The sequence below is a fragment of the Centropristis striata genome, chromosome 15 (assembly GCF_030273125.1).
Source record: "Centropristis striata isolate RG_2023a ecotype Rhode Island chromosome 15, C.striata_1.0, whole genome shotgun sequence".
NCBI classification, from domain to species: domain Eukaryota; kingdom Metazoa; phylum Chordata; class Actinopteri; order Perciformes; family Serranidae; genus Centropristis; species Centropristis striata.
In genome coordinates this window covers 27,016,469-27,160,211 of record NC_081531.1, presented here as the reverse complement: position 1 = coordinate 27,160,211, position 143,743 = coordinate 27,016,469, and the positions used below count along the sequence as shown (strand labels likewise).

Genomic DNA, 143,743 nt, shown 5'->3' with positions numbered 1-143,743 from the left:
ACAAAATCAATTTGAAAATGTTTATTCACTGAAAAAAAATATAAAAGCTGAAAGAAGACAACAACATTATAGTTACTGCACTCTGTTTTAGCATTACTATTAGAATCTTTTACAGCAAAACCAGAGTGCAGAAACTACATATTTGGGGTCAAAGGTCAAATAAATCCTCATGATTTTTTGATTGATTTGATTGATGATTCACAGACTAAAACACAAATAATTTATAATAATAATAAAATAACAAAAATGAAGTAAAGAGACTGAACTAAAACTCACGGCATATATGGCAAATGTATGCTTAATATATATACAGTTTACACTGAAAATACCAAATGATACACTGCACATTTGTAGTTAATATCAAAAAGATATATGTAATGTTAAATATTTACAGTGCTTAAGAAATGTATTAGACTACTGCTTTGTGCCACAGCTGTCCTAAATTTACAGCATTAGTAATTATCAAAAACATTTTGTATGTTTCTGTAATGGTTAATACACCAGTATGTAGAATCTCTTTAACCCAAATTACATATTTAATGCTAAAATATAATTATTTTTGTTATCCATGAATTTTCAAATTAACTTTTTTACAAAAATCTGTAAAAACAGTAAAGCACTTTATTATTTCTTGATTAAGATGTTAAATTATAGTTATTTACTTGCCTTACTGAACAGAAAAAATAGTTTTAGTGGTTGAATGTTCTGCTTGATTCATTTGACTTCTCAGAGAAACCCAGTGAGCCGGCTCACATCTGACGATAAAAAGGTGAATTCAGTTTGTTATTTGCCGGGTAAACAACAATAACATTTTAATTTTAAACAAGCTTTTGAAAGATTTCTATAATTTTTATGTTTCCTCGTTTTTATGACAGGTGTTCTAAGAAATTTGTTAAGTACTGTACATACAACTGGCTTTATTGGCAGCAATTGTGCCAAAGCCTCAGTAGACACCAATATTAACAGGACACATTAACAATAATATAATATATGTATGCAGAGGTATGTATCAATTGAGTGTGTAATAGATTGTAATACCAGAATTAAAATAACTACCCGATACAGCTTTTGATACAATTTCCAAAAGTAAAAGAAATCATAGGCACGCACAAAAGCTTTTTCTTTGTTTTTTTCCCTCAAACTGCACTCGGTGCTGGTACAGAAAAATTGATTATCTGATTATCTGATTATCTTGAAAATCTGACTGTATATCTGTTTTTTAAATAGCTTTATTATTTTCAACACTGTCGATTATGGAGATCGTATCGTTTTAAACATGTGGTATTGAAAGTATCTAAGTAGGTATATAATAATAGAAATATATTCAGGGATCATAACAAAGATATACACTAATACTCTTGGAGCCATAGCAGTATTTTAATAATATAATGATTAGTTGGAATGAAATTAATATGATTAAAACTACACAATACTACAGTGTGTCATGACCCATGCAATTTAATAGTTTGGTATATTGCCGCTGCTTCTTAATCCATGTGTCCTTAAATAGTGCTCTCGCCATGCCAGAGCGCACGTGCACACACACACACACACACACACACACACACATACACACACTGCCTCCCCCGATTACCCTTCACAATGAAACTAGGTCAGTGTTTCCACCCACAACCCCCACCCCCCTGAGAAAATATAGAATACACACGCACACAGAGCCAGCCAGTGTCCGAACTCTAAACTACACAGACCAATTGTTGTTAATTTTGTCAATTGATTAAAAAAACACAGTTGAATTTAATGCTTCATTTGTTTTATTTTTTTGCTGACAACTTGCATGTGTGCTCATACAAAGGGGTAGACTATAGCATTAAAGTCCAGTTCTGGAGGGAGGTTTGGGTAGCAAGTCAATACTTCCTCCAGCTGGGCTTGCTGCTCATTGGATTCGTCATTTTCTGAGTAGATTCTCACCTGGAAGACATGGTGATCAAGAGCATTAGTGTGTGTGTATTCATTGCAGTATATATGCATGATTTAGTCTATTTATTTTCTTACTCTGATCTTGTTGAGTAAGCTCCTTTGTGTCAGTCTGATGTGCAGCAGCCCCTGCACGGTGCTGACTTCCAAGAAAGCCAAGACTTTCAGCTCCTCCAGACAGTCACACACCTTGACCAGCTCCAGCAGAGCCCTATCCAGTGTTTCACTGCAGTTGCTCAGTTCCAGGGCCAGATACTACAGACAGACAATATGACAGTTACCTACAACACATCCCACTTACCCAAACCCCTTCATCGCCAGTCTCTACCTGTCCACTAGATGCCCTTAAGATGCTACTTTTTCTTTATAAAAAGTTGAAGGAAAACTCTAAGAAAGGGGTACACAGCTACTCTTTCTCCCGCATTCAGAAATTCTGGATCTGGCATCGCACCCTACCCTCAGTATGACATTTATCTAGAACTCCTTTTAACTTTCCATTTCCAAATGTCAGCATATCCCACCCAAATGGCCTGAATGGGAACATAATGTGTTTCTCAGCAGCAACCTGACCTGCAGACTGTGCCTGTACTGAGGCAGCAGGCGACGGAGAAGAGGCTTGGCACTCCAGTCTACGTCTGGATCGTAGAAAGCTGTCATGGTGTATTCTGTCAGGGGAATCTCAGGCAGCAGGATCCTTCCGAGCCGGTCGGTGTTGATGATTTGGTCCACTATAATCTTGACTCTCAGGTCCGGGGAGGTAGATACCAAAGATGCCCATGAGCCACCATACACCACCTTGACAGAGAAGTTGAAGCAGAGGCGGAGATTAACAAAAGAAACCTGAGGGAGTTTGTTTTTTTTCACCATTTAAGTTTTCCTTCACTTTTTGCTGTTTCGGCATGTGCTTAGACCCAGTAATCTCACACACCTGCACTATTAACCTGCCAAAAGCCATCTTCGTGAGCACTTAAACACTTTTCATTGGATGTTGTCCACTGCAACTGCTGCTTTTTCCTACTTGGCAATTCAGCAATTAATGCTTATCTGTTTATGTCTTGCTTACTTGTTCATGGGACTCGTTTAAATTGCAGTAAAGTGACAATGTCTGCAGCGGGTTGACATGTCTCCTTCTTTGCTTTCTATGCTGAAGTGCTGTTAGCAGCTCATCTGACACACAGGAGTAACTCAGTCCCAAGTGGCTGAGACCTGGCAGGCTGCGCATGATGCGGGGCATGCTGGAGTTAAGGTGGAGTTGCAGTCTGTTAGAGAAGAATCCATTCAAGTCCAAAGAAGAGATGTGGCGGCCATGATATGATACCAGGGTGGATAGCAGCTCGAAACCCTAAAGGGTTAAAGATTACATTTATGTCAAGTGCTGTCAACTAATGTGACTTATTTCTTTGATTACCACTGGGACTTCAGTGAAGCACCCATGTGTCTTTGGACTGGTGTGGTGTTCACCTGATTCAGGCAGATTCGCATCCCATTCAGAGAAACAGTGTTGAGCCTTGAGGTCCCTCTTCGGAGGAAGAGAGAAAGGCTGTTTACTAAAGTGGTCCTGACCCCCGTAGTCCAGGAAGGCCCATCCAACTCCAGGTTATTGAGGGAGAGGGACTTCAGTGGAGCATTTACTCTGTGGAGACAAAACAATGATAACATAACAATTTTGTGGTATTGTCAGTCTAATGAGAATTGTGTACAAACCAAGTTTTGGTTTCGATGCACCTTCAGGAAACACACTGCTTTACCTGGTAAGCTCGAAAAACATCCCACTGATGGTTTGCTCCAGTCGCCGGGCCATCAAGGACCTGCGTGGTGGACACACACACACCTTCAGCCTCTGCAGGTAGACTCCAACAGAGCGGATAAAGCCCACAGCGGCGCAGTATTCAGACGGCCGATATTTGGATAACCGACCATTGAAGTAGAAGTAGTGGGAGCGCCAGAGAGAGGGAGAACGCATGACATTGTGCCAGTTGTAACAAACCAGGTCTGCGCTCCTGCGATCACGGTCAGAAAGAAACATGAAAATCTGCTGCAAGCACACATCAGGAAGTGACTCCCAAAAGCTTGTCTTCTCTGAGCTACACCCAGGACTGCTCATTTCTTCTTCACTGTCCTCATCTTCTCCACTAAAGTAATCAAACTCCTTATCCATTTTGGGAAAAAGTCACAAAAGTCTGAAATGTGAAATAAATACCAGCACGTAGTAAGAAATGTGAGACAGAGAGTTTGCTTGAAGCTGGAGGGTGTCCAGCAGCGAATGGAACCAATGGAACATAATGTTGGGGTTCTATTGTGTCATCACGAAGAATCAATTCTCAATTCAGTTCCAGTCAGTTCTATTCTAAACACCTCAAAAGGAATTTCAAGGCTTTTTTTTAACCCTTTATCTTTATCATTTTGCCACAATTTTATTGAGAATTGGGGGTTGAGGGCAGTGGGTTTTAGGGGGAGAAAGCAGGTCAATATTAAATACTACATAAAAGTGGTGTACATCATCTGAAAGCTGTGGGCCTGAAGATTCATTTTCGAGATGTAGCTTAGCACTGTGTGTAACTGATCATTTAGGTAAATCGATTGGGGTCATCCCTATGTTCCCCAGGGCCTATGTTCCCCAGGGCCTATGTTCCCCAGGGCCTATGTTCCCCGGGGCCTATGTTCCCCGTTTTTCCCAAAAAGGGTCCTATGTTCCCCTGTAGCAATACATACCGTTCCCCGCAATCTTTACGGTAGACTCTCAGCATGGCCAGCAGGCTTACCGTCACATGGCCTACCTTAGCTCAAGCAGCACAAAACTTAAATTTGCACAGCAGCTACTTTCTGGTTACTTTGCAGTTCATTTTTTGGCTATTTAAATAGGGTTAGGGTTAGGCCTATTTGCCATGGAATTTGGCAGTAATGATGGAAAAACTCAGACCGGGGAACATAGGACCCTTTTTGGGAAAAGCGGGGAAAAAAGGTCCCCAGTCTCATACAAAGAGGGACCTGGGGAACACGCTCCCAATCTATTTAGGTGTATGAGGGTTCAGAACATTAATGTTTTGCTTTCTGTCCATTCCCAGGCTCAATTGTGATGTTATTGCAGCAATTTTTGGGTCAATACCATTCATTGCACACATTTGATGCTGAATTGTTTCGTTTTTTTTATTTTTCAAGAATGGATAAAAATGGTCAAAAGCTTGGTTTCAAAAACATTTGACATTTTGAAGATTTCTGAATTTTTGGCGATTGGATGACCGGCACTTCTGTTCCCTAAACTGCCAAGGGACCCCCATAAGAGTAAAAGTAAAGTAACTACAGTAGAGTAAAAACACCTAGGAAACCTATCCATCCTCTGAAGGCTCTAGGTCTCTAGTTTGTGGTTGTAAAGTTTCATGAGGCTGTGATTATCCTAGAGGTCACAGCAGCCCCTTTTTTTTACACTGAGCTCAAGTTTCAAGAAATGCTCTCTCTGCAATGAACTGGCTACTATCATCACACATGAATAAAATGACTTTGTAATAAGTTCATACATATCAATAACTGCAGACACTAAAGATGCATTTTTACCTTAATGAAAGGATGAACACCTTTCACAGGGCCTTTTCTTAACCTGGCAACCATTAATGTGTCTTTTCTAAAGGCACATAATCTATATAAAAATGTATGAATTATAAACAGTTAATAAAACTACCACTTAATAATTTTGTACACATGCAGTTTATTTGTGCTAACACATAAATAAAAATATCACAGAAGTTGAACATTAACTCAAAATGAAATAAGAAATGGACAAACAGACAGTTGTTGACGAGCAGAAACAGATATTGCCCATAACATTTATGAGCAAAGTATTTCCTGAGAGCATTAATAAAGATAAGACAGACTCTTTTTTCTTTTCTTTTTTTTAAAAGTACAAGCAGCCTTTGCCTCTGACGATGACTCCATTTAATTTTTTGAGTTCCTCAGCCCTTCGAACAGCAGACACTTGGCCTGTGAGAGAGAAGAACAACAGTCAGAGGCTCTCTGGTAAACAGAGTCAGACAGTGGAATTTTATTTGTGACACTATTTATGTCTGTGTGTTTGTGTTGAACCTCGTGCCAACGCAGTGTGTCAGGGGGCAGCCCCAGATGGCAGTGAGGGCAGGTGTGTGTCTGATCGGGCACTTCCTGATTCCTTTGCCCCCAGCAAGGCCCCTCACTGCCCCACAGGGGGCGACACGTGGAGTGGGAGGACCAAGCTACTCCGAAGTGAGGTCGAGGGTCTGTCTGGTAGCTCACTTTCTGGCCACTAGAGGGCGCCGGTGACAAAGGGTCTGAGTCTTCCTGCAGCACAGCACAAAATAGGGCTTTAAGTGTTTTATAGGTCAGTTTTGAGATGTAGATTTTGTTCTTTAACAGACTGAAGTGATGACTAATCCTAGAACTGCAATTCTGATTTTACGGCTTTTTTCTCTGCATGAGAAAACTACACTGGAGATATCAAGAAGCAGTTATACAAACTTAACTTAGTCTCAATGGATCAACTCCAAAATGAATTTGAGTCTTGATACTCAGTGACACAGGTTAAAGAATCAGATTTCTCTTCTCAGAGTTATTGGTTTCAATAAATTATTAAACAGCTCAATGAACAGTAGAAGCAAATAATTTGACTTTTGTTCCAAGTATTAGTATTTAGTATTATTGCTTCTGAATCAAAAGCAATGATGATAATATAATTCACTTATGGAAAAATTACCTTATAGATGCATATATCCTGATGTATGAGCTTGTGCATAATATTTCAGCCCTGTACAGTGTCACACGTCTAAAATATGAATAATTTATTCCATACAAACTTGATGTTGTACACTTGTTGTACATTTCTATAGTCAATTTTATTCTTCTCACTGGACCTTTAGTTTGTTTTTGACAACTTTTAAAGTCATTTAAATGTTTGTTTTTTTATTCCAGTGGCTAAATATCCTACAAAACTATCAAGTAACATATCTACTTCTTTTGTTACAATGATTCAATATTCATGACTGTCCTCGCTTTATTTCCACACAATTATTAATCTCTTAACTCACTAAAGGTCACAATCACAGACACAAGCACAAGCTTTATTTCTGTAAAGAATATAGATCAGACTGCTATCAGCTAAAAAGCCCTTGCAATTTATATGAGAGTATACCCACTCTCCCATTGGTAAAATACACTGTAAAAAAAAGAATTTAAAAAGCAGTAAAAGTTGCCAAACATTTGCTGTCAAATATCAGTCAACGACTGTAACTTATTTTTATAGATAATTGCTTTTAAAAATATAGATAATAAACAGTAAATATCTGCATATAAAAGTATAGTTATATACTTAGTTATACTGAAGTACTATAGTTATATATATATATATATATATATATATATATATATATATATATATATTACTATATTAATATGTATATATTTATTTATTTATTTTAATTTACATTTCTTTTGACTTTTTTAACATTAATTGAAAAGTTTTCCAATCAGCAATATGATGTGTATGTTTTGTATTTATATATAGAATTCACTGTAATTTAACATTAACCATTAGGCAAAAAATATATATATAATATCCCATTATATTCATTTACAGATTTCAATTTTTAACTTTTTAAAAATGTACTTTTTTAAAATGACATTTGCACTTAATGTTGGGGGGGAAAAACAGGGAAAAGTCTGTAAATAAATACAGGAAATTTCTGGAAAACAACCTTTTTTTCACACATCCTCATCCGTTACAACTACACCACTGTTTAAATCTTTGCACCACTGTTTGTTGCATGTAAGAGTTAGAGGTTGTCAATTCAGCTTGTCTGAATTGACATATTTTGAGGAAAAGATATATTTTGCCAGAAATGTTTAAACCTGTTCAGGAGTTTCAGGACGGTACTCTGAATCAAGAGACCTCAGGCAATACCAGCAGGGTTCAGATGGGCGATCTGTGAGAACACACACACAAAAAAGACATGGTTTTCTTTAAACCAAACCCTTAAAATGATCATTTGTATATCATCTACTCAACCCTAACCTCCCCTTTACCTTAACTTCTTGAAGAAAGCTGTTAATGGATGCCTCTACGGTGAACGAAGAATCCAAAAATCCAAATTCTTGATGAATTGAAATAAATGGGTCTTGTGTTTAACTTAACTATATGAAAACCTTGATTTAGAGATTCTCACACAATACTTTCTTGCCTGAATGGACACAGACTCACAGTGCGTTGTGTAGTGGTGGTAGTGTTTTAAACAGTAAGATTTTAGCAAAAATCCATGTGTTTGGGAAGTAGTGAGCATATGACTGGATAAATAAGACCTTGATTTAACTGCACAGGCCGCGTGAGAGTTTTTTAAACAGATGTTTTGATATAGCTTTGTAATTCAATGCAGGACACCCCATTTACCGTAGAGGCTTGCGAGAATAACAATAATAAGTTTTCTTCACGAATTTAAGGTAAAGCGGGGTGAGTAATTGATATACAAAAGATCACTGTAGGGGTGAATTATTCCTTTAAATAGCCTTACATGTGCATATATGCTTTAGATGCAATGTATGAGTGGTTTGTGTGTGTGAGACTTACTCTGTGTGTTGGAGGGATGAGATGACACTGAAGGGGGGGTCAACTCTTCCTCTGTTGGCAGGGGGGACAATGGGAGGCAGTCAGCATCATCCTGTGTGTTTGTGGCAGTCGGAGTCTCCTGCGGTGCAGCTTCTGTGTCACTGATGCAAACATCCTCCCCATCCTTTATCAATCACACCAAACAAGGGACAATCTTGAGCAAAAATTTGTGTCAGTTGCACTAAATGCTAATTACCTCTGGTTGCATAAGTTTACAGTATACAGATGCATCTCAATACATTAGAATATGATAGAAAAGTCCATTTCCAGTAGTTCAAGTCAAATAGCTCCAAGTATTGAGTCATATAGATGACATACTTTTCAGAGGCCAACATTTACATATTAAACATACTTTTTAATTGGTCTTTTGTAATATTCCAATGTTTTGAGACACTGAATTTTAGATCTTCATTAAATGTAAGCCATAATAATTATAATTAGAAGAAATTAAATAAATTAAGACATGAAATGTTTCATGTGTTTCATGTGTGTAATGGATCTATATAATGTGTTATTTCACCTTATTGAACTGAATTACTGACATAAATTAACTTTTCTATGATATTCTAATTTTTTTTTTAGATGCACCTGTATATCATAAATGCTGGTGTATTTTTTTCTGACCTGACTGGGCTCTGCCTCTCCATCACAGGCTCCACTGTCAGCCTGGTTGCTCTCCTCTGATTCCTGGAGGTTTTGGGGCTCGTCGCTCTCCTCGCTGCAGCTTTGAGTCGGTGTGTCAGCCTGGATAGAAGTCGTCCCACTGAGGTTTGAGAGAGAGCGAGAGAATCAGCAGCAGAATTAAAAAAACCTGCCCTCCTAAGCGCCTAACTAGAAGGTTATCAGCCCATCTATCTTCAGCTGATTACACCAGCTCAGCCTCTACTGTTACACTCACGGCGAGTACCTGATTAAGCACAAACATTCACACTCTCCTTGCCTTACCTGTGGGTGCTCTCTCCCTGTTCCTCCCTCTCTCCCTCCATCCCTGCTCATGTGTCTCCCTCCCAGGGTGCCTGATGTGTTATTCCCTCTTAATCCCACCTTTCTTTGACTTTTCCCTCTCTTTCTCTGCCCCCGTCTGTGCTCCTGTCTATCTGCCTCTCTGCCGCCTCCCCTCCCTCTCTGTGTGTGAAACGGAAACTCCAGGCCTTTAATATTTGATGTGTCTGAATGGCTCACAAGCAGCTTGCTGTAAAGAGTAATCAGGTGATGCCTCTGCGGTGGAGTCTGTTTTGACATAAGCAAGCCTGCTAAGACCAACAACAATTTCTGCAAAGTCAAAACCAAGAAAATTGACAACAAATAAACACAATACAACATCTCCACACCTACGATATACAGATGTTGATAAAGAGACCTATTTACAACAGCAAAGTAAAAAAGTTTTATTTACAACTCAACAATTTTCCTTCAAAATGGTCAACTATTTTGATAATTTATTGTCATTTCTCAAGCTAAATCTCTAAATGTTCCCCAGTTGCAGCTCCTCAACAGTGAGGATTTTCTGCTTTTTTTTCATCTCATGATAGTTAACATTCATCTTATGACCTGTTAAATGAACAAGCAATATTAATATTAATTGATAATGATGGACATTTTCACTTATTTGTGTCGTTTTATCAGTGGTGGAAAAGATCCCTTACTTAACCCTTTGATGCACAACATGGGTCTAAAGTGACCCGACAGAGTTTATGTGTTCTATATCTTTGCAATAAATTATTTTCATCATTCAGTATTCCAGGTTTTTCTGAATTAGTTTGTTTTTGATCATCAAACATCCTCATTTTTATGTTTTCCTTCAATATTTTTTGAATGAAATCCTATTGTGTGTCACTACCCTTCTAATGCACAACATGGGTCAAATATGACCCATATCATTTTATTTAGCTAATTAGCTTGCTAAGATAACTACTTAGCTTACTACTTAGCCAAGAAGTTAGCTAAGTAGTTAGCATAGCCAGCTAATTAGCTAAATACTAAGACAAGAAGTTAGCTAAGTAGCTATCTAAGCTAACTACTTAGCTAACTTCTTGGCTAAGTATTTAGCTAAGTAGCTTGCTGAGCTAACTACTTAGCTAACTTCTTGGCTAAGTATTTAGCTAAGTAGCTTTCTAAGCTAACTACTTAGCTAACTTCTTGGCTAAGTAGTTAGCTAAGTAGCTTGCTAAGCTAACTACTTAGCTAACTTCTTGCCTAAGTAGTTAGCTTAGCAAGCTACTTAGCCAAGTAGTATGTAATAATACAAAAAAAATCTTCATAAAGTAGGCTATGAGAAGCAAAATGGAAATAATGATCTGTTATTATCAAAACAAGATATTTAAAGAATACTTGGACTATTCAATCATAAAATAAGTTGATATCAAAAGATAGAGCACAGAAACACACAGCAAGCATTAAATAACATGGGGAATGAATGCGGGTCATTTTTGACCCATGTTGTGCATTAGAAGGGGTGTCAATATGTTGTGCATCAAAAGGTTAATTAAAAGTACTGATACAATCCTGTGAAATGACTCCACTACAAGTGAAAGTCTTGTAATAAAAGTAAAATATATGAAGGTATCAAAAATAAAACTCCTTTTTATGCAGAATGGCCCCAGTCAGATTGTTATAGATATTCAAAATATATTATTAGATTATTTGTAATGATGCATTTATGTAAGCAGTGTTTAATGTTGTAAAGATGGGGGAAATTTTAACTCCTTAATATACTCTTATGAGGTTAAAAAAAAAGTCACTTTAAATGTATAATGTTTTTATGTTTAACCTTACCCTGAAAAGTCAGTAAAGCTGACTGCAAAGTGGAGTTTGTAGTGGAGTTTAAACCACAATATTAACCTCTGAAATGTAGTAAAGTAGAAGTATAAAGTTACATTAATGGAAATACTCAAATAACCTCAAAATTGAACTTAAGTACTGTGCTACATATACACTACAATACATGATATTACAGTAAATGTATTCAGTTACATTCCACCACTGCATTTCATTGACCAAACAATACATTGATTGAGAAAATAATCTGATTATAATAATGAAAATGATCCATAGATTGGTGAAAGACATAAAAAAAATACTTTGATGTGTATTGTACTAATGGGCCGAGGAGTTAGTTGTTTAGTTGAATGTGTTACAGTGTAGTCTGCTGATTCATTGATCCTTAATCTTAATCTGTGGCTCTGTCCATGGTTCTGAAACAGCAGACTAACTTTGTTGCACTGTCCATGGTCCTGCCCTTTTGTCAGCTCTGTCTTTGAGCTACAGTCATGGAAAAAAATGATTAAACCACCCTTGTTTTCTTGTTCATTTACTGCCTGGTACAACTAAAGGTATATTTGGTTGGACAAATATAATGATAACAACAAAAATAGCTAGGAGCTGATATCTAGCCGTTTTCCATGGTTTTCTTGATAATGATTTTGGTTATTATCAATAAAACCATGGAAAATGTCTAGATATCAGCTCTTAAATTAAACTCTTATGAGCTATTTTTGTTGGTATCATTATATTTGTCCAAAAGATGGATCTATAGTTGTACCAGGCATTAAAATTAACAAGAAATTGAAGAAAACAATGGTCTAATATTTTTTCCATGACTGTGTATTATCCTCTCAACCTGGTGCAGTTTTAAGCACCAGCTGAGTAGTGTGTCAATTAGAAACTATGAAAGTGATTGCATTCAAATTGAAAGTGAAAGATTAATGTAGATTCATATACAATGCTTGCCTGCAGGCTTTGCTTTGATCAACTATGCTCTATTCAATTTTCTGTAAATACAAAATGACATACTTTATTTTAGCCTTCATACAAATATTAATAAAAAAGGGGCCGCAGAAAAAAAGTGTTTATTTTTACTGATATTGCAGAATATTAGAAGTAATTATCATTTAATTTTCATTGGAAAATATATTAAAATAATCATGATTCAAGGTAATTCTGTAGAAACATTGTACATGAATGGTAAGGACTATTTTTGCATTTCAAATTGCAAACTACTGAAGGGATATTTATGTTTCAAATGCAGTTAGAATGTTTTTTCACGGTGTTGATATAAATGTCAAGAAAACAGCCTCGGGTGCAAAATTGTGGGCATATTGAGGAGCATGGCCTCAGTAAGCTATGAGCTGCATATGGCTTATTTCAGTATGTTTTGACATAGGGAAACATACTTTCAACATTTGACCGATAGTGGAAAAACATCGCTGAGAACATGAAACTATATAAAAGATCCTTCATGTGTCCCCTTTAGAAGATATGGAGCTTGGGAATATAGAACCCTGGGAACATAGAAACAAACCAACGCCTTGTTGGAAAACTGACAAAATAACTGTCATTCTGTACATTGTGTTCCATCCAGGTCTGCCATCTTGTGCACACAATAGCAACATGACTGCATTGTAAAGGACTCATTCCTCCAGCAGATGGAGGAAGAGCATTTGCTTTGTTGCTCCCAAACTGTCAGAGGACAAGACGATAGCCACATCACTATTCCCCAGGGTATTTCTGTCTTTCTCTCTTTTCCCTCTTTTTCCAGTTTGCCTCCCCTTTAGTCCAGGAGCATCTCCTGCATGAGCAGCTCACTATTTAGCTCTCCCTGGCTGCGTGTTAACTTCTTCATTGACATGAGTTTCCACTATTTAAACTCCACATAATCCTGTATGATATGATAGGCAGCACACATGAATGAATGCCATTTTGTACCACAATTATCAGCTTATGTGACCTGGGTTTTTAATTTTAGGGTCGTTTTGGAAGTGTGTGTGTGTGTGTGTGTGCGTGTGTGCGTGTGTGCGTGTGTGCGTGCGTGTGTGTGTGTGTGTGTGTGTGTGTGTGTGTGTGTGTGTGTGTGTGTGCGCACGCTTCCTACAAAGTGAGGACCGGTACAAGTTTTTAACCTACAGAACGAGGACCTTTTTGACAAGTGAGGACATTTTGACTAGTCCTCACTTCTGTGAAGGCTGGGTTCAGGGTAAAGACATGAATTTAAGGCTGAGGTTAGACATGTAGTTGTGATGATTAAGGTGAGGGGCTGGGGAATGCATTCTGTGAATGAAGGGTCCTCGTAAAGATAGCGGTATAACGATGTGTGTTCGCTCACACACAACACACAATCACTGATGTGTGTGTGTGTTCGTGCCTTCCTGTAAGTGCACGGCAGGTAAGGAGTAATTTGAGTGTTTTTCCTGTATATGTGTTTTTTTGTGGGAGGAGGGAGACGGGAACATAAGTGGCGATGACTCACCAGTCTTTTGTGACAGTGGTGCAGAGAGAGTGCTTTTCACCCATTTCTCTCCCTTGGGGCTTGCATACAAAACAAGAAATGGAGAGAGGATGCAGAAGAAAAGGAGAGGAAGATTGGGTGTTAGGGAGCATTAAGGGGGAGGAGGGGGCATGGATAATTGTAGGAAAAAAGGGAGAAGATGGGAATGAGGGTAGAGACCGGGATGAAGGACAGAGAAGAAGAGATGAAAGGAGGGAACAAAAAGACAAGGGTTGAGAGATCATAAACAAAGGGTGCCGTCTCAAGGGAGAGGCCTTCACAGCCCTGCCTCTGTTGTCCTAATGGCTGGTGAAAGCATGTTTGATGAGGCATATTATGTGGTAAAGACTATGTTCAACAATGGTAGTTTAGCAGACAACAAATTTAACAAACATAGGGAGGAGAGAGCCGTGGTCAGGAGCCATATCCTTTAGGAAAGTTCGTCACTGTTTATGCTGCTATAAGACGATATCTTATAATCACTTTTAGTCATTCATCTTTCAGTGCTGTGCATGCTTCAGTGATCTTCTCTGACGTGTTTCTGGGTTTGATAGTATTTTAAGTCATTTGTCATATTAACACAAACTCTATATTTTAGCCCAGAGTTTTTCATATCTCCTGTTTTTCTCAGATACCTTTGAATTTTAGCTCTCTTCTCTAAGAGCACCTCTTATATTTTAAGGTCCACAAAGCTGAACAAAATTTCAAAAATGATGAACTACAAGTTCAACCAAAGTGTGTAAGTAACTAAACATTCACACACTGTTTCTAAGAGAGTCATGGCCAAAATAGTATAATTGCGTCTCATAACCCAACACAGAGCCGACACAAACCAAAAGGAAAAAGAAAGAGCAAACCCATCAAAACAGGGCATAAAAATATACCATTTACTGAACAACAAAAAAACATAAACAAGATACTGCTAGTTGCCATGCAACCTAATATGACCTATTTTGTATCATTAATGGTGATGTGGTCCTATTCCATTTTTTTCATGCCATGAGTAATCACATCTATTGCATCAACTCTTGCAGAACCAGAACTTTTGCCTTCCAACGTATAAACGTCTGTATTACTACAGCACAAACGAGTATAACTCTAAACTTTAAATGCATAGTAATTTCTGTTAAGCTAATATCAAGCTGGCATTTCAAGTTAAAGGTTTAGCCAAAGTCCCACTGCTGTAGAAATTCATGATCATTATTTAATCAGATTTTGAAGGTCTTATAGCTGTATTAATTCAATATTCACACTACTAATTGCTGACATTTTTCTTCGTGTTTCTGCTTCTCTAAATGCACAGGCTTCTTGGGGCCATTACTGATGAATTGCTTTGCTGTCAGACTCTTTTGTGCCAGGAGCTGGATGTATACCAAATCTTGTGCCTGTGAGAGTTGGAGCCTTTTGAAAAATTCAAATTGCATTTTAATTATAGCGCACCCACCAGGCAAAATATAAATGATTACTATAAGAAAGTAATGTGATCTAAAGCTTGACACACAATTATCCCCATTGTGCTGGAAAAATTTTAAATCTCAATGTGGGAATGTAAATAGCAGCATCTCAACAATGCTCTTTTTGTCTACGGCTTGGCAGCAAGGTGTGACAGAGGACTTTATGAAAGGCTCCTTTTCATAAGCAACAGTGTGTGAGCATCCACTGCATGTATTGTCAGAGCGGACCTACTTAGCCACATCTTCAGGAAGGCTGTATGAGGGAGAAAAATAGAAGTGAATTCAGTCAGACATTATATATTATGTGGCAGCCTTTATACAGGTGGTTATGTATCATGTATTAGCCATTATTGTAATACAGGCTAATGGGTGTGCCAGGCATTAAAGGAATAGTTCAGATCTATTGAAATGCCATTGTGTGAGGTAGTTATCCATAGTTGGTGTATTACCTACAATAGATGGCGGTCGGCACGCCCCCACTTTGGAGAAGTAAGCAAGTGAACCAGCACGTAGGCTAAGTAATGTACTTTTAAAAAATCCATAATAGTTTTAGTGCATGTCATATTTATAATATTTCAATGCTTCATCTTGCCGTCAGAGAGCTCTTTCCAATGGGGAAGTGAGGCCGTTATATCCATCTGACAAAAACAGTAATTTTACCCTGAAGTGGTCTACCGCTGCCACAATCAACTACTGTAATAAATTATTCTGTAGTAATTTCATTTTGCTTAATATATTTGATAAAATGTATTAAATATAAATGCGTCCTTGATTTTGAGGCAGTTGTTTAAGTAACTATAATATAAAAATGTTTGAGATAGAATCTACTTTCTCTACATTAAATATAATCTTTATGTGTATGTAATTCTAAATCAAGAGAATTTTGAATGAATCCAACACAATAGAATTAGTCCGTTTTTAATTGACAGGCACTTCCTGTTAAGTTGTTATTAATTCAACTTGCAACATAGTTAGATTTAATTAATAATATTGCGTGCAATCTGTTGCCTCAATTTTATTGAGTAGCTATTGTTTATCATTTTTTACAGTGTAGTTAGGTTTGTGTTATTGTGTGACTGAAGGTAATCCAAACAAACCCTTTAAAGAATCAATGCCACATAATACCACAAACAAGCTAGCCAACGCGGCAGCATTAAAGAGGCAACTCCTGTGTTCTCCTGCCATGAAACAGAGAGAAAACAACCTACACATTTTTTTTTAAACATGAGAATAAAAACACAAGCACTTACCCCCAACTGTCAGTTGATTACATGCATCTTCGTTGGAATATTTCTGTGGGGAATTTGAAAGTATGTTTCCAGCAGTGCTTTAGAAAAAGGCACATCTTTTGTTCCTTTGGACGTCCATCTTTTGTTTTTGTGTCCTTTAAGTAAAATAAATAAAGCTGCCTTTAAGTGCACACTTAATTAGGATGCAGCAATATAGTTAGGCATGGGGGAAAATTGATCTCCTGTAAGGGCTCTTATTTTGGAAAGTCCTCTGAGCCTTATTTGAGGGTAGGAACAAGCAATGGTTTGGAGGGCTTGTCAACTCAGGTAACATCACTCAAGGTGATTTATTGGACTTCGCACCACTGCTTCTGGAGTCGCATATTATTGTGCCTTTTATATTTAATTGCTGAACATATATAAATGTTACAGACACTTACTAAGCTGTTAGTGGTTCTCGTAGACGCGGTTTGTGACTTTTCTTTTCTCCGAGTAGCACAGCTGGCAGATTTCTAGTGCTCAACCAGCTTCACTGCAGTTAGTCAGTGAATTTTCCAGCTAGGATCTCTTAAGAAGCTGTAATCATAAATCTGCATTCATAACATGGTGTCCAATGATCCCTCAACAAGCTAAGATACAGCCATGAAAAGGTACCATGACAATCAACTGGTGTGCAAGCTGGCAAGATAACATGCGATTAGACCATATTGACAGGCTGCTAATCACTGTCAGTGTTTGTACCACTGACAGCATACATCAGGTTTGTTTTGATGCCAAACAAGCGGCAGCCAGAAGCACTTCAAGGAATTATAGGAGAAGGGCATATTGCCCGTTTGAAGTGAGAGTGAGGAGGAGGTGTGGAAACAAGATATGGCGAAAACCTATCTGCCAAACACCTTTCCACCGGCTGATTGGCTGGCTGGAGGCAGGAGCGAACATGACTCAATCTTTATCTTGAATGCCAGCAGCTAAATTACTATACAGCTCAAAGAGAATGTGCATGTCTGTGTGTGTGCGCGTGTGTGTGTGTGTGTGTGTGTGTGTGTGTGGTCCTGCGCAGTAAAGTGTTCAGATGGATGACTCATCCACCAATCATGTGACTCATCAATCACTGCAGTTACCGTTTCCCTCCTTCCTTCTGAATTTTTCCGTTCTTCAGTTTTCATTCTTATTCTTGCTGTTTTTGTCATGTTCATTTTTGGTTGTCTGGTGATATAATAAACTCCCTCTATAGGTTTTTCTTTGTTTGTCTCAGTATTAATGCAACTCAAATATGCGTTGCACTGTTGCTAAGCTTTACTGATTGTCTTCCCTTTTTCTGTGTATTTGGATTTGTTGTGTTCTTGCTATATTTGCTGCTCTCTTCAAGTACAACATAGCACTCGCCAAAAAGCCATTAAAAAACTGAACTTTAATAAAATAATTGCTTTTATTTTTTATCATATAGCAAAACTAGTAATCATCATGCTGTTATTTACACATTGCACTGGCATATTTATTTCACACTGTACATCTTACAATGCTAAAGGTGACATCAACAACAACACTCTCCTTTTACAAGACAGATGGCTTCACTGTGGACACAGTGGCCCTCCTCCTTTTAAGATTTCTTTTTTTTTATGTTCACAGTTTATTCAGAGAAAACAACCATCTTGAATTCCCGATACTGTTTTATTTTTTCTCTTTTTTTTGTTCTTTTTTTTTGTTCATTTTTTAAGATGCAAGTAGAAAGACGTGCATTTAACGGTTTAAGCACAATCCCTGACTCCCCGGCCTGAAACTTTTCAATGAATTTCTTCTGAAAATGAACAAAATGTTTGTAGCTGCAGAACAGAGTGTGATTTCAAGTATTATTTTTTTTTGCAAAGAAAGGAAAATAGAGAGAGTGGGAAATGTGAGAAAAATGGCAAAAGAACATTGTGTGAAAACAATATAGGTGAGTGGAGATGTGAATTGGAGATGAAAAATGACAGAAAATTAGGAAAATATGAATGACTTCTACAAGGTCAAGAGAACTGTATGGGTGTGGTCATGGTGATTATGGTCAATCTGCCAAAAATATGTTGACACAATAACTTCTGGATCCCAGAATGATTGAAAACCCTTCGTCCACCAGGTTGGAAGTGTTTAGTGTTTAAGTTTGTGCTTTTGGAGTCCACAGGGTTTCTACATTGGGATCGGTTGTGATGATAATATTATGCAATATGATATTTCCCTTATAGAACCATGCTGCTTGTAAGGCAAAAATCTGAATCTTGAGTTTGAAAAACTGAAATGTGTGTATTTGGCACCTTTGCAAATTGCAGCTGTTTAAAGTTGATCCAATCGGGAATAAGAAAGGCAAGTACACACATCAAATACAACAAAAATATACCGTCATTGAACATCTGACAATAGCAGTGTTCAGTTTTTTGTTTTTTTTTACATTTGTGTAGCTAAGAAGTCATTGAACTACTTTAGTTTTTGTAATATGACATACAGAATATAAAACAAGAGATACAACATGATGCTGTAAACATGGTTCTCTTACAATGGGCACATCTGCTTGTGAATGTGTCAAAAATGTAGTTGGTTTGTGGATGCGTGTGTGTGTTTGTGTTTGTCTATGTGTGTGTTTGTGTGTGTGTTTGTGTGTCCTCTAGAAAACTCTGAGTAATGCAAGAGCATCAGATATTGACCTGAATGGAGGCAGACATACACCATGGTATGTTCTGTTTCAAAATGTAAACTGAGCAAGAGGCTGAACATGGTTACAGGGAGCTTAAACTGGGATCCCTTCATCCTCTCCCTGACCCGAGAAAATCAACAAAAACAAACAGTGATTAAAACAACAAAAACTAACTTTTCACTTCTTGATCCTTAAATTTCCATCAGGCTCAAAACACATATCTCCTCTGAGTCTTTTTTTCACCCCTCTGTTAGCTTTTCTCCAGCTACTGTATATCTATCCCACCTCTGTCAGTCCCTCTGATCTGACAAATGTCCAAAAAGTCTTTACAGTCAATACATTCTGCGTTTCATGTAGATCCTCTCAATAAAGTTTTCCAGTTCCTCCTCACTGTCCAGCTGAGGCACCAGCCCATCTTCCTCATAGTCATCTCCCGGTGTGACTTGTTGATAGTAGTACGGGGGTCGCCTGCCTCTCCTGGGCGTGGTTATTGGTTTGGGTGGAGGTAGGGGTTGGTAGGTCCGTGGGTGAGGAAGGATATAGTTAGAGATATAAGGGGTGAGAGGCAGGCGTGGCGCTGGCTGCTGCTGCCTCCAGCCCTGTCCACGGTTCTTACCCCCGGCCCTGTGCCTGCGCCTCGGGGCCTGGAGGTCAAGTTCCTGAGGGCCGAACGGCTGGTCTCTGGAGGGGGCGGGCTTGCCATAATATTGTGGTTTGGGATATGGGAAATAAACAGGATAGTATGCTCGATATGGCTTTTGGTAGTATGGATAGGAGGGAAAGGCTAAAAACTGTTTCTGGGGTTTATACCAGTAGTCAAGCTGCTTCTGGGGCTTATACCAATAGTCCTGCTTGAATGACTTGACTTTGTCTTTGTGCCATTTTTTGTTGGACTTGTTGTACCTATAAGGGGCTTTCTTGGGGTTTTTTGAGGCTGTGTAGTGGTAGATTGGAGGACCAGCCAGAGGAGGAGGTACCAGAGGCCTGAAGCGTGGAGCGACAGGGTTGCTGTTGATTGGCAGCTGCTGCAGCTCTTTCCTTTTCTTCTTCTTCTCCTCCACGTCACTAATAATCTCAATCACATCGTCTGCAGGCAGGTGCAGCTTGCTGCTGATCTCAATCAGCCTGTCGATCATTTGCTGGTCCAGGTCATCTTCGTCGGGGATGACCTCCTCGGATCTCTTGTCCTCGGCTGTGTTGCTGGCTGCCCCCATGCTGCTTTTCTGCCGGGGCTTCATGTAGGACTGCTGCTTCCTGCCCATGTACTGCAGCAGCATGTCGGAGGCGATGTCTGCCAGCCTCTGCTCCTCCTCTCTGGCTCGCTCCGCCTCCTCCTGCTGTCGAAGCACCTCCTGTTTCTCTGCGCGCGCTCTCGCCTCCTCTTCCATATGGGAGAGGCTCTCCTCTTCTTCTTCAACCTCCTCCTCCAGCTCCTCGCCTTCGTCCTCAAAGTCATCCATGAAGTTGCCCCCCTTGACGGGCCGGTTGCGGGACTGGTTCTCCTCCCAGTGCAGCTTCTTTCCGGCTCGTGCTAACTGAGTGTTGTACGCCTTGTAGCCCTTCAGAGGAGGCAGGATCTCATTATCTTGGAGACCCAAGTCAATGTTTTGGAAGTAGCCTCTTATTTTGCGCTGCAGAGAGGGATCATCTCCCTGTGAGGCCGAACTTGGTCTGGCCTTGTTTAAGAAACTTTCTAAATCATTTCCCTCCTCCTGCCCCTCATCTTCATCTTTTCCTTCCTCCTCATTTACACTATCAGCTCCCACATCCTCAATGGACCAGCCCTGATCCTCCTCTGACCTTGTGTTTTTATCCTCCTCATCCCTTTCCTTTAAATCATCACCCTGAGCAGCTGTCAAATGGCCTACAATTAGCTGTTCAATAGCCTTATCAGCACCTTGCCCCTCCTCCTCCTCTTCCTCCTCCTCCTCCTCCTCTGCCCCCCTCTCTCCCTCTGTCTCCCCTGTTCTCCTTATCTCACCACCCTCCAAGCCTTCAATGGAGGGCAGCTCCTGACTCTGATCCTCTTCCCAGTCTCTGTCTCTGCTCGCGTGGATTTCACTCTCCCCCGGGTGGTCCAGGGCCTCCAAAAGAACAGCGAGCACCTGCGCAGGGTCCGTCACTTTATCTGATTGGTTATCTTGACCCGGGCCCCGGCCCCAGTCTAGCGACTCGTTGTCAGAGCTGGAGAGTCTCTGGGGCGGGGGCGAGAGAAAGGGGGCGAGGTTGTCCTCTTTAAGGTCTGTCCGGGTGCCCCCCTCCACCCCTCCCTCCCTTCCCTCACCCCGCGCAGGGGCGGTGCCAGCCAGCTGTGGAGTGACAATGAGCAGGACCAATAGGATGAGGTGGGCTGTGGAAGGGGCGTGCTGACAGGTCATGACCATGCAGAACTGGCAGGAGGGAGGTTAAGCACCTGAAGAAGAAAAGAGGAAGGCAGAGGGACAAAAGACACATGAGAAATTATTCACATGCGTTGTCGTTTTTTTTCTCTGGATTCATGAATATGTGGAATTTTAAACAGCATTGTGAGCACATTTGGATCATTGAATTAATATACAGCAGTTTTGTGAAAAAGGCCAATGTAAAATGCACAGAGGATGATTGGTAAGAAATACTTCACTGACTTTAGGACTAGAGCACCTGCCAGAGATTTAAAATTACACAGATTACCCATTTCAAATTAAAAAACAATTTATCTTTCCACCATGAAGCCACCATACAGGAGCAGTTGACACTGTGAGCAGTTTTCAATGGAACAAACGGTTGAGAACAAAGCACGCAGCCACACGCAGTCTGATGAGCCATGCCAGATCCAACAAAGAAAGTTGCACGCTTCTCTCTGTCATAAGATTTTTTTTCCTGCATGTTTTTGATGCAAAATCAAATTCTAGTTGATAATATTTCTCATTAGGTCCATTTATTTTTTTTCTCTTTCTTTTTTTGTTGCAATTTCAAGAGTGCATCTGGAAACACAGACATAAAGGTCTGATCTGAGCGTATAACCAGTCGTGATTCTTTCGATATCTAATTGCCCATGTCTTTGAAGAGGAAGGTAATAATTTGCATACATAAATTGCGCTTTGAACCTACACATGAGCCATTTTCTGTCTGTAGTCGTGCGTTAACCCAGTCATTACCTCTCCACCGCGCGGATGAATTGATGCTCATATATATTTTTGTCTTTTCATAAGATTTTACCGAGTAAACTGTTACAACAGGAAATAAATGCTCGTATGAATATTACATCTAAATTTCTGCCAATATGAAACATTTAAAAATCTCACCTTTTCCTCCAAGTCAACCCAACCAGAACGCACGCACTTGCCATTTTAAGCGCAAAACGTCTAAGACATAAGAAAAAATGAGAAAATAGAAAATGATCCGAGCTCTGTCTGTGTATTAGCTTTGATTTTGGTAATCCATGCATCAACGCGATGTGACCAGGACACCGGTATAAAGACGGCACGCACGGGGAAGTCATGCGTAAAGCTCTTGGCTATGGATGAGTTCTTTAACCCTGCGGTCCCTGAGTGGTCCGTTCAAATTGTAAATGAGCAGGATGTTAAATTTTAGGGGATAAAGCTTTTTTGCACAAAGACCCGGAGAGGAGGGGGAGCAGTCAGTAAAGAACGCGGTTTTGTCCTTGCGTGCTGTCGGCTGTTTCCCCTCAGTGGCAGTGGTGGAATGCAGACCAGCACAAATTTGGGCAGCACCGCGCAGCGTGGAGCCCAAATTTTAACTATTTCCATTTTTATAAACTGGATCTGCGAGGTGGAAAACGAAACAAATCCACTTAATGAGATAACTGGCCTACAGAAGACGCGATTTAGACTCTAATTTAATTAGAGTTTAATAACATAAATTTGGCTGTGGCTTTAAATTCCCCCAAAATGCCATGATTTTTGTAGCGTTCACGTTTGAAAAATATCGATCACATTTTTACAGCTACACACAAAAATATTTCTTAGACATAATTGCCCACGCACTGTAGAGTCATAATTCTTTAATCATTCCCTCCGAAAAAATAAATACAAAAATTACATATTCTACTGATTTTTGTTGCTACAATTACTATTATACATATCAATACATTCATAAAAAATGGTTTGTTATGTAAATGCGTTAATTTCTCTATTTTATTAAAAAAAAAATTAAAGAGAAAAAAGAAAAATAATTGTAAAAATATTTCTACATAGCTAAAGTGACAAAATGTATTCAGTTATACTTTTTAAAAAATCACATTGAAACAGTCGCAATATCTAGTTCAGAAGTAATTGACCAGGTATAGATGAAATCTACTGATAAAGTTGAGATCGTAAAATAAAATCCTCCACATTCCCAAAGGCTAAAACGCACCACTCCTTCTTCTTTTTTACAGATAAAAAAACAGAATTCTATGATTATTAAATTAATGAGAAAATGTCCATCTGATTATGGGTTGTGAATGATGCAAAATGAGATTTCGTTCCACTTACCTGGAGTCCCACTGGGGGGTGGGGAAGTGGTGAAACTCACAACGCGGGTAAAGCCAAGATTATTTCATGAATAGTGGATCACCTGAGAGAATTTCAGTTTTTCCCCCCTCTCTCTTCAGCCTGTGACCAACATCAAGAAAAAAGGCAAACAAACTGGCCGATCTTTATTTAGTTGTGTGGTGTGTTTGTATGGCAGCAGCCCTGGCGCTAATGTACAATTGAGTGAATGTTTTCAGCCCCACTGTCAGCGCAACTTTATTGTATATACCCCCTCACTGAACCACGTGACCACCCCACCACCACCCCCCCAGCTGCAGGCAGTGCTGACGTCACTTCCATTGATAAGAATGTTGGTGTGGAGATGGCACTGTGAGTCTAGGCTGGCCCCAGCTGATGAATGAACGGAAATGGCATGAATGAAATAGTACTTTTCCTCAATGAAAAGAGAAAATTGTAGAGATAGAGCTGGTACGCAGCCATTTTCCTTCTCACATATTAAAGGTTAGTGTGTTGCTTCTTCCTCCCTTGTTCCTTCCTTCCTCTGCTGCGGCTTGTTGCAGATTAAGGAGCCGAGGGGAGAAAAAAATAGAGTGACCTCTTCACAGGCCATCAATTAGGGTCATTTAATGACGCGCTCCAAAGAATCAATGGCTTACATCTGCAGCTTCAGACAGAAAAGTGGTGTGCACACCAGGGGCCGATCTCTCTTCGCAGCCTGGTTGTTAGCTTTTGTCTGAGGTGGCCCTGATCCTCTGTGGCTACATGGCTCACGGGCCACTGGAGCAGCCATGCTTTGCTGCTCAATTTCTGCTCAATTTCCAGGGATTGCACAATTTTCCACCTGCTGTCTCACATGATTTCTGGCTACTCTCCATCTGTCAGCAGCGCATTGTGCTCTTAACATATCACCATTCTTTTCAATTTTTTTTTCACACCACAGAGGCACGTGAGAAGCCATTTGTGTCCAAATCGGTAACACTTTACAATGAGGGTGCAAAACGCATGCTTAAGCAATACACAGTGATTTTAAGCATGAATAGACACAGGATGCATCACAAATTGCTGCTCTTACCGTTCAGAAAAGAAGTCCCGGACTTTATGTGATTAGTTACATACATTTGTATGCCCCCATGCATTAAATCAGTCTGTAAAGGCAGAACACTTCTTATTCTTATAAAAACATGAGGCTGTTTATGGTTGTCAAATGCAAACATCTACAGCACAGTAGGGGGTGGCATGTAGGTTTTTTAGGATATTTTTTGATGAAGGGGAGTGTATCACAGGAGGAGTGCACTGAAACCAAAACAAATACATGTGCCAGTCAATAAATGGACAGACATGTTAGAGCATATGCCAACATTACAAATGTTAGGATAATTGTCACTTTTGCATGATTATATGCATGGGTCTGAATTGTCTTTTTCTATCTAACTTAACCAGCTAATTGAGATGCATATATATGAAGCACTATGCCTCCTAAAATGTATTTTTATGTTCCCATTCATTGAAATGCTATTCTCACTTAAGCACAGAGTGAAACGTATTTCTCCCAGATCACAGCTGCAGTTTTAAACACATGGTTATCTTTGTGATTTGAAAGAAAACCACAGTTTAAAACATGGTTATGGTTATCAAATGGAATCAATTTGATTAGGTTAAGGCAACAAAACTATGTGGTTAAGTTTAGTAAAAGATAATGGTTTGGGTTAAAATTAGTGCATTTTGTATGTAAATAAGTCAACTCTGACATTTTGGTCTCATGCTGGATGCAAACTGCAGTCCTGTATTTGTATTTTTTTTTCTGATAAGTCAATAACAAACATAATCTGGGAGTAAATATGTTTCTCTCAAAACCAAATTGTTTAGTTAAATTTAGTAACCTTTTTCATTGTTTGATGAAAACTCATTGTGGCTAAAATAATTCTGAAAGGTCACTAATGGGAATTCATGATGCATCCTGCATTAATTTATGAGTCACTAAAAATCATGCAATCTTATAAAACCTGATTTGTACCTTTATTATAAAGTTTTGCCCACAAATCAATGCATGCACATATATATGAAAGTGTACCGCCAGCAAAAAGCTTTTCTTAATGATTGCGTCTGTGCTCTCTGGCTCTAATTGTGATCATTATCAATACCAAGGCAAGGAGAAAAAAATCAGTAGCTTTGCTGAAAAGTAGCAGTGCGGAATTGACATAAGTCTGCCTGAAGGCTTTAAACCTCGCTAGTCTTGCCTGAAACAAGATAAGAATCAAAGGCTTGCTCAAGTAAACAACTCTAGGTTGTAGAGGGATGCTTTGATTACATGACACACTCATGTGAATCCCCAACTGACTTTTTTCTGCTCTATTTATTGTAAAATAAAAATCACTTCCACTGTCAGCCAGTCATTCCCAAGGTCTGCTGTAATGGAGCATTTTGTACATTAAGGGCAAACAAGTGCACAGCTATGTCTGATATTCTTGTTGTAGCTGGAGTTTAAGGAAGACGTTACTGACATTCATGTGCAGGATAATGTAGAAACAAGTTGATTCACAATGTTAAAGCTGAGCTCATTTCCATACACTTCATTTGTCAGTGCCAAGCCTCCGCTATGGCCTTGTGTGCCACTAAATTCAGCTGTCAGTCCTCATACGGGTTCCTTTTTCACTGCATCAAGGCTTTTATTTTCAGGTGTGTGTGTGTGTGTGTGTGTGTGTGTGTGTGTGTGATTTATGGATGTTTTCTTTGTCTGCATGTACTGTGTTAATTCTCACACTGTATATTCAGCCAGGGATTCTATATTATCAGCAATGTTCTAAGGTTAATTGGATATTAGCTGCAGACGTCAGAGTCACATGAGGCCAACTTTATTAAGCTATTATTGTGTGTCCTGATTCAAAATGTCACGCTCTATTAATGTGAATGTTAGATGTTTGATACCTTTTATCTGATCAGAGAAATATCATCTTTCGTGTCTCATTTTAGAAATATTCCTTAAAATAAACACACAAAAGCTCCTCTTGACGCTGCAGCAATTACATACAGCAGCTCTGTGTTTGTGAGAAGTGGAAAGCAATGCTCTTTACCTGGGAAATAAAATGGTGCTTTGTTTCTGTTTTGAGGGACTATGTGTGCAAATATTTGTTTTGTGTTAGCAGACGAGATATGCACACATCAAATGAAGTTGTAATTTGTTACGATGGCTTGAGGCACCACATAACCTCTTTTTGATTAGATTTTGTGCAAGGGACTGTTTGCTGCAGAATGCGGAGTGTTTGCAAGGCAGTCATGTCATGTGTGTGTGTGTGTGTGTGTGTGTCTTTGTTGAAATGCTTGATGGCAGCAGCAGGCTCGGAGAGGTAAGCATGGAGCCGGAGGGCAGATGCTGATATAACGGTCTGGCATTATCAACTGCCACTCAGCATTAGTTGGCCCCTTACCCTCACTCCATGTCCGCACCCCCGCACTGACTCACACTCTGCCGCCTGCTTGGCCACTCACATAGATTAACACTGGTACACCGTGCTTGCATTTAATGGAATACACACACTGGAGAACACACACACCTCGCGGTAATAGTTCCATTTCTCCCTCCGTTATGCACTCTGTCTCTCTTTCTCTCTCACACACACACACACATGCACAGAGACAAACACAGTCCTGTACTGTAATGTACATTACGGACAAATGAACCTTTGGAGGCATGCTGTCACTGATGGTTCCCCGTACAAACTGCTAAGACAAGAGGCAATGACTATACAGACTGCCTTTTGTTCCATTGAATTAACTCCCTTTCTCACTGCAGGTAGTGGGCTGAGGAGGGCTGCAGGGTCATCAGGCAGACCTGAAAAATCGACATGTTTGAAATAAGGCGAGACAGGAAATGATGAATTTTTTTTTTTTTTGCTGACATTTTTGGCCACAATTATGGAAATGCAGGCTGGGGATCTTTCGGCAAGTGTGCTAATGTAGCTCCCTCGCACTGCAAAGGGTCTCTACCTGGAAGTGATAAAATAGAGCTCATGATTAACAGAAGCTTTTCCGCCCACGCCACTTTGTCAGGGGAGGGAAGGACAAGTAATTGCACCGTAAGGTTCCTACAACACAATGCATAGCCTGGACTTGATGATGTGTGCAGGACCCTGGCGCCCACTCTATAATCTACAGTTTCATCTAGGGTTGTTGTTTTTTTCAATACATACTTTTCAAAAGTAAGAATTCGCTGCAAATTTGTTGCACCAATTTCTGATATGCATGTATGCATGTGGAATAAAGGAAGGTATTAAAAAGAATACTTCAGCCTTAAAATGCCCATTTGTACATAATTCACTCAGTGGTGGAGGTAATTTTAATATTTTGGCGAAAATGCATCTTTTTGGTAAGTACTGAGCATATGACTGGATAAATAAGGCTTTGATTTCACTGCATGAGTTGTGTGAGAGTTTGCAACACATATTTTGATATAGTTTTGCTGTTATTAAACCATTTAATTCAATTTATTAAGGTTTTTGCTACAATCTTGACCATTTTTGGTTTCCCCACTCAACATGGAGGCATGCAAGGTAAGCTGATATACAAGTGGTCATTTTAAGTGTGAAGTGTTCCTTTCATACGTTTATGATTACAGTATAAAGATAACCTTTTAACAGCAGGTAAAGATTCAGGAAGTAGAAGCTTTCAGTGTTTGTGGAAAATGCCACTTTCAACACCAATGGTCTCTCTCTCTCTCTCTCTCTCTCTCTCCCTCTCTCTCTCCCAGGTCGCTCTCTGTGAGTCAAACATTTGTATGTGTCAGAAGGTGCAACACATTCTTACACAACAACATCTGTTCGGATCGGTGAGACTCGTTTGCTGCTCTGTTATTGTGGCTTTTTATAGTTAAGCAGCTGTGTTTACATCTGGAAAGCAATGTAGTAGTAGAACAGGCTGACAGCCCCCCCCCCCCACAAAAAAAATATTATATCATTATAGCCCTCAAAAGCCTACATATTTATTTTACAAATATTAATATTATACCAGAAATATACCTAAATATGAAAAGCGGGGAGACAGAATATAACTACTACTTTTTTCCTCCGTCAAGTGCTAGGGAATAGTGTCCCCTAGTAATCCCACAGTGCTTTTAAAATTATCCCATCTTCTTTTATTTAAAAAAAATATTATTTTTTTTGTTTGTTTCTTTTACCTTTGTCAATTCTGTATTTTATTGCACTTTTTGCACTTTTATGTGAAGCACTATGGTGCGGCTCAGCCGTCTGTAAATACGCTATATAAATAAATTTGACTTTGACTACAAGGAGCTTTAAAATCAACAGTATGTCAGTGTCTGCAGCGTTACATGTGTGCTAATGTATGCTGGGTAAAGCTTGACCTAATGTAAACAGAAAGCAGAATATTGATATTGATATAAAATAAATAGGACAGAAAACGGAATAATTCATGTTGTGTTTGTGGCTTACAAGAAAAAGTCACTGAAGTGATGTACCTAAATGTCCCCATTTTTTTTGCTGCCTCCAACATTTCAGCCCCCTTAAATCCTTTACGAGCACTGCAAGGAAAATTGTCTTACTATTCACACTGTACAGCACTGTGAATGAACACCATCCCTTCATAATTAATAGGTTAACACCCCCACCTTGATGAATACGGTGATAAAAGTAATATTTGAATCTATGAGCTGATATGGATGGTGTGAGAGACTGAGCTCGGAAACAGCCACTGAGTGCCAGAAGTCTATGGCATAAATTAGGTCCTGGAAGAGTTATGGTGGGAGCTGATGGACCCCTGGGGAAGTGGATCCCGTGTGAATAATGTGTGCGCATTGTGGTGATTGTTGTCCCACTTCCTCATTGTCTACGACTCAGAAATTATTTACCCCCTTAAATATTAGCTGTAAAATGCGCATTGCAACCTTTGAGAAACTGGTGGCGTCATTGACGGATGGCGTTGGAGGCCAGAAGCAGGCAATGAATTCGAAGTTGATGAGGCGACTCATATCAGAGCGTGCGACATCAGCGCTCACCATCAATCTCTTCCCCTCTCCCCTGTAGACATCTGGCACATGCATCAGCAAACACACTATTGAAAGTGAATTGAACCCAACCCTGACAAAAACACACACATACACACGGTTTCAGAGGCAATGCTGCACATTCAAGGCCTCAAGACGCTCGGCCTGCAGCCAGCTGCCTTTAATGTACTACAGAGGGAACCTAGACTTTATTAGAATAATAGCTCGCATCCACATCATTTGCAATCACTGCACCAGAGAGCACAGATGGCAACGCCACGGACTGAAGATGTAATGGCAGGGAAACCACGCTTTTGCAGACCTTCAACGTTGTATGAGCCAAATTTCAAAACCCATGCGAGCATCCCTCTGCATTGATGTGATGTGCACCACATTCATTAGCAACCGTGTCTCCTAAAATGTTTTTTTCCATTTCATTTTGAGGGAAATGTACTCTTATCACCCAGATTACCTTTGTAGTTATAAACATGTGGTTAAAATGAAACCAAGCTACTTGGTTAGGTTTAGGAAAAAGTAGTTCCAGTTGAAGTATAATTAAATATAACATTACATACATGGAGGTAGTTAAATACGTTATAGACTGTAACTTTAACACACAGGACATGAACATTAATCTTCTGAATGAAAGTCCTGTGTTTATTTGACCCACCCATCTATCAAAGCTTCTTTTATTTTGCAAACTAAAAGCACATTTAGGATGCGTCAAAAACAAGAAAGTATGTTTGACTCATAATCAAATTCAGAGTGCAGTTTTGCCATTTTTGGGAAACAGGGCTGCAAAATGCCTAATGCTGTTGCAACATTCAATTTTTTTGGGGGGGGTTGCCCTCATTCATTTCTAAATTTCTCTGTACTACTGCAGCATTTCTTTTCTGTTTATTCAGCAGATTTCTTTATGAGTTGAATTGCATGTGTTTCTGAATATGCTTGCGTTATGTAAACGCTGCCTTTTTCTATAACACGACATATATGTACAGTATGTTGTCAAGGATGTGAACATGTTTTCTTCACTTGCATGTGTTTTGCTTAGGTGCAGCATGTTGAGCTCTCACCAGGCCTTTTCTCATGTTACTGTATCGAAAACAGGCAGGTGATTGGGATGCCCTGTATGTCTTCAGTGATCATTTGTCAGCTTAAATGAGGCTTTTTATGAGTAGAGATTTAATAGGCTTCTCTTGAAGTGTGTTCCCACTTGTCTCTTTAGTAGAGGGACCATGCATAGCTTTGGTTTCATCAGCCCCAAGGTCAACAAGTTTGAGATAAAGAGAAAGTAAAACGGTTAAACAAAGAAAACGCTCTTGTTGTTTATGAATTTCTCGCTGGCCTAGCTTCTGATGATCTTTCCTGTATGTACTGCACTGTAGGCCTGATGCAAACAGGCACAGGCTACACCCTGAGGCACACAAACAGAAGGAAAGATGAGTCCTCCAGCACTCCTTGTTGAAATGAGAACTGTTATCGGTTATCAGCGCACCACCCGACTGGAAGGGAAGTAATTTGAAAGCCGTTTGAAACGCGGTAATTTGCCGGTGTGACTCATCGCTGACACCTACAGCGACAAAACCTCTGATCCTCCAAAGGAAGAATAGGGTAGCACAACTCAGTGTGTGTGTGTGTGTGTGTGTGTGTTATAGACCAACAAGCTGGCTTTGAGGTTTATAGATTGAAAGCTATAGGAGGATATGTAGCTTCAATCATATAATTACGGATTTAAATATTTCCTGCTTCACTGGAAAATGTTTTTTTGTCATTTAATTTCCGTTAATAACTACAATTAAAACATTCTGAATTGATTAAATACACATGAGCTCCATTGTCTGTAAGTGATATACATTTTTTTTAATTGTTCAGCCAGTCAACAGATGTTTCTTTCTATTTATGTCCTGTGCAGATTTACTGACATTTCATAAAATGGTGGGGAAAAAACAGGTTTTCTGTGGGTTTAAAATGATATCAGAAGGCCAGGATACAAAACCAACTGCATTTATCACATTGTGATATCAGGCAGGTCCGGTTAATACATTTTTGATGGCAACCTGATGGTATCGCAGTAAAATAGGGCACGCTCACTTGAGGTGTCAGGGTTAGGGAAATTATCATGATTAATGCCAGGTTACGATTAGACAGGAATGTAATCAGGTCTCTCGCTTGTTAATCATTATTTCTCCCTGATTAATTTTGGCTCAAGATTTAGAATAAGATATCAAGCTTCATTGTGTTGGACAGAGACTTCCCATCATGGATCCATTTTTAAAAACAATCCATCCAATGATGAGCTGTGAGGCGGAGATATGACGGACTGGAGTGAGAGGCTCATACTAAATGTATAATACAAATAACTGCATTATTTAGATAAACAGAATTTAAAGTACTGATCTGGATTCAAATAAGCCAGCACAGCAAGCACATTGTACATTCTTACTAATACTGCATGTTATATTAATGCACACATTTTCTGCTATTCTGCCAAAACTTACAAGACAGACTTACAGACTTAGTTTAATAAGTTGCAGCAGTGGTTCCTAAACGTTTCCTAAAGCGACCCATCCATCCATACATCCATCTGCAAGGCATTCCAGACATCCCTCTTCCAGCCACAACGTCCAGCTCTTCCTGGGGGACCCGAGGCGTTCCCAGGCCAGGAGAGAGATATAATCCTTCCACCATGTTGTGTCTGGGTCTTCCTCGGGGCCTGGAACACCGCTTACCAGAGGTGCCAGGGAGGCATCCTTACCAGGTGCCCGAACCAATGTTATTATAGTTAACAAAAACTAACAAAATAACGAAAACTAGAATTGAAAAAACATTTTTGTTAACTGAAATAAAAATTCAAACTAGAGTTTTCAAAAGAACAATAACTAACTGAAACTGTAGTGAAAATGTCCTTAGTTTTCATCTTTGTCAACTTTTTTCATACGTAAACCTTTTTGGTTGATTTGAAATCTATTTCATCTATCTGGTTTTATGACTTAAACTTATTGGGGCTGAGATGGATCAGACAAAGGAAATAAAGTAAGCATTTATTGTGACTTTTTTTATTCTCGCACCCAACAAATACCCCATTACAAAAAAACTGAAACTAATAAAAGCTAAACTACAACTAAGCATTTTCCCCAAAAAATGAAAACAAATTAAAAATAGCAAACTCACTCTAAAAACTCATTAAAACTTACTGAATTTGAAAACAGAAAATCACAACGAAAATAAAACTAAAACTAAAGAAAAATCCAAAACTATTATAACCTTGTCCCGAACCACCTCAACTGGCTCCTTCCGACGTGAAGGAGCAGCGTCTCTACTCCGAGCTCCCTCCAGATGTCTGAGCTCCTCACCCTATCTCTAAGGCTGAGCCCAGACACCCTACGGAGGAAACTAATTTCAGCCGCTTGTATCCGCGATCTCGTTCTTTCGGTAACTACCCAAAGCTCATGACCATAGTTGAGGGTTGGAACATAGAGTTTCTAACATTGAGTAAACTGGCAACTTTTGGCGAAGTGGCATACTGGATAAATATGTCATAACACATAATGCATACCAATAACACAACTGATGAACAGTGCAATTTACCCAAAGAGTGAACGCAATGACTGCAGTAAGTTTTTGTAAAACAGTTGTAAAGGAATTTGGATGGATGATGTGCAGATTATTTCCTGTGAATATTATATCAGAGATGAGTTTTCCTAATAATAAAGGAATTTATAAGGCAATTCTGTCTGGATTATGACTTCATTTTAAAAGCATAAATACTTAATAGGCTTCTTTTTGGACTTTTTCTTCTCCCTGATTCTTGGCCATTGTTCTATTAGCTATATGGTTGTTTTAAATGCAGGACTATGCTGTTTAGCAGAAACAGAAGGCTCCATAGCTTGTGTGCAGGTCCTTCAGTGTGCCCATCACCCAACAAGCCTCGTACAATGGCTTCAACTGACCACAACAACGGGAAATGTGTCACTTGTAGACTTCTGTTAGGTTAAGTATTATGCATTATTGTCTTCACACTTGACTTGGATTTGACCTTTGTGTCTGATATGACTTGACGTAGGAGATGATGAATTATGTGCACACAGGTGAAAAATACAATAATGTACTTTAGGTGCAAGCTGCCAATTCGGTAATCATCATAATCATTATCACCTGTGGGATGATTACAGTTTAACATGAATTTTCACAATCTGCTTTCGAAAGGTATGTGCTGCATGATTTGCTTTAAAATAGAATCAAACAGTCTCACAACAATTTTTGTCTTTTATATGCCATGAAGTTGCATTTGATTATAGTATTTGGAAGTGTAGTTTCAAGGGCTTTAGAGTTTTAAAACATTTGATGAAGCAACTACAAAATTCTTCTCAAAAGGCTCTTAAAAGTGCATAGCGTACACATTTGTGAATATGTGGGAGTCAGATTTAAATAAAGAAATAAAAATCTGATATAATCTAATAATAACAATCTAATGAATTCCAACATTTTGCATTAACATTTAAGACATTAGTAAGCGTATATTGTTTGTGTTCACATGTATGTACATTTTTAATATAAAGTCTTCCCTGACGTCGTTAATCACATTGAAGTGTGCAGCCTAATTCTCCGATCCAACACCTTTGTTTGTTTTTAAATCACAGACTTAAGCAGTGAAATTAATGAAATCCACAGAGTTGGACACCTTCAAAAGCTTTGACAAGCCTTAACAGAAGAGCATGCCAGGAACATGATCTTAATCTGTTTTAACGCAGGGCTGTGTACGGTTTGAAGCCCTGCCTAGATTTATCTGTCTATTACATCGACCTTCTCATCCAACTCTCTGCAAGAAAGCAAGCGAAATGTCAAAATTATTTATGGCATTGTGGCATTTTCTTCCTTTGAATTTCTCCGCGGCACAAACGAAATTCACAAACGGTCCATTTGACTTTTCATACAGGTCAAATGTAGTCAGCTAATGATGCCATCTTACAAGCATGCACTCCTTCGTGACCAGGTAGCGTTCAGTCCAACTCTGAGCAGCCGTACAAGCTAACGACAGAGAAAAAATAAGCAAGATTTAAGAGTAGAATATAAAAATGTTGATGCGTGAAGCCCATTGAGGTGAAAAGGTGAACAGGAAGTTTGTAGATGTGCAGCCCTGCTTTCTAAAAGTTACATTCACATTCATGATACACATTTCTTTTTAAACCAACCCAATTGCCTGTAAATAGCTTTGTTATTACCTGTGTGAAACCAAAAGTAAAAATACTTTATTGACTTCACATTCAAGTTACATAACAAACATTTTTTTTAATTTTAACCCAAACCATGATCTTTTCCAAAACCTAACCAAGTTGTTTTGTTTCAATTCACAACATTAACCACGTGTTTCGAAGCACAGCTGTAACCGGGAGAAAATGCCGAATGTTTCCCACTGAGCATAATATAGGCTGCACTTTTGTTGTATAGGAAGGTAATTTTTCAGGACATAGGTTTGCCTATTCTCCATAACCTTTGGAGCCTGTAATATTTATTTTCGGTGGCAACACAAAGCAAGAAAAAAAAGTCTCAGTGTAGCCAGTAGGTACAACCTGAGCTTCAGGCAGTAAAAGACTGAATAAAAGCCTTTACCCAGCCAGCTCAGTATTCATAAAATCCATTTCCCAGATAGCGGCATACAATGAAATTTCCCATTTCTTTATCTGTCACTTCTGCTAATCCAGACACTGATCTCCCTGAAACAAAGCTGTGTTTTCTATATGTAATGGAATGTCATAAACACTTCTCTTGTCCCCTCTATCATTTCAACTCATCACCTTCTCTATTATTGCTACATGCATTCTTCATAATTTTCTGTCTCTCTCCTCTCTCTCTCTCTCTCTCTCTCTCTCTCCACTATATGTTCTATTTCCAGGTATGAGCATGCTTATCTGTGTGTGTCTCCTGGAATAAGAACAAGAGACAGCATTGACGGAAGAAGGAAATCTAACAAGAAAAGGACAGCCTGAGCACTAATGTATGGAAGGCTTTATTTATATCATTTATAATATATTTAGCAAGATGTTTTGTTTTATGACGAAGAAGGCTCTGGTCCTAGCAATATTTTCTCACACTGTTTTTTTGTAAATGTAGCGTCAGCGTGCTATTCAACACAAAAGCTTGGGAATCTCCATCAGTTATAAATAAACCAAGGATCCTCATTGCTTGTTACTAGAGAAAGGGGCACCGGCCAAAGCCGAGCATAATGGGAAGGCTCCATTGTTGCAATCAGACAACACTATTGTTTCCAAATTCATTGTGTACACATACATTTCCCAACCTTTTGTTTTTCTAATAATAGACTGCGGGGGAATAAGAGTTGCATAATACTTAAAATTTGGCAGGAAAGAAAATGAAATTGAATACATGACAAATTCCTTGACGCAATACAAAAGCACACGTGATGAAGATAAAAGTTGCAGTGACATTACTTAGAAGTTGAACTTTCTGCTACGTATTTTTTCTTAAAAGAAAAAAAAATGGTGTGAAGGGGTGATGGGACTGTAAATTTGTTTGGGACCTGGCGTGAAAAGGCCTTTGGTCAGCTGTCTCGGTAACAAACTCGCATTCAAGCACCTCAGTGATGTATTTAGTGTGAAGGGATTCAGATAGTGTTGTAATTGAAACATTTTATCTTGTGCCTGTCTGATCCGGACTGATGTCTTGCTGATAAACTGGTACACTTTATATTTTTTTATTGACCCTGATGGACAGAAACACTGAATCTTTAAACTAATGCACCTGTAAAGAGTCTAAAGCCACAGTGGGTGCTCATGATGCTCGATGTGAAGAAAACAAAACGGTTACCATTAAAGTTTTCACCTCCTGATGGTGTTTGAGGAAAAAGCAGATGAGTTCAGAAAACCCTTTTAATGTCTGTACCAGGGTATTCCATGCACACTGCGGCATACATTGGAAAAGGTGTTTATAATGGATGTTCATTTGAAAAGTACCAACTGCTCTGTTTTTCCTGTGATTAGGTTAAAGAAAAACATAATTTCCAAGACACTTTTATTAAATCTATTAAATCGACCTTCTCATACAACTCTCAGCAAAAAAGCAAATAAGTGTATTTCCAAAAATGTCAAATTAATTTGTGGCATTCACAAATTTTTCCATCTTTGATTTTCTCCTTGGCACTAACCCAATTCATGAATGTCCCATTCAAGATAGTCAGTCTCTTTAAACAGGGAGAAATAAATACTAATTTGACCGGAAACTCCTTAACCACGTGTTTTGAACTCCAGGTGAAAATATGTTTTGTCTAAAAAATCTAATATACAAAAAACATATTTTGATTAGTATTTATTCTCAGTAATTCTCTTTGTGTTTCCAACAAAGCACCTTGCATGGGAGGCAGTAGTCTCTACATGGCGTGTACCAACCATATGCAGAACATGACCGGGCTCTATCATCAACGTAGTTAGTCAATGATTATCGGTCTTAGTCACCAGTGGCGTTATTGTACCAAAAGAACACAGCTGTGTGATCATTCATAAGCATCAATCATACGTACACACACACACACACACACACACACACACCGGAAATATTGTTCACTGTGGGGGTTTAGTGAAAGACAAAAATTAAAAAAGGAACAAAAGGGAGAAAAACAAGGCTGCTTGTTGCCTTATATTTGGTCTTTTTAAATCTTTTTTTTCAAAGTAATTGTTTCGAAGTAAACAATTGCAGCAACCAAAATAGTGATTGATGATATTAAAATGATAAATAATAAGGTTTACTCAAAGCAAGGCCGTTTGAAAACTAGCTTAACATTTATTGGGGAAGTTCAGATGATAACCTCCATTAACGCTGCAACAAGTCCTCTAAACCATATGACCACAAAGGTTGGTTGTTGCCTCAATTACGGCCCACGGGAGTGTTTCCCACAAGCAGCAACCTCCAGGTCTGAGCATTGTGGCAAACGAGGAAGTGTCCTAAGCTGCATTCTACCAAAAATTCCAACAGGGGGCGCTGACGGTGGCTGCAGAAGTATTTGTGTCCATTAATTTCGACACAAAATGAGAAAACTTCTCTCTTGATTTATCAGAAACATTTTTTAGGACAACATTATGGTCTCAATCACTAGTAAAAATCTTCTTCAAGACAATTTGATGTTAAAAGTTCAAATAAGGGCGGCATTTAGGAGATAATAGAAGATAACAAAATCATATGATTGAGGGCGTGGCTATCTTTGATTGACACAGCAAGGTGTCAATAAAGTTATATGTGTGTGTGTGTGTGTGTATATATACGTACATATATATATAAAAGGATGTTTACCGTTTTTGTCTCATAACTTTGACCCTTTCACTGTATTTTCACTTAATGTTTATTTGGACGTTGTTCATTAACCCATTTAAGCTGAGAAAGCATTACCGCATTTCTACCATTAAAACCGGGGGCGCTCTTGCGTTATTCAACCATTAAACCCGGGAAAGCGGATACGTCTTTTTGTAGTATTTGTAGTTTTTTCCACCCATTTTCGGTCTCTTGGCCAATGAAATGTATCAGAATACATGTGGGAGTGTTGCAATGCAACATGGGACTTTTACAGAACTTTGAAATCATGGCAGAAGACGACTATAGCGGAGGGAGCTCAGATATAACAGATATAAGTTCTCAAATACTTTTTGAATTTCATTTCTATCTGCTACGGAGGCTGAAAAATCGATTATTTAGTAGGCGTTGACAATTTTCCAGACAATTTCCAGAAAAACTTTTAGGGGATTATTTTAAAATCGCCCATAGGTTTTACAGGCACTTTTCCCAGGTGTTTTAGGCCTAAATGGGTTAAAATGTCTTGTTCAGTGTTTGGTTGTACTAATAGACACTCCAAGGAGTCGCTGTTCATTTTTCTTAGGTAAGACAAAAAAGTAACATCCATTTTTTTGTTTTTTGCTAGCCAAAATGAACATCCCAGTTAATGCTCCAGTTTATGCTAACATGAAGCAGCTTCTCTCAGTCAGGTTGAGGTGTAGAGAGGTGTGTAGTCAGTGAGATCCCTTTCGCTCCTCCACAGTCCAGATCCCCGTATCTGAAACAAGATGGCAACGCAAGATGGCGACGAGTGTAACCCTGAATTCGATGCCTCAAACAGGTCACAAACCCATGGGTGACGCCACGGTGACTACATCCATTATTAATATACAGTCTATGGTTTCCTGAGGCAGAAGATCAACACATTCTTACACCCAAACGTAAGAGACGACCGTTTTAAACACATTGTTAACGTAGCTAGTGTTACGTTAGCTTACTTGTTACTTTAATGGTACTTACCTGTTTTTGTCGCTTTCCTGGGTTTTGTTGCACCATTTGCATCGTCTATATTTTTTTGTGGGTTTGTAGCTGGGTGAAGTTAGTCAGTCATTTATTTTAAATCACAAAAAACAGAAGCAAGCAGCTTAATATTGTAATGCAACAGGTCAAGTTAGCTGTAATTAATTTTCAAGAGAACACAGTGAGACTTTCTGACAATTATGAAGAGCTTTTGCATGACAAAAGGACTTTGGACATTAAAAGCAAAGTGATATTTTTGGAGTATTGTTTGGCAAAAGTTTTTCTGGGCCTGTGTGCAAGAGCAGATACAGTTTCCATTTGTACCCACTTGGTTGCATAATCAAAAATCTCAAACACATTCATAAAAGATGGATTTTCTCGCTGGAGGAAGGCACTCAAGACAGTTCAGCAATAACAAAATATTGAATCAGTGCTTTAGTCAGCGCAGTAAGTGCAAGAAGTGGTAACTTCATAATGATCTCTCTCCCAAAGCAAACAGAAGTGCGTGAACCTCTCTATTAGCTTTATTGTCGGCTACTCAACATATCCACGATTAGCTATTCAAAGACACTATGGTGATGAATCTAATTGATCTCAGATCAGGCTGCATGCTGAAGACAAACCCAGAATGACGCGCATGATGTGCAGATGCCAATCACAAGTAGTAGGGATGTCTTTTTTTGTTCTGATAAATGGATAAAACTGCAGGGAGCAAATCGCTGGTTTTGTGAATGAAAACTGACACTCAGAAGGAGTTCTTTGGGGGATTTTTGCAGACGTCAAACCACTTATGTCAACACTGGTAAGCCTATTTTTTTATCTGCTCCTATGCTATTTTTACAACTTCGTTAAGTGTGAAAATGAGAGGCTGTTGTGGCTTTTTTCGTATTTTTGGGTAGCTTTAATTAGCATCAATTGATTGATAGATGTCCCTGTGATGTGGAATGACTAAACATAAGTTGTCACCAAGTTCTCTGTGGTTGGTTGGCGCCATGATGGTAAGAGCAGTTATCATTTTATGTGTAAGTTTGTTTATGTTTAGCAGATTTATTGACCAAAGTCATTATCCTTTCAATGCACTTTATTTCAGTTAAGTGACCTAAAAGTAGCACACTTCTTATGGCATGCACACGACAATCTGTTAGACATTCATTCATTATCCCTAACCACTTACCTGAACTCTGAGGTCTCGGGGGTTAGAGACTATCCCAGCTGACATTGGGCGAGAGGCGGGGTACACCCTGCACAGGTCACCAGACTATCACAGGGCTGACACATAGATAGAGACAATAATTCTGCTCTCACTCACACCTACGGGCAATTTAGAGTCACCAATTATTACTAAGCTGCATGTTTTTAGACTGTGGGAGGAAGCCGGAGTACCCAAAGGCATCACCATGTAGCCAATTCTGTTAGACATACAGCGGATAAATAGTTGTCCACAAACTTTCCCTTTTACTCCATGCAACTACAGGATGCATGTAGTGCAATTTCCCAACAATCCTGATTCACAAAATCGTTAATGTGGGAAAAAACCTCTTGGCCTTTTCTTTGCCACAGCAGACATTTTAAATTGTCAAAGCAGGAAAGGCACAAGTGTTGCTAATAACATTAAAAAGAGCTTTGTTGCTTTGAAAGTGACCACATAAGCCATAGTATACCAGCGTACACAGTAACCAAATAAAATTCATTATCTGGACTCGGATCGCAGGGGGCTGAAGCCAGTCGCAGCTTATATTGGGCGAGAGGCGGGGTACACCCTGGACAGACTGATTAATGCTCTCATTCACACCTACGGGCAATTTAGAGTCAACAATTAAACCTAAGCTGCATGTCTTTGGACTGTGGGCGGAAGCCGGAGGACCTGGAGAGAACCCACACTGACACGCGGAGAAAATGTCCTCATTAATGTAAGTATTTACACCTGTGCCTTTCCCATGTAGGTGCAGTATTTTACTTGTTTCTCGTTCAGAAGAAGAGAGTAATCTAGTAGAAATGAGTCTCATTATTTGTCTCAGGAAACTCTGCTTGCAGGTTTTCAGAGTGCACTACTGTTGGTTGCTTAGTTGAGATTTCAGGAGTTTTTTTAACAGTTGTTTATTAAAAAAATACCTCCTCTTAAACTGTGCTAATTCACATATTTGTTTGTAACATAAGGATGAAAACAGTAAACCTCCTGCACATTCTGGTTCTTGACTTTGTAATTATTAAAACCACTTGTTTTCACAGTTGAATAATTACACTTTTGAAGAGGCTTAAATGGCACCACAATCAAAAGAAACATTGCAAGAAGCAGGAATACCAGCAAGCAATGTGATTTGTTGTATTTCCTTTATTTACACTTTACAGTTTGAAGAGGCTTAAAGAGTGTCTGTAATATCAAACACAAAAGAAGAAGAAATCCATGGAAACACAACCAACAGCAAACCATAAATATAAACCGGAGAAGTCTCGTACGTTCCTTGCAAGGCAGCTGGATTCTATTTCAATTTTATGAGACACAAATCCATGTGGTCAGGCTTCAAGTAATATGTTGTTGTGACTGCACGTTCGACCAATCACATCTTGTTGAGAAGCTTTGATGACACAGAGGAAACTCAAAACTACAGTGGTGGCTTTTAAAGAGGCATGATTAGAGAGTATTTCTGCATTGAAAGAAGAGCAAATGGCACTTTTGCGCTGCTCCAGAGTGATTTCAACACAAACAGTGTGCAAGGTATTTTCTTGGAAGTGCCTGCCATTTTCCACACAGTCTCCAGTGACGGCTTCTTAGATGGTTCTGTGTTACAAACCATCTATCAGGTTAGTCTCATACACCAAATGGCAAAACCACCCAGTAATCCTCTAAGTGTTAAATGTGTGTTAAAAGACTGAGTCAAGGTTTGGAAATTCGGATTCTGCAGAATATGTTTTTTCATGTTTCGCTGAGGTAGTAAGTTTAACCCTCTCGAGTCCATGAAATCGTCGGCACATTACTTCTTCATGACGTGGAGACAAAAATTAAGCAACGTTGAGTCTTGCCATCAGCTTCCCTCTAAAGTTCTGCCTTGAAACTCCATAACAGATTTTTTTGGGATTATATTTAGCCAAGTAAAACCAGAGATAATGTCAAATATATTTAGTATGTAAATATAGACCTAGAGATTATCCTCATTTTACCTGTTGTTTGTAATATTTGCAACCTGTATTCATATTTGCAACATTTAAAATTTTCAAGATCAGATTTTATGTTTTCCTTTGTTTCTTTTGGGTTCAACATTTTTATCAAGTAAGTCAAAGTTAAAAATAAATTATCAGGACATATAGGTGAGATAACGCTGAAAAAACTGATACCAACATGACATGGTAGAGATTTTTAACAGATTTTTTTAAAGGACATAATAGCCGAAGATTTCAGAGGGTTAATGTTTCAATGCAACAAAGCATTGTATAATCTCAAACTAAGAAACTAGTGAGTGTTTTTTCTTGCTTAGAGTTAATATCTACGTAAGCAACAGGTCCTCCTCAACAGAGTTTATTGGAGTTGTTGCATCTGGGTGCAACGTAGAGGTATTCAGTTGGTTGCAGTCTATGACCTCATCTCTATATGCAGCTAAATCATAAACACCAAACCTTTAAATGATGACTGAAGCTTCCCCCTCACTTCAGAGACAAAAATAGCAGCTGAGGAACACATCAAATCTCGATGACACAATGAGAAAATAATAAGGTAACACAAGTTAATACATAGGACAAGCTTATATGGCATTTCCACATTGTTTTTTCCACAGTTGCTGTTTTAATTCCAATATTTGGTTGCATCTTCTTCTTCTGCAGTGGTTTAATGGAACCTGACTGAAGTTATTGACTGTTTATCTTGATGCAGCCAACTTCTAATATACAGTGGTGGATGGTAAGGCACATACATTTGCATTTTCTTTTCCCAACTTTCTGTTAATGTGCTCCATTCGAATGAAAACCCTGCTTTAGGCTGGCAGACAAATATATAGCAACAACAGTAAAGCAAACGTGAAATATACATACTTAGAAGGTAGGTTCGATTTAACATACCAGCAGACAATAATGACTTACTACACGTTGTTTTTCTGTGGTCATGAAGGTCACCAGAGGATTGTAAAGCCTGCAGGAACATCAGCAGTCACCAAGCAAAGATCAACTACCACCAGAGGCGAGGAGGCAGGAAGAGTCAAGGACCACAAAGGGCACAGATCACTGCCCAGCCATGATCTGGAATGAAACGAGGTAGGAAGAGTATTATTGCAGTGGACAGACTTTCACATGCACCAGCGTGAAGTACAGGTGCACTCCGACCGGGTTAAACAGGTCACATTTCCATCAGCGGGTATCAAATTTGAAGCTCAAAATGTAAGAAATCTGAGAATTGGCTACATTAAGAGCAGATAGACAATAACAACTGGTTGTGTAGCATGCATTTTTCATTTTGAACGCAGGTAGATAAGTGGCCATCATCACTGGATTCAGAGATGCTCAGCAATATGTGGTCGTGCAGTGAGATCTGCTAAATAGTATGGTGCAATCCCATGCAATGTACTGTCACATCTGAATTGATGTGATGACATGTATTGGGAGCCATTGGAAGGACAGCATCGACAGATTGGGCCTTATGTGGCTCACTTTTTTTTGATATACATCTTAAAACCCGCAAGTTCTATTTAATTAATGACACAATGGCAACAATTACAGGCTGACAAATGATACATGTGTCCACATAATCCAATAACATACAGCAAAGTGGTGTATGTTAAATTCAGGAGTTAGAAGTTCAGACAGTTAGTTGTTTACCGAACACTTACAGACGGAGACAGAGCTCATTTCAAATTTAAACTCACAGTTAAACTAAGAGGGAGAGTAAGAGATTAAAAATGAAATGACTCAGATCTACTGGGATCCTTAACACAGGCAGGGAACAAGCACAATCCTTTACTCAAGGAATAACCAACTTAATTTATTAGATAATCATATTAATACAGAATTCAAATCTTCTCAAGACATTTCATAACTGCAAAAATGAATAGTTTCTTTCCTCACACATATTTGAAGTGTATCACTTTGCTTGTGTAGCTCCTCCGGCAGAGGAAGAGATGTATTCAGAAATTAGGCTATGTAGGCTAGAGGCAATCATTTAAATCCCACACACACTGATATTATCATCAACCAACAGTGTTTGTGAGGCATAATGTTTTTCTTTTTTTTGTAAGTTCAGCTTTCGTGGGCTATTAAAAGTCTGCGATTCTTTAAAGTCTGCTGTAGGCAATGGCCAAATTCAAGCCATAAATATTACAAATATTTGAAATAATGTGGGGCACTCCAGTGGAGTAGTATCTTGGGCCGTAACATTGAGTCACTCGCCCACTGCAAGGCTCAGATTTTGAATTATCAGTGCTCAAGTGAGAGCTGTGTTGTGTGCTCCCTCTATGTGTATGCAACCAGTGTCCCTGTTGTTAATCCCACACTTTGAAATCGACATGGAAAAGTTTGAAGCTGCAGAGTGAGGAGGTGGCACACGACCTCTCTTGTACCAGTGCATTGCTGTCTTGGAAGTAAACTGCTCTAGAGTCACATTTCTACATCATGTATTAGAGCAGAGAGGTTTTGTATTATTTTTTTCCCAGATTCAGCTCTAAATAAAGATTTACATGTGTAATTTTGGGGGTTCATTCAAGTTAAAAAGGACGGTAGCTTTATCAGGGGTGTCCAGGATGTGCACACGATTATTGTGCACATGTTGGAACAAGATAATAAATAATACTTACACCTTGGGAAACCCTCACACAATCGAGCCGCGTGGCTTTGTAAATGAACACACAGCTTACGGAGCAGAATACCTTGAATTATCACTGTCAGCTCAGAGGATAATAGTGCATGATCCCCCCTGTCGAACTGAAACAACTAATGCCGAATACAAAAACTATTGCACTCAAAATGTAATATTTCATCAGACAGCTTTGCTACATATTTGTGAAGGCTCTCCTGGGGATAAAACATCTATCAGGAACAGAAGCATATTGGCACACATCCGCTTAGCCACATGTTTTGTGTAACTAATTGGATAACCACACCAAGTAAAGCACGAAATTGCCTTTTTTTTTTTTATCCCTCCTGCAGCAGTGGATGCAACCCTCTCTGCAGGGCGTTGGTGGGGCACAGAGGCACACACATTTATGAGTCATACATTTAATATGCTCTCCCTTCCTACTCATATCATAAACACTCCGAGAGATGGAAATGAAACATCCCCTTTTTTCCCTCTTTAACTACGTCGGAGACTTCGTCAGAGAGTCAAGAGAAATTCTCTCCTCTGCGTCCTTCGAGTGTTTTTCATCCTTACTCTCCGGTGCCCCCTGACTGCTCTTCTCTTACCCAGTCTGACACTCTGCTGTTTTGACCCCCCCTTGTGCTAGTTTCAGAAAAAAAAATATCATGCTTGTGTGTTTGGCTGAGAAGATAAGAGATAAGCATGAGTCAGATAATGATTGAGGACGCCAGGTGGCAAATGCCTGAAATCATGCTCTCTCTCCTGCTCTCTCTTGTTTCCTCTCACTTGTTCGCAGCCTTTTCCACTCCTCGCACTGCACGCGCTGTCACTGCTGCTCATTCACTTGCCGTCTCCCACCGTTCCCACTCACAATTTGAGCCCCATAACTCCCTCTTTCTCTTTCTCTTCGCGACATTGCCTCGTGTTCCCCCGTCTGCCTGCAGCTGTGGCAAACTTAATAACCCAGCGGTTCAGGGGTGGGCGTGGAGAGGTTAACTGGGGAGATAAAGAGGGTAAAGACAGATCGAGTGAAGAGGGAAGGTGGCGGGGGTGTAGTAGTAGAGGCAGCGTTGGCCAGATGTGGAGAGATAAACGGCAGCGTGTCGGATTTAGGTGGAAATTGAGCAAGAATCTCAAGGAGTGTATAGGGGGGGGGGGAGCGTCATCTCGCGTCGTGCGCCTGATGCTGGGTAATTTAGAAAGAGTGGGACATAGGAATGTGTAGTGAGAGGCAGAGAGGGTTATAGAGAGCTGTGTAGAGGTGGATGGAGGCAGGGATAGAGAGATAGAAGGAGGGGTGGTGATCCTGGGGGCCTGATGACTCATGGCTGTGCTGCGGTTTGTGCGTCACTGGCGCTGGCTGGAGGAGGAGATAGTGGAGAGGTCTACGCATTTAATTACAGCCTTCCAATTTAGACACACTGTACACACACGCACCTACACACACACTCGCACAAAATAATATCACAAATAATAGTCTTACAAGTACACTCATTTGTAACACACACAAGTATATCGACAAGCACGGACGGAGGTGCACGCTGTGAGCACTCAAAAGATGTTCGCAGCGTATTCAGCATACTTGCAAACTGAATGTAAATTATTCTTTTTTCTGTCTTTTTTTTTTTCTCTTTCATCACGGATATCGAGCTAAAACGATTGTGGTCACGAGCATGTTGAGCACGCACGCTCTCCGTGTGCAAACATCCCATTTCAGACGGACCTTGAGGCACGAAACTTATCAAGCCCCCCCAAAAAATTCAAAAATACCAAATCGTACCCTTTGAGCAGTTGCACCACACGGTTTGTGACTGGAATATGAAATAGAGACACAGACATTCAGAGGGACGTGCAGGACTCGCTTTGATGACGCAGTAAAGCAAACTCTTCTCACAGATAATACTGCACGCTCGATAGTTTTCACAATACAATTTGCACTGTGTGACGTTCAAGTCATCCTGCTGGTTAAAGGTCATCCTCGTAAGAGCAGGATTTCTGCATCACCTGTCGTGTATTTTCTTGATTATTTACGGTTGAATGGTTTTGAAGATGCCATGTGTCTTAAAAAACCACATCAGACTGTGGAGACTGTTCCAAAATTATCTCCATAATATCATATCCTTTACATTTAACTTGCTGTTTCTCCGCTGCTTTAGAAATTACTTCTCCTTCAGTCAAATCGAGTTTATTTAAAAAGCACTTTAAACACCTGCACTTTCCCCAAGTGCTTGGCGGGAAACAAAGGACGCATGCAGATAGAGATGAGAAATAGAATAAGAACATCATGAATAGCAGGAAATGGTGGCAGAGCTGCTCTCAAAAACAGGCACAAAAGAAAGCATGTCGGCTGTATTATATGGTGTTGGCTGGGTATATTTTTGGCGATGTACATTTCCTGCGAGTATAGATGTTGTTTATTTACTTCAAAAACCTGAGCTAAATGTTTCGAAACATAATGTTTTAGCTTCACAGGCATCAAATACAGGTATGACGAATCAATTTTATTCTAAAGCAGATCAGCTGCAAATGTTAAACATATTCACAATATTTAAAACTGTATTTTTCACAGCAGTATAAAATGATTGAATGTGATTTAATGCCAGAAAAACTATTCATATCATATACAATTTATACAATTTTATTTCATTTTTTGTTGTTTCTGCCAAAAATATTATTTTGTGGGCTTTTTCCCGCAACACTTACACATGAATATAAAGATTTTCTTTGTTTATGTATTAATTTTTTAAATAATATACATTTATTATTATTTTATTATTATTATTTTCATTTTTATTTTGCCATCTATAGTTATCAGCTATCCTTTACAGGTTTGTATTTACAGGGTCATTTGTGTAATTATTATTCCTCGGGTATAGAAACACTATTTTGTTTTATTTCATCATATAGAAACTGCAGAGTTCTACTTTGCCTTTTAACTGATATAAAAAAAAAATAGCTCCAGAATACAGAATTCTGTAAATATATCAAATAAAAAATGTGAATTTATCCACATTTTGATTTTAAGAACAAGTTTATCTGACTCCGTCACACTTAATTTAAAATGTTTAGATTCAGCTGATCCACGGAAGCCTCTCTACAAGCCCTTTCGCCACCTTTCCTTTTAATTTCTCTTTCTTTGACTTCCCTTCCCCGTCCAAACACATTACCCTCCTCGTGTGCCAATTATCCCCCTAAGAGGCTGCAAGCCTCACTCTTAAACAATAGGAGCAATCAGTTGCCCTCTCTCTCCCCCCTCTGTGTCCCCCCTTTACTCCACTCTCTTTTCCAGCAGAGAGTGCAAGGGGAGGATAATTTTTCCAAACAACAGCGTTGGAAGGAAAATGGCAGAGGGAGGAGAAAGGAGAATCAGAAAGAGATAAAGGAAGAGAGAGGGGCTGCTGATTGGCCGGGGTCGTGTCGGTTCAAAGAGTCTAGAGGCACATCTGACAATACAACACTGCATGCAGATGTTTGCTGTCTTAAGCCAAGACAGGCAAATAAACAGCTGCTCTAAAACCCTTGCAACAGATCCTCTAAACCCTGGAATTCACCAAAATCATTGACAGAAATGATCCTGCAAAAGAAGTTGATGCAGATTGCAGCTTTTGCGTTTTTAAAATTACAGAACATGTTTAGTTCACACACGTAAACATGCAGATGTATTTCTCAGGCAAAGACTGAAACTAAAAAGCTAAATTTCATTCATGTCTGCTGTCAAAAATGTATGACATAAATGCTTCAATTTGGCTCTCTTTGTTGACACTTAAATAAGATGTCCAAATGATTTGTTTATCATAGTGTAATTTCATTAACCTTCAAAATAAAATAATGTAATTTTTTGTTAAAAGTTAATAAAAAAATACTTCATTCATCATTTTTTAGATAAACAAAATAAAGAAGCAATACAACTTTATCACATTATTAATTTAAGCAGATTCTGTGATGTGTAATTTTTTTTTTTTAATCAATTCAAGGGGTGTGTTTTTCCGGCAGTTTTCCAAGTCTTTCAATTTAACGCCTATTTCCCCTTTCATTCATGCCTGCTATCATCAGTCGTCAGCGGCTCCGTCCCTGGGGAGGGAAATCCCAGCTGTCACTAAATAACTTTTCAGATCTCTCCAATAAAGCTAATGTCCACGGACACTAAAGGCCGTGGAGTCCATTTAACAGCTGCTTAACGCTTGAGCAAACAAGTGACACACACACCCACACACACACAAATGCGTGTGCACAAACACACACAGCGGATTGTTGTGGATTACTCTAACCAGGCTAATGATCTCCTCAATGGGACAACTGGGACTCTTCTGAGACCATCTTCAGCCGGAGGCCCCACAGGGACCTGGAGAGGGTCTCAGGGGTAATTACAATGGAAATGCAGCATTTGTGTGTGTGTGTGTGTGTGTGTGTGTGTGTGCGCCTGCCTGCCTGCATGTGCACATCCAAGATTAGGTTAATCTACAATCAAGCAAGTTTTGATCATGATGAATGTAAAAAAATCACTGAATATCAAATTATCAGTCGTGTTTTCAGCAAAAATCATGAATGATTAGATCCATGTTGGAGTTCAAACATAATTCTTTTCCATTTTTTTTCTAGCATAAATCTTGCTTTAACATTGCATATGAAGATATTGAAATGAATTACTGTATTTGTGAATAACAATGCATTGTATTTTAGCTAATTTAGCTAAAACATTTTTTTTTTATTGTAAACCAAAAAAAATTAAATTCAACCTAAAAAACAAACATAAAATACAAAAAAGGGACATCATTTCCTGCCATATTTTTCACATCTAAATAGTTTTGAACAAAAATTATTAGCATGTCAATACAAAAGTACTTCAAATTCATTTTTTCGTGGTGACTTTTTTTTGTTTTTTTAAATTGAAGCTCAACTTCATGTTCATTTGTACCTATAAAAGTATTCTAACTGTCAAAATAAAGGTGCAGCTCCCTCTCTGTTCATTCAGATTTGTCATCAAGGAAACAACATTTAAGCAGCACCTGCTCACATCACAAATTATGCTGAAATGTTCAGAATCAGCGGCACTGGATGCAGATGACTGGAACGCAGAGGACAAGAAATGGAGGAGACTAATTGAGAGGGAGAGAGGGATGGGGTAAATGGGTGTATGATTGATGTGAGTTGGATGCTGGGAGAGAGAGAGAGGGAGAGAGAAGGGGGAGAGCAAAAAATTAGATGGCAGGCACAAATTGATCCTCACCTTCTTTCCTTTTTTTTGTCATTCTGCCTTTGTTTCGGCTCATGGCCCCTCATCATCATCATCATCATCATCATTATTACCCCCCCTCTCTTTCTTTCTGTCCCCAGCTTCTCTTCCCGCCCCTCTCTGTGGCGCTCGCCATGCCAATCAGATCGTAACATGACATTATGGCACATTATACCTGGGCTGGATGAACGCTCTGCTGCTGGTGGCCAGCCTTCTCAGGTACAATGTAACACACAAATCAGACAGACGTGCAGGAAACACGGCTCAAAATGTAAACGTTCTGTTTCTTTGTCTCTTTGTTTGCTGCATGTCATTTCCGTGGCGTCCAGACAGAATTGTACGAGGCAGGGCGTTATGTAATCTGGGGATACAGGCTTGTAACGCCTAAAGAAAGCACTGATGGGAAGAGATAGCGAGAGGGTGTAAAGGGGGAAATAGAAGCGAAGAAAGGGAGTGAGAAAATGAGAATCACAGCAGAGGGAAAGGTAGAAAGAGAGCCATGGACGCTCAAGGAGCAGAAAAACATTGTGGTCATCTGCAGTGCGATGAGTCACCTGTAGGCAACACACACACATATACACGCACAAACTCAAAAGAGACAGGCTTTGCAATCACAGCCCACAGCTGTGTAGTTACAATGCCATATTGTCTCATAAACTGCATTCACAGACTGCGCCGCATTGTCTCTGTATCTGAAACACAATCTTCTGCTGGAAATAAAAAGTGATGGAATTTAAAAATCAAAAGGGGAAACTGCAAAATGATTCGACCTTTTAAAGCCTTCCTGGCGAATTCGGAGACATCAACCTGATGACTAACATAAACTGTCGAACAAAATGTTAATGAAAGACTGAAATTAGTGTTTAGAGGCTTTACTGCCAGCATGATGTTGCTGCTCTTGTAATGAGTTAAAATAAAATCTGTGGATTAAATCAACCATCTGTATCCTGTGTACATATTTCCTTCTGCTACCCTTCTGCTGCTGCGTCGAATGTGCTGTGAATCAAATCATTCAACGTTTTACAGACACACCAGATCTACATAAAACAGAAAACATTATTGGAGCTGCAACTAAATAATTTTTCATAACAATCTGCTGATAATTATTTCAATTAAACCGTTTGGGCTACAAAAGTGTCACATCATCAGATGTTTTGTTCGACCAACTTTCCAACTTGCAAGTATTCCTTTATTATCATGTAAGAAATGAAAATTGTCAAATATTTTAAAGAATGAATCATGATGAAAGAAAAGAGTTGCTGATTGATGTTTGTTGAAATGACTCAATGAATCATAGCAGCTTTAAGAATGACTAACAAAAGCGTGTCAACCTCATATCTTCACCAGTCTAAATTATAAATAATCAAGCATAGAAAGGTCACGATGATAAACTGAGAAACTTTAGCATCACTGTTATCAACATCAGGCTGAAATTTTGCCTTTTGGCTAACACTTGCACATTTACAGTTCAACAATATGCTTTGCCCGTGAAAATTAATAAATAAAATGGAATGAAAAAGCTTTTATGTTTGTAAAATACAAAAATATTAAATAAAAGCTTAAATAAATCAAATTCTCATGCTTTTGCAGGATTAAAATGGTATGAGATTACTAACAAAATATGTTCTATCAACCATACCAATATGCAAAACTAACTAAACTGAACTAATATAAATTATCTTGCATGTTTTTGCAAAATCAAAATGTTTGTTTTTGTATACTGGCAAGCTTTCTGGTCATCAAGTCAGTTTTAAAGAGGAAAAAAAACCTTGCTTGCACTTTTTTGCTTTAATTGTATTCTTCCTTGTGGAACTTAATCCTGAATGTGTTGATTTCCTAATCACAAATATATACTTTAGCCTCTGACATTTCTTTTTTTTTCAGAGGCAAAGAACTTTGTTGCAAAGCTGTATGTTAAACGGACTCATTTTTCATTGGCTGTCATCTAGCGCAAGGTTACTGTACAATGAAAACAAAGAATTTATACTGCAGCCTGACAGGAAATCAGGTGAGCTTTCAACAGCAGCATTAGCTCATTTCCAAACTGCCAGTCCATCAGTTGGTGGTAACATTATGTTGCTGTGTGAAACTGAAACAGCAGACTGTTTCTGATGGTCCTGTGAAGACAAACATTAGGTTTCTGTGTCCTTCTTGAGGATAAAAAGACAGGAAATAAGGAGCAGATCTTGTCATCATTCATTCAAATTCTCTCTGCGTTTAACTCACACTCTCCAGTCCTCCCCCCCAGCCAGCTTCATCTCTTTTCAAGCTTCATCACCAACACACAGCACCCCCCGCTCCGCCCCAACACCTCACTCCCCTCCCCGATTTCCTCCACCCACTTTCATGTCCCTGAACAAGAATGAGATTAATTTAGTCCATTTGTATTGCTAGTAGCTGGTTGTGCTGCTAACAGCAGTAAAAAACCTAAAAATCTTCTGTGTTGAGTGGGAGCTACTCCTCGTCTAACCTCGCTGGTGTGTTCTCCCTCTCATGCCTTCAGTCTACCCCCTGTGTGTGAGTATGTATGCAGCTGTACGCCCATGCACATGCTCGTGCAAATTATTCCGAGGCACTCTTTTATTCATGGTCACGTGCATCTTTTAAAGCATTTCATTTTGGGAACATTTTAGTTAAGTGGTTCATGCAACTTTCAGGAGACTGGAAACATTCAGGTGTGAAAGACCACACAGCAGCTATTAGCTTTTCTACGGCGTTACCATGGCAACACTGTCAATGACAGACATATTGATTATTAATATTTTCGCTATCATCTACTTAGTTGGAATCTTTATGTTGCATTGAGAGACGAGTGGAAACAGTTTCTACCCGAGTCTCTGAATCGTCAACATATGACCTGGTGGCGTGGTTAGCGACCTTTGACTGTAGAGTCTGATCACATATTTGGTCAAACTCTGTTCAAACACAATGTGCAACACATGAACAAACATCCACAAACATCCTGCCCTGGCCCAAGCGCCATTTTGTCAACGCTGAAAAGATTCTCACTCACATCACCCAAAAACCAAATCAGCAGTTTGTAAAGGAGGCATAATAAAAAGACGTTTAAATGATGTGAAGTATTCTGCTGTTCATTTAGAGCATCAGATTGTTTCATAATAGATCTAATTACATCTTTGCTTGACACAGAGATTTGATGTTAGATCATGTCATGGAGAATAAAGAAAGGGATCACGTCCAAATAAAAGCAGAAGAGCTGATTCACCCTCTTCAATTAATTACACTGTAAGTTTGTTTGTGTGTCCACACTTTTCAGCTGATTAACTTTCTAACACTAGAGTAGTTTGTACATCCACCAAGGAGGTCATGTTCATGGTGCACTTTGTTTTTTTTTTAGCAAAATTATGGAAAAAGTTTTGGAATGATTTTCAGGAAAGTTGCAGGAAATTTTGGACTAGAGACTAGACTAGAACATTGTGAGACTGAATTTAACAGGGATGTCGTCTCTGTGATGACATTGTAACCCTTATTTCTTGTCGGGGTAGCGTTCTCCAGTCTCTCGGGCTGATGGGTGATGAACTGGCTACAAGATAACTCAACACTTATTTCTGAATCTTCTTTAACAACCAACATCGGCACGACGGCATACAGCATTCCACCTCACGGGTCACAGCACAAGAGAAACCCCGCGAAACTACTGCATCCGCTTGACTATCCCTCACATACAATTGTCCCCCAAAACAAGGGCAGGTAAGAACTAATAAACTTTGGGCAAGGGGACAAGTAATATCAACTTAAATATAACACATGAAAATTAATACATAAATTATAGTGAAAGTGCCATAAATAATAATGAAATATTTGTTTTATATAGTAGTAACTTAAATCATTCAAATAACCCAAAACATATCTTTTTTCAGTAAGGTTACAGCATCTATAAGTTTCTGAAGAGCCATTATGAAGCTCAGTGTGGTTGCCCTGGCTGCCGCCATCTTGGCCCTGCCTGACTCTTCTTACTCCGGGGTAATTCAGGAAAGGCGTGGATTGTGGATGAGCTGATGTGGCCAAACGAGGCCTGGTTGCTGAATCCGGCCCCCTGTGAAAGGACCCACCTGTCACTCAAAGCGCCCATGCCCATAAAATATGATAGATTTTAAGCCTTATATAATTGAAACTGAACTTTATAAAGTCAATCTTCTTTACAGTTGTCATGCATGGGGAATTGGTTATAGAGGCTGAAACGTTATTATTTCTGCTGTTAAAATGTTTTACAAATCTGGCTTATTATCATGCTGGTTAATTTGGGACTTCGCTTTTGGAGCCTTAAATGATCCAAGGAACAGCAGTTTTTTTGCTTCATGTCTCAACCCCAGAGGTTGCTGCTTTGCATGGCAAAGGTCTATACTCTGAGAGTGGCCTTCTAGTCCAGTGGTTCTCAAATGGGGGTACATGAAGGCACTCCAGGGGGTACATGAGATTTTTAAAATATACATTTAAAAAGTAGCATCCATGCAAAAATCCTTTATAAATATTATTTAATAAATATTTTAGGAAAATATAAGTATAAGTTCATAAAATTAATTTTATATTCTGTAGGCTATTCAATTTCCTGATCCTAAAAGCCCAGAGTGTCCCCCATACCAGGATGGTAGGACCCAACCTGTCATATGCCACCTGGCATCACCTGTCAATCACTTGAAAACTCAAAGATGGAGTCGTGGTTTAAGCGTAGCAGTTATGGTTTTAAATGGTTATATGCTCACTGTTTTTACAACATTAGTTTGAATCACTACATTGTAGTGATGAGAAATATTTGCAATACATTTAGTCATAGATTATTAATATTTAAAATGTTTGAAATAGGGTTTTTTTTCTTCAAATGTATGACTTTTGTATGTGTTTATCAGTTCCGAAGTTTAATAAATCAGACACTGATGGCACAGCGCTCTCTTTTTAAGTCTTTTTTTTTTTCAACCAAAAATGCTTTGCCCTGGATAGGGGGTACTTGGCTGAAAAAATATTTCACAGGGGGAACATCACTGAAAAAAGGTTGAGAACCACTGTTCTAGTCTAACAGACTTCAGATGTTCACCAAGTTTCCCAAAAACAATATGATTGTAAAATCAATAATAGGTGTGATCATAGATTGACAAGTGCGTAAGAGCGTCTTTAGAAGCTACAGAACCTACAAGATAACTGCAAACTAAAAGTTTCATTGATGTTTTTGGTTCAATTTAAATCAATATTTCAACATATTCTTAAATCAGGCTTATTATAAAATAAGATAATTAAACTACACACACAAAACCAACTATTTTGGTGATTGTTTTTGCATTGGCCACTTCTTGTCCTCATCAGCCTCCTCTTCCTCTACTTGTCTTACATGTTATTCTCTTGAACTGAAATGCCACTTTTTTATAATTTCTTCAGTTTTAATATTTTTTCTTTATTGTTCATGGTGACACACACTTACTTCTATGCGGTTAAGAGTAACATCTGACTTGAAGCAGCTAAAAGGATCAAAATTTACTTACTTTGACGCAGTGAGTGAATCATAGAGGGCAGCGAATTGAAAGCTCTGACTACTGGCTGTACATTAAGCTTTGTTTTCATATAGTGAACAATGCAGAGTTTATATGTTTTTATACTTTGATTCAATTGCTCGTCAGTTATTAAGTTGGAGTGGAGATAACCGATCCTTATTGCACATTTACAGCAGGTTTGCAGTCCAGATTTCCAAGGTAGTGCACATGTTGTGATGAATTCGGTGATCACTGTGGTGTGTAGTTAACCCTAAAAAAAACATACGGCCCCGGGGGAGGGGGGTAATATTTTGAGGAATAAGTTTACGATATTAAAGTGGCGAATCTGCGAGAAAAAGGTTGCTTTTTTTCACTTTTTTCTCGTAAATCTGGGACTTTTTTCGAGCGGATTTGCCACTTTAAATCTCTTTAATCTAGTAAGTTTGGAACTTTTTTCTCTAAATATTATACCCGCCCCTCCCCACCCGTTTGTATCTTTATTTTTATTCATACTTTGTGCTAATACGCTGTCATAGTCAAGTTCTCCTCGTACAAGTCATTGAAGAATAACACAACTGTTTCTTGCATATTTTTGTTGTTGTTTGAAGTTATCAAATAAAGCTCATCGCCCAATAAAGAGTTAAGACCTGTGTGTGTGTGCTTTAGACAGAGCTTTTTGTTTTCAATCTATCTCCAAAACCAGATACTGCAAGTTATAACCATCACTTGTCAAAGTGTGTAAGGATCGATTTAAAGATTTCCAAAGAGTCACAAGCTGCTGGTATGTTTTCTGTAGGTGAGGCCAGGTGCCGCTCTCCTTCCTGCGACTCTCACGTCAGATTCTACATCTCTCGCTTCACTTCCTCAGACCGGGGGAAAAAACCTCCAGAGGGTAAAACTGAAAGTGAGACAAACAGGTTCTCTTCTCTCCAAGGTCAACCAGCTGCCACAGTCAATGAGCCTCTTCAGTCTATGAGTCAACAAAGCACGGAATCACTTCCAAGCATTCGTTAGTCATGTATAATACAGCCCTCCGACCCAAACACGTTCCCAGTTAAAACACACAGTCATACATAATAACCATTGTGAGTTAATGGGAGGCTGTAGACTGAGTCATACAAGATGTCCTTTTAAATCCTTCTAATGTTTTACAGGTTGTTGTTGTTTTTTCTGCTCTTTTTTTCCCATGTGAGCTGTCCCTGAGACACCCTTTGGTGCTGTCTGTTTGTGTTTACCCCCACGGACAAACCCATAGCTTCATCAAGGGTGCTATGGAAAGGACAGTGTGTCATGAGGGGACCGAGCAGCACGGTGCCGCATTGTTTTAGAGGCTGGATGAGTCACGGAAGACAAATCAGGGTTGGTGGCATTTGAGAAGGCTCGTCCATCGCATTAGGACGGCGCTGTGGGATTATAACGTGTTCCCATGATGCCTGTTGTAGCAGGTCAGACAAGGAATTCATTAAGGCATAATGTAACCCAATTACCTCAGAGACCGACAGTTACATGTTACAATTTGTTGTCTTGCTCTCCCTGTCAACCTTCCTCAAGAACAAGAAGTTAAAATTCCCAAAACATGAAGCCATATTTATAGCACTCAGTACACAATGCGAGTGCAGCATCGCTGTGACTATTTCAAGTAATTTCTATATGACTCACCAAAGAAATTCAAAAGCTCATACATCATCAAAAGAGCAGACAGCAAATTCTCTTCTGCTTTAGTCATGGCTGAATTACTTCTCATCTATATCGTCTCTTTTTTTTGGTGAGATGAGTCCACGCTTCAATTATTTGTTCCTTCTGACAAAGTCTGAAATTCAAATGAGGCGCTTGACATTGTGCAGATTTAAACTGGAAATGTGGTCAAAAATATGTGGAACAAACAACTCTCCCCTCACACACACACGCACACACCACACCCCACCCCTCCCTCCGTCTCATTCAGGTTTTTACCACATTTCAAAATAATGCTGCTCAGTAGGGTTCAGTTTTCTCTGAGTGGCTGCCTTTGATTTTTTTCTCCTGTCAGTACTGATAAAAGCAAAATTACACAAGATTGCACACATACAATAGGGGCTGCTATAAATGCATTTTGTATTTGACTTTCAGCACACATCTCCTACGTTCGTCCCGTATGCGAATGTCAAGTGTATGCAGGTGACAGACTCCGAGCATAATCCTTTTTCCTCCCCGCTCCCCTTTTCTCTCTATTTCCACCTCTGTGTCTCTTTGTGTCTCTCTCTCTCTCTCTGACCACCCTCACACACACTGCCAACGTGAGATAGCCACGTTTGTGTGTCCAGTGCAGTGTGTCATGTGTGATAATGTGTGACGTACGCGTCACGTGCCAGCGGTTTTAGGGTTCCACTAGAAGCTGCTTATTATTGTTATCGTTTTTAGGCATCATCATTATCAGCTGGAGCAGACGTGACGGGTCCCTCTGCGTCATTGTTCCCTCCAAAAAAAAACCCAAAGCTCTCGCCACCAAAGCTCCCCACAACATAACCAACAAAGGGGAGAAGGGGAGAGAACACGTCGAAAATCACTCTGGCACTCTTTCAACGTCCCTCCCCTCATCCATACTCTCATCCACGGCCTGCAACACCCCCCCACCACCCTGTATACCCTCTGCACTCTGTCTCCCTTTTTTTGCTTCTCTATCAAATGTTCACTTCTTTTGTCTCATGCACTCTTTCTTATTCCACTATTCTTTCTGCGTGACATGTACTGCCCTCGTCCGCTCGCTGTGGCCGCCATTATCTAAACCACCCATCTCCTCATCTTTGCCTCAATTCCCCTCTCTCATAGTCAGGAAAAAAAAATTCACTACCTACACACACAGATAAACGCACACCCCAACACACACACAGTGACACTGTGCGTGCAAATAGTCTCACCCCTCCCAAAACCTTTTTCCATGCGCCCTGCCCCCCACCACCACCACCACCTTCTACTCTCTCCAAACCCCTACCCCCTACCCACCCTAATCCTAATCACACCACCACCACCGTCATCAGCCCTTATCTCACTCCACCAAATCTGCTGTGACTCAAAACAATTTCCTCTCATTTGCGATTTTACTACCCACCCCCGCCTCCTACACCTCCATCAAACCACCTACCCCCTCCAATAAGCCCTCTCCACCTCCTCAATACCCCATCGCTGCCCATCAGGCGCGAACCCCACCCAAACGCACATGCACACAAACACAAACACATACAAATGCACTCACGTACACACACTCTGTGACCGGTCGCCATTAAGAATGACGGCTCATCATGTGTAAGCGGTGACTTGCCACTGTCATCCAGTGGAGTCTGAGAAGAACTGCAGTGTGACGTCACAGCGGACGCCGGCTCCGCTGGTTGGTGGAACATATTTACGTGTGTGTGTGATTCTGTTCGTGTGGTTGGGATGGGGGAGCCGGAGGAACACAATTTGGTAGGTGGGTGGACCCGGTGGGCCTTGCTGCATCACTGAACCAGGAAAATGAATGAGAGCCTACACTAGGTGTCATCCCCTTCCTCTCCCGTTGGCCTCCGCTAATTTCCCTTTCTCTTTTTTGCTCTTCTCTTCTCCTTTTTGCCCCCCCAAGGCAAAGAAATCAGTTGGAACTGCAAAAATTAACTGAGTGTTTGACAATATGTTCGACAGTATGTTGCAGGGTTGCTCGACTGTGGTTAATGACTTGATTCAGCTGAAGGAGAAACAAATGTTTATATTATTTGATTAAATGATTAGAAATCCATTCAAAGTTCATTGAAGCAGCCTGATGTGCCAGAAATTTTGAGCGTTTGGATTTCTGCAAGAGCAAAACAGCACCACCCGATGGGAGGTTCTCTTACAGAGAGAAACACCTCACAGACGTGTTACTATGGGAGGAAGAATACAACACAAAGAGGTGACAGGATACCAGCATGTCTGATGTTTTACAGTGACAGACGTAACGATTTACCTCAGTGAGGTGAAAATAAATCTCTGTGCGAGACGCGTCATGAAATGGTTTGACACCCAACAGAAAGAGTTTTTTTTTTTTTTATCAGAAGTATAGGTTTTTTTCCTTTAGAGATAACACAGTTTTAGTCATGATTTAAATACAATGTAAAACCAGGAACAAGTCAGACACTGTGATGTTGAGCCTGTAATGCAATTAGTGTTCATAATGAAATACAAAAGTCTAAGCTTTTATAATTAAAGTAGTGTTCAGATGATTGCAGTAAAACATTTAATTGATTGTTTCAACTCACTTACATGCAATTAAATACATAATTAAATATGTATTATTTATCCTCCAAACCATAGAACAACATATGTTGATACCCTCCAATACCACTCACAGGAGCATTTTCTAAATTAATAGCATCAGATCAACGCATCCTCATACCCAAACATAATGTTTGCCACTTAGAACACGTTGTTATAACTAATGCTGGACATGACACGAACACCAGTCTCCTGAGTCAAAGTTCTGTCTGTCCTATCCACCAACCCTCTCACCCTCCATAAGTGGACTTTGTCGTTCTTTACACCCCTTTACACTCCACACTTGGCTTCTGTCTAACTTACAATGGTCGGCACCTATGAAAGACCATTTTGTGCATTATGTTCAGCAATTTTTATGATTGACACATATAAAAGATACAGGGGGGAATTATTTTTCGACTAAATAGGAGTACATTTTATTTTTTGTGGGGTTTTTTGGCCTATTTGGGGCAAGCTGTGAACACCACATTGACATATTAAGATGACATCATGGTGAACTTGTTATCAAGCAGTTGTTTATTTATATACCCCGCAGTTATGGAATCACATTAGCATTCATGTGGAGTCATGTTTCCTACCACCTGGCAAATATTTACTCTTCTTTTAGTTCAGTTTTATGTCTCTATCAACTCCTGAGGAAAACATGTGGTTCTATAGCTGCTATATGCTTCACATTATTCAAGGGCCAGTTGCTAACTGTGTCTATCTGCTGTTTGGTGTTAATGATTTTTTAAGAGCTTTTTTGTTGAAAACAGCCGCCTTGAGTGGACAAAAACTACAAAATGAGAGCAGCAGAAAAGTTGAAACAGACTCAGATTTTAGAGAAATGTAGCCAGAGACGTTAAGTGAGTACTTCCCTGTTTCCATCACTGCCATAGGATGGGGTTCAATAACAATTTTTGATACATTAATTTATTCGTTATTTTTTACTAATTATCCAAACTGGGTTGTGGGGGGCTGGGGCTGATCCCAGCTGACATTGGATCAGAAGTGGGGTACACCCCAAACTATCGCACAGCAGACACATACAGTCATGGAAAAAACTGTTAGATCACCCTTGTTTTCTCTAATTTCTTGTTCATTTTAATGCCTGGTACACTAAAGGTACATTTGTTTGGGCAAATATAAAAAAAGTTTTAAAAAAATAAATAATAATTATTATTATTTTTATTTTTTTATTGTATTATTATAACTATTATTTAATTTGAGCTGATATCTAGCCATTTTTTATTCTTTTCATGATAATGATTTTGGTTATTTTCAAGAAAACCACCACCTGGTACAACTAAATGTACCTCTAGTTGTACCAGACAGTAAAATGAACAAGAAATTGAAGAAAATAACGGTCTATAATATTAATAATAATATTTTTTTCCATGACATGGGGAGAACATGTAAACTCCATTCAGCCAAACTTTAGAAAGTTTAAAAAACTATGGGGGTTAAAAATGAAACACAATCATTTAACCCTGCTTACCATGTTCCTGCAACAAGCTCCAGCACAAAACACTGGCCCTCCATATTTCCATATCTAGCTGCAGTGGAATGAATTAAGCTGCCTTCATGTGTGATCAAACAAAACTCTGACAATGCTGCAAAACCTGTGGCAAATCACTGATCTTTTGTGAAAGTTTAATGTTAATGTTTACTTGAATCAACCAGTTTTCAGAATGTTTCATTGCCTGAACTGTTAAGGTTATCTTTCATTTTTCTACCTTACTCTCCACCAAAAATGGCCTATGTTATAGTTTCCACCTCCTGTCAGTGCCCTGTTAAGGCCAGGGTTAAACAGGGTGAAAGGCCTGTTACTCATACAGTGTGTTTAATTATAGGCACTCACACCAAAAAGTGTTCAGTCCTCTGAAACAGGGCAGATCTGTAACGCCGCAGAGCAGTTGAGAGAAAAACAAGCAGCTTCATTTTGGCAGCGTTTTAAGGGGAGTGCACAGCTTGTTGGTGGGTCGGGGGTGGAGAGATCTGACTTGTAGCAATGCCCCGGCTTACTGTATATACTCATTCTTGCAGACAGAGAGTAAGGTGGGCGGACATAGCCTTGGTTATTGATTATCACCCAGGTAATTGGTTATTGATTACTCCCAGCCTTCTTGTCTGTGTCAAAGGGAATCGTACTGTACTATCATTCAGTTTGGGTCTGAGTTCTGTTTTTTGCCAAATCTCATTTCAGTATGGAAGATTTAGCAACAAAAAACACATGTAGAGGAGTAAATAGGCAGTCCAAAACAGACGAATCACTCCCTGCTGCTGCACGCAGTGTTGACTCACGCTGCGGATCCTGTCTGAGAAGCGTCCAGCTCTGGGTACCTGTGGACTACAAGAATGAAACAGTTCAGCTTTTAAAACTGGCAGGACCCGTGGTAAGACTTTGTTAAGATGGGACAAGAGTCAGATTTTACCTAGACTTAATATTTCCTCCAACATTATTCAGAATAATTAAGGATTAATCATATTTAATGCAGGGACATCTGTCTTTGTTCATTGTTAGGATTGTACATTTTTAAACCTGCTATTATTTAGAGTACTTTCCAATACAGGTAATTTATTACAATGATAAAAGTAGATATATCTGCTTTTAATTTGAAAAACCTTAAATTGCTTTGCTTTTAACATGAGGGCTGTGGTGTACCAGTAACTCTTTTCAATTTGCCACCTGCTTTATTATAACAGTCATTAACAGGGTAATAACTCCAAACCATTGGGACTAATTGGAAAAACAATTGCCTGATAGTGATAAAAGTGTGGCAGCATTTTAACTAAAACAGATAACATCCTCTCACTGGCCTAAATACATGTCTTTGAGGTGTCACTAGCTTAAGAATCAGACAAATACAGTGTGATATATTTTGCGTACTCAATTAGCACTTGAAAGTGTGGTTTTTGTTTAAAAATAACCCTTAATTCTCTTAAAATGGCTAAATATGCACTATTTCCCAACTCAAATGCATAGACTTGATTCATGCTTCATAGACAAAAACAGAGATATTTTTTAAACAATTTTTTTCAATATACCACAGACATAACGGTCACTTGCAAGGGTCTCCCGGACAGAAAATTATAACTTTGTGAGGAGAAAAAATGGTTCAGCCTGTATCCACTTTTTGATATATCCCATTCATCGCACAAAGCCAGAACTTGATAGATGAGGACATTTAGTTTCCTTTTGTGCAAACCTTTTGATGCCAAAGGCTGTCAAAAACCTACACCAGCAATCACTCGACCTATTTTCTAAAGAAGAAAAGAGAAGTAGTAAAGACGTTTAAAATTACAAAGGAGCTGTAGCAAAACCAAAGCATAACACATGTCACCTGCCAGAGCAAATAAGAACTTTCTCCCACCTCAAGGCCATTTGAAACATGTTTTTTATTAATAATAACTCAATCAGCTACTCTGTGTGCTGCGTGAGGGGTTTAATGTTTCATTCATGTTCTGTGAAGTTTGTATGTGTTTTAGCAGTTATGAAACAGAGTGAGGATGATTTTGTTTTATTTTTTAGATGATTTCACAGATGATGAGCTTCCTGATTGGCTTCGTCAGCATGGTGTTCTGCGGTCACCTTGGGAAATCGGAGCTGGCGGGGGTGGCGTTAGCGATAGCGGTGAGTGATTTATCGGGCGAAGAACTATATTTGGTAACTTCAGCGGATATCTAAATGAGGTCCACATGTCTCTCTGTTTGGTCGTAGAACCACATGGATTTCTTCCAGCTAATCAGCAAAGATCAGGCTACGTCACAGACAGTGACACCATGACATCTATAATATTTCCAGAAATTATTTTTTACTAGATTAAAGTGGCAAATCTACAAGAAGGAAAGCCGCAGATTTAAGAGATATAAAGTGGAAAATCTGCGCAAAGTCACAGATTTACGAGGAAAAAAGTGAAGAAGGTTACTCACAGATTCACCACTTTAAATCTCATAAATTTGCAATTTTTTTCTCATAGATTTGCCACTTTAATCTTGTCAACTTTTTTGCCATTAATTTGAGATTTTTTGGTCACAAACTTGTAACTTTTTTACCATTAATTAAAAAAATTGTGGTCATTAATTTGAGATTTTTTTCTCACAAATTTGTAACTTTTTTACCATTAATTTGTGATTTTTTTTTTGTCATAAATTTGTAATTTTTCTCAAAATACATATTCTATATACATATTACACATTCTGGCAGTATGTAATATCCTCCAATATTCTCTAGGGTTGAAATTTGGAATTTGCAAGTATTTCAATGAGTGCCCTATTAAGGGTTAATAATGTGTTTTTCTTATATTTATGTCCTCTAAATTGTCTTACTTTGTCTATACTGACTTGTATATCTGTATATGTGTTTGACAGTAGAGAGTTGTCTGTGCACTTTCTGACAACTTTATATTTATTATACACTTTTATTTTGACAATCTCCCTGTTTTGTTTTGAGTTGCAAACTGAGCATACAGATGGGGTCTATGTTCAAAATTAAAAGATCATCACAGGCTCTTGATTTAACCCATAAATAACATTTGCATGTGGCACTTTATAGTGAAATAAAATGGTAAAATCATATTCATATCATATAAACACTTCTTACACAAATAAAACAATAATCAAATAATAATATAATAGATTTGTAATAAATGTAACATGCTTGTTTTTTTGTACTTCAATAAGGTTATGAATGCATGACTTTTACCTCTGGTGGAGTAAGTTAAGTGTGGTTTTATACTTCTTCCACCACAGCTTATACCAAACGCCAGTATGGATCACTAAACATTGCTTTTTCAAGGTGTAATTGCAGTAAATTAGGTTGGGTTTTTTGTTTGTTTTTATGCGGGAAATCATGTTAAACTATATATTAATCATAGCAGGTTATTTCGACATGTATGGAGCAAGGTTAGTATAGATTTGGATTTTTTTTTTTCAAATTCACTTAGTTTTAATTAGTTTTTAGAGTGTGGTTGCTAGTTTTAATTAGTTTTTATTTTTTGGAAAATGATTAGTTTTAGTTCATTTTTCATAAGTTTTAGTGTTAGTTTTAGTTGGGGTTTTTTGTAATGGGCTATTTGTTGGGTGCGAGATTCAATAAGGTCACAATAAATGTTGCCCTTATTTCCTTTATATTATCCATATTAGCCCCAATAAATGTATTAAGTCATAAAACCAGATAGATTAAATAGATTTCAACTAAAAAGGTTTACGTATGAAAGAAGTTGACAAAGACGAAAACGAAGGACATTTTCACTATAGTTTTAGTTAGTTTTAGTTAGTTTTGTAACCACAAAATACAGTTTCAGTTAGTTATCTTTTTGTTTTTAAAAATGTATTTTTATTTCTGTTAACAAAAATGTTTTCCCAATTCTAGTATTCGTTATTTCGTTAGTTTTCGTTAACTATAATAACCTTGGTCTGGAGGGGGACCATATCTATTTATTTTATTTTATTTATCTTCAAGCATTAATCTGGTTCTCTTTTCTTTATCGACTGTTGTCTGATAATATCTCATTCCAATACAGGTAATAAATGTCACAGGTATCTCCATTGGCTGTGGTTTGGCATCAGCATGTGATACTCTCATATCTCAGGTAATCAATTCATCTTATTTATACAACCAGGTCAGTCCTGACCAGCTACTGCTGTGATCACAGTTTGCTTCCAGATTGGTTTTCCCGCATCAAATTGCACCTTTTTACTGGCACATGAGTGACTATTATTCTATTTTCCTGTGACTCCTTTCTTGCAGACTTATGGGAGTGGTAACTTAAAGCGTGTTGGAGTGATACTCCAGAGGGGAGTTTTGATTCTGCTCTTGGCCTGTTTCCCCTGCTGGGCCTTGCTTATTAACACTCAGCCCATTCTGCTGGCTGTCAGGCAGAGCGCAGAGGTGGCCAGGTGAACCCTCTCCACGTCAAAATTAGTGCATCACAGCCAAACTATCGCACAAGCTGACATCTAATGCTACATATACGCTTGTTACTCATGAATCAAGTTAGTATCTAGTATTCAACAGTGCTAGAAAGTAAATACATTTTCTCAAATCTTTAAGTACGATTTTGAGGTACTTGCACTCCACTTTTTTGCTACTTTATACTTCTAATGCACTACACCTGCAAGTTATATATTGTACTTTTTACTCCACTACATTTATCCGACAGCTTTACTTACTTTGCAGATTCTGAATAATCAAACAAAATAAATGTGCTATCTATGGAGAAAAAAAAAATCAAATGATGATGTATTGTTAGGAGTAAATATAAGACTTTGCTGATCTTTTTTTGAACGTTTTAAAAAAACACTGCAACATTAAAGTTATGCACACTAGAATGCTATTATTATGATCCAATATATGTTATTCTGAAATAGGCCATTCTGCATACTTTTACTTTAATTACATTTTTATGCTAGTACTTCTGTTATTTTCGAATGCAGAATTTTTACTAATCAGAGTATTTCTACACTGTGGTACTACTTCTTTAAAGTACATCTTTGATTTGTTGCATCAATTTACTATTTTTGCTTTTTTTCTGTCTGCCATAAAGCCTGTCCCAGCTGTATGTGAAGATCTTTATGCCGGCTCTGCCAGTGAGTTCAGCCTGCGCTACAATTTAAAAATAAAAATTTTTACGTATCTCCATCCATATACTGTATTGAATGGTTGTTGTGTTGCATTATTGGTGTGATTAACCCCATTCATCGCCTCGTGTTGAATTCTGCAGGCTGCCTTCATGTACCAGCTGCAGGGGAGGTATCTTCAGAATCAGGTGCGTTTAATGACTCCAAGACCACTGGTGTGAAACAAAATAATGACTGAAACTTTGTCTGTAACCAGATCATTTTGTGTGCTGGAAAATAAAACGTGTACTGTGAGAAAGTAACAAACAGCAGGTGCACTGATGTGTTGAAACGGCAAGTTTTTTTTAAACAGCTTGCTTTGGCTCACAGGGCATCATGTGGCCCCAGGTGATATCTGGAGCTGCAGGGAACATTTTAAATGTAATAATCAACTACGTATTCCTTCACCGTCTGGATCTGGGGGTCGCGTGAGTACAACCACCATATCCATAATAAGGGGCATAATCTTTAATATTCTTTAGTCAGAGGCTTCTTTGCAAAGAAAGGTGTGCCTATGGAACAGACCCAACACACTCAATCGTAAAGTACTTATTAAGTTACTGTGCTGCACTTTTTATTATATATATATTTTTAACTTGCATTTTATAAATTGAATGCTTTTAATATGTTCATTTATGTCCCATCAATGTGTAAAAGATCATCATGCATGTGTGAAAGGTGCTGTAAAAATATAGTTTATTATCATTGTATTATACATCTATATAATATATTAGATATTATAGTATCAGTCAGAGCAATAATATATACATGCCATCAGCAACATTATGCAACTTTTTACCTCCTCTTTCATGCACTCAGTTTATGTTGCAGCTAGTTCAGTAATCTCAGTACGGCAGGCAGAGGTGAAGAAACCGTTGCATGAATTATACTTTGTAATTGAGCAAACTAATTTCGGGTTGCAAACTGTTTGCACTGTCCAGACATAGGTTTGTAGTGATGTGTCGCACTGCGAAGAGGAAAGCAAAGAATCAATATTGAACAACATATTTTCTTTTCTTTCTTTTTACAAAATAAAATGGGTAAAATCTTATTTCATTGTAGAGCGGCATGCAGTGATGCACTGATTTGATATGGCCCTTTCTGAAGGATCCATATTTACATGAGTGGTGTACCACTGAAGGGGCACCAAATCCCCAAAACACCATTTTTTGCATTCATGTTGCCTAATATTAACATATTGTTAGAGTTCGGGTTTTTTTGCAGAACAAATGAGAGGATAGTAAAATCCTTTTGACTATTTATTTAAGACAATAATGAAAGAGTGAGAATGTACATCAACCTTCTCTGTTCACAGAGATCACAGGCTGCAACCACCTCCCAGAAAAGGATGACTAATCTTACTTTTACACAGAGTTTTACAATGTAAATGTGCGACTATCTGATTGGTCAACACTGTTGGGGCAGCACCATGGTTTAGACTCGGTCCGCCCATTACATTGGCACACAGGCTAGTCCTAGCCTCTTGGTGCTTCAGCTTCCAGTCACCGCCCTGTGGAAGAATAAAGCTAACACCACACTTTTGTATCTTGTCTAGTGTTAGTCAGTGCCTGTCTCCACCTGGGCCCGTGGCCTTGAATTGGAGCACAAAGAGTCCTTCAGTTTTTCATCTGCTTGCCCTAAAATATGTGGTTATGTGCAAAGCGTTATCAGTATGTCCTTTCTGTTGATACTCCTTATTTCTGTGTGTTGTACCTGGCATATGTGTTCCATGCCCCGCCAAATACCCCTTAAGCAGCATTTTACTAAAGGTCATAATGCAGACCATTGCTAATTTTATTAATCTCTAACAATATACTATCTTAATAGTATAGTGGAGGCTTTATTTGAGGATGTCCTTGTATGAGTGACTGACAATGACTATCTATCTTTTGTTTTTCTACTTTTTTTTGTTGTTTAACGGTGTTGCTGCCACCACAGTGGATCTGCAGCCGCCAATGCCATCTCGCAGTACTGCCTGGCTGTGTTCTTGTTTATGTACATCTGCTTCAGGGGACTGCACAAAGCCACATGGGACGGTATGTTTAGGGGATTAAACTACTTTTCATTTTGACTGTTACTTCCTTCTTGAAAGGTTTCTGGAAAAAACTTTGTACTCTGGTGGTGATTATCTGGAAACAAAGGGACTATTTATTATTTTTAGTCATTTTAGTTAAATTTGAAATTCAATCGCAGTCTTATGTGCAAAGGCCAGAAAATAAACCTGAAACTTCCAGAATAGAGCAGACCAGAGAGCCAAAACACACTGTAACTTCTTGGTGTCTGTTACTACATGTTTCACAAGCTCAGAACAGCCCCACAGAGCTGCTAGCATGACTGCAGACTCTTGTTTGATCTGTCATGCAGCGTTCACAAACCACACCAATGGATTAAGGTTTTGGCTCAGTTTAGCACTTCAGACAAGACAATGAAAGTCTCAAGAGTGTCACAGGTCTTCAGTGTTCTTTAGTATAACATGGCTGAATATTGGGCTATAAACATTTTACTGGATCAGAGTGGATTAATTCAGTTTGTGGGGACTTAGCTTGGGTTTTGGAGGATTGAAAATTGAGCTTCCCTCCAATTAAGTATGGCTTCTTCTTCTTCTTCTTCTTCTTCTTCTTCTTCTTCTCCATGGTACTTCCTAATGTCTCCTAGGCTGGTCAGGGGGCTGCCTGCAGGAATGGGGTCCTTTCCTCCACCTGGCGCTCCCCAGCATGCTGATGCATTGTCTGGAGTGGTGGCTGTACGAGATTGCGGGGTTCCTGGCGGGCATCATCAGTGAGGTTGAGTTGGGAGCTCAGTCTATAGTTTATCAACTGGCTGCTATCGCTTACATGGTACCTACCCTACATTTATATATTGTTTATAATTTTGTGTATTTATGAAATGATTTGGTTTCATTTTTTCCACCACAGTTTCCAATGGGGTTCGCTGTTGCTGCCAGTGTTCGGGTTGGAAATGCTCTTGGTGCTGGGAACACAGAGCAAGCAAAGCTATCCAGCAAGCTTTCCCTCATTTGTGCATGTATGAATCAAATATGTACCCTGACCAATCTCCACCGCAGTTTATCAAGACGGAAGGCGATGGCTGCTGTGTGCTTTGTCCTACAGATTCAAAGTCATGTCTCATGTTTGATGAAAATGTGTCACCAAAAGGCTTCCTGTTGAGTCATGTCTGTTGACTCATGTTTTGCTTTAGATTATATTCCACCCTTGTCTAATAGTCTTTCTTTTGCCCTATACAGCTATTGTCTCTTGTTTCATCGGAGCGTGTCTTGGTGTGTCGAAGGATGTCATTGGTTACATTTTCACCACCGAGAAGTAAAAAATTTGTGTTTTCTTACCTCAAAAACAATAACTAACTAAGCCAAGTCCTCACACAGAGAGCTTGTATAATTCCTTGTGTATTAAGTTCAGGGGTTACTGACCCTAGACAGCAAGATATGCTTGGATTTATTGCTTTTTGCACTGTCACTATCTGGTAAATGCTATTATTTAATCTAAGCAAAAACATTTCAATCAACGCTCAACTAGTTAGTATTTCATTCCCATAACTGTATTTGAATTTTGCTTTTAGAGAAATTATTCAAAGGGTGGCAGATGTCCTGAAGATGTATGGTTTCATCCATGTTGCTGAGGCCTTTGCGGTGAGAATTTTTCCACTTTATCCTCCAACCGAGCAAAGTAAAGCCAACTTGGTGGGACATTCTTTTTATATATATTATATTATATTATATTATATTTAGGGCCGGGACTCGATTAAAAAATGAATCTAATTAATTAGAGGCTTTGTAATTAATTAATCGAAATTAATTGCATTTTAATCGTATATAAATATTTGACCTGAGAACAGTGAGAAGTTTTTTTCACATGGATCTTTAGTATACCATTGAATAATGACTGAATACATAAGCTTAAGCAACAACAATATTGTTTATTTTTGTTCAAGTCCAACAGACCAGTGCAATTTTTGCCATTAAGTGTAGCTACCACACTAGCGTCCACGCTAGCTGCTATATGTTTTGCGCTGCAGTGATATGGGAATCCTTGTTGCATAGCAACACAACCATGCTCTTATCGACGCTTCCATCCGTTGTTTTTTTGTAACAAAATGTCCCAACGGGGCCAACTAAAGCGTCTCATCAGCTTCTTCCTTCATGTTCACTGTGGTTTGTTGTTGTCTGAACTCATGAACACTAGTTGGTGCTCCAGTATAATCGGTCCGCCTGAAACTCATCCAGTGAGAAATGTTCCACGGTGCAAAAATAAGTGTGATTAAAATGCATAAATTGTTTTAACGCGTTAATTTTTGTGTAATTAATTAACGCGTTAAAGTCCCAGGCTTAATTATATTATATTATATTATATAGTTATAAAGTTATCTCTTAGTTTTGCCTCCACAGGGTGTGACTGGAGGTATCGTCAGGGGGGCAGGGAAGCAGAAGATTGGTGCTGTGTGCAACTTGGTGGGTTACTACTTCATAGGGTTCCCCATTGGAGTGTCTTTGATGTTCCCTGTCAAGATGGGCATTGTAGGTGAGGTTAGATTAAATATCTTTACAATAAGTGCAAATGTTGTCATGTTTTCAGTCAAAGTAACAAACTGCCCTCTTCGCATCTCTGTTGCAGGGCTGTGGTCGGGTTTTTTAATCTGTGTTTTGATACAGTCCGTGTTTTTTATAATTTTCCTGTGTAAACTAAACTGGAAGAAAGCAACTGAAGAGGTGAGTCAAGAAATATGACTGGTCACTGTCAGAGGGTAATGTTGTCAATAGGTACTATTTTGCTAGGTTTAGGCATCAAAGTACTTGTTTAAGGTCAGGAATTAAAGGACAGGGTTGGTGTTATTAAAAAACTTCTTCCATACATAACTTCTGAGAGGAACGAACACTGGTCGCCCTATTTGGACCTACACTCACCGGCCACTTTATTGGGTGAAGTGGGCACCTTGGTTTCTAGTTCATTCACTTAACTGCCTTTCAATCGTCTTGAACCTGTCTGGCCATTCTCCTCTGACCTCTGGCATCAAGACAGTATTTTTGCCCAGAGAACTGCCACTCACTTAATATTTTCTCTTTTTCTGACCATTCTCTGTAAACCCTAGAGATGGTTGTAGATCAGCAGTTTGTGAACTCAACCATGCCACGTTCAAAGTCACTTAAATCACCTATCTTCCCCATTCTGATGCTCATTTTCAACTTCAGCAACTCATCTTCACCATGGCTACATGCCTAATGCATTGCGTTGCTGCCATGTGATCAACTGATTACATATTTGCATTAAAGAGCAGTTGAACAGGTGTACCTAATGAAGTGGCCTGTGAGTTTTTATGATACATTGCCGGATACAAAATTGTAGGAAAGCTACGAAATATCAATTTTCGTAGAAAATTATTTGGCCTTGTGTTTACTTCTCCAATGTGAACAGCATGTGATACTTATAGCCTGTTTTACTGTGTCTTTTAAATATGACATACATGATGTAGCTGTTTAAATATTTCCGATTAGGCACTGGTAAGAGCAGGAGTCCACATTACAGATAGGAACAAGATCTTGGGGATAGAAAACAAAGGTAAACACAAGTTACTTTACCTACAGCTACATATGAACATTATCTTTTTTTGAACAGTTGCACAATGTTAACCATGTGTTAAAAACCCCTAACAGCCCTGGACTCTGATGAGAAAATGGCCCACATAAAGGACAGTCGATCCAGTTCTTTGAGTCCGGCGGAGGGGAAGCTGGAAGCGCTGGCTGCAGGTCAGCAGACTCCAGATGATGAGACTCTGTCAGTCAGGCAGCTGGTGGTACGACGTGGCCTCGCTGTGCTGCTCATGTTCATCATCCTCGCTGCTGGAGTCTTCATCAGCGAGCTGCTCGTCAGACTGCTCAAATTAGACGAGTGACCATTATAAGACCTCGTGTGCAGCAATAAAACAAAGCTGCCTTCGAAGATACAGATGCGTTTTCATGTTTAGCAGTAAAGGAAGGAGCAAAAACACATAAATAAACAAGTAGCAAAATCAAACCTACAACAAAATGTCTTCGGGTGTTTCAGTGGATGACAGAGTCAAGGCAGCTTCCATCTTCTAAAATCCATAATCCCACTTTTGCAAATCTTCTGACTATTTATTGTGCATTTAACATAGGATAATATTTGCATTACAATGAAAGATAGTGGACAACTAAAAGTGTGCCATAACTGCATTAAATAAGTGGAATTATTCCAACTGAGTTGATTTTGAATGTTGCTTTATTTCCTGTCATTACTTTATACTGAAGGGATTGTCTTTAAAGTTGAATCTAATCGTAGTAATAGTATTTCATTTCAGTTTTCCAACTCTTTCTTGCTCTAATCGTGATAATAGTTCAAACCCAGTCACTTCTGCAGTTCTGACGTTAGTCATGTTTTGGAAAATCTAATAAGAAACACGACTTCAACGAGGCAGCCAATCAAAATCTGAACTCTAAAAAATACTGTATAGGGATGTCTTCTTTATATAGAAACATGCTGCGTAAGATGGGTTCCAATCAAGACACTGACGAAATATATGTTCTCATTATGAAATATATGGTCTGAATGGATGCCGCAATTAGAAAGAGCATGATTATATTCTATATTTAGGCTTCGGCACATCTGTGGATGTGTGCTTTCATCATCAAAGACAGAAAAGCTGCTTTTTTTTCTTTGGTTTATTTTCCTGTCCTTTGATCTGTGTTGCCAAATTTGACAATAATGAAAGGTCTGTGCGCTCACACTGCGACGTGCTGGCTGAATGAAGACATGTCAAACGGAGCAAATCATCCACCTGTTCACTCTGAGTAGGAGCAGATAACTAGCTAGCTCAGGCACCACAGTTATAGCCAACTCAAAAATAAAGATTTCACCCTTCTTAACAGCACATAATTTGCCATGTGTGATTTTCTGAAAAACTATTTATAGCAGTGGTTCGACATTTTGGGAAATACGCTGAGAGGATTGATACCACTCATTTCTGTCTCTGAAATGTAAGGTTGTTTAGCTGGCACAAGGACTGGAAACGTGAAAGCAGCTTACAAATTTCCCCTCCCAGCTTCTCTTTTCTCTCTAGAACTCACTGATTCACAAGTTATGTGAATTAGAGTAGTCTTTACTGGTAGAGCAACTGATTGCTGGCAGTAGCCTCATATTGACCGTACAGACTTGACAATAGAATTGATCTTCTCATCGAACGCTATATAATGATAATACTGTGTAGGGCTGAAGAAGAAGTCTCTGTTTGTATGTATTTATATATGTATGAATGTCCTTCGATTATCTCAACAACAGTTCAACCGATCAACTTCACACTTGGTGTGTGTATTGCTGAGGATCATGGGAAATGCAGTGCAAGCTTATAACATCTACAATACATGTTTATTAGTAGTGCTAATGTATAGTGTATTAAGAGGAGACTCTTATCAACTGTTACACCACCAGATTGCATGCTGGGTATATAGCTTACACTGTTAAAAAAGTTTGTGGAAATTACAGTAAAACACTGTCAAGTTGCATCCAAAATAGGGCGTAAATTAAAAATTGTATGTCACTGTAGTAGACACTTTTAATTACCATAAATCAAAGAATAGCACAAAACTTTAACTTTTACTGTCAAAAACTGTAGAAAACACACAGTTCTGCTGAAAAAATGTATAATTTCATGTAAAATTAATGGATAAATACCATGATGTCACAATGACACAATTACCCTAAAAACAACGGGATTATTCAGTTAAATTACAGTTTTTGCTGATATTTACATTTAAACACACATTTAAACCCACTCACTATACTTTTTACGGTGAAGTTCTGGCAACCACAGCTGCCGGTATTTTACCGTAAATTAAACAGTTTTTGTTTTTTTACAGTGTACTCAATAGTAGGAAACTCAAACTTTTCAAGCATCAGTGATGTAACATTTGTAATGAGTGCTTGCCGGAAATAGCCTGTTCCCAAAGATCAGACGGTGAGCAAATGAAGTGTGTATGCTTGCATTGCTAGTGGCTGCAGCTATGTCACGGTAGGTTTGTTTCTCAAGACCCAGCAAAGTGCAGTGTTGAGTGTTAAGTTGTTTGAACAAGCTCTTACAAGCACATCACTCTTAAGAGTAAAGGGAAACTATTGCACATCATCTATTTGTAATAAACACTCAAAATGAAATAATCTGTCCATCACACTCTATCTTTATTAAGCCTCAAAAAACATACTTTTTTGGTGAACTCTAAAAGTAAATGAACATACCTTCTTGTTTCCAGTCGCATTTTTCTGCTGATACAATAAAGCCAAGTCCTATTTGTATTTAGGCCACAGTCAGGCTCTCCTAAAGGAAGTTTTTTCATCACAGACTGACTTTAAGTAGGGTATAACTTTAAAAGAACTATATCTATAAAAGTCATTCTGGCCTCTGAAGCCAGTGCACCCACAACCCACTGCACTCTCCAAATGACATCAGCGACGGCTTGCAACAGATTAATATTTTCAACAGTCCCGTATAAACATAAAAATAAATCGTGCATATTAATTTATCGTTATTCAACATGTAAATCAGGCTTGATTCATACATGGTTACGTCGTCGTCTGAGCTTCAGTCTTGCTCATCAGCGCAGACATTGTCACAGGCTCCTCACAGAGTCTGTAATCTTGGCCCGCTCACCTCCAGAGACTGCAATCAGTAACATGCTGTGGCATCATTAACAAGTGACTGTGTAAAGATGTGCTGTCAGTATCGTCAGACTAGAACTTATGATCCAGTGTCTTAAAGAATCTCATATTAACTTCTTGGTTGTGTACCGGTACCTGGGAGTCAGTTAGAATACGGCCATTATCCAGAACTACTGGCTTCTGACAGTAATCTCTGATTGCTTCTTCTCCTTGATTAAAACAAAAAATCAATCTTCAGCAACTTGACCAATCACTGAAGTACAGATTGTGAGATTATTTATTGACATCTGGCAGTGTAGTTGCAGTTTAACATCAGATGTCACGTTGAAAAGCAGAAGTGTGTACCGGTATGTCCATAAGTGGCCGTCATTGTGTCATCATTGTTTCCACCACATTTAATAGCTAAACCTTGATCTTTGGAGTTGAAAGATGGACTAAAGCAACAGTAAAATTGTGAGGAGCCTACCTTTCCCAACTTATACACCTTTTACAAATGCCATTTCAGGTCTATAAAAAAGTAAGTGTCTAATAGAGAAGTCAGCCCACTGTGGCAGGTTGGGGTTTTTTTTTTACTGATACCTGTCAACCTCAGTTTATTTTATTTAAAGGAATATGTTTACAATTAAATTTGGTTTCTATATGTGCAGTTTTATTCAATTTTGTCTGGTAAAAGTGAACATTTTATTTAATAAAACTATTTAATCTAATCTCCACTGTGTTTAGAGCTAAAGAACAGGTGAAACAAACAGAAGAATCTTTCTATGGTCCTTTTTTCATCTGAGGAACAGGAAAGTTTTGCCTGAATAGTTTTCGAGTGTTTGTCGTCATTATATACGTAAGCCAAAAGACCTTGTGTTTAGAGTGCATGGATAAATTAAATTCACTTGGAATAAAGCATGAATGCTATAAATTCTATTTAGAGCATGGGTTATTGGTGCAATGCTGCTTCTTGTGGCCACAATGAGTATTACAACAATAAACACTTTTTTCTTCTTTTTTCACCTGCCAAAACTTGTATTTCACCTTCTCACAGATGAAAAAGTTGAGCAACTATGAAAAAAAAAAAAAAAATATTTTTATTTTTTACCTGGATCTAGATCACCTAGATCAGAGAACGCATCAACATTTTTTTTCTTATTACTTGTTCCATTAAAAGTAGCTACTTATTTACAAATGCATCTACATGCTATAGCAGAACAAGAGCAGCATTTTCTTCATTTCTGTCATCCAACTGTTGGAGGTTGTGATTTCAACAACTGGACCTCAATAACTGGTGGTTTACTTTTTGGATCCTTGCTAGACTACTCTGCAGTTCTTACTATGACAAATGTCTTGGGTAAATAATATATTTCAGCTTCCCTATGGTTATGGTTCCCTATAGTTTCTTTGTTGTACACTTAAAAAAACTAGCTTATTATTTATCAGTGGCCTCTATCCTGGAGAATACAAGATCTGAGTGACTGTGATACAGGAAGACAATGCAGTTTGCTCATATAACTATAAAGTGTATTACACATTTAAACATGTACGTTTTACATCAGATACTTACAGTCAATCTTACACTCACAGTTTAAACATGAAAAATGATTAAAGGTCAGTAAGAAAGAAGATATATGTCACAGTGCAAAATCAAGACAGGAATGGGGGGGGGGGATCAAAAGCTATCTGTGAGAGAACATCTGTTCCTTCATGCCCACATGGTCTCTCGGTTAGGGATTTATAACGTGTCTCGTAGTCCTTGTTGAGCATCTCAGGCTGAGCAGGTTAAAACACGATCTTTGTAACAAGACCTTTGTTCATCCCGCCAGTCTCTGTCTCATTTGATATTGCTTCCAGCTTTCTGTGGATTTGCTCAGCAGTGCAGCACTGAGATGCATTTTGCTCTGCACAAAGAAAATCCAGTAGCCCATGTCAGGTTGTGGTTTTACAGAATAACAACCCAGGTCTATGAGAAGACTATGAATTCAGCGCTTTTCTCTTGAGGAGATCAAAATGTTCAGTCTGTGAAAGCTGTGTTCAGACACTAGATGTCTACATTCAGAGGTCAGGGATAGCTCAGAGTTTGGGGGTCAGATCCAGTGGAGCCAGAGGTGTAGGAGTGGAGTCATTTGCCCAGTTCAAGGTAAAGTTGGCCCGGCTCAGTGTGGAGGGATCCGGCATAGGGAAAGCGAGGTGGAAAGCAACACCTATGGCCAAGGCGAGAGCTAAAACCAAGAAGGTCATCCCACGGCGCAAGATCAGCTGAGTGAGAGGAAGAGGAGCCTGAGTCTTGGTTTTTGAAGTCTTTTTGTTCTGCTCAGCATCTCCCTCAGCTCCTCCTGTGTTTGTGTTGCTGGCCTCAGCCTCATGAACCGCTTTCAATTCCTGATCCTGGGTGTTGACTGGAGTGTAGCCGTCTGCTTTAGAGGCTTCTTCTGCGTCCAGCTGGGCCTTCAGGGTGTAAAGATGCTTCTGTTAATCATTATGTGGGTAGCTTAAGTACGAAAACAAACAAAGAAGTGAAAATGCCCCCTGCTTAACCCTCTGAAACCCAGAAAGAAACTGTAAAAACAGGCCTCATCGTTGAAATTTTAACTTTCCGTCAGTCCTTGAATGGCTCATATGCTACGAAAGTTTCCTCTAGAAAAAGTAACCAAAATTTCTGTCAAAACTTTATTCGACATGTCCTGTTTAAAATTACACCAAAAAATAAACCATTTTTAATAACTACATACTTTTCAAAACTTTAAATGCTGCGCTCCTCAGTGACACTGTGAGGCCATGATTGATTTTGCTGACGAAAATAGTCACGTGACAAATATTCAGTGAAAATCAGACAGAACTGCAGGACAGGAGAGGAGAGGATTGTAAAAAAGGAAATTGTTCAATAAATAGCATGTAGTGACCAATTTATTTTTATGCATTATAATGGGTTAGGGTAGGGGGTTATGTAAATCTTTACTCTATAATGCATCATAAGTATGTGAATAATTTTTTATAGACATGGGCTTGCAAAAACAATGTCGGTAAGTGACTAGAAATGATGGAGAGTTATGAAACTTGAGCTTATAAGTAATTTTAAAATACTTTATAATGTCCTATGACTGTTGTTGAGTTGAGTGCTTAGCAAGATATTTCATTAGTGTTATAAGCAGTATAAGTATTTTCATAACACATGATAGACATGGGCTTCATAGAAAGTGTTGGTCGAATCCTTCCATTACATTGTGTAATGTTACATATGCTGAAGAATGATAAAAAATGTTTTTTTCATCTAAAACCTTATGTCCCCACTTTTAAACACAGAGTGACTCTCTTGACTGTACATAAGCACTTACTGTAGGGCGGTCAGAGATGCCAGGCACCATCGCTTCAGTCAGCACTGTACTAGCAGGACGCTTTGGTATCATCACCACTCTATTTCCAGCTCGCTGCTGAGCCTGAAAACACATTAGAGTGAGGTTCATGAGAGACAGCTAAGCTCGAAAATTATGTTTCTCTGTTTGTTGTGATTGACTCAAGATATAACTACAAAAGCTATGCAACTGAAACAAAACAAAGATTTAAAATGCAGCCAAAATGTATTTAGTTTAGTGTGGAAATGCTGCAGGGATGCCAGTATATACTGATGAGACTTCCTCCTGATGAAGCCATTCATCTCCATTACAACAAAAATATTTCCCCATTAGGAAGTTTTATTCGCTTATCCCATTTCCAGCCATCACTATTTTTTGGAAAGGTTTTAAATAGCGTGCATGGTATACAGAAAGAAAGATAACAGCATCCTACCTTTTGTGTGACTTTCTTCCAGTTGAGTCTGTAGATTAGAAAGAGGAAGAAACACACCTCCAAGAAAACACACATAAGGAGACCCAGCCACAGGCCTGACCAGAGGGAGACAGATTCACACATATTAAAGGTAGATTACTTCATACATACTGGTAAGAAAATTGGTAAACAAGAAAAAAGAAGTGATAAACTTAATATCTTTAACAAAAAGACTAAGATAGAGCCTTGCTAGAGGCTATTGGACAAATTAAAAGTTTGATCTGGTGATGGTACTAGATCAAAAGTCAGGGGATCCTTAAAGTTATTAAAATTCATCCTGAGGGGGGACAATCCATCAATCCAAAAATGTCAATAATCATCAGCATTTCCATCCCTAGAGCTGTGCTGCATAAGGGTCAGAGGTCTCAACACTGCACTCCAAACATATTGCATATATGAATATTAAATCAGAGCCACACTTATATTATTATTACACTCTGAGCGATGTTGAAAGAAACAGAATTAAGTAAATCTACCAGTAAATGAGTGAGGTCAAACTTATATCCATAAAGCTACACGATAGGTCACAGAGTTCATCACCAAAGGAAATATAGTAAGTAAGAAAACACACAACCACAAGGGCAGAGCTTTGATGCACATTGGATGAATGTGTGTGTATGAATGGGTGTTTGTCATTTATCAATACTAGACACTTTGAATGGACAGCAAAGAGCTCCACTCTGATGGGGGTAAATGGCCGACTGCAGGGAGGGAAATTAAGGAATGTCTGGTCTTTGTGGGTTTAACTAATGAACCTGGATTTAAATATAGACACACTAACTCATTTACAACTTCTGCTGGCATACTTAAAAATGTGCAACTCATTGGACAAAACAAGAAATATGTATCATTAGGGCTGTTTCCACTACCGGGCAATACCCGGAATGAGGCAGGTCTAACTCGCCAAAACGCCTCTAATTTGAATACGAGCCATCCGGAGCGGGCTTTTGTCTGGACTTTTTTCATCCCTGTGGAAGAGCAGGGCATTTTTTCTCACCTGATAACAGCCTGGTTACTGATTGGATAGATCGCTAAGCAGGATGTGGCATAGTACTCTACACAACAACAACACACGCCATTTGTAAAAGCCGGCAAAGCAGCGTTGCCAACTTAGCAACTTTGTTGCTAATTTTTCAGACCGCCTTAGCAACTATTTTTCAAGAAAGCAACTGGAGACAAATCCACCGACTCCTTCTTACTCTTCTCTTCCGCAGGCCGGCTCGTTAAGAAGAGCCGCCATTAGCTGCAGTTAGCTACAGTTAGCTCTGTAGCAGTACAGTGTGTATTTGCTGCTGCTGCAGGAGCAATCTCTGTTTGTTTTCAACAAGTATCGGATACTCTGTGCACAGTTAGCGATGCCAGTTAATTCATGGTCATTATGTTTATGATCAGAGAAGACTATGTGCACAATTAGCCATGCTGCTTTCAGCTGCTGACGTTGAGCACAGTTAGCAATGGCAAAAACCGTACGTCACTTCAGAAGTCTCTAAATCCCTCTGGGGTGAGCAGACTTTTGAAAGGGTGTGGCCTGACATTTTCCGGAAACACGGCTATTCAAGTCAAAAATGGTTTTGACTGTTTTCAATATGCCAATAAAAAAGTTTATAATTTTACAGCAAAATTTGTTTATGAAAAAATTTGAGGCATAAATGGGCAATTTAGTTACAGAATCTTGATTCATATTTGATCAGCACTGCCTTGTTTGAATGATGGGTTGGGCTGAAGAAAGAAAAAGTTTGACAGTTTGATCTGAGATTTGTAAGCCTGGTGCATTGCAGTGGATGGACTTCATTTACATAGTTAAGTTAAGTTGAGGCTGAGTCGTGATTATTCATATTGAAACAATGAATATCCTGCTCTCCATGAAAAGTAATAGGACCTGTCGCCCTCACATACATCAAAGCATTCAGTGTATCTCCACTGGAAATTATAAAGAAATTAATGTTTGTGTGAAACAAATTGTTTGTGGTCACTATGGGCACAAGGTCATGTTTCTACCATCTTCCTCCAACCTAAATTTCAGTCAGGAATACTCTCGTCGTAGATTTTAACCCTTTATTGAAAGATGGTTTGTACAGTTGTACTTGGAGGTGTGGGTTCTGCTCTAGAGAGCTATCAGGCAGTATCTGTGCAGCATGCAACAGATTCTGGCTGAGAGTGCAACATTCAATCCCCCTGGGACATGCAGAGCAGAATCTGAATGTGCAATAGTACTGACACGCAGACATTACAAAATTGCAAATAATCCATCCTAAAAATACTGTTGCTCTGACTCGTGCAGGTGGCGCTTGGGGTGGTGGAGGGAGGTTTAACGCAGCAGTGTGTGCAGCAGAGTGATGCGATGCAGGAGGAATGAGAGGCAGAACAGTTTAAATGGACTGCCTTGTTGTGTGTGTGTGATAGTGATTGGTTGGGCTTGGCATGGTTCTCAGGCCAGCTGACAGCCAAGCAGGCGTGACTACCGTATTCGGCCTGAACTAACGCAGAGCTTCATTAGTGTGTTGTTTGGGACACCTGACTATTTTCACTGAAGTGGATAGTGAGCCAGACCCATGTACTTCGCTCTCTCACTTAACCACGACTGCCATAAAACACCCGGATCTTCAACCAAACGTCGAGGCCTCGTTCATTCGTATAAAGTAGCTCGGTGGTGCAAAAAGCCAAAAAAGTTAAACTTCAGTGCATAAAAACAAGTGGATATACTATGGCTTTTCCACACAAAGTGCACCACAAACTGCACCTTTCCAAACGTTATTGGACAAAATTAATCAAATTCTAGTAGTGAAATAAGTCATTTTACAGGGGTTGTGATGTTCAAAAGATATATATGGTGATTAACAGACATCTCTTTCCTAATTTAAGTCCATGGGGAATAGTATTTTTGGCCCTATGGCATTACGACGTGGAAATTGTAATTCCACCATTTGGTCAAATTGACTCCAAAGCCTGGCCTTCTTCCTTGGTTGAGTCTCATTATGGGTATTGTGGACACCAGGTTTTGATAGAAAAACTAGAATGCATATGGAAAAAAAACAAAATATTTTCTGGTTCTGCAGCAAAAATTTAGTCCAGCTATACTACAGTAGACCGGGAACCTGAGCAAACAAAGGTTGGTTTAAGATCACAAGAATCACAGGCTCACTATATTTAGAGACATACAGAGATATAATAGGATGGAAACATTACCCATTATCCTGAGTTTGGCAAAAAACGTCAGAGCTATTCCCACCGGGAGAGCGACGCAGTAGTAAGCCACCAGGTTAGACAAGGCGGCAATTTTCTGCATCCCAGCTCCTATAAGAATCCCTGAGCAGACACACTGAAAACACACAGATTGAAACAAATTAAAAAAGAGTTATTGACTCAACAAAACAAGCAAAAAGCTCTGTGTATCCTCAAAGTGAAACAAGACAGCAACATTTGTTTTGCTCTGTATTACCAGAAGTGAATCAAAGAATTGTAGAAATATGTAGACTGTGAGATTCTCTGACACTATTGCCACGATGTTTCTACAGACAGAACAAGAAGATCGTCAGAAACGTAGTTGCTTTTACATGGTGCAGGAATGAACGTGCGATGGTCTGAAACTTACTCATCAGAGGTAAATATGTAGCCAACGAAAGACTTACAGCCAGCGATGGCGATAGCCTGGATCAGAGCGAGAATTCCTGCAGCGAAGACATTACATAAGGGAAAATACCTGACTGAGGTTAGATTATATTGATTATGTATGTTTGTGTTTACAACTATGTGTATGTGTCTTTGTACCTGACAGAGCCAGGGCCACTTTGCAGGTGAATATGGCCCTGGAAGTTTCCCCGGCCCCCAGAGCATTCCCAACACGCACACAGGCAGCTGCATGGATACCTAGAGGGAACTGCAAGGACCCTGTGTTACTTTCCGACAGTTTTAATCAGGTATTCACTTATATATATTCACTATATATATATATATATATATATGGGCCGGGACTTTAACGCGTTAATTAAGATTAATTCATTACACAAAAATTAACGCGTTAAAAAAATTGACGCATTTTAATCGCACTTATTTTTGCACCGCGGGACGTTTCTCACTGGATGAGTTTAAGGCGGACCAATTACTCCTTGATTACTCAAGTATCACCTCAATGCAAATGAAATGAATTTCTGAAATGTACTATACTTCTAAATATGCTATTGCTACACGTAATGGCAAAAATTGCACTGGTCTGTTGGACTTGAACAAAAATAAACAATTTTTTTGTTGCTTAAGCTTATGTATTCAGTCATTATTCAATGGTATACTAAAAATCCATGTGAAAAAAATTACGTTCTCAGGTCAAATATTTTTATGCGATTAAAATGTGATTAATTTCGATTAATTAATTACAAAACCTCTAATTAATTAGATTATTTTTTTAATCGAGTCCCGGCCCTAATATATATATATATATTGGAGGCAGTTAGCTTGGCATAAAGACTTGAAGCAGGGAAAACTTTTCAGCATCTCCAATAACTCCCTTATTAGTCAACTCATTTGTTAAATTTGCGGCAACCTCTGAAGCTGAAAAATGAAGCCAGTATAGAAGTGCACAACACTGCAGTTCCTCGACTGGCCACTTGAGGCTGGCTCCAAAAGTGAGTCAATTCTTATAGACCCCCATGTTAAAATGACCAAATTTGCAGCAGTAATAAACACCTTTTACAGCCTGGTACAAATAAAAACAGTTGTAGCTGACTTATGCGTTCATGACAACTCTGAAACCCCAAATCATAGTTTTTCACTTTCTAAATAAAATAAACAATATAACACATGTTCATTTATGAGTGCTGCCTTATGAGTCAGGTTGTCTGTTTCCCCTGCTTCATGTTTTAATGCTAAATTAGGCTGATCCCCTCCTGGATTTCATAGATTACTGTTTAAGAAAACACACTGGGTGATGCATACCATGTATGTTATGGATCCTATTTCCACCAACACATGCTGCGCAGCAAGATCCAACTCTCCAAGTATACCTGATATGATAAAGGCCACATTCAGACATTTACAAAGACTGCAGATCACCAACAAATTTGTGGTGTTTGACCAAAAACAGTCAGTAAACTGCAAACAGCTGCGAGATTTTCCAACAAAAGCCATGGCAATGTCTGTTCTGTCCAATACTGATCACCCCAGTACATAAAAATAAAGGTACAAAAGCAAAAGCAGGTGTAGTGGAATACAATAGGTAATAAATACAATCAGTATTCAGTGTTTTTAGACAAATGGAAGCTTCCAGAAAACAGTTTCTTATAGTCAAATAAACTAAAACTAAGTGTGTTCATGATAGTGATTCAAAAGCAAGTCATTCATTTTTAATTATCTGCATATTGCTGGTTGATTAGTGTCCAAAAACTAGATATTTGGGGGTGTAAATTAGGTGGATTTATGGTGACTCAGTGACTGTGGATGGAGGAGGTTCTGTGTTGCAGCCTTATAAGCAAAAAATAATGATTTTGTGTGTGTTTTTATGTTGTGTTCCTTTTTTTAAGTGGTTTGGTGTAACCAGAATTGGACATATGTGTGTTAAGGTCTTTAGCCAGTTAAAAGCAACTCATTAGACTTTGTGACTGTGGCAAGAATGTGGAGAAGATAATAATGTTGTATTTTTAAATTATCAATGAAATACATTTCAAATTATTGTTAAACATCAATTTTAACTTCACTATCTAATTAAGTTTTTCATGATTAATGCATCTTTACAATTACTCTGAAGTAGTGCTGCACAATTGACCAAACTGCATTTGAAATACGGACTAAATAATAAAAAATAATTAGAAAATAATTTACTAAAGACTTTGCTTAGTAGATATTACACCATCATTTTCATATATTTTTCAATGACAGTGAGAAAAATGATGGGGTAAAAAATCATTCCCTTTAATATCATGAATCAGAATAATCGCAAATGTAAATATGTAAGCCCTCCTCTGAAGTATTTGTTTGTATGAAAAGACAATATTGGCCTTACAGATTTCAAGTTCCAATCAAAGGGGTCTCTAAAGAAATTATGAACAAAAGACACACTGACCAGCAAGGAAGCCTCCAATCTCCCAGACCCACCATTCAAAGCAGATCATGAATAAACTGGGAATAGCCAGCTTCATGTAGGAGCCCCAGTCCTGCAGACAGTCGGTGGACCAGCCTGCACAAAGAGTCACACAGAGGGACGGTACTCAACACGGCCTGCAGAGGACGACACTTTTCTGAACACAGATTTGACTGCATCATTTGCCTTTTGGCCCAGATCTGGTCATTTAGTGTTTGTGTTTATAACTCACCTCCCCATGTCTGCTGATGGAGCTTCTTCCATCTGATGTAGCCAAACAACAGCAGGCAGATGACGATCTGAGAAAGGCTATTAGCAATTGCTGATCCACTGCAAACACATGATAAAAACATATTTTTATACTGGACAAAGTCCACTAGTAATGAGGCCATAAGACAAAGATACACTGTGATTTGAGAAAAAGCCTTAACCCATAAGAACCCAGACCCAGTAATCCTAAAAGGAAAATTATGGGGGATATACCACAGACCAAGTGGACCACATTGAACACATTTATGATTTTAAAAAAATAATAATAATAATACTACCCCTAAATGTCAAAGATCTGTGATGAGACATATGTCTCACATTGGGCGTTTATGGTATTTATGTTGATGATATTTCTTATTTTAAAATAAAACTAGACTCATTTTCTGCTTACAGAGACACAAATTTGCCTTTTTGTTTGCATCTCCATAACATATATCATAATTGTAACTTTAATTTGTTCTGGAAATATGGTCAGAACAGGTTAAATGTAATACAGGACACCCTCTTAACAGATTTGAATTGTTAAATGGGTTTAAACGTAGCCCAGTAACAAATATAAGCTTTTTGAAATTAGCTACTTTTTCACACTTCTGTTTCCAGTCACAGCCACATTTTGGAGAAGTCTTGTTTAGGGATTCAATGAGTTAAAGTGAAGCATAAAGCTGAATATGGGAGATTCTAGAAGATTTAAAGTGTTTGTTACACGGGTGTCATCGTGGGTTCTTATGGGTTAATAAATGTGGAGTCCATGCTTGACAGTGGATGGGAGGGACGGACCTGACCACAGGGTCCTGATTGGTTAAGTGGACTGCCTGTTGAATCAAATGTTTGTCCAGCTGGACCAGGATCAACTCCTGTCAGGGCTTTTTCTTCTTTCCCTACTGCCTCCCTCTCTAAATAAAGTACAAAAATAATAAACATCGGTGTACTGCTGGCTCTGTTTTAACAACAAACAAATCATTCTAGATTAAAATACATAATGAGCCCTCTGACCTACTGTCCTCTTTTTTTTACCAAACTCCTGGCTATGCATCAGCCCCCAGCCCTTCTCCTGTTTGAACAACAGTGGAGTGATCGGGAGAAAGAGAGAGAGTTTTTCTGCTTTAAATGCAATAGAGTAGGGATGGGCAACTTAAATGCTAAACGGGCCACAATTTTTTCATCGACACTACCACAGGGTCACATATAGGACCGTGCATTTAACCAGATATGATGAAACTTTTAAATAAATATTTTTAAAGTGCAGTAACTTAACATATTTCATGCTCAAATGTATGTACACTACCGGTCAAAAGTTTTAGAACACCCCAATTTTTCCAGTTTTTTATTGAAATTCAAGCAGTTCAAGTCAAATGAACAGCTTGAAAGGGTACAAAGGTAAGTGGTGAACTGCCAGAGGTAAATAAAAAAGGTAAGCTTAACCAAAACTGAAAAATAATGTACATTTCAGAATTATACAAGTAGGCCTTTTTCAGGGAACAAGAAATGGGTTAACAACTTAACTCTATGGAGTCTTGGGCTATTTTGTCCATTTTTGAATTCTTTTCATGTCTTTGTAAGTCATTTTGTGTCTTTTTTTGGTCATTTCGTGTATTTTTTTAGTTATTTTGTATCTTTTGGTGTCTTTTTTGTCATTTTGTGTCTTTTTTTAGTCCTTTAGTCCAACATAAAATGTAATTTTGAATCTTTTTTTTTACTTTCAAAACACTATCATGCTCAATAAAGAACTTTAAATGTTGCAAATGTGCATTCATTTCGGAGTACACTGAGACATTAAACTGCATAATTTTCAATTAAATTCTGGAAAAGTTGGTGTGTTCTAAAACTATTGACCAGTAGTGTATAACAGTATAAATAGGAATACAAAAGGTTTGAAGCAAATACAAAATAACCACTTCCTGTGATTTCTTTTTTTTCAGTGCAAGAGCAGCAGAACAACATTAATTGCAAGAAGTAATTTTGTGGATTTTTACACTGCACTTTTAAGATTTCATGCATGTAGTTGTACTGAGGGCCAATTCAAGTGAGGATGCTGGCCGTATGAGGCCCCCGGGCCTCCAGTTGCCCATCCCTGCAATAGAGGCTTAACTAGTGTATTTTATTGGTCATGGCACTTGAGGCCTGATATCATATCTAGCGGCACAAAGTCCAACAAAGACGTAAAGGTAAGGAGGTAAAGGAGGAGCATGATGCACTTACACGACTCCCAACTCAAGGCTGAAGATCAATACGTAGTTGGCCCCCAAGTTGACAATGTTTGCTGCTGCTGCTGTGTACATCTGAGGCAGAATAATCCTCTGTCGTACAAAAATGACATGCAATCAGTTATCTAATCAGTACAGTTGATATTCAAATTGTGTAAATGTTATTTATGCAGGTTTGACGCAACAAAAGAATACTCCACAACCATACGATAACAGCAGCTTAGTAAAATGCTCACATTGCAAATATTGGAAAGTATAATGATTACCACATTCACAATTTTAGTTTAGAGTGTAAGCATTCTACCATTTCTTGATTGTAATTCTACTGTAAATGCCATACTATTTGCAAATTTGTGAAACGTCAACTTTGGCTAAGGCCATTTGACTTTTATTTGAAATTTACACATGTAGCCTTAATATCTGGGGTTCTAGCTGAAATTTGTCAGTAGAGCATAAATACAATTATTCTGTCGCTTAAAGTATTTAAATTGAAAGCTCAATCAACAACTAATCTGAATTAAAGTTTTCTAAAACAAAAAACAAAAAAAAATCCTCAAAATGATCAAGACACAAGGTAAGTCCATTTCCTTCATTTGCTTTGGGGGAAAATTAGCTTGATGTCCATTTTTTTAAGCATTGCATGCACCCACTGCACTGCATAAAAAGCCAACTTGTATTTTTTGCCTAAGATTTAAGTTGGTAAAACTTGAAAATATAAATGATTGACATTTAGGGCAATAATGTAAGTTAGCACAACAAAGGAAGCCAGTTGTCTGCTCAAAAACAAGTTGGGGAGTTGTTGTTACTTATATCTTTAAGTTGGGGTTCACAACAAGGGACAGTAGTTCTGCTAACTCTTATTTCTTTGTTGTGAAATGCGGGAAAGCGGTGAAATTCTGTCATTAGCGAAAGCTAGCGGCTAACTGATGCTAGCGGCTAACTGATACTAGCGGCTAACTGATGCTAGCGGCGCAGCTTCTTACAGCTACAAGAGTAGCCATTAGCGTATCAATGCTAACTCAAAATTGTGGTCGCAACATTAGCTGACATTTCATAGCGACGTTACAATCGTGCCAATTCAGCATATTGCAGAAGTTAGCAGAAGTAAGGATTACAAGTTATTACAATGTAAAATTATAAGTTCAAAAGAGTTGAGCAAACTCAAAAACAAAACTTAAAATATTTAGTTTAATTGTCCAACTTAAAATTTTGTTGAAGTTTGTTGCCTTGAAATTTTGAGTTCACCCAACTTTTCTTTTTTTGCAGTGTGAAACACAGGAGACATGCACCTGTTTCATCCGATAAACTTACTTGGTTTTGCAGGTAGGCAACTTGCAGCTGATGTAGGAACTGGGCCTGTAGCAGGAAGAGACAAGGGGGACTTTTTAAAAAGAGTGAAACTGGTAAACATCTCAGACACCAGTGAGGATTCTCAAACACAAGTTTGTTGCTGGTTTTAGCTGTCGATATCGGTATTACTCATTATTTTTTAATGTCGATAAATTGTGTGTAAACATGCATACTGATAATTTAATAAACACATATTAATAGGGAAGTATTCTAGTCTAACTTGCTTATCTCAGTCAAAATAAGGAGGTAACTGGAATAACCAGAGCTTGATAGACAGCAGCGTGTATTGCTTTTGAATAATTGTGCACTGTAAAAAATAATCTGTTTAATTTACGGAAAAATACCGGCAGCTGTGGTTGCCAGAACCTCACCGTAAAAATTACAGTGAGTGGGTTTTCTATTCTAAATTTAAATGTAAATATCAGCAAAAAATGTCATTTAGACTGAATAATCCTGTTATTTTTTTAGGGTTATTGTGTCATTCATTCACACATCATGGTATTTCTCCATATATTTTGCATGAAAATGTTATATTTTTACAGCAAAACTGTGTGTTTCTTCCAGTTTATGACAGTAAAAGTAAAAGTTTTGTGCTATTCTTTGATTTACGGTAATTAAAAGTGTCTAATACGGTGATATACAATTTTTCATTTTACGCCCTATTTCTGATGTATTTGACAGTTCTTTACTGTTATTTCTACACACATTTTTTACAGTGTGTCCTGAATACACTTTATTTTTAAAATGTCAGGTATTTATTCTTTTCTAGATGCCTCTATTTGTCCAAAAACACCTAAACCTGATTTGAAATGTTTGTTTTTTAATACAGAGTGTATAGCAAGTGTTAATTCTTTAGTTAAAGTAACAGCAGAATGTTGCATTAAACAAAATTTTAGTCCATGCAATGTTTTTTTTCAGTTTCTGGAGAGAGTTTCAGGTCACTCACTGGAACAGCTGGTAGAAAAGCCATCACATAGAGTTGGGCAATTCTGAAAGAAAGGCAAACAGAGTAATATTAATTTAGCAGAGCAAACACATAGACAATAATTAACTTTAAATTCAGGCATGCCCTTTCTTTGCGAGTCTATATATGTTGTGTGTTTCTGCTCACATTAGATTTTTGCTTTAGTTTCTAATAGCAGCAAAATAATATAAAACAGGAATCAACTGGAATCACATATACAGCTACATTGATAATATTGACACATGAAAAAATATCTATAGAAAGCTGAACTTAGGCGAACTGACAAAAAATGCATTTTTACACACTAACCTGGTATAATACAATACATAGATACAACATGGTCTCACAGGAATCCGTGGAATAGCCACGGAATCACTCAAATTTCCGTGAAACTGACACGGATCCCGTGGCTATTCCAACATACAAAGTGACTATGTACATTCACTGAGTGAATATTTAGAAAATAAAACATATATTTCTCGCTAGAAATGTGATCAAAATCCATTTTTATGCAGAAACCAAGTCAAAATATTGATTTCTTTTAACAAAAAATGAGAGAACTGTCCGCCATGTTTTTTGTTCTGACTACCGGGACCTTGAAAGTCATGTGACTTGGACACAAACCAATAGGAACAAATATCCATGGAATAGCCACGGGATATGACTATCACTGTCATTAACTTGCATTGTAGCGAAATCCGTGTCAGTTTCACAGAAATTTGAGTGATTCCGTGGCTATTCCACGGATTTTGAGTAAAGCGAATCCGTGGCTATTTCACGGATTCCTGTGAGACCAGGTTCCAACATTAATATGGTGATAAGATAATAACAGCCATGGCACTAAAGATGAAGATACCGTATGTGTCCCACTGGTGGCCCCTGCTAACTTTTTACTTTTAGAGAAGATATTGGCATATGAAACTAGAATATGTATGGAATCCAATTTTACCATGTTCAATGTCATGAGATCTTGTCAGTAAAGGATGTAATTAACACCCTACAGTTAGGCTTAATTTTAGCTGACATGGCCATTTTTCCTCGACCTTTGACCTCAAGATATCTGAATGAAAGTGGGTTTTGTGGGTACCCACAAGTCTCCCCTTTACAGGCATGCCCACTTTATGCTCACCCACTACAGCTTGAGCCAAAAAAAACATGCCGTTTTTCTCATGCAGTATAATTGTTTGCTTATTGTATTTGAATATTCTGCATACTGGGCTCCCTAAACCATCTGTGAATTGCATAAAATGGGGATGATTGGAAAGCTGAGACTATTTTGGCATTAATGAGCCTAATTTCATTCATGTGTGATGATGTTAGTCCCAATAGTAGCTGGGTATATAGCAGTCTTAGGTATATTGATAAAGAAGGGGTCTTTAAGATCCTAGATGCTTACAATTCTTGGAGAAAGGTTTTTTAAAGCAAATCACAGCGTAGCTTTTTCTATGGTGTTCCTGGAGGTTTTGGTGTCTTAATGTGATATTTTGGAGGGATTTTTTGACTTTTTTTTAAGTTTTCGAGTTGTCAAAGGTCAAATTTTTGCCAAAATGTGTGTAACAAACAGTTTCAACCCAAAAAATGCTGCAACAGCCAATGAGACACAATTGAGCCTGAGAATGGCCTTAATGAACATTAATATAATAATGTTCTAATCCCTCATACACTTCAATCATTTGAATGCATTAATTGATATTCTTTTTTAAATTATTATTTTAGATTTGTGGCTAGAAAAACTCGACACACAGTGCTGAGCTGCATCTCAAATGAAGCTTCAGGCTGCCAGCTTTCGCATGATGTAAACTACTATGTGACATACACTACTGGTCAAAAGTTTTAGAACACACCAACTTTTCCAGAATTTAATTGAAAATGATGCAGTTTAATGTCTCAGTGTACTCTGAAATTAATGCACATTTGCAACATTTAAAATTCTTTATTGAGCATGATAGTGTTTTGAAATTAAAAAAAAGATTCAAAATCACATTTTATGTTGGACTAAAGGACTAAAAAAAGACACAAAATGACCAAAAAAAGACACAAAATGACAAAAAAGACACCAAAAGACACAAAATGACTAAAAAAAGACACAAAATGACCAAAAAAAGACACAAAATGACTTACAAAGACATGAAAAGAATAAAAAAAAATGGACAAAATAGCCCAAGACTCCATAGAGTTAAGTTGTTAACCCACTTCTTGTTCCCTGAAAAAAGGCCTACTTGTATAATTCTGAAATGTACGTTATTTTTTACCTTTTTTTATTTACCTCTGGCCGTTCACCACTTACCTTTGTACCCTTTCAAGCTGTTGATTTGACTTGAACTGCTTGATTTTCAATAAAAAACTGTAAAATGGGGGTGTTCTAAAACTTTTGACCGGTAGTGTATACTGCTGCTACCTGCTGTCTTCCCCTAAAGACCACCTGATCCCACATTTCATCCCAACACACACACATATGTAAAGTATAAACTGTGAATTTACCTCGCCACCTCTTCCTGTTGGTGCATGACTAACAGCAATTGGTAAGAGTTGATGAGAAGACCCCAACAGGGCAGACAAGACATCAGCAGGATCAACAAACCCCTTTGAAGAATAACTCCCACACGTTTCATGTTCTTACTGCCGAATGTCTGCAAAACACACAACACGAAACCTGATTACATGGGTTCAAAACTTAAACCTTAGTGTCAGTGGCGGACTCAGACTGTTTCAAGGGCAGGGGCGAAAAAATAAAAAGGGCTCAACATGGTGCCCCACCAGCAGCACGCAAAAGGCTATGATGCATCATGTATGATGAAATAATCCTCATCCTTGATTACGATTAGCATTAAGTTGAAGGAGATCCAGATCAAAGTAATTATTGATATGGTACTGACAATTAAAACCATTGAAATGAACCATCTAGGGGGGTCCAGGGGCATGCTCCCCGGGAGAAAATTTTTACATTTTTAAGTAAAATGCATCAATCTCGTGCACTTTGAGAGCTAAATGAGAGCAAAAACCTCACATAACATCTTTCACAGTTTAGTGGAGACTGCTCATGCCAATTTTTATGCTTGTATCACCAAATAAACCATTATATCATTCAATTGCTCCACTAAGGTGTCAGCCATCTTGAAAAATGGCCGCCATCTTGGAATTTCAAGTAACTGTGGGTGGGTTATTGTCAAGTGACCAACAGAGACTGCTCATGCCAATTTGTATGCTTGTATCACCAAATAAACCATTATATCACTTAACTGCTCCACTTAGGTGTCGGCCATCTTGAAAAATGGCCGCCATCTTAAAATTTTAAATGTCTCGGAAAATTTTCTTGTCAAGTGACCCATGGAGAGTGTTCATGCCAATTTTCACGCTTGTATCATAAACTGAAAAATTATATCACTTAGCCGCTCCACAAGTTGGGTGCTACTGTATTATAGAATCTTTATTGATATCCTACTGTTACATTTTTGTAATCACTGCACATCATTTCTTCACTGGGATTCACTTTATCGTGTCGTCTAACTTGGCATCTCATTGCGCTTTTCTACCACGGGGACAGGCAGACTATTAATCCGCTTTTTGCTTCGTTATCCATTGCGGATTTAAGTATGACTCGATGTAGCTGTTCGTCATAGCGACGCAACATGAAAGCAACGCATCTTTCACATTCCCTGTTCGTCGGCTACCAAAGACAAGCACCATGGAGGCACCAGAAGGGCACAAAAAGGGCACTCATTAAGACACATTATCGAATTTTTGTGCACTAGAACAGCTATTCGCAACCTTGGGGTCGGGACCCCAATTGGGGTCGCGAGATGATTTCTGGGGGTCGCCAAATCATTTTGGAAGTCAGCTCTGTCTCCACTGTGTTAAAGTGTTCATGTGTTAATGTGTTTTAGTCTTTTTGGTCATTTAATGTCTTTTTTTTGGTCATTTTGTGTCTTTTTTTTGGTCATTTGTGTCTTTTTTTTGATCATTTTGTGGTTAATTTGTGTGTTTTTTGGTCATTTTGTTTCCTTTTTCTGGTCATTTTCTGTCATTTTGTTTCTTTTTTGTTTCTTTTTTGGTAATTTTGTGGTCAATTTGTGTCTTTTTTGGTCATTTTGTTTCCTTTTTCTGGTAATTTTCTGGTAATTTTCTGGTAATTTTGTGTCTTTTTTGGTCATTTTGTGTCTTTTTTGATAATTTTGTGGTCAATTTGTGTCTTTTTTGGTCATTTTGTGTCTTTTTTGATCATTTTGTGGTCAATTTGTGTCTTTTTTGGTCATTTTGTTTCCTTTTTTTGGTCATTTTGTTTCTTTTTTGGGTGATCTGAACTGTGCGTGTGAGATTGTGTTCAGTGAGCGGGGGTCGCGGACAACATGCATGTTAAATAGGGGGTCGCGACTCAAAAAGGTTGAGAACTACTGCACTAGAGGGATCATCATCATAATTTATTATATGAAGGGGGACCCTAGAGGGTACCCAATCATTTTTTGCACGTGTAAAGGGCAGCCAATAAGGCACTTATTCTAGTTTTCACCACTCTAGAGGCACTTTAGCATGCTTTTTGAGCGGTCGCCCCTCCTGCCCCCCCTCTGAGTCCACCACTGCTTACTGTCGATGACACACAATAAAAAAAATTGGACATTTTAATAACAGATAATGTGGTTTTCTTACCTGAGAAATGAGTGTGTCACAAGCCATGGAAAGGCCATAGCCTGTGGCAGTGGTGCTCAGGTTGATGATCTGAGAGGTGAAGAATCAAAAAGTCAGACAAAGTTTTACATTAGTTATACGTTACTGTTCAAATGTCTTTTTCACATTGTCCTTGTTGTACATCATTAAGGTGTAGCTACATTAATGTGATTCAGCAACTAATGTGAATGTTGTTTCATTGTCCCTATGAATTATTTGGTAGAAAACGACACAACGTCAGTGAGATTTCAGTCAGAAATCTCTTTTTAACCCTCTGGAGTCCATGAAAGCACCGGCACATTAACTTCTTCATGACCCGAAGACAAAAATGAAACAACGTCAAGCCTTGCCACCAGCTGCCCTCTAAAGTTCTGGCTTGAAACTCCATACCAGATTTTTTTTAGAGATATTGCTTTACCCAATGTTCAGGTTTATGTCCTGGAAATATATGCCAATTAGCACATATTTAATGAGTTAATGCCTCATTTCCGTATCTAAACGTAAAATTTCTAAAAACTTGTAATGCAAAAGATTATTTTCTTAATCTAAATAACAAACTGGGGAAATTTAGTTTAAAATTAATTATCATATTCATCTATAGTGTCTCCCCTTAAAGGTCAAGCAAACCGAAGCTGACGTTGCATCAATTATTTGTGACTAAATTAGTTATGTTTTCTTACTGCACATGTCAAATGCCTGAATAAAAACTACAATTTTAGAATGTTTGTAGAAAAAGATGCTCTGCAAATCTCCATGTTGTGTTGTTAGCAGGATGTGAAACAAGTTTGTGAATAAGTTAGTCCAAGGACTTTGAAAGCCTATCGTAAAGAGCATGCATTAATACAGCCTCCTCCCAACAGATAGCTGTAAAGGTGTAATACTGGGACACAACTAAACAAATAGGGGTTGCATCAGTGGAAGCAATGATTAATTTTTATCACTTTGGTAAATGGACAACATTGCTAAGGGTCAAAGCTTTGCTGAATTGCCCTGCCAAGTGTCTCAGAGTGCTGAAAGTTTGGATGATAGTCATTTTGTTAAATCTAGCTTTAGCAATTATGGGCTTCTCATCTTTTATGCAACCACGCAGCAAAAATAAAACTATTATTATTATTTTTTCCCTCTAGAGGGGCAGCTCTGTGGTTCTGTTGACTCTTATCTAAATGAGAGTTTAGAAATAAATGGAATCTTCCTATTTTGTCTTCCTGTTCATGAAAATAGTAATTGCACAACAACTCTTTGCAATTTTAGCAGTGTCTCCCATGTGTGTACCCCATGTGACGTTGCAGGTGCTGATGTTAATATTTCTCTTTCTACACCCTTGTATGATATCACAGTATTGCCAAGTCCCTCTAACAGATTAATAGACGTACAAAATCAGCATCACCATCATCACACAAACCTACACTGCAAAAAAAGAAAAGTTGGGTGAACTCAAAATTTCAAGGCAACAAACTTCGAAAAAATTGTAAGTTTGACGATTAAACTAAATATTTTAAGTTTTGTTTTTGAGTTTGCTCAACTCTGAATTTCTCTGGCACGATTGTAACGTCGCTATGAAATGTGAGCTAATGTTGTGACCACAATTTTGAGTTAGCATTGATTGATCGCTAATAATACGCTAATAGTAACAAGCAGAGCCGCTAGCATTAGTTAGCCGCTAGCATCAGTTAGCAGCTAGCATCAGTTAGCCGCTAGCATCAGTTAGCCGCTAGCTTTCGCTAATGACCAAATTTCACAACAAAGAAATAAGAGTTATCAGAACTATTGTCCCTTGTTTTGAACCCCAACTTAAAGATATAAGTAACAACAACTCACCAACTTGTTTTTGAGCAGACAACTGGCTTCCTTTGTTGTGCTAACTTACATTATTACCCTAAATGTCAATAATTTATATTTCCAAGTTTTACCAAATTAAATCACTGTTTTAGGCCAAAAAATACAAGTTGCCTTTTTTGCAGTGTACTCTTATTTTGAGAAGAAGAGAAAAGAAATCCTGTCAGTAGAGTGAGCAGAAAGTTGTAGTTGTGCTACTTTCCTTGCAGCAGGTAAAGAAGAAATAAATTAAAAACACTATACCGCTGAGGCCAGTGCGTATCCAGCCAGTTCTGCATTGCCAATGTGACCACAGAATATAGTGGTAACAAACGGCATGAGGAAGTTCAGGATCCGAGAGAGCAGCTGCAGAAACAAACACAAAGATCAGACTCATTTCCAGTTGTTTTTTTTTCATGCAATGTTTTTTCTCCCGTTTTCGTCCCGTATGTCTTCTTTCAGAATAGTGGAAAGAAAACATCGGTAACGCTTTATATTAAGGTCCTTGTAATAACCATTAATTAACAAGTAATAAGGCCCTTGTAAGTCCTTACAAGATGTTTATTAACATTATTGTGTGTTTATAAGCTTATATAAGTGTTAATAATGGCATTACAAACACCCATGACCCACCCATTATGTCTTTGCCATGCCTTTATTAAGCTTATTTTGTTTGCTTATTGATATTAAAATATACTTTATTGCTCATCTATTATAAGTTAACTAAAAGTTAACTATGCTTTTTGCAACTACCGGATCTAAAGCGAGAACAATGCCTTATTACTTGTTAATTAATGGTTATTAAGGACCTTATTATAATATAAATAAGCGTTACCAAAACATCCAAAACATGTATATTGCACTGTATTTGATCCATTTGCGCCTGTAGATTTCTCTTTAATTCACTAAAAACATATATTGCAGCATGTAGTGCTGTGAGCTTTGTCTAAACCTCGTCATCACCAAGGTTATAATAGTTTGGGATTTTTCATTAGTTTTAGTTTTAATTTCGTTGTGAATTTTTGTTTTCATATTCAGTTAGTTTTAGTTAGTTTTTAGAGTGAGTTTTCTAGTTTTAGTTTAGTTTTTATTTTTTGAAAATGCTTAGTTTTAGTTTAGTTTTTATTAGTTTTAGTGTTAGTTTTAGTTTTTTTTGTAATGGGTATGTGCCTTTATTTCCTTTGGTTTATCCATCTCAGCCTCAATAAGGTTATTAACTCTTACAGTTCTGGGTGTTTTGTATTTTGGTTGAAGTGTAGACATCCCAGTCTCAGTAAACATATTTACCATGTGTTCCTGCATGCTGAAATAGAAACACTGAATTATGTATGAAAAAGGTTGACAAAAACGAAAACTAAGGACATTTTCACTATCATTTTAGTTAGTTTTGTAACCACACAATACAGTTCCAGTTAGTTATCATTTTTTCAAAAACTCTTGTTTTTATTTTTATTTCAGTTAACAAAAATGTTTTTCCAATTTTAGTTTTCGTTATTTTGTTAGTTTTCGTTAATTATAATAACCTTGGTCATCACAGGCATCGTTAAAAAGCTCCCACTCTCCTGCACAAAATATGTGTTTTACATGTACTATATTGTTGTTGTTGTTGTTGTTGTTGTTGTTGTTGTTGTTGTTGTTGTTGTTGCTCGTCATTGATCAGGTGAAGAACGATGCAGCAAATAGTTGCTATTAACTCAGCTCAGTCGGCTTATCTGTGCTCTTTTAGAGCGCAGCGTTGTGAAATTAACAGGTTTGCTCTAACATGCAGAATAGGCGCATTTTAGTTTGTTTGCATATATGTTTCAGAGCTGATTGCAAGTTAGATTGTACTCTACAACATTTACTCTGCACCCATGGATATAGGAACAATATGTAGACAGGTTGTGGCACTTTCTGAATAACAAACCAATCCCCCCCACCAACACTTCAACTTTCCCCTACTCACCAGTGGCCCCGTGAGCAGTAAGACTTGGTAGAGTTCCTCTCTGTAGGCCAGTGGGAGCCATCGTCTCACACATGCACAGCGAAACAGTTTGTCGCTGACCGGCACCTTGTCTTCCTCTGCCCTTGCAGTCTTGGCAGCAGAAACCCCAGCGACAGGCCATGCACCCGGCAAAGGGTGCGCAGGTTCCGGGGAACCCAGCTTCTCCATTCAAACACAGAAAGAGAAGAGAGAAGGAGGGACAAGGGAGAAAAGCTAAGGGACAAGGAAGGGAGGGAGGGGGGAAAGAGAGAGCAAGGGTAAGAGGGGCAGTCGGTCTATCTGGGTTTAGAAATTCAGCACATGCAAGATATTGATTGAATGATGTGGTTTGGAGGAGGAGGGAGGTGGGACAATGAATAAAGGGGAAAACAGAAGGAGTGACAGAGGGAGTGGAAAAGAAAAAAGTCTTTATTTGTGGATACAAGGGTCAAAGCAGGGTGATGAATGAATGAATTTCTTAGGAGGGCAGGAGAGAGTACAGTGTGTGTGTGTGTGTGTGTGTGTGTGTGTGTGTGTGTGTGTGTGTGTGTGTGTGTGTGCGTGTGTGTTCTTGTACTCCCTACATAGTGAGGACCAGAGCACGTTTTTAACCAACAGAGTGAGGACATTTTTTTGCAAAGTGAGGACATTTCGGCCGGTCCTCACTTCTTTAAAGGCTTTTTTTGAGATTTCAGACTTTGTTTTAAGGGTTAAAGGTTACATGATAATGATAATTAACTGAAACTGTATTGTGTGGTTACAAAAATAACTAAAATTATAGTGAAAATGTCCTTCGTTTTCGTCTTTGTCAACTTTTTTCATACATAATGAAGATGGATAAGGCAAATAATAAGGCAAATGAAGGTAATACCCCATTACAAAAAAGCTAAAACTAACACTAAAACCAATAAAAACTAAACTAAAACTAAAACTTTTTTTTTTTAAATACTAAACTAAAACTAGCAAACTCACTCTAAAAACTAATTAAAACTAACTGAATTTGAAAACAATTCACAACAAAATTAACCCATAAGAACCCAGACCCATTAATCCTTAATGTAAAATTATGGGGGATATACCACAGACCAAGTGAACCACATAGAACACATTTATGATGTTTTAATTTTTTTTCTTTAAATCTACCCCTAAATGTCAAAGATCTGTGATATGACATATATGTGAGATTGGGCGTTTATGGAAGTTATGTTTATGATATTTCTTAGTTTAAAATAAATGAATAGACACCTTTTCTGCTCACAGAAACACAAATTTGCCTTTTTCTTTGCATCTCCACAACATATATAGAAATTGTGACAGGATAGGATAGGATTAATTTTGTTTATATTTGGTGAAATGTACTTAGATTAGAATTAAAATTGTTAAATGGGTTTAAACTTAGCCTAGTAACAAAAAAAAACTTTTTGAAATTAGCTACTTTTCCACATTTCTGTTTCCAGTCACACACATATTTTGGAAAAGTCACTTCTTGTCACAGTCACACAGTGACACAGTCTTGCTAAGGGACTTAATGAGTTAAGGTGAAGCATAAAGCTGAATATGGGAGATTCTAGAAGATTTAAAGTGTTTGTTACACGTGTGTCACCATGGGTTCTTATGGGTTAAAACTAAAACTAATGAAAAATCCAAAACTATTATAACCTTGCAAGGATATTTACTATTCCAATCAGGGTCCTCACAAAGATAGAAGTACAAGAATGTGTGTGTGCGTGTGTGTGTGTGTGCAGACTTACAGGACTCAGTAGTAATCTGATGAAGAATGCCTGTTTGCACACAAAGGGTCCTGATGCCATAAACTCTGCAGGCTTTGATTAATTAAAGGGCAGCCAGGCTGTTTATGTTTGTAAGTGCGCACATGTATTTCTGATCTTATCTGCCTCTTACTGTACTTTGACCACTGACTTTAGCCCTCAGCTCGGCCTCCTCGTTTACTTATTACAGGGACAAACGTAGTCACAAGTGCACACAAACTTGCAATTTATTCACCAGCATCACGTATATATTTAAACCTGTATGTGTGTATATGTGTTGTATCTACAATCACAGTCATTTATTAACCACTGATATTCATCTTAAGCCTCTCAGGAAGTACACAGTTGATATGTGTTGACTCAAGTAATGGGATTACTTTAGACTTGACGAAATCAAAAATGACTTGCAACTAGTTATAGATAAGCAATGATTTGAGCCGTTTGACTTGGAAATACTTATAAACTGCAATAATTTCAGTTTAATATGTTATTGCTCCATGGCATTACATTTGGTAAGGACAGTGGTGGAATGTAACAAAGTACATTTACTCAAGTATAATTTTGAGCTTTACATGAGTATTTCCATTTTTTTTAATGGTTTTTAACTTTATACTCTTACTAGTATTTTACTTTTTAATCCATTCAATTTAGCTGCCAGCTTTAGTTACTTTTCAGGTCAAGATTAAACATAAAAAACATGATCAATTTAAAATGATTACATTTTTTAATAAATTAACCACATAACAGTATATTAAGTAGTTAAAATGAGCCCTATCTTAACAAAATTTAAACACTGCTTACATAAATGCGTCATTACAAATATTCTAACTTTTATACTTTTTCTTAATATGTTTTGAATGCAGGACTTTTACTTGTAGTGGCTTAATTTCACACTGTGGTATTAGTACTTCTACTTAAGTAAGGGGTCTGAATACTTTTACCACCACTTGTTATTAAATATACATAATGACGACAAGCTTAAATGAAGGCTTTTATTGTGAAGAAACTACTTGGAATTTGACGTAAATATTTTATCCTTATTTATCTCAAGGCACAGCCGGGGGGAGGAAGGGGTCCAGTTTGGTGGCCTTAGAATTGCATCTCTCCTTTTTGCAGATGATATTGTTCTTTTGGCTTCAAATTTATTTTTATAGCACAATTCAAAGTGCTTTACATACACATTAAAAACAGCAAGACACAATTGAAAACAGTAAAAACAGTCAATTAAAACAGGGAAATAGAAATAAAAATATAAATAGGATAAAATAAGATAGAGCAGGATAAAAAAAGAGATAAAATAATAAAAAGCACAAGTCAAACATTGTGTAGTTCAAAAGTAAGGGCAGTAGAGTAGAGCAGATAAGTGTTAAAGTGAAGAGTACGCTGCAGTAAACAATAGTGTTTTTAGTCCTGATTTAAAGGAGCTGACCGTTTGGGCAGACCTCAGATCTGCAGGTAGTTTGTTCCACAGGTGAGGAGCAGAATAACTGAAAGCTGCCTCGCCCCGCTTAGCTCAGCACCCCTGTGGAGCTCAGACATCCAGAGGGAGCTCGGAGTAGAGCAGCTGCTCCTTCGTGTCGAAAGGAGACAGTTGAGGTGGTTTGGGCATCTGGTAAGGATCCTCCCGGGCGCCTCCCGTTAGAGGAGTTCCAGCACGTCCAACTGGTAGGAGGCCCTACCTGGGTCCCCCAGGAGGAGCTGGATGTTGTGGCTGGGGAGAGGGACGTCTGGAAGGCCCTGCTTAACATGCTGCCCCCGCGACCCGGCCCTGGATAAGGGGAGGAAAATGGAGGGGTTTGGTTGGATGGATTTTTCTTATTTAGTCCTTTCCCGTATCAGGCTTTCAATCTAGCTTCAATTGTTTCCAAAAGTCAGTAATCATTGATAATGAAATGTCTAACTGATTCCTTCTGATGGGTAAATTCTCATGTGCTAATTTGATGTCAAAATGAGAGAAAGTAAAGGGAAAGCCCAGACTTGTTGACGCCTTTATTAATTCATTATGAGTTGTTTTAGGAGTCAAAACTCGAGGATGATGACTTGGCACTTGTCCGATCTTGAGTGCAAAGATTTGAGACTTACTTGTTACTTGCCTAACGAAGACTTGTTCCCAACTCTGTCATTTGTAATAACAGCATGGCCAGAAGAGGTGATGAGCACAATATCAGCTTACACATTACAACAAGGGGCACAGGGTTTGTGTTTGTGTATGGTGAGAAACAAGAGCCCTGCATGTGTCTATATAGTAGGTTACTAGTAGGTAATCAGTGGCGCAACATCACATGAAAAGCATGTTCTTGTTCTTTTCCCACAACTCAGTATGTTGCAATTGCTGCTCACTCTTGAGCTTTGATCTTTGATCGGACCAGGTTTACACATTAGATTTATTTTTTTTAAGGAAGCTGTCATAGACTGCATATCATGTGTCAATTATAAAAATAAAATAAAATAAAAGCTTATAGAACATTAAAATTCACTTTGTCAAATTCAAATACATGAGCAAAGACGTTTGGAAGTTTGAGGGAAGCATGGCTAATACAAGCGACACTTTCTATGCTCAGTCAAAATCGCATAAGGGATTTTTTTTGGAGCAAGGATAAGAAGCTGTCAGACTGAAAAAAGGGAGTTAGCTGATACAGGCCTACCATTTAAAAAAGCTTAAAATGTGTGCTGAGAGTGGGGACAGGGCAGAGGGAAATCAAAATGTGATATAAAAGCAGTAATAGCAAAAATAATAACTAAGTTTGATATATCTGCTGCCTTCGAGTCAGTCTTCGTGAAATCGTGAACAAAAAGTTTGTACAAGACGTGACTAAAATAAGTATTTATGTTTGTTGGGGGGGGGGGTTACAGCCCAATGGATTTCTGCAAGCTTAATTTAAGAAGAAGAAAAAATGCATTCATACAATCAGATAAAATCACACAACTAAAGTCTCAAAGGTCTCATTAACTACCTGCAGCTGAAGAAACCTTTTCAGGTGGTCAATGCTTCTCCCTAGTGGGTAAGAGAGGGAGGGCTGTTGGAGATATGCACACACCTGATTAAAGTTAATACAAGTTTAAAAAAAAGAAGAAGAAGAAGAAGCCGGGATCATATAGCCTGAAACATCAAATAATCTAGCTGGTACTGTGGCTGTTTTGATGCTCAAAAATAGGAATATATGAGACATATAGAGACCAAAGCGTTCATGGGGAGTGAGTATATGAGCTACGTGGACACAAACACGTCTCCATGTGCAACACGTGTTAGGTGCATCAGTGTCGTGTTTTCACTTCCAACAAGCAGTAAAAAGAAGTATTCAGATCCCTTACTGCAGTTAAAGTACTAATACCACACTGTGAAACGACTCCACTACAAGTAAAAGTCCTGCATTCAAGACTTACTGAAGTTAAAGTACAAAAGTATCAGCATCAAAATGCTTCAAGTATAAAAAATAAAATTACTCATTTTGTAGAATGGACCCACTCAGATTGTTTTATATATTCCAATAATAATATATTATCTTATATAATATAAATTATATAAATATATAATCATAATATAATATATTATTAGATTATTTGTGATGATGCATTGATGTAAGCAGCATTTTAATGTTGTAAAGATAATTTTAATTAATATACTGTTATGAGGTTTAATTGTTAAAAAAGATCAAATAAAAGTCTAATCATTTTAAATTGATCATGTTTGTTAATTCTCAACCTCAAAAGTAGCTAAAGTTGTCAGTTAAATTGATTTGGAGTAGAAGTATAAAGTTACATAAAATAGAAATACTCAAGTAAAGTACAGGTACCTCAAAATTGTACTTAATTTCTTGAGTAAATGTACTAGTTACATTCCACCACTGATTACTTCAGGTACATTGTGGTCATTCTAAAAATAAATAAATAACTAAAATGTTAAAGCACTTGTACGCTGGGTATTTAGCAGCCTTGCTTATTAATGACAAATATGATGATTATGACTATAGTGTGACATAAACACACTCATTACATGGGTCAAGAAGAAAGGAAAGAGCACACAAGGAAACAACCCGTAAACTTCATTATAACATCCAGGAACATCAAGATAGCTTCAACAGCACTCTCTTTTCATGCAGGATGACGAGATTATGTGAATTTGATATTAAAATACAAGAAACTAAAAGGGCACTCAGAGAACTCAGACCTCCACCAAGGCCATGCCCTATCTTACATTGTTAGTAAAAGTCAATCAAAAAGAGATTCAGATCCAACCAAAAGCCTTTCCAAGATTTATTGGATTTCATGTCAATTGGACTAGTAGCCTCAAATTTCTGACAAATAAACAAACAAATGAAGGTAACCATAGAAAATGTCACATAACAGGACTATATTGTTAAAAAAAAAATACATATTTGCTTTATCAGTGTCTCATAGGCAGTGGTGGAATGTAACTAAGTACATTAACTCAAGTACTTTACTAACCCTTTACTTGAGTATTTCCATTTAATGTAACTTTATACTTCTACTCCACAACATTTTAAAGGCAAATATTGTTCTTTTTACTCCACTACATTTAGCTGACAGCTTATTTTACTTTTCAGGTCGAGATTTAACATCAAAAGATTGATTTAAAGAGATTAGACTTTTTTATTTTAAGCACATAACAGTATATTTAGTAGTTAAAATGCTGCTTACATAAATGCATCAATAATAATAATACACACACACACACACACATATATATATATATATATATATATATATATATATATATATAACACAATCTGAGTTGGTCCATGCTGCATGATCAGTACTTTTACTTTTGACACTTTAAGTACATTTTGATGCTGATACTTTTGTACTTTTACTTCAGTAAGTTTATAAAGAAGGACTTTTACTTGTAGTACAGTAATTTCACAGTGTGGTATTAGTATTTTTACTTAAGTCACAGATTTGAATACTTTTTCGACCACTGCTCATAAGCTTCAAAAAACCTAACTATTGAAAGCAAATATGAAAAGAACCCATAAAATTTGTATTTAAATCCACACCCAAGAAGTTTTAGTGCCATTGCAATGACTGTAACCAATAAAAAAAGTTTCCTTGTGTTTGCACATTATGAGTACATAACAATAAAAAAGATAAAAAAATAAATGTTGGCAGGAACAGGTAGGAGGAAGAAAGATGAGCAAGTCATAAAGAAACAGGGAAGGACGTTGTAAAAGTGTCCTCATGATGTGAAGCATAAAAGAGCTGCTGAAGACCAGAACCGTCCTTCACATTCTCATGTTGGCACGCAGGGAGCATCACAAAGAAAACACGGACAAGAAATAAGAATAAATCATCATTTGTCAGGTAAGTGGAAACATTATCAAACTGTCCATTTAATTGCATTTTTCTAAGTTTATTTCACATGTATAAACCCAGAGCATTACTGTATGACTTGCTTCCAAAAAAACGAAATTGCAACTCCTATTATTTCTTTCAAGCAAACTGCAATCACATATGACTTTGATATTAAGTGCCCAGCAAGTACAAACTGTTCCTTTTAAGAAAAATGGACTGCAGTTATCACTTTTATCCAAAGGGATAATTTACCAGCGGACAGGCAGGTTTATTTGACTAAATTTAGTCTTCAGAATCATGTCAAACAAACACTGAAGGGAACATAATGTAACAACAAATTGGTTTTCCTTTCTTGGACGAAATATATTCCGGTAACATATCAAGTTTTTGGACCTTTTCCAAATCCTGAAACACCTTTGTTCACATGCCGTAACGGAAGAATATAAATGAAGCAACTTAAAGTGTGTCAAACAGACATCTTTCATGTTTAAAGATCTCAAATTATGACACTGCAGATCCTCTAAATGGGCTCTGACGTATACACTAAATGAGCAGAACTGCACCAAAAGCTATCTCTTCCCAACACAAAAATTAAATGGCAGGTTTTCATGTTTTACAAAAATGCCTTGCCCACAGCTTTTCCCCAAATTTGTACCTTAAATAACAATTCATTATCATCTTTATAAGGCACATGTGCACTAAGTCTGAATTTGCAAAGTGTTCCTGAGGCCTATTCAACAATTTGATTGTTTTTGGCCAATTGGAAGGCCACAGGAGAAAGGTCCTGCTGAATGAGAGGAGGGAAATTGGAATTTTAAACTGAGTGTAAAACACAAATGATTAATGTGCTAAGTTGTTTGTGTCACAGATGTTTGTAGCCTAACGAGGTGGAGAAAAACAACTGAAGTTATTAGGCAAGGCTAGTTTATTTGTGAAGCAGCTTTCAACAGCAATTCAAAGTGCTTTACATAACACATAAAGGACATTAAAATAGCAACACAAAGCATTTTTTTATTTAAATAATGCAAATGTCAATGTCTGTCACCGCTACAGACTACTTTTCTTTTTAAAAAGTCTTGGTAAATTTAGCTTAAATGAGAAGTTTAAATGAACTCAACATAATTGTTCTTTCCTTTTTTTCTCACTTTCAGGTTTATCCAAAGAAGAGTAAAATGAAGTTCGTGTTTAATGCGCTTATTTTCCATTTCCTGCTCTACTGTGCAACCCACACACTAGGTAAGAGTTCGCAAGTGTGGTCACCGATATTTGAACAGACTTACCTCACTTAGGTTAAATTATTCCAAATACAATATTTTTTTGTGCAGTCTAAGCTTTTCTACTTCACTCAGCTGTTCTTTAAAATTGCAACCTCCTCCCTTTCCTTTCCTCAGGTGTGGAGATCCAGTCCGACCCTGAAATTAATGGGGACAGAGTTATACACACAGAGCTGGAGGAGACCGTGTCTCTGGTTTGTCAGCTTGGAGGCAGCCATGAGACTCCGGCTGATGAGGAGCTGGTATGGCGGAGGAATGGCAATGCGATCCGCCTGGCAGAAGGAAATAGGAAGGGTCGCAGCAGTGTGTGTGTTTCACCTGTAATCTATGAAGACAACGGTGCCACTTTTTCCTGCCACCTGAGCAAGAATAACACAGCTACGGCCTCAGTCACCCTGAACGTCACATGTGAGTCCCTTCTAATAATTAACTGATTTTTTTTGCCATCTTCGGTCCACACTGAAATATGTCAACATCTATTGAATGAGCTGCAGTAAAATGTTAAAGATATATTCATGGTCCCCAGGGAATGAATCAGGTCAAGATCTCACACCTGTTTCACTCTTTCATGCATGCAATCATGCTTAAAATGGTGAACATCGTACCTAAAGATCACCATTTTATCACCAGATGTAGACTGCTGAGATAAGCCTGCCATTGGTTGCCTATTTCATATAGCATTCTCCTCCACTACCTCGATCTTTTGTGCAGGAACCTGGTCGCTGCATCTGGGTTTTCCTGCCGCCCAAGATTATTGTGATTGGTTTAAAGATATACACTGTAATAAATTATTCTGTAGTCATTTCATTTTACTTAATACATTTGATCAAATGTATTAAATATAAATGCGTCCTTGATTTTGAGGCAGTTGTTTAAGTAACTTTAATATAAAATGTTTGAGATAGAATCTACTTATTTTGATCACATTAAATATAATCTCCATGTGTATGTAATTCTAAATCAAGACAATTGTGAATGAATCCAACACAATAGAATTAGTCTGTTTTTAATTGACAGGCACTTAAGTTAAGTTGTTAAGTTAAGTTGTTACTAACTCAACTTCTAACCTAGTTAGATTTAATAAATAATATTGCGTGCAATCTGTTGCCTCAATTTTATTGAGTAGCTATTGTTTATCTTTTTTACAGTGTACAAGCAAGCCAGAGCGAGTATTTTCACAATAACAGAGCAATAATGGGTGCAACCAGACCTTTCTCCAACACTGTGGGGATAGGTCTGGCTTTGAGGGACTACTCACATCTACCCTCGTAGCCAATTGAAACAAAGCAGTCAGACAGGCATCAAGGGCAAAATTGAGTAAGTAGTAAGAAGTGCTCTCTGGACCAGCCTCTTCTTCTTTACTGCTCCCCTTCCTCCTCTTAGTAGCAGGGGTAATGCTAAGCACATGCCTCGAAGATTCATCTCCATTGCTGGCAACAATAAAATGGCGTAGTCCCACTAGAAGCTTTGAAAATGCCGTCCATTTTGTTATTTCCTCCGCAACTTCCCCAAAACACCTAGTCAGATGTGTACTTAATCCAGCAGTCAGAGTTTACAGCCTGTCTAGAGGCTTTGGTCCAGTGGTGCTGAGAGCGAAATGCTAACATCAACTAACATGCTATTGAATTGTTTGACATGATCTTATTTTTTAAGTTGCACCATGAATTAATGCACAAAAATGAATGGCAATCAGTCAAATAGTTGTTGAGATATTTCAATCTGTACCAAATTCGTGGGCCAACCAACAGACTGACAAGCCGCAGGCATTGCTAAAGCTGTTGGTTATACTAGGCTAACATTTTCTCTGTGACAATCCTCTTCAGATCGCCCACAGCTCTCTGGTTCAGAGGACGTTGCAGTAGAAGCAGAGTCAGTCCTCGTCCTGCAGTGTGATATCTGGGCCAATCCCCCCGTCTCTTCCGTGACTTGGACTCTAAACGGAAGTCTAGTGGATCTATTAGCAGGTGGTTTCTCAGTGATCAGCGACGGCTTTACTAGCCGGTTAACTGCCGAATCTGCTGACAAAAGCTTGCATGAAGGCGCATATCAGTGCACAGCAGAGTCTCCTAAATATGGTGTAAGCAGCAAGCAATTCAATGTTGCAGTAACAGGTCAGTTTACACACACATGAAATTATGAATCTGTGAGTGACATTTAGTAAGAAAAAGTGGGTTGAACATGATCTTCTTGCTCATCAATAGAAAAGATCTTCAAGTTCCCTCTGATGCCGGCGATAGCAGGAATAGTGGTGTTAGTCCTGACTTCACTTCTAGCTGTTGCTTCACGGTGGAAAAAAATTAGAAAGGTAACACAGAAATATGGGTACAAAGAGTGACCCAGACACACTGCAAACTGAACCTCCTAATGATTCATTTCTCTTTTGACAGTGCTGCAAGTAGCATGTGCCCCAAATTACTGACTGATCTTCACCATGTCATCAAATAAGAGGAGCCATGAAGACATCACAACTCAGTTATTTGTGTGTGTGTGTGTGTGAGTGTGTGTGTGTGTGTGAGTGTGTGTGTGTGTGTGTGTGTGTGTGTGTGTGTGTGTGTGTGTGATCAAGCTTAATATATTTTACTTTTTTTTAAGAGATGTTTTCGACATTACTCCTGCTGAGAGTCCAACGTCAAACACAAATATTCTATCTGTCTGTTAAATTAAATTATATAGTACAGCCAGCATTGCAAGGTGTACATTAATTATTTTTAAGTATTTGCACAATTATCAATAATGCCAAAAGTGTAATGTAATGTATGACATTTGACCATTTTAGGACACTTACATTGGTTTTTGTCTGAACTGTCTCATTTTATTTAATTCCTAAAAATGATCAGGATAGCAAAATACAGATTATAATGTCTGTTTTATGCATATATTCTCACTATTTTAGTCTGAATATGTCAGCTTAAAGAAATGTTTGAATATACATTTTGTAAAAATACATATATAAGCCTATTTGTTCTTGTGGTTATGACTCTACAATCATTTCCTACAAAATACAATATTTAAAAACTTGTAGAAATCACTTGGTAAGCATTAGACAGAGCTGCTAGCCTGGCTCAGTTTAAAGGTAACCACCTGTTAAAAAAAGACAATGTGCGGGTTTTGTACGGATTAAACAACAATTTTCAAAAATGAGTGTTAGAGGTGCTGTCAGGGCGAATTTGCTATCTTTCTAGTCTTTGTGCTAAGCTAAGCTAAACATCTGATGGTAGAATCCCATCCTCTGCAATTTCATAGTTTCCCTGAAGTGTCCTTTAAAATCGCATTATAAAGAATCATATCCCTTGTTACTTCTGGTCATTATTGCAGTATGATGAGTGTGCAATATAACCTTGAGGTCATCAACCTTCAACTTTATTCTTACTTTGTCATAGTGCCACTTTCTTTGCACTGAACTTTAACTCCTGACAAAACTATAAAGGCTCGTTAAAATTGTGTTATACATTTACATGTCGGGGGGTCAAGGTCTGTATCTTTGTGTTCTTACCAATAAAGAGACACTTAACAGGTTCACATAAAATCATGTATGCCAAACGAGAATGGTAGTTTGTCTAACTAGAAGTATGCACAGTTAAGTGTTTATTAACAGTGGTGGAATGTAGCTAAGTACATTTACTCATCAGCTTTTATTGTGAAGGCTTTGAATTTGAAGTTAATATTTTACTTTGGTCCTTTCCTGTGTCAGGCTTTCAATTTTGTTTGATTGTTTCCAAAAGTCAGTGATTTTTAATAATGAAAGATCCCTTTTGGTAAATATTTAGAAGTCTAATTTGATGCCAAAATGAATATATATGAATACAAAGCTCTTGTTTTGCTTGTTACCTGGCATGTCTAAAATTTAACACAGGTTCATCACAAACAGAATACAAACCAAGTTTTCCACTTCACATGCAGGTCTGTAGTGACATCTGCTGGCCACTTAATACTAAATTATTTCATGATAATGAGACTTTTTCTGGAAATACACACGTATAAAGACACATAATGCATTATTAAAGAGAGAGAGAAAGATGAGCCTTACAGTAGTGGCAAATAAGCATTAGTATATAGTGACTTGTTGATGTGAGTAGGCTTCATAGTTTAGCAGAAGAGATGGTGTATCTTATTGGGTATTTATTTAATTTAACCGTTAATTGGATCATTCCATTGAGATTTTGAATCTATATATCAGTCCCACTTATCATTATACAATTTATAAAAATGTTGATAGCATGCCACAAAGGCTCTGTCATATTATTTTGTATTAAATAAAAACATGTTCATCATTTTCAGGTATGTAAATGTGTTGGACAAGATGTTAGAAACACACACTCAATATACAATCGTGCAACACGATCGCAACACTACTGGCCTTAAAACTAAGTTGAATCAACAATCTGGCATGTCTTCATAATCAATCACCATCTCATGCCACATCAATGAAAACTAAACTTTATAAACCTCATAAAGATCATCTTTACTGCTGCATTGGATTGCATCAGTTTATAGCTATAGGACTAAAAAGTACTTTGTGACCATTTACATTTATATAAAACTTGGACTTCAAAATAAGATTTGAAAAAAAATTATCTCTGCATTACTTTTTCTAATTTTGGCTTCCAATTCATTTTGCCAAGCCAGAATTATTTAGTATATTTTTGTCCTTGAGTTCTTAGAATAAAGCCTAGCATTAGTTAGTTAATACAGTGGTTCCCAAACTTTTTCTGCTCAGTCCCACTTTTGTAAATAAAAAACTGTCAAGCCGTGAAGCAGTGAAGAAGAAAAATGCATTATTTATATTTAGTAGTGTTGGGACAACGAAGTTTCGTGAGGCATTTCCTTTATTTTTTGACCCCACTGGCAGTGGCGGTTCTAGACTAATTTTACTGTGGGGGCCAAGGAGGGGCCAATGTTTAATCAGAGGGGCAAATAAAAAATTGTGAAACACTGAGACTTACCAACATTAACAGTTATTTTTGTACGACAATGACATTTCTCATTTTTGTGCACAATTACTTTTTTTAATTTTGAAAGTGCAGTACAGTGAGAATGATCATTATATTTAGCTTTTATTGCACAATTAAACTATCATACAATGTACACATTATGGGTTCCTTTTGTGTACAATGAGATATTGTTTGAACAAAAAATAGGTAAGAATTGTTCAGTCGTTCATTGTTATAAATTGATCATTTTATTATTAATTTGACACAGGGGCCACAGCAGGGGCCAAGGGCTTCTTCACAGGGGCAGTGGCCCCTGTAGGCCCCTGCGTAGAACCGCCACTGCCCACTAGATGCCGGTCTTAAAAAAAAGGCTTCAGCAATGGTGATTGAGTGTGTTTTCAGATCTTTGTTGAACAAAGAGCGCCATCTCTTGGGCTCCGTAAATAAAGCAAATGCTTCATGAGGCTTCGTTGTCCCAACACTGATATTTAGCCTCACCTGTCATAACTCCGGGCCCCCCCTAGGGGGCGCACCCCCCAGTTTGAAAACCACTGAGTTAGTAGGTATTAGCTGGCATACCTACCTCAACCGTCATATAGCATCTTCTATTACTGATTAAATGCATTGCAGCCTGGTGTCTTACGTATGGATTTCCTGTAAGTGTATGTACAGTAATTTGGCCATTATTATAATGTCTGTATCTTGCGTGTTATTTTTTAAGCAAACTAAACAACACAAAAGTCAATGTTCTCAGTAATAAATCACATAGGCTAGATTTTGCCAGTTTGCTTCAATAAATACATTTCAGTTTCTGGGCATGATAACAGGTATTCAAGTAAAGATCTTCTCTCTGTACCTACAATAAATTCTGAAACCGGGCCATGGTGCCTTCACTCATTATTCTCTTCCATTTAAACTGCATACTGCTACAGCATAATGTGAGAGCATAATCTCACAGTTTTGATAGCTTTCTTGTTTTTAGCATTAGATATTGACTATAAGTACATCTCCAGTTCTTTCATAAAAACACAAAATAAAGGTTTCACTTCAGCAAATTTACATTTATGGATGTAAAACATTTCATGGATTATAATTAGATTAATTAAATAATATTCTTTTTCAACTGAAATGTTAGTCAATTTATAACCAAAAAATACATATTGCAAGAGGAGCATGAAGTTACAGGTGATGTTATCTAAAATAAATCTGCAAATATCTTATGCCACAGTTTACGGGTGTATTTACATTTCCAAAACAGATGGATAATAGTCTCAGTATGGGAGTCACAAAAGGGATCTTCCAGAAAGTTTTTTTTTTTGTGTAGATTTTGTGTAAAATGTTAGTGTATTTCTTTAATCTTATTAGAGATGCACAATTCATAAGGCAGTAACCTCTGGAACTTTCTTCCAGTCAACATCATCAATTTACTCAGGGATGCGCAACTTAAATGCTGGAGGGGGCCACAATTTTTCATCAACACTACCACAGGGACACATATAGGACCGTGTTCTTAACCAGATATGATGAAACTGCAATTTTAAATATGTTTACAGTGCAGAAACTTAACATATTTTTATGCTCAAATGCATGTATAACAGTATAAATAGGAATACACAAGGTTTGAAGCAAATAAAAAATAACCACTAACTGTGATTTTTTTTTTCAGTGCAAGAACAGCAGAACAACATTAATTGCAAGAAGTAATTTTGTGCATTTTTACAGTGCACTTTTAAGATTTCATGCTCAAATGCATGTAGTTGTACTGAGGGCCACTTCAAGTGAGGGTGCGGGCCATATGCGGCCCCCGGGCCCCAAGTTGCCCAACCCTGAATTAACTCATCCCAGTAGAATGTCCCTCTTGAAGAACATTTCTTTTTACCATGGATAGTATTCCTTATGAATTTACTATTACATTTTTTATCCAGCAGAGGGCGACCATCAATAATTAGTTTGGGGTCAATTCTTGCACTTGTGCTGTGTGAAAGATGGTATTTCATAAACTGTATGGTACCAGAAGGAATTGCCTCGGAGCACGTCAAGACGTAACGTGATGACGTCGTTCAGGGTAGCTTTGCGTGCAGGGCGTGGTGATGTGTTGCTTGGTGCGGTCTGCGGTCCACCGCCAAATTCAAACAGTGGAAGAAAGAAACAGCAACAAGCAGCTGAAGCAGACGACTCTCCAAACCTCCAACCCGCTACTTTCAGGTAAGATTAACTATCCAATAGCTTGTTTAACCTAAGTTATTTAACGAAGACGTTATTTAACAAGTGTTATTTGAGGTTTTAACGGTAGCTAACGCCGTTACTGCAGAGAAGCTAAGGGCTCTTTCGCCAACACAGCCCTGTTATAGTTGTTTGTGGATGATAATCAGTGAGCTTTTGTTGGAAATGATAACGGAGCTACTTAACAAGGTTTCTTTGTTAAGAGTGCGAAGCTTCCATATTGTTCCCATTTGACGCTAACGTGCTAAACTCTTGTTAATTGCTCCTCTGGCTGCATTGTGTTGGAAGTTGTCTTAAAGTTATCAGATGATAATCAGAAGAAAAATCCTGATCAAACAATAGCCACGATACTTTCACTAACATGATGAACTGCTGCCTGATTTAACGGGCTGTTACGGCTCATTTCCCTCCTTTGTCCATGAACATTTTCCACATTTTTGGTCAGTAGAGGATAATTGTTGCAACAGTCATTTTTATAAGCTACCAGTTACATTCTCAGAGTTAAACATTGTATCTAGTATACTGCCCTACAAAGTCTAACTGCAGTAACTACATTTTTGGTTGAAATTGAGTTATAACTAAAAATGAACCCCTTTATGCCTGTTTTATCTTGTGACAAAGTTTTAGATTTCAATTTTGCTGTATTTCAGAGAAATTATGTTGTAAAAATTGCAGTAACTACAAAATCCAACTCAAAACTAAAGTTAAACTTTGACTGTGATACAGTGTAGCCTTGTATTTCTTCATTGTGTTGAATAGTGAAGACAAGAATAATAGAAATTATAAGTTTGTTTGATAGGGAAATTATTATCTAGATAGTGATGAAGTAAAAAAGATTTTAAGAGTTGTTAAACACTTTTAAATACATTTATTACAAAATCTATTTGAAAATGTTTATTCACTGAAAACAAAATATGAAAGCTGAAAGAAGACAACAACATTGTTGTTACTGCACTCTGTTTCTGCAGTACTATTAGAACCGTTTACAACAATGCAAAACAGTAACAGTGCAGTAACTACATTTTTTGAGTGAAAAGTCAAATAAATTGTCATGATTTTTATTAATAACATTTCTTAGTTTTACCCTTTGTGTAGTTACTGCAGTTAGACTTTGTAGGGCAGTATATGGGAATGTATTTTATTTTATATCACTTTTTTGCAGAGTTGCAACAACAGGTCAACAGAAAAATTATCATCATTATCATTATTATCAACTATTCTTATAACTTGTTAAAACAAGACATATAAAGACATCTACTTAGTCTTTGAGATGTTGGGATGGATATTTTACATCATTTACTGACACTTTATAGACTTAATTATGAAAATACTCATTAGTTGCAGCTCTATTTTGGTTGTATTTTGAATGTTATCATCTGTGCATTTTATCTGAATTATTTCCTGTCAATTACTGGATTTATCTTGTCTTATGTGTTGCTGCAATTATCTGTTGATTGATAAAACGCCCCATCATAATAAGAGCTGAATGTGATGTTTTCACATATCTTATTTGTTCCAACAGTCTAAAACTCAGTTATTCAAGTTTTATTTTAGTTTAACATATCATATACAAGCAGAAAATGTATAAATCTTGACATTTTAAAGGCTAAGGCCAGAGTCGTGTTCCTGTAACAGAAAGTCTGCCTGAGATCTTTCATCACACATGTCTTAAGCACTTGAAGCTGTTCAAAGGGCTCATACAAAGTCCAGAAAGTTAGGAAAATTGCTTAATTTTGCCCATTTATTTTTTCAAGGTCAGTAATATGTGAGTATACCCCTTGAAAAGTGTAATTTGTTAAATAAGCATGGTCGAACATGCAATCAAATTTAAAATAAATGGCTGATAAAATCAACAATATATAATGATTGCTGTGGGTTTAGATGAATTCTGTGAACTTTATTTTTCACATTTGCATTTATAGTAATTTAGATGTGAAAATGAAGAGTGACAGAAATTAATGGTTTGTGTACCCTGGGAGTGCTTGAAAATTTCTTGAAATTTTACTTTAAAAAGTTGTACAAATCCTTATTTTAAAATGTGTTGTATTACATTACAATAGATCTGCTGCTCTGTTACACCTCCACTTCTCTCTTGCAGGTTAGTTCAGTCAGTATTGAGCCTTCAATGATGGATGGAGTAGGTAAAGCTGTGGTGGGAGTGTGGCGTGCACATACAGTCCTGGATGAGTCTGATGGCGCAGAGAGCTCCCCTGAAGCCCCCGACCGTTTCCGCAAGCTTCGCTCTTCCTCCTCACTCAACTCTCTGCGAATGTCTTTGCGCAAGCGGCTCCCGCTACGCTCTGTCCAGGCAAACTCCCTCCCAGAGAATCCAACTTGGGAGACCCAGAAAGAGCAGCCGAAACCCAACGCAGTCCGCAAACTTACTCGCAATGCTCGAAACTCCATCACTGGCGTATATCAGGTAGATGGACTGGCATGGGTTTTAGTCCAGTAATTCAGCTTATGATATATACATTAGCAAATAGTTTGTTCATTTGTTCCCTCTTCATCATCTGTCTCTCTTCTCCCGTGTCCTTTTGTCCGTTACTCAGAGGATGCAGAGGACCAGAGAGTTTTCACGTGAGGAGTGTTTGGTAGCGACCCCAGGTCGGACATGTGATGTGGAAGAAGCTGGTGCATCAACTTCTCGCACCCCAAGACGTACGCCTGGCCGGGCTGCAACACCCAGACGCACCCCAAGATCAACAGCCGCGCCCGGACGCACCCCAGGCTCTAGAGGACGGAAGACTCCTGAGGCTGGCGTACGAGGGGTGAGGACAGGAGGAGGCAGGAGGCAGCTGGTCCGCATGGCTGCACTACGGAGTCCCTTTGCCTCCCCCAACACAGAGAACCAGAGGATGTGAGTCTTCAAACTTTGTTTTTCAGGTGTTCATCTTTGTTTGCTTCTTTCATTTATGTGTTTTCCTCTGCTCTGAATGTTTGTTTCTCTGCTGTTACAGAAAGTTTGACCGAGATTTGGAGTCAGTTTCCAGTGGACTCAGGAGGCTCAAACATCTGTCCAAAGCCTTTGAAGACATAATCAGCAGAGACAAAGGGTAAAGCAGCTTCATTTTTTTTTTTAGTATTTCACGTATTACTTGGCGTGTTGTGAATAGTTGTTATAGTATCAGGGTTTGTACGGGTACTTGAAATCCTTGAAAATGCTGTTGTATTTTCAAGGTTTAAAACATGCTTGGATTTTGGATAAAGTGCTTGTAAATGCTTGAAATCCTTACTGTATTTCTCTTGCAATCTGATTATATCCATCTATAGACTATAGATAATCACATGTTCAATGCCTATCTGAAATAAAGACCTTTCCTCCTAAAAGTGTAATACCACCACTGTCGGTATGGTTAAGTGAAATCTCCCCCTTTTAGTATGTAAGTACTCGTCTAAAACATGCAATTTACAACAGATGTAAGATACTGGAAAAGCTTGAAAATGGACCTTGAAAGTCCGTGAAAAATGCTTGAATTTGACCACTGCTAAAGTTTACGAACCCTGTAGTATGTTTTATTGCTTTCTATTTGTCATTTTGCATAAATAATAATGGCTTAAATACAGTTTCTGTCTGTATGAATGAAAGAAAGAGAGTCATCGGTCCATTTTCTGTTATTCATTCATATTCTGTAAAGAGGAGATTATCGAGACACATGAGGACCCTCTTCGCCCTCTCACCCAAAGAATCCCAGCACAGCTTGTGGCTCCCAGACTTCTTTCCCCTCCCCCCATACGCCCACATTCTTCCCGGCAAGATTTGAAACTGGGGAGTGAAGTGTGTTTCTGGTATTCGGATGAGGAGGGAGTGAGGGGCGACAGCAGGGGGAGAGAGCGTATGGGTGTGGGAATAGGAGCCAGATGAAATGACAAAAATGTGCTTGAGAGAGCTTGGACTATATTTACATCACTTCCTGTGTTGACATTCAAAATATTGGATTCCACAGTGTGGACCAGCCCATAACGAATGAGATGCACTGTGAAAAACAAATGCGGCACGTGGACAGTGACCTTGTTTGTTATTAGCGTTCATTGCAGGCAGCAAACGGCTTTTCTCAGGGCTCACCCTCTGCAATTCTTAAACACAAGTTTGTTTTCCTTCTACAACAGGAAGTTCAGCTATTCCCTAATTGCGGAGTAGGGAAAAAGGTAAATCCAAATATCAAAACATTATACTTCCAAAACCAGCTGAGTTGTTGAAACAGTGTAACTATGTTTGTCGCATGGCAGAGCTCGCCTGGTGTCTGTTTCGAAGCATGGACCGATTTTTCTATGAAAATGTGAACGTTTTTCTGATCTGTCGCAATGAAAAGCTTCTGTTATAAATCTGATGAATAACTTGCCTTGTCCAAGCGAAGGATGCTCATCTTCTCCTGCTAACTTCCTCCATTACTATCTTTCACTTCACTTACTGGCTAAATCTCTGCCTCTTTATCAGCCCTGACATGCTCTCTTACTTACCATCGTCCCTTCTAAGACTTCTAAGTTTTAGCAAAAAATGTTAATCATGATTATTGTGTTCAATACTGATGTCATAGCTGTTTAACAGAATTTCTCATGACTTGGAAACAAAATGCATTTATTGAACTTTTATAAAAATCTTGTCTTTTTAACAATGGAATTTTTGTTTTGTTTTAAGAATATAATTCAGCTGAGAAACAAATTAAAGAAATGTGAAACAAATAATATAACTTCAAACTTAATTTTTTTTTTTAACATATAAACAATATTAACAATATTGTAATGTCCGTGCTCTATAAATAAATAATAATTTATTAATATATATATATATTTATTAATTTATTTTATAATTTTGTACCAAAATAAACTTCACAAATCACAATGATGCCACAATCTACTGAAAACTCCTAATTATATATTAAGCATTTTGGTATATTATTTGTAACCTATTCCAGTCACTAAGCCAAACTGTTAGTGTTGCACTATAATCATTTTATCTTAATCTTGTTTTCATAAGATTCATTTCATCCCTACCAAAATAGAAATATGAATTTGTTATTCAAATTTAAAGCCATGTAGACTTAACATAAATGTGAAAAAAAAATCCTACTGAAGCAGAACTATAAGATTCTTTAAAATGATAAAGAACATTGTTTCCTGATAGGTCAACAATTGCTACTGAAAACTCCTAATTATATATTAAGCATTTTTATATATTATTTGTAACATATTCCAGTCACTAAGCCAAACGGACAAAAGTGTCGGCCACAACACAGAATGTTGTACTATAATCATTTTTATCTTGATCTTGTTTTCATAAGATTCAATTCATCCCTAACAAAATAGAAATAAAAATGTGTTATCCAAATGTAAAGTCATGTAGACTTAACATAAATGTGAAAAAAATACTACTGAAGCAGTACTATAAGATTCTTAAAAATGACAAAGAACGTTGTTTACTGATAGGTCAACAATTGCTTTCATGTGCTAGTTTTGGAAATAATAATAATTATAAAATAGCCCCTTTTCACGAACAAAACGCTTCATTGGCATTTTTGCGGTCTTAAAGTCCTAAAACCAAGTTGAGCACGTTTATTACTGACTCTCCCTCTGTTTATATTTCTGGCAGTAATTATTATCCGTCTGTCTCTGCAGGACCAGTACAAAGGAACGTTCTGGAGGAACCATGATGAGAAAGTTGGACCCCAGCGGTAAACTGAGTCGCTCAAACCTCTCACGCCGAGCCACAAACCTCTCAGACGCACTGGGAGGTTGGGCTCACACAGCTGTGAACACTATTCGCAAATCCAACTGAACTACATGCATGTGTGTATGTAGAACACAGGACCTTTTTGTAGCCATGTTTCACGTTTATCATCATTGATGTATTACTGTTACATTTACCTGTAGTGTTGTCATGATGATACTGGGAGACCGTTACATGGCAGCTTGTACTCTTTGTTTTACCTATGTTGTGTGTAGTTGGCAACATTCAAGTTATTCTTGTGTGTTTACATGTCTCAGGTTAGCTGGTTGTTGGAAAAATATCCTCATTGTAGCTACCAAAGGGATTTCTCTATTGTGGTGTATGTACCTGTCATAGCTGCTACAACCAAATGTCTTAGTTACATTTTAAGATACTAATATCGTAGTTTGTATTCTCACTCACTGAATAGAAACCTTTTACCAGTTTCTAATATTTACTTTAAAAGAAACACTGCACAAGACCAAAATATCTGCAGAACTAACACTAAATTTACAGACAAAGGAGACGCATCTTCCTCTACTTTATATGTATGCAATAATGTTACTAACATTTGTTACTCTTTTTTAAAATGACATTTGATTATGCCAAATTGTAAAGTGTATTTTTCTATGAAAGGGGACTTTTTATACATAAAGTGTAGCTTAGTTTGTATTTGAGTGGGATTTTTAGTTTTTTCCCCATATCTTTCCTTGAGACAGAGGTTGGCACTTTTAATGGCCCGTGGATGATTCATGCATCAATACTGTACACATAAATCATTTGATAATGCGGTGAGTGAAGATGTAATGACTCATTACCAGATGTCAACGATAATGTTTTAAAGCCATATCCAGCAGGTTATTAGTGTGACTTTCAAGCAAACGGCCTCAAATGAAGCAAAAACACTTTCCCCTCTCTGCCATTTCTATGTATTGGTTCCCTTTTCCTGTAGTACTGGGAGAAAGGTAATGTGCCTAAATGTAAAGAAAAAAAGATTATACAATAAAACCTGTAAGCTCCACAACCCCAAATGTCTTGTCTGTTTTGTTATCATTGTTGTTATTGCAGCACATAATAGTTGTCTATATTGTTTCAAAAAATATACAGAAGTTATTGTTAGTTATTTTCAGTATGTATGTTTATACCACTCATACTACGAGAATCTAAGGTAAATGTGGTACAGATTAATTAATACTTCAGACTTGCATAGTGCTTTTAAAAAAAATTCAAAGATGCTTTACAGACTAGGATAAAAACAAGCATATTTGTAATAAAAAAAAAAACGATCAAAATTTGATAGAATTTGGAAACTTGTACTAAAGTGTTTATTTTTTTATGCTATTGCATTATTTTACAGAATCTTCCAAATGAAAGTCAGGTGTAGATTTTGGGTGAAATAATGTAATATTTAATATATATTATTCACGGTCACCCATAAAGTTGAAATAAAACATTTTTTCCCTCTTTCCTTGAAATGATTGTGACAATGTGATTTGTTCTTGCCAGATAAAGTGTATATCTTCTCAAAACTTTATCAATCCATCTCTTTCAAACTAAATCACAATTAACAATAATTAACACAATAAGGACTGTGTCTGAAACCAAAATTATTCCAACTTTATTATTTTAGATTTTACCACCAAACAAATGTATGAAAAACACTGGAACTTACTTTTTAATGCTTCAAAAAATAATCCAGTGATGTACTATATAATCATTCTGCATATTGAGATGTTTTATTTTAGTTTTTCAAAATGTTTTATCTATGAATTGTATTACGAAGAGATTACTTATGTAATTTTACTTTTAGCAGTTTTTACATAGTGTTTTTTTTTTATGATTTATTTAAATTAGTGTATTTATATATTACCAGTAAATAAGGATTTGATATTAGAGTAGTTCGGGAACCCAGACTTTTTTAATTTGGTCTATACCCAGAGGGGCATAACATAAATTACCATGAACAAGTTTTTTTTAATTTGTGTTTGGTACAGGCAAAACGAGTGATTGCTTTAACATGGAAAAACATTGGTAAACTAAGCATATCACAGTAGTTTAAGGAATTAGCTGTTTACCCCTGGAAAGAATTACATACACGCTTAAGAATAAACAAGAGGTGTTTCAAACAGTATGGGAACGTTTTATACATTATATTAAAAACAATAATCTGGCTCATTTAATAAACGAACCCGGACCAGAATAATTTTACCCTCTGCGTATTTATACTTATGTTAATTTGCTCTATACTCTCACCATTTTGTGAATGGAAGCTCAAGGACTCTTGTTCTTAAACTATGGTACCTTTGGCCGCAATGTTCTTGTATGTTCGCTTGTTTTATATTTTTCTTGTGACCTATGTGTCAATTTTGTAAAAACAAAACTCAATAAATATATTGTTGGGGGAAAAAAAATAAGGATCTGATGTGTAAAGATAATATTTTCAAACATTTCTGATGTTTTTTTCTATATTTTTATATACCGCCACCGATAGCCACACAACCAAGTAATGCAACAGCGCCACTAAGTGGTGTGTCATGGTCATAGCGGGTGAAACGAGAATCGCTCAGTATGTCCCTCGTCGGTAGCCGTCTTAGCCGCACGCCTTGCCGCTAACGCTCCTCCTCTGTCTCTCCGGCTTTGTACCCAGAGCTGAACCCACGCCGCGGCACCTTCTCCAACAAACCGGGGCTGCTAAACATCCCAAAATGGCTCTTCACGTTCCCAAAGCTCCGGGCTTCGCCCAAATGTTGAAAGATGGCGCCAAGGTGAGGTTGAATCAGTCTTATTTGAGTGTTTTTGGTAGCTTTAGTGTGTGGTTGTGAACTAGCATGCTAGCTGGAGTTAGCCCCTGAGTTAGCACCGTCATGTGGGAGAGTTCTAGAAGAAGCGAGGCCGTTCGAGCAGCTGGAACCCGGGCTGGGATGGACAGGAGCCTGGTCCTTTCACTCGCATCTCTAGCACTTAAACACTTTACTGTATTTGTCTGTAATGTTGAAGCTGCAGCGATTAGTGACTGTGAGACAGATAGTCACACCCAGTTAGCGTTTTAGCTATCTGTCACAGGCTTTGTCACTATGCTGTGCTGGAGATGCTGAGGCTTCCTGTTTGGGGATCTTACATCTGCTGCTGGGGTTCTCCAAGTTCCTTATTGTCAGCACATTTTCTTGTAAATCACCCATTTTTATAGACTTGCTTTTATCTGATGTCGTTTCCCTTTTTATCATTTTAAATATTACTCTAAATTTTACTTCTACTTTGTCTTCTGATTTCGCCATGTTTTGTTCCATTGTCGTTTGCCTCCAGCTTTTGCTTGGTTTGTCTTTCAGAGCACTTTAAATGTGCTTTAAAATAAAAAATGTATTATTATATTCCCAGGATAATGCACATAAAATATGTTTTCCATTGGTATTTAAACAGAATGCCTATAACTGTTCTGGCATGTGCTCAATTGGCAGGAAAAAAGCAGTAATTATCAAGTTAAAGTTTATTTATAGAGCACATTTAAAAACAACCTCGGTTGACCAAAGTGCTGTACAGGTATTAAGATACAATTTATAATATAACAATATTTATAAATAAAAACAATGAAAAACAAGAACATACTAAAAACATTAAAACAATAAAATAGTAATAAATACTCAATCTAAAAAAAACGGTTGGAGTAAAAAAGAAAACAAAAGAGTGAAAAGTTTTTTAAAAAGCCAAGGATTCTTGCCTGGCTGGGACTGAACGCAAAGGAGAATAAATAGGTTTTTAATAATGTTTTAAACTGCTCAACAGACTTTTCAGCTCTGACCTGGAGAGGTCGGCTGTTCCACAGAGAAGACTCTGTCCCCAAGAGTACAGAGTCTGGACCGCGGTACGACCAGGAGCAGCTGTTTAGACCACCTAAGTGCTCTGGATGTACTGTGGGGTTTTAAATAATAATGATAAGACAGTGCCAGACCATTTAAGCACTTAAAAACAATTAATAAAACCTTAAACTGGATCCTAAATGTACAGGTAGCCAGTGCAACAATGCAAGGATGGAGGGTAATGTGCTCACGCCGTTTCTTCCCAGTCAGCAGGCGGGCGGCTGCAATTATGTTAATACATTTAATTAAATGATTCTGCAGCCTACTTATAATGGTAGGTTGGTTAAATCATCTGAATGACTGTGAAAGAAAGTTAAATGGTTAGTTGACTCAAAGGCTCCATTAAAATTAAGCTAGACAGGTGTTGTTTGTTTGTTTGTTTTATTTGTAAATGACAACTTGCCCTATCCTTGAAGAGCAACTGCAACATTTTTTTGTACTTAATCATCACTTTCTTGACCTGGTGCAGCACCCCCTATTTTCTTCTAAAATGTTGTTCTCTGATGCAGCACTATTCAGGGCTTGAAGAGGCCGTCTTCCGTAACATCAGAGCCTGTAAGGAGCTTTCTCAGACCACACGCACCGCCTATGGGCCCAATGGTAAGCTCACTACTCTAATAGTAAGATATATTTGTTGGCCCTTTGACCAATTAAAATGTAAAAACTAAATCAGTGCTCATTAACTAACATTTTTGCCTTTCAGGTATGAACAAAATGGTCATCAACCATTTGGAGAAGCTGTTTGTCACCAATGACGCCGCAACTATTCTCAGAGAGCTTGAGGTGAGAAAAATCTTCCCTTCTTTTGCAGCAAACAAGGATGAGCTGTAAAAAAGGGCATGTAAAATGTTTCCGTGGTTATTATTTGTTTTTATAGGTGCAGCACCCAGCAGCCAAAATGGTTGTGATGGCATCCCACATGCAAGAGCAGGAGGTTGGAGACGGTACAAACTTTGTGCTTGTGTTTGCGGGAGCTCTGCTGGAGCTGGCTGAAGAGCTGCTCAGGATGGGCCTGTCTGTCTCAGAGGTAAACAAACGTGGTCAAAGATCATCATCATCATCATGCATCTTGTGCTGTTTAAACACACACAATTGTATGTGATGCAAAATTTTGGCTGATGCACTTTTTTTTAAAGCTAATATTGATAAAACGATTAAAAAAAAACATGAATTTTTGCATCCCAAAATAACTCCGGACACTGCATTTAATTGGTGTTCCCCATCTTCTTTGGCACAGGTGATCGAAGGCTATGAGAAGGCGTGTAAAAAGACTCTGGAGATCATGTCAGACTGTGTATGTGCATCAGCTGAGAACCTCCATGATGTTAAAGAGGCGACATCTTATATCCGTACAGCAGTCATGAGCAAACAGTACGGCAACGAAGACTTCCTAGCCGGCCTCATCGCACAGGCCTGTGGTGAGTCGACAGTTCAGACTTGCTAGATAAACCATGAGCAGTCATGATTAACTTAATACTGTAATTAATCTTGTATCTATTTTCCTTACTCGTGTGTGCTACAGTGTCCATCTTCCCAGAGTCTGGCAATTTCAATGTTGATAACGTCAGAGTGTGCAAGATTTTGGTAAGCAGCATTATCCATTGAATGTGTTTTGTCTCGTGTCTGTTTGTGTTGTTTTGCCTCTAAGTTCACGTCTGTGGTGTTTTCAGGGTTGTGGAGTGACGGCGTCCACAGTGCTACATGGTATGGTTTTCAAGAAGGAAGCAGAGGGAGACGTCACATCTGTTAAAGATGCCAAGATCGCCGTCTTCTCCTGCCCCTTTGACTGCATGGTTACAGAGACCAAGGTAATAAACTTTTGTCTCTTTTTGATGCTTTAACCCATCTAGGCCTAAAATGCCTGGAAAACCTATGGGCGATTTTTAAAATAACCCCATAAAACCTGAAGTTTTTCTGGAAATTCAACATAAGTGTCAACGCCTACTAAGTAAATGATTTTTCAGCCTCAGATAGATAGATAGATAGATAGATAGATAGATAGATAGATAGATAGATAGATAGATAGATAGATAGATAGATAGATAGATAGATAGATAGATAGATAGATAGATAGATAGATAGATAGATAGATAGATAGATTAATTGATTGATTGATTGATTGATTGATTGATTGATTACTTCATTCATCCCCGAAGGGAAATTCGGTTGTCACAGCAGTCCGGTATTCAAGTACAATAAAATACAATAGAATAAAATACTGAGGTAGCATAAATAAAAACAACAATAGAAAACAAAGCACAAAATAGAACAAGGACACTTAAGAAGTTAAAAAAAACACACAACAAACGTAGTAAAAACACAAAACTACAGAAATACACGGAGCTGCTGTAACAGGCTGCCACTAGTACGGCGCCATCTCTGAGCTCCCTCCGCTATAGTCGTCTTCCGCCATGATTTCAGTTCTGGAAAAGTCCCATGTTGCATTGCGACACTCCCACATGTATTCTGATGCATTTCATTGTCCAAGAGACCTAAAAAAGGTGAAAAAAAATACAAAACGATGTATCCGCTTTCCCAGCTTTAATGGTAGAATAACGCAAGAGGCCACCCGGTTTTAATGGTAGAAATGCGGTAATGCTTTCCTGGCTTAAATGGGTTAAAGAACACATAAACTAAAATTAATTGAGCTTAAATTTTTTTGCACTAACATACGCTGTGCTCCTATCAACCGCCTGAACCACAAGCAGCTTCATGCCGTTTTTTGCTCCATTACATTCTATTCACGGTGGCCTCGTTTTTCACTGCAATATTTGTGTCCCGCACCTTTTTGTAAACAGCACAATTATGCTAGGAGTAGGGAGAACTCAAGAATAAACAACATCTACGACTCTGATTCCAGAAAGGTTGGGACATTGTAGAAAACGTAAATAAAACAGAATCCAATAATTTGCTCTTTCTTTTTGACATATGTTCAATTGTAAATGTTACAAAACAATATATTTAATGTTCGTCACACGAACAGTGTGTTTGTCACACGTGATTTATTCAAGGACTGACAGAAATTTATAAATGTTTTTTATAGTTTGTGGTTATGAGGCTATGCTAAATGGTGTCATTTTGGCTTCTGCTTTTTAGCAAACATGCTTTTTAAATCCACCTATTTGTGGGTTTCACAGGGTTCAATTTGAGTCGGTTCCAAATTTAGCTATATGATCTGTTAAAAAAAATTCACAGTAGATATTTCATAGAACACCTTACTATGAAAAGTCATAACATCTACTGTGAAAACAGCCTACTGTCCGGTTTTAATTTGAGGTGCTGACAGTTGTCTTATCTGTCTTCTAGGGCACAGTGCTGATAAATAGTGCAAAGGAGCTTATGGACTTCAGTAAGGGAGAGGAGGATATGATGGAGGCTCAGGTGAAGGGCATCAAGGAGGCGGGTGCCAGCGTGGTGGTAACTGGAGGAAAAGTGGCTGACATGGCGCTGCACTACGCCAACAAGTACAAGCTCATGGTGGTCAGGTAAGACTGAGATGACCTCTGACAAAGAAGGGAGAGTTTTCTCCTTCAAAATGAAACCTTTCGTGAAAATGTCTCGTCCATCTTCTTGCAAAGGCTTTATTCTAATTTACATCTTATCATAATGTACTACCCTACAAAGTCTAACTGCAGTAACTACGCAAAGGGTGAAATTGAGAAGAACTGCTTTAAAGTTGTTAAACGTTTTTTAACCAGCCAGCCTAATGGGTTATAGATAGGTTAGTGATATAACACTTTTTATACACGTATTGGTGATGTAATTTTTATGCTCAAAAATCATGATAATTTATTTGACCTTTGACTCTAAAAATGTAGTTAATGCACTCTGGTTTCGCTGTTAAAGGTTCTAATGGTAATGCACAAACAGAGTGCAGTAACAACAATGTTGTCGTCTTCTTTCAGCTTTTATATTGTTTTCAGTGAATAAGCATTTTCAAATTGATTTTGTTAGAAGTGTATTTAAGAGTGTTTAACAACTCTATTTAAAGATTTTTTTGTATTTTAGACTTAATATCATAAAGAAATGTTATATTTTGGTCTTAATGTAATTTTATCACTTTTTTACTGAATCACTATCTAGATAATAATTACCCTATCAAATAAACTTATAATTTCTCTTATTATTGTCTTCACTATTCAACACATTGAAGAAATACAAGGCCAGCTATAGTTTTGAGTTTGATTTTGTAGTTGCAAATTTTGTATCATTATTTCTCTGAAATAAAGCAAAATTGAAATCTAAAACTTTGTCACAAGATAAAACAGACATCAAGGAGTTCATTTCTAATAATAACTCAATTTCGACCAGAAATGTAGTTACTGCAGTTAGACTTTGCAGGGCAGAGTACTTCACAGTCCTAAATCCTCTTTCTTCCCCCCTCAGGCTGAACTCCAAGTGGGACCTCAGGAGGTTATGCAAGACTGTGGGAGCTGTAGCACTGCCCAGACTTGTGAGTGCCGTCATGTTTCTTTTATGTACTATAATAAAACATACCATTATATCATGTATGACAATGCTTTTCTTCCTGTTTAGACCGCTCCAACCCCAGAGGAGATGGGTCACTGTGAAAATGTGTACCTGACGGAGCTGGGGGACACCCAGACGGTCGTCTTCAAACACGGTAAGTCATTTTTCTGCTCCAGCCGTGTGAGTCTTAATGTTAAATCTTTGCTTCTTGGCTCAACTTTTGATTGTTTTAAACAGAGAATGAGGAAGGTAGCATTTCAACGGTGGTGATCAGGGGCTCCACTGACAACCTGATGGATGACATTGAGAGGGCTGTAGATGATGGAGTCAACACCTTCAAGCTCCTGGTCAGGGTAAGGCAACACAATACACCACTGTCGGATTTCTGCAACTTTTGTGAGAAGAAATTATATGAATGAATCTGTAAAGATGAATAAGTCATGCATATTTTTGGTTCACAGATAAAATAAATGTGCCACATACTTGTTTTTCTCTCAAGGAGCAATCATTTAAAGTTCAGGGTTCTTGCAGGTGCTGAAACAAAACGAATTTATAGTTTCTGTGTCGTTAACTATTCTAGGACAAGCGACTGGTGCCTGGAGCAGGTGCTACTGAGATTGAGCTGGCCAAACAGATCACCTCATATGGAGAGGTATGCAGTTTTAAGTAAATAAACAGAAGTGCACCGAGTTCAGACGAATGTCTCTCCTTTTTCTTTACTGCATCACTGCCTGATGAACTGCAGAAACATGACCTTTCCCTCCACTGCCTCTCTGTAGTCTTGCCCAGGTCTGGAGCAGTACGCCATTAAGAAGTTCGGCGAGGCCTTCGAGGCTGTGCCCCGATCGCTGGCTGAGAACTCTGGTGTGAAGGGAAGCGAACTCATCTCTAAGCTGTACTCTGCTCATCATGAGGGAAACAAAAACATGGGCTTCGACATTGAGGTGTGTATGTCTACATGAGGAGGTTCAGACGAATATCGAAGTTAAATAATGTGGCTGTCAGAATTCATCAACAAAACCTGTGTGGTTCATTCATAAATACATTTTTCAGAACTACACAGAAAATCATTACCATGCTATTGTTTTTTTATGCTGTATTTGTATATAACCCTTGCTGTATTTTAAATACAGCAAGGGTTAAAGGTTGTTATCCTGAATGCAGAGCAATTCATTTTTGGACAAGTTGAATCTTTTGGTTGTGATAACTGATGATGTGGATGCAATGTCTTCAGGGAGAAGGCCCCGCTGTGAAGGACATGCTAGAAGCTGGCATTCTGGAGCCTTACCTGGTCAAATACTGGGGCGTCAAACTGGCCACCAACGCTGCCGTCACAGTGCTGAGAGTCGACCAGGTGCGTACAAAAAGTATTTTATGTGGGTCTTCCAAATCATGCACATCCAATGTTCTGAATAGCACCAGCAAGACGTTATATTGTGTTTTTTATTAATGAAAAGACCAAAACACCAAGGTTTCTAAGTACTTTCTGACTTTGATACCTCGTCTGTGGAACTCAACCCAAACGAGCCATTAAAAACAAGTCAAATGTAGCAGTAAGAAAAAAAGCCTAAATCATTTTTTGAGAAAACATGCCACGGAGCAAAGTGCAATCTGCATTTGGTGTGCACTATTATCAGCCAGCATTTAAGGCATATTTAGTGTATTTGTATTGAGTTTCACGGCAGCAGGCCAGTCTATGTGGGATTGATTGAAAATGTACTGCAGTGCCGCGTTATATAACAAGGAACAAGTCACCCAGTTCAGCTATATCGATGAGGTTACAATAGGTGGTCTATGGCTCAGGACATGCCCATATCCAGTGGCATTGACTGCACAGGCATTACCCCTATAGAAGGATCATGAGTTATTTTTGGTGTTATCATGGGTTTTGTTGACAAAAAGAACAATATAGAATATTGCCTCATCCTGTCCTTTAATTCAATTAGGTCTGCAACTAACGATTATTTTCATTATCGATTAATCTGTCGATTATTTAAACAAATAATCAGTTAGTTGTTTGGTCAATAAAATGTTGAAAAATATCAATCAGTGTTTCTCAAACCACAAGATGACGTCCTCAAATCTCTTGTTTTGTCCACAAACCAAAGAGATATTCAGTTTATTGTCATAAAGGAACAAAGAAACCAGAAATATTCACATTGAAGAAGCTGATTTGGACTTTTGTCTTTTAAAAAAAAATATTCGATTATCAAAATAGTTGACGATTAATTTAATAATCTATTATTGTTTGAATAATTGTTGCAGCTCTAAAATCAATCACTAGACAGTAACTATAGTTGCATTTTGCTTTTTTGCCGTTGTTAATTTCAACAATTACATCAAATATTATGATTTTAATTTACTATAAGGATTTGAACTGTTAAATTGACATATCTTTGTGGTTTATTTATTTTTTAAAGAATCCAGCCTTTGCACTTTTCTGTCTGTCATCAGGTCTATAAGCACCCAAGGCAGATGATGCAAATCGTATAATTTGTTTCTGTTCAGTGTGTTTATAATTTGCTATAAAGCTGTTGGTCATAAGTTGAGCAGGTGAAATGTTATTGCTGAGGTCTCCAGGTAGTTTACATTAGTGTGTGTATATATGTGCGATGCAGATCATCATGGCTAAGGCTGCAGGGGGACCCAAAGCTCCCAAGCAGAGAGGCCATTGGGACAAGGACGATTGGGATGAAGCGCCTGATAATTTTGAAACTCACCATTAGAGGGCGCACACACACACCCTCCATCAGTAGGTCCTGGAATGTGTGTGTGGTTTTTTGACTCACACAGGATGTACTCACTCGCTCACAGGACACTGAAGCTGTGAGATGTTTGTTGTTTTGCCTGTCACTACTAACACCGGGTGTGATACAGAACTCACAGCAGAGAAATGTTCTATAGCTGCAGCATTCAGCCACATTCACAGGTGTTTTTTAAGTGTGTCACTGACGGCAGACTAAATCACTTGGAGTCTAAACTTGCACAGAACAGATACAGAATGGTTTGATAGCATGCCGCATGCATTCATCAACTCTTTATTGCATTCATCAACTCTTTCTTGCAGTGGACGGCCTCAGGCAAGTGCAGAATTTGAAAATGTTGCATGAAACTTAATTTTATATAAAGGGAACATGTAAATAAGGTAAGATTCAGGGCTCTTTGTTGTCTGGAGGCCCTTTCATCGAATCGTTATTCAGAAATTAACTTGAGCTGCTTTACAAATACCATACTTACTATTTTTTTAACTTTTAATATGTCCTGCAGATGTCTTTAGAAAGTATGTACTGTTAATGATATTCAGTTGATTGATTGAATATGGCCCCTTGAATTTTAACCCTCTGGCCAAACTACATATTGGGACATATTACATTTCTGCATAATTGGTACTTTTTAAAAAATACTTTAAAGTCAATTTTGATGCTGATACTTTTGTACTTTTACTTAAGTAAGCGTTTGAATGCAGGGCCTTCTTGTAGTGGAGTATTTATTTCCACAGTGGGTTATCAGTACTTTTACTGAAATACAGGATATGAATACATCCTTCACTAAAAACCACAAATATAATTTTTCCACTGTAGCACATTTTTTTTGTTCAAGCATGCATATATGCTCATGAATATTTCATCACCACATATGGCCCTCATTGGTATCTGTAGGGATTTGAATCAGCTCTTTTACTTACTTTGAACATATAGGCATTGAGCATATGAGTTTAAACAAGGATTTTAGTTTACGTTTTTTTTTTCCCTTTGCAATCTACTCCCTAACAGGTGTTTAGTTGAATAATCCTAGTTGAATCGACCTGCCTCAGAGCCTACAGCCTGCTGCTGGGATCTCCGCTCTGTTAATCTCCAGACAGAAAAGACTTTCTCATTTATTTATTTATTTATTTTTACTCCTTTCAGATCATCATGGCTAAACCAGCAGGGGGACCCAAACCTCCCCAGGGCAAGAAGGATTTTGATGATGATGACTGATTCTGAGGCCCTCCAACTGATGCTCCTTTAACCCCCCAACGCTCCCACATGGATTGACAAAAACCTTTTCTACTTGTTTATTTAAAGCTCAACAGTCTGGTTTATTTTGTAGAAATTACTGATCTGGTTAACCGATATGTGAAAGTAAAATGTACGGATGGCACTGTTTGCTTTATTTGTTCATCGTCCCAAATAAAATGCACTTGGGCTGTCATGTCTTTGTTTGGATTTTGTTTGTTTTTTACTCTGTTAAACATGTCCTTGTAGCTGCCATTATGGCCTAGTGGTGTACATTTACCACGTCACTTGACTCCGTCCTGTAAAGACACCTTCCCCTGGAGCTCATATATCGGCACTGTGCTGGGCTCCCACAAACATGCTAGCATTTACTATAGATGTGGCCCCGTGGGTTTGCTCTTAACATCATGTGAGGCAGCAGAAATTATGCATGCCCTGGTTTATTTATAGAATAAGTGAACTGAATTGAATGAGGACATGATTCACTGGAATACATTTATAGTTGTATGGATGAATGGAAGGATGCATGTTTGTACCCTGCAAACTAAAAACCATACTCTGGTTATTTTATGTATTTCTTAGTAACTGTCCCTTTGTCGTCATTTGTGTCTCTGTGGTTGTTTTACATCTTTTTGTAGTCGTTTTGTGTTTATTTTTGGTCGTTTTGAGTCGTTGTAGTTTTGTGTCACTTTGTTGCTGATTTGTGTTTCTTTTAAATAGTTTTGTCATTTTGGTCATTTTCTGTCTGTAGTTATTTGTATATATGTAGTTTTTTATTGTCTCTGTAGTCATTTGTGTCTCTTTGTGGTTGTTTTGTCTGTGTAGTGGACTTGTGTTTCTTTTTGGGTGGTTCTGTGTCTAGTTTTCTCTTTGTACCTGATTTGTGTTTTTGAAGTTATTTTCTGGCTTGTTTTTTGGACATTTTCTGTCTTAGTCATTTGCATTTTTTGTAATTGTCTTTACATTTGTAGTCATTTGTGTCCTTTCGTGGTGGTTTTGCATCTTTTTGTAGTCTTTTATTTTTTTAAAATCATTTTTTGTATCAGTTTTATGATGCACACGATGCAACCAATATTGGAAGTTGCCACTTCAGTGCATCTTGACGTCTGCAGCCCTGATGACAGAGAGCAGCAGGGGGAGCTGAACTCCACCAGGTTGCATTTCATTGGACGGAGAAGATGTGGGCGGATTTGCGCTGACGTTGCCCATACTCGGGATTAACTTGTTTTCATGTCGCCATATCTATCACGTTTTGCACCAGATAGCCTGCTCACCTGCAGATTATTGATAAGCAGTATTAGATAGCGCCTTCAAACCTCATCTAGCTTGTGGGTCGTGCACAAAACTGTTGATGGGCCACCGCGGAGGCGCGCAGTGCAATGTGAGGAGCCTGGATGAGGAGCAGTGCTGATGTCCTGTCACACTGATGGGGGCCGACGGCAGTAAAAACAGGAAGGTGAGTTGAGAGAAATTCCTGGTTGGTAAGGTGTGACGCAAATAGAGAGGGGAGGGGGGTTCCCTGTTTCCATGGCGAATATTTGGCTCCCAAAACGGTGCCAACCCTCTATGGCAGTGTTTTAAGGTGTATTTTAACAGTAAATTAATATGCAGTGTAATCAAATCGCGCAGTTAGGGTTATCATTAACTTAGTGTATTATCCTTGATATCTCTAATACAAATATTTTCTGTTTTAAAAAGTGCATGTAATATTTTACTTTGAAAGCGAAATCTGTACGCTTCCGGTATTGACATCTGAAATCTAGTGGTGATTGAGCGCCTTATAGCACACAGTCCATTTTAAATCCTTACACTGCCCAGTCAGTCTCTTGTCAGTTGTCATGCGGATGTCGCATTGATGGCAGTTATTTCTGCTGAGTGACTGTACATGCGTCCCTTCATTTGGCTCTGATGATAATAACATCCTGCACGGTTGATTACACACATCTTGCACCACAGAGCATCCGATCTGCTGTGCAGCCCAGGGGAAGAGAGAGAGGGGGTTGTGTGACCCACAGATTGGATGTAGACCAAGCTTTTCTTCTGTTAAATCACAAGTGAGAGCAGGAATAGTTAGGAATGTGTTGGCAGCTCCACTGATTCATTTAAGGGGCGTTACACAAGGCCACAGAGTGATTTGTGACCAATCAGTATGTTTATGTAATCAATAGTCATACAGTTGTAAATATCTTTTTAGAGGAAGAAGACATTGCAATTTTTGTCCGTAAAGTTGCACACATAGAAGTCCCCACCACCAGAGACATTTTTGATACCCAGAATGAGGTGTTTTTGCACCAACAGTTGGTTTGTGTAAATGTGTGTGTGTTTGGTTTTTTTTTTACCAAAAGCAGATAAGATTGGAATAGTTGGGCTTAGACGAGTGGCCGCATGCAATTTACATGGCTACCCGTCTTGTCCATACTGGTCTCCGGAACGATCCAATTGCCTTTGCAAGGCCGTCAATTTATCCAAGATTTTATCCATATTGCGGTTTGTGACCACAGTCTGAGTACCGACAGCTCTGCCCATCGCTTCAATCATGTCGGGCAGCCTTATGGGGCTTTTGACAGCTGTCACCATTTTCTGTATATCTCGTTAAGCCAGTGCAATGCCTAATCCAATCAGCAAAAGATCTGTAATCATGGTTCCGAATAGATAAAGATCTTCAACATCCTCCACGGAGAGAGCCGCCAGGCACACGACTTGCCACCTCTCCCACACGTCCATCGTGCAGCCAACTGCTAACGTCCCCACAGGACAGGTGGGCTCAGGGCCCTGGCTTCTCGTCAAGAAGATAGTATCAGTTGCGCTGAGAGACCAGTTGATCAAATCCATGATTTTTTAGTTTTGGGGAGCAGTGCAGAGAGTTTCTCAAAGTGTAAGACAGTAGACAAGACAAGACATTTAAGGGGCATTACACTAGGCCACAAAGTGATTAGTGACCAATCAGTATGTTTATGTAATCAATAGTCAAACAGTTGTAAATATTTTGTTAGAGGAAGAAGACATTGCAATTTTTGCCCCCAAAGTTGCACACATAGAAGGCCCCACCACCAAAGACATTTTGATACCCAGAATGTGGTGTTTTTGCACCTTTTTTGATGTTAATAGTTGGTTTGTGTAAATTTGTGTGTGGTTATTTTTTTGTCGCTTTGTTATTTTGTATTTATTTTATGCCTCTTTGTGGTTGTTCTGTATCTCCTTGAAGTTATTTTGTCTTTTTTGGTAATTGTTTGGTAGTCATTTGTGTCTCTTCATGTTTTTTTAATTTGTTTTTTGTATCATTTGTTTTTCTTGTTGGTCATTTGGAGTCTTTTTGTATTTGTTTTATGCCTCTGTATAGTTGTTCTGTGTGTCTTTCTAGTTGTTTTCTCTCTTTGTAGCCAATTTGTGTTTCTTTGAGATTACTTTTGTGGTGATCGTCCGTCTCTTCGTCGTCATTTGAGGCTCTTGGTGGTTCTTTTATGTCTTTTTGTAGTTAGTTTGTGTTTCTTTTTGGCCATTTGGAGACTTTTTATATTTGTTTAATGCCTCATTGTAGTTGTTTGTCTCTTTTTATTCCTTTGAGGTAATTTTGTCTTTTTTTGGCCATTTTCTCTCTCTTCGTAGTCATTTGTGTCTTTCTGGCAATTGTCTGTCTTTTCATTGTTGTTTTTGCCTCTTAGTAGGTCTTTTGGGTGTTTTTGTAGTAGATTTGTTTTTCTTTGTAGTCATTTTGTATTTGTTGTATGTCTCTTTAATTGCTCCTTGTCTTTTTGCAATTATTTCGTGTCAGTTTGTAGCAGATTTGTGTTTCTTTGAGGTTATTTTGTGCCTTTTTTCTGGGCATTTTCTCTCTCTTTCGTAGTCGTTTTTGTCTGCTAGTGGTTGTTTTGCATCTTTTTGTAGTTGTTTTGTGATACCTTGTAGTCATTTTGCACCTCTTTTGCAGTTGAAGGCCAGGGGGGCCCTGACACATTAGGCCCCTGGGTCTGTGCCTGGTAGACCCATTCAGTAATCCATCCACGGTTGTAGTCGTTGTTGCAGCTACAGGCAATTCTGATAAGTGAACAAAATCATTGACAGATATACATATATACACATATGACCAATTGCTTAAGTTGAGCTATAGAGTAGGAAATGCCCTATAATGCACCAGGAGGGATGTGTTTGCACTTAGCAGCTCCCCTGTGTGTTTGCAATGCTTAGGCAACTTTCCCTGCTTAAATACTGAATATATTTTAAAAGGTCTTTCTTTGTCTGCATAACTTACCAGCACTGTTGACTCATGTGTCTCGGCTATGAATTCCCAAAAGGTCAAGTAAAATAAGGAAAGTTGCTTTAAGCAGTGCACGCCTGCCTTGATAAGTGTTGATTGCGTAAAACAGCCTCAACACTGTGTCCAGTAAACAGTCCCCGGAGTTGGCAAGAAGGTGCAGAAACACTGGTGAGACCCTTTAAGGTCTTGGTAGAAAATTCAAATGGAAAGGTTTTTTTAAAAATGTCTTCCAAGTAAGCATTTTTACTGACATGATCCATTTTATTCAACTAACCTGTACCATTATGCTTCTTGGTGCATCCCTCTCCCCTACAGAGGCCTGTCGAAGGGCAGGAGGATGAGGACTTCTCATCTGGATGGCGTGGCTTTCTTTCCAGCATGGGTCTGTCTATCCCAGCAGGCCTCTGTCGCCTGGCCCCACCTGCCCTGCGTCTGGGGCAGCGACGAATGCTCCAGGGCAAGACCCCCGACATCCCAGAGCACGTCCTGAGGTTGGCAGGAGTTGGCCCAGGCATGCTGAGAGCTGAGTGGAGCCTGCCAGGGTTCATTTCCATGTTCCTGCCCGAATTTCCCCACAGAACTGTGCCTGGGCACGAACACTTTCAGGTAGACCCTAATTCCAACATAGACACCAATGTTAGAGTCTCAGTTTGATATGATCAACTACTATTTTTACTGTTTCACCTGGCCCGACCTCATTTTTGGTGTCTGAGCCCCTTTTTCTTTCCCTTTTTCTTTACTCAAACAGGTTTTGAGTTACATCGCCAAAGGTTCGTTTGGACCCATTCTTAAAGTGAAGGACAAGAGCAAACAGAAAACATATGCTGTCAAAGTGAGTCTTCTGCCTCAATCTCACATTTTAAATGTCTTTATTTGTTTATTTAAAGCCACAAAAGAATGGCTATTTATTAACTCAAGAAATTGGTTCCCTATAGTACAGGCAAATAGGCTAAAGTTGAAAGACAAACTCAAAGTAAAAATAGTACTTAATGGAAGGCCTTTGTCATATATTTTGTTGAGTTGGACACTTACATTATCTCAAATCCTGTATCCAGAAAATTTGGCTTCCAGGATAAATCTCCTGCACCACAATGACAAATTGTTATTTTTGTTTTTAATTAGAGACCGAAAAAAATTCAGAGACTACTTACTGTATGCCTTCATGTATCTGTAACATTTACATCTAACTTTTATCATACACACTAATGCAACTGTTATAGCAAACTGGAACTGTGAAATCATTGTTGTTGTGCATGTATGTTAAAAGTCCTGTGTACTTTAATTACATCTCAGAATTGTTGTCGTCCTACAGGTTATACCTAAATCAGAGATTTTAAGACTGGGGGTGCTGGAGCAGTCAAAAGAAGAAGTTATTGTCCAGGTGAGTATTAATCACAGGCCTTGAAAATCATTGCGAGTTTGTGGATTCAGTGGAAAAATTATTTTTAGATATGACACTATGCCTTTCAAAGGACTTGGTTTTGGAAATAGTAAATACAGCACCCAAGTTCACCATCCATTGATATACCAGAGCCACTTTTCATACAAAAATCAATGTCTTGAGTACTTAAGAAAGCTTTGTGAAAAACATTTGTTTATGATGTATTGATTTGTACCTTAAGTAAAACAAAATGAGTCTGAACTGTCAAAAGGAAATCATTTTATGATAAACTCGGGCAAGGAACATGTATATATATCAGTACCCTTCTATGTCAGGAAAAGTCATGGTTGCCTTCTTTTTGCGTGAATATTAAGTATAAGAAAATTGCTGAAAATAATGTAAAATATCTCTTTATGCAGATGATGTGTTATTGTACATTGCTAATGTATTAATTGCATCAAGCCAAATGTTCATACTACAGTGTAAATGAAATGTAGATAAAACTGAAACTTCTGCTCTGAATGGACTCAGAACTCGTCTGTTGTGGAACACGTGGTAATTGTTCTAAAACAGGCCAGTTTTGAGCATTTGAATTTCACCTAAAGGACCTGAAGTTACTGAAGTTCATATCTCAGACTGCCAGTTAGACCCAGTGAGCGATAAGTAAGGACCTCTTTTTGATCGGTGGCAAAATTTGAGATTTTTCAGATTGATCTTGAACCTTTCCCCACAGCGTCAGGTTCGCCACCCATTTGTCCATGACCTCGAGGACTGCTGGCAGACTCAGCGCCACCTCTACATTAGTGAGTCCACCAGAGGCCAGTGACCCAATCCAACCCAGATCCACTACCCAAAAACCCCTCACTCCACCTTCTGTCACCTCAACACTGGTTGAATCTACCCACAATCCCCGACCCAAGATGTAGAGCATGATGACCAAAAGGCGAAGAGATTCCAATTAAGCCTTTTTATTCTGGTTGTTTTGCCTAGAGACTTTAACCCCTACAACCCCAATCTACCACTGCCTCTGTGTTCTAAATCTGCTTTGCCCCCTTTTCCTGTCCTCCAGAGCATTTACCCTTTTTTCCAAATCAGCCACTGACTCATAAAGTGTGACCCAGTTTGTTTGCTACCCCACCCCCTGTGAAAGGAGAGCAAAGTTAGCCCGGGGACCAGATGTTGAACGTTGCTGCAGCTCAACAAGAACACATGTGTCACAGTCTAAAGACAGGACACCCCTGCTTGCTTTAACCGTGAATCATCACTGAATCATTAAGCCATAAATGTACATATGGTGAAAATCAAGCCTATATAAAGCCATCCTGCTGTATTACAGAAGTGGCTCTTTGAGGCTAGATTATGTTATCCAGAAGGATGATCCATACCTTTTCACTATTACAACCTACTTATCTTTTTTTAACTGTTTGGCATACTAGCTAAAATGAAACTACAGTAAATCGCCTGTATTTGTTTTGTAAAGAAAGATAGTTTGACACTATCCTCACCTCCAGATGACACTCCTCTTACCTATTTTCTTTCACTTTGTTCCACACCCTGTTGACCTTCACTACCCCTCCAAGCGTCACATTACATGACAGAGGCATGTTTTAATTCTGTATCTCCTCTCCCAGTGTGTGACTACTGCAGCACAGGAGACCTGTACACATACTGGCAGATGATCGGTCAGTTCACAGAGGACACAGTGCGAGTGTTTGCAGCAGAGTTGGGATGTGCTCTCGGTGAGTATGCTACAGCCCAGATTCAAGAATGTTGTCATGTTGTCAAAACAAAATTTGGGAATCAGGGATGCAGAATTCTTACACTTATACTTCACTTTTCTCCTCAAGTATCCTAATTAGTTCAGAGGTGACTACAGAGAAGTTTCCCTCGCTAATAGTATTTAAGTGTAAGTAATTATAAAAAGAGGACTCATTAAAATGAGATAGAATGTCCCACAGCAACAAAGCCGTGCCAGGGGATTAATGCCAGAAGGATTAAATTCCAGTTCTCTAGTTGAGTTTCATATTTCTGTTCTTCTTTGCTGTTTTCTTGCAGGCTTTCTGCACGACTTTGGGGTCATCCACCGCGATGTGAAGGTAAGAAGGGGAGGTCATTCACAAGTTTTGGACCAAATGTCAGACCATTTATTCTGATTAAAGGTTGGGCTAGGCGGTTTAGCTTTGTTTTGCTTTTGGAAAAATTAGGTTAACATCACCCTTCCCTCAACAAAAAGCCTGTGGGAGTTTTCCATTTTAGTTTGGATTGTTGTATGAAGTAAGCTCTTTGGCAAACTATGGCATTTTGTTTAGTAATATTATCTCTGCAGATGAACAACACTTTTATGATTTTTAAAACATAAATGCAATCACTAGATACAAAAAAAAAGCTAACATCACTCATAACAGAGTGTATACACATCTATATAATAGCATTTCTTTTAATGTGCACCAAATAACAGAAAGAAAAGAAATGCCACTGTTTTAGAAATGTATTCTAAAGAAAGAGCTTTTTTCATCATCTCCCAGACTTTCTTAAAGTAGCTGCCCTGCTTTCATGTCCCATATATAAACATCCATATCAGCAGTCTTTGTGCAGCATCATTGTTTAAAAAGAAAATCAGTTTCTGTTTTTCCAAGTGAAAAACTGTGAAAAGAATGCTTTAGATTTTAGATGTTTTTGTGCCACTGCAGAGATCTATTAATTATCTGTAAACAAACAGTTTTAATTTTTGTTTTTAATCCATTGATGCATTCTTGTGTTTAACCAATTTAATTTAAAGTGTTCCTTTTGTATATACAGTACTGTGCAAAAGTATTTGGCAGGTGTGAAAAATGCAGAGAAAAATTGATGTTGGTTTGAAGGGTGCTCACACCAAATATTGATTGGATTTAGATTTTTCTTCTTTTCACTCACTTTGCATTTTGTTAATTGATAAAAAATAAACTATTCAAATTTCTATTTTTGAAAGCATTTTTCCACACCTGCCTAAGACTTTTGCACAGTACTGTACACGTAGATGTTCATGTGCATATATATATATATATACACACTGTATTGAAGTACAGTCTAATAAAATGCATTAAGGTCAGATAAAGCACGTGATGAGTTTTTCTTGAACAGCTTTTTGCTGTTTTGGTTGTGAAAATGTACTGTTACAGGCTACAGATTATTTTTTATGACTCTTCTTTTTCTGTTTTTTAACAATTAAAATGTCCAACCTTGTGTGTAGAATAAGGATTCATAAGCAATATAATAATTAGAAAGCTGCTTCTTGATCTAATCCAGTCTTTTTGCACTGTGTTTTGTAGATGGAGAATATCCTGCTTACAGACAACGGTGAGTAAAACCAGCAGAGAGCAGCATAGCTCTGGTATGCAGGGGAGAAGCTTCCAGAGAACATTCCCTCGTGCACATCTGCTGTTCAATGCATGTTAATGCAAACAGTACATCTGTTGTCAGTGATGGAACAGCTAAGCTCATTTGCTAATGAGATCAGATTAAATGGGAATATTGATTTATTTTACACCAGCTGTTACTGCATGAGTAACAAGAGTCTCATGTCACATGTGCATTACGATGACAATAAAATGGTTTGTTCTAGGACACCTCCGCTTAGCTGACTTTGGTTTGTCCCGTCGCCTGGAGAGAGGAGGAAGAGCTTTTACCATTTGTGGAACAATCCAATATATGGGTGAGAAATATTCAATCACATCTGCACAACAGTGATCAGTAGATGCAGGGGGCACATTTTATATGTTATTTTATTTTATTATACTAGGAGGTGAATATATTAATATGTAAAGTTATAGTACATGCAGTGCAGTGAGCATGCTCTGTCTGCTCTGCAGCACCAGAGGTGCTCAGTGGTGGACCCTACAACCATGCAGCTGATTGGTGGTCGCTGGGAATTCTGCTCTTCTCATTGGTCACTGGCAAGGTGAGAGCTTGTTGCTGGTAGGCTCAGCATGTCTTGTACGATGAGCAGATATTACTCACAGTCATTCATTCAGTGACGTAGTTGAGACTGGATTTTGCTGTAAAAAAGGATTGTGAACACATTTGATGTTTTAAGTTAATTTTACATTAACTGATCTAAATTTAAAGGACTGAAAGTGATATAAGTTTCCTTGAATCTAGGAATTGGCCGCCTTTTGTGTCAGCCTTGTGTTTTGCCATGTAAAAGTGTAAAATTGGGCCTTCTGAAAACTGAAAGACTATGAATTATTATCTCCTCAGTTCCCCATGCCTCCAGAACCAGACCACTGCCGTATGCTGTGGAAAGTGAGGAGTTTTCCCTATGAAATGCCCCTCAGCCTCAGCTCCCCACTGGCCTTGCTATTAACGGAGGTAATTACACAAAGTGCAATAATATTGCTATAAAACATTCAATTCTACACTAGACTATTTGACTACTTGCACCAGTAACTATTAGCTGCTCAGTTACGCAAGTTTGACGTCACATCATGACCTACCCGTTTCTCTGTCCAGCTTTTGTGCAAAACTCCCACCCGCCGCCTGAGGACCCTCGATCGCTTCAAACGCCAAACCTTCTTCCGTGGAACAACCTTTGACCTCGCCCTACTGCAGCGCCAGCCTGTGGAGGTAAATGATGAATGTTCGGAGTTGTTCAACAGGATTCAGACTGGTGAAAATGTCCAGCAATGCATGAAAAGCAAGGTGATTTTTTTTCTCCTTGTCACCATCCAGGTGATTCTGGAGCTGAGAGAGAGACCAGACCGGGCTGCCAAAGCTCGACGAGGCCTCACTTTATCTCTGCAGCCTCTCAAAGGCTTCGACTACGACTCTTTCCTCAGCCCTCCCACCTCGCCAGACCCACAGCTGGACTCTCGCACACAAACCCACACAGCTGCAGCACCTCTCCCGGGCCCATCACTCCAACTGCAGCCTCCTCAGGAAAAAGGCCCACGCAGGGAAGTGTTTGTGTGAAGGACCTTGAGTTTACAGAGGTTTACATTAAGGTCACTAACACGTTAAAAGTTAAGGCCTACATGTATGTTTTTCTGCACATTTTTATCCTTACACACAGGTGTGGTGCGCCTTGTAAAATGTCTTATTTAGTAAAAGCCATAATAGCTGGTTATGATTTAATTTGACCTTTAGTTTGGAAAGGAGTTATTAATTTGGGTAAATTTTATAAATTTGAGACACCACTTATCCACTTGTATTATTGAGTTTTATGTTCACAAATTTTTTTTCTTTTTTTTTCTTGTTTGCCTTTTCTCCACTGAGCACCTTTTCAAGCCTATCTGCTCAACAGTTGTGCAAGAAAGATTGCGCCATTGTCCATCTACTCTCAGTGACTGTTCATGTCTGCCCTGGTACATCTGTATCAAACTCACCCCACATGGAAAAAGTCATGTTGGTCGAAGACACTGATTTTTTTTAATTGATTTTTTTACATTGTTATATTTAGCATAGTTGAAATCCTTTCAAACCTCCTCAACAAAATGAGGGTATTTCTCAGCTTCTGCCTTTATTTTCATGTTTCATAATTATGAAACAGTTTTGGCAGAAGTAGATGAAAGAAACTCCTTGCCTCATTTTGAGTGATTATGCTGTGATCTTTACTATAAAACCTATTCTGTACCTTAAATTAATGCTGCGATATAACCTTTCCCTAACTTGACCTCCTGTATTGTTAATTCAAAGTCATGCAAGCATCACAACATCAGATAAAGATGTGTTCGCCTTCAACTTTAGTTTGAATCATTATAACCTGCGACTCAGGGGAGCACTTGCTGGTTTTCCCAAGTCAGCCTTGATTTTGACTCCAACATGGCAACCAGCTGTGCAGATCTGAGCTGGGACTGTAAGGGTTGAATGAACAACAGTATTGTTTACCTCCAGTTAACATTTTGATAGAAACAGGGCTTTTTCTATTGTCTAAGGCTGCTGTAACCCTAGCCAGTAATCACACCTTCATGCACTTACCTGATCATCAGATTACATTATGATTTTGTAAAGTATGCCCTGATGTGTACCCAGAATGCCTCACATGTGTGATCCTGAGCTTGCTTTTTTTTGTCACTAAAAAATACTGATTTTTAAATTCGTCTTTATAAAGTTTATATGACTATTTTGGATGCTATTCGATGTTATATGTTATGTTACAATGTATTTTTGTAATTACCATGTAGCACAGATGGAATATTAAACTCTTACTATACAGAGACCTGCTGATTCGATTGTTTTGTCTGTGGGGCTGGAGGAAAGAGAAACATTGCTTCACGTTTCGTATCAGTTACGCCACATTGTTTCTGCAGAAACATTGTGTGTAAACGTTTGGTTGAGAAATAGCATATTGTTTCGTGTCAAGCAGTGAACGTGATGTATAAATCTACTTTTCTACATGTCAGAGGGACGTATTGCACTTTGTACACCTACATTTATTTGACACCTTTCTTACTTGACAGATTTATATATTAAATTATATTTTTTGCAGCACATTGAACTACCCAACAGAGTATAAAATTG

At 38.2% G+C, this 143,743-nt stretch overlaps 8 protein-coding genes and 1 long non-coding RNA gene across 13 annotated transcripts; 6 read left to right on the top strand and 3 right to left on the bottom strand.

Annotated features, from left to right (window-relative positions):
- Positions 1-1,791: 1,791 nt before the first annotated feature.
- LOC131987055 (F-box only protein 39-like) lies at positions 1,792-4,148 on the bottom strand. The gene is made up of 6 exons (XM_059352199.1): positions 3,684-4,148; positions 3,397-3,568; positions 2,999-3,277; positions 2,506-2,730; positions 2,014-2,190; positions 1,792-1,929 (listed from the first exon to the last, which is right to left on the bottom strand). Exons 1-6 carry the CDS (start codon positions 4,091-4,093, stop codon positions 1,804-1,806), a joined length of 1,389 nt encoding a protein of 462 aa, XP_059208182.1. The 5' UTR covers positions 4,094-4,148; the 3' UTR covers positions 1,792-1,803.
- Positions 4,149-17,894: 13,746 nt separating this feature from the next.
- si:dkey-175g6.2 (probable serine/threonine-protein kinase kinX) lies at positions 17,895-23,894 on the bottom strand. 2 transcript variants are annotated; one of them, XM_059350922.1, is made up of 2 exons: positions 23,647-23,894; positions 17,895-21,584 (listed from the first exon to the last, which is right to left on the bottom strand). In XM_059350922.1, exon 2 carries the CDS (start codon positions 21,553-21,555, stop codon positions 19,504-19,506), a length of 2,052 nt encoding a protein of 683 aa, XP_059206905.1. In that variant the 5' UTR covers positions 21,556-21,584; positions 23,647-23,894; the 3' UTR covers positions 17,895-19,503. The 2 variants fall into 2 exon arrangements, with proteins under 2 accessions (XP_059206905.1, XP_059206906.1); XM_059350923.1 differs by lacking the exon at positions 23,647-23,894 and adding an exon at positions 22,456-23,603.
- Positions 23,895-41,604: 17,710 nt separating this feature from the next.
- LOC131986139 (uncharacterized) lies at positions 41,605-43,069 on the top strand. Its single transcript, XR_009395680.1, has 3 exons — positions 41,605-41,740; positions 42,755-42,830; positions 43,038-43,069. It is a non-coding gene; the product is annotated as an uncharacterized LOC131986139 (long non-coding RNA).
- Positions 43,070-50,138: 7,069 nt separating this feature from the next.
- Positions 50,139-73,535, top strand: LOC131986319 (multidrug and toxin extrusion protein 1-like). 2 transcript variants are annotated; one of them, XM_059351212.1, is made up of 17 exons: positions 50,139-50,166; positions 61,879-62,068; positions 63,205-63,306; positions 65,198-65,266; positions 65,425-65,573; positions 66,221-66,263; positions 66,398-66,442; positions 66,624-66,721; positions 68,232-68,329; positions 68,949-69,130; positions 69,209-69,317; positions 69,538-69,613; positions 69,870-69,939; positions 70,696-70,828; positions 70,922-71,016; positions 71,800-71,863; positions 71,959-73,535. In XM_059351212.1, the coding sequence occupies exons 2-17, from the start codon at positions 61,880-61,882 to the stop codon at positions 72,195-72,197; spliced, it is 1,761 nt and encodes a 586-aa protein (XP_059207195.1). In that variant the 5' UTR covers positions 50,139-50,166; position 61,879; the 3' UTR covers positions 72,198-73,535. The 2 variants fall into 2 exon arrangements, with proteins under 2 accessions (XP_059207195.1, XP_059207193.1); XM_059351210.1 differs by lacking the exon at positions 50,139-50,166 and adding an exon at positions 61,722-61,768.
- A 2,920-nt stretch (positions 73,536-76,455) lies between these two features.
- On the bottom strand, positions 76,456-99,900 carry slc47a1 (solute carrier family 47 member 1). Of its 2 annotated transcripts, XM_059351208.1 has the most exons (18): positions 99,828-99,900; positions 98,059-98,310; positions 96,378-96,479; positions 94,281-94,349; positions 92,118-92,266; positions 89,619-89,661; positions 88,634-88,678; positions 87,318-87,415; positions 85,081-85,178; positions 84,831-84,944; positions 83,708-83,775; positions 82,547-82,655; positions 82,371-82,446; positions 82,218-82,287; positions 81,965-82,097; positions 78,740-78,834; positions 78,289-78,390; positions 76,456-77,401 (listed from the first exon to the last, which is right to left on the bottom strand). In XM_059351208.1, exons 2-18 carry the CDS (start codon positions 98,263-98,265, stop codon positions 77,027-77,029), a joined length of 1,953 nt encoding a protein of 650 aa, XP_059207191.1. In that variant the 5' UTR covers positions 98,266-98,310; positions 99,828-99,900; the 3' UTR covers positions 76,456-77,026. The 2 variants fall into 2 exon arrangements, with proteins under 2 accessions (XP_059207191.1, XP_059207192.1); XM_059351209.1 differs by lacking the exon at positions 99,828-99,900 and having other exon boundaries at positions 82,408-82,446; positions 84,863-84,944; positions 98,059-98,412.
- Positions 99,901-106,312: 6,412 nt separating this feature from the next.
- tmigd1 (transmembrane and immunoglobulin domain containing 1) lies at positions 106,313-108,952 on the top strand. Its single transcript, XM_059352271.1, has 5 exons — positions 106,313-106,391; positions 106,547-106,837; positions 108,253-108,540; positions 108,631-108,734; positions 108,817-108,952. Exons 1-5 carry the CDS (start codon positions 106,328-106,330, stop codon positions 108,826-108,828), a joined length of 759 nt encoding a protein of 252 aa, XP_059208254.1. The 5' UTR covers positions 106,313-106,327; the 3' UTR covers positions 108,829-108,952.
- Positions 108,953-115,696: 6,744 nt separating this feature from the next.
- LOC131986658 (uncharacterized) lies at positions 115,697-120,310 on the top strand. Its single transcript, XM_059351721.1, has 4 exons — positions 115,697-116,005; positions 116,136-116,443; positions 116,544-116,639; positions 119,200-120,310. Exons 1-4 carry the CDS (start codon positions 115,709-115,711, stop codon positions 119,357-119,359), a joined length of 861 nt encoding a protein of 286 aa, XP_059207704.1. The 5' UTR covers positions 115,697-115,708; the 3' UTR covers positions 119,360-120,310.
- A 1,585-nt stretch (positions 120,311-121,895) lies between these two features.
- Positions 121,896-131,808, top strand: cct8 (chaperonin containing TCP1, subunit 8 (theta)). 2 transcript variants are annotated; one of them, XM_059352170.1, is made up of 16 exons: positions 121,896-122,055; positions 123,654-123,744; positions 123,848-123,927; positions 124,022-124,171; positions 124,382-124,562; positions 124,667-124,728; positions 124,815-124,952; positions 126,451-126,629; positions 127,531-127,597; positions 127,681-127,768; positions 127,852-127,967; positions 128,195-128,266; positions 128,394-128,558; positions 128,849-128,968; positions 130,233-130,366; positions 131,523-131,808. In XM_059352170.1, exons 1-15 carry the CDS (start codon positions 121,996-121,998, stop codon positions 130,338-130,340), a joined length of 1,677 nt encoding a protein of 558 aa, XP_059208153.1. In that variant the 5' UTR covers positions 121,896-121,995; the 3' UTR covers positions 130,341-130,366; positions 131,523-131,808. The 2 variants fall into 2 exon arrangements, with proteins under 2 accessions (XP_059208153.1, XP_059208154.1); XM_059352171.1 differs by lacking the exon at positions 130,233-130,366.
- Positions 131,809-132,341: 533 nt separating this feature from the next.
- On the top strand, positions 132,342-143,441 carry rskrb (ribosomal protein S6 kinase related b). Its single transcript, XM_059350932.1, has 13 exons — positions 132,342-133,068; positions 136,183-136,473; positions 136,616-136,699; positions 137,180-137,248; positions 137,982-138,051; positions 138,880-138,987; positions 139,304-139,344; positions 140,557-140,584; positions 140,850-140,939; positions 141,097-141,185; positions 141,485-141,595; positions 141,737-141,850; positions 141,956-143,441. The coding sequence occupies exons 1-13, from the start codon at positions 133,039-133,041 to the stop codon at positions 142,193-142,195; spliced, it is 1,365 nt and encodes a 454-aa protein (XP_059206915.1). The 5' UTR covers positions 132,342-133,038; the 3' UTR covers positions 142,196-143,441.
- The last annotated feature ends 302 nt before the right edge of the window (positions 143,442-143,743 follow it).

Coding starts and splice junctions, on each gene's coding strand:
- LOC131987055 (XM_059352199.1), bottom strand. CDS start 4,093: ATGGATAAGGAGTTTGATTACTTTAGTGGAGAAGATGAGGACAGTGAA. Junction 3,569..3,683: donor ATGTTTTTCGAGCTTACCAG/GTAAAGCAGTGT, acceptor TTGTCTCCACAG/AGTAAATGCTCCACTGAAGT. Junction 2,731..2,998: donor TAAACGAGTCCCATGAACAA/GTAAGCAAGACA, acceptor TTCTCTGTCAAG/GTGGTGTATGGTGGCTCATG.
- rskrb (XM_059350932.1), top strand. CDS start 133,039: ATGGGGGCCGACGGCAGTAAAAACAGGAAG. Junction 140,585..140,849: donor TATCCTGCTTACAGACAACG/GTGAGTAAAACC, acceptor GGTTTGTTCTAG/GACACCTCCGCTTAGCTGAC. Junction 140,940..141,096: donor TGGAACAATCCAATATATGG/GTGAGAAATATT, acceptor TCTGCTCTGCAG/CACCAGAGGTGCTCAGTGGT.
- slc47a1 (XM_059351208.1), bottom strand. CDS start 98,265: ATGGAGAAGCTGGGTTCCCCGGAACCTGCGCACCCTTTGCCGGGTGCA. Junction 96,480..98,058: donor TACTGCTCACGGGGCCACTG/GTGAGTAGGGGA, acceptor TTGTTTCTGCAG/CTGCTCTCTCGGATCCTGAA. Junction 82,656..83,707: donor TAGGATCCATAACATACATG/GTATGCATCACC, acceptor GGGTCCTTGCAG/TTCCCTCTAGGTATCCATGC.
- cct8 (XM_059352170.1), top strand. CDS start 121,996: ATGGCTCTTCACGTTCCCAAAGCTCCGGGCTTCGCCCAAATGTTGAAA. Junction 126,630..127,530: donor TACAAGCTCATGGTGGTCAG/GTAAGACTGAGA, acceptor TTCCCCCCTCAG/GCTGAACTCCAAGTGGGACC. Junction 127,968..128,194: donor CCTTCAAGCTCCTGGTCAGG/GTAAGGCAACAC, acceptor TAACTATTCTAG/GACAAGCGACTGGTGCCTGG.
- tmigd1 (XM_059352271.1), top strand. CDS start 106,328: ATGAAGTTCGTGTTTAATGCGCTTATTTTCCATTTCCTGCTCTACTGT. Junction 106,838..108,252: donor AGTCACCCTGAACGTCACAT/GTGAGTCCCTTC, acceptor AATCCTCTTCAG/ATCGCCCACAGCTCTCTGGT. Junction 108,541..108,630: donor ATTCAATGTTGCAGTAACAG/GTCAGTTTACAC, acceptor GCTCATCAATAG/AAAAGATCTTCAAGTTCCCT.
- LOC131986658 (XM_059351721.1), top strand. CDS start 115,709: ATGATGGATGGAGTAGGTAAAGCTGTGGTGGGAGTGTGGCGTGCACAT. Junction 116,006..116,135: donor CCATCACTGGCGTATATCAG/GTAGATGGACTG, acceptor TCCGTTACTCAG/AGGATGCAGAGGACCAGAGA. Junction 116,444..116,543: donor AACACAGAGAACCAGAGGAT/GTGAGTCTTCAA, acceptor CTGCTGTTACAG/AAAGTTTGACCGAGATTTGG.
- LOC131986319 (XM_059351212.1), top strand. CDS start 61,880: ATGGAAGATTTAGCAACAAAAAACACATGTAGAGGAGTAAATAGGCAG. Junction 65,267..65,424: donor GTGATACTCTCATATCTCAG/GTAATCAATTCA, acceptor CCTTTCTTGCAG/ACTTATGGGAGTGGTAACTT. Junction 66,264..66,397: donor TCTTTATGCCGGCTCTGCCA/GTGAGTTCAGCC, acceptor TGAATTCTGCAG/GCTGCCTTCATGTACCAGCT.
- si:dkey-175g6.2 (XM_059350922.1), bottom strand. CDS start 21,555: ATGGTCATGACCTGTCAGCACGCCCCTTCCACAGCCCACCTCATCCTA.